Below are 144,179 nucleotides of genomic sequence, written 5' to 3'. Positions count from 1 at the left end.
TATCAGTTAACATGTCACTTTAACAAATTGAACAATTACTGTATGAAAGAGAAATAACAGCAATTTGTATAACAAAAGCAAAGACGGCATCTCTTGCTATATAGTTAGCGACAAAGTAGCTTTACTTCTAAACTGAATCAAGCTGAGTTACGCGACCAAAGCTAGCGCACAAGTTGAACTCGACGGTAATCCTTGTCACTTCAGAGCTTAATAGATGAAGCCCGGAGAGACCAAGCCCGGCAAGGCGCGTAAACAACTTTGGGTTCTATTTGCAACCGCAGTAAAGTTTATGGTGAAACGCTGAGGTAAATTTGGTGGTGGTGATTTTTGCGGCTGTTAAGGGACCACCAACTGCAGCAACGTATGAGCTGCTGCTGGAAACGGTTCCTTTTTAAAGCCTGGCGCTGCCATAAGTAGGAAAATAGCAATCAACCCAAGCAGTGCATGAAATACAATGTAGGTATGACCTCAAAAACTTATTTTCTTAATTACATGCGAAATAATTTTCAGAAACTAAGTGTGAGAATTGATAGTCTGCATGTCGGAATTCAAGCGGCATTTTCAATATTAATGGCTCAGGTTTTATTACTTCTAACTTCATTATCATCATTCAATTGAAGTCTAATCGAATCTCTTTCTGTGTCAAATTATATTATGACTCCGTGATGGGACGCTGCAAAACACTATAGAAGAATCACCGGTTTCCGTAAACTCTACCTGCAAAAAAATAATCATAATCATGAAAACATTGATAATGTTTAACTCGATCGATCCAGAAGCTGGATAGAGACAGTAATATGAAATCACCAATAGATTATGGATGAGGTTCTGGCTGCCTCGAGAGGATCCCGAAATATGATGATATTCCAAGTCTCACATTTTACTGCTACTGCTATGTACGGGAAACTGAATTCAGTGTGGTCATACACTGAATTATTAAGTTTTGTCCCCTGATGGAACATCACGACAGTTTCCTTCAATATTTTAAAGTGCTTCAAATTCAGAATAATACCACCATTGCTGTGACATCTAATGCGTACTGTTTGATGAGATGGTTAACTTGACAGGTTATGGAGATCGGCATTTACTGTCGTTCATTACTATCCTGGTAATTACGTTTTAAAGTTTACATTGTACTTAATCCACCTCTTGTCTAATTTCATATTCCTTCCCATTTCAATCAAGTTTTTCTTTCAAGCCTAACTTAAGCTTCACGACCGTAACTTTAAACGTGCATTGCTGGAGCCAGCCTGTTTGTGGGCACCGGGTGGCATTCATGCAGTCGCGCTACAGGCTCGTCAACGAAACATTTGTCGGGTTTTATCTGGCTAAAGTTTTTACGTGACTTCCTCACTACACTATATAGGCTAACCAAATACCACTCTCTGCCGTTCTAATTACTAATTATTCAATGGAACTCCGAGCTTCAAAGTAATGTTTTTTATTAAAATAATCTGGTAGGGATTGAGGTGAAATCAAAACGCCGTACTAATTGAAATAGTAAAATTATTGAATATTATGGTATATATCAGTACAGAAATGAATTAGATTCTTGGAAAATTTTCAGCTAAATTGAAATAAATTTAGCACTAAAATTTCATTAAATACCTAATATTTTAGTGTTACCTACTTCAAGATTAGGTTAACTATTGTGATAGTATCACCATTGACACGAAACTGGCGAATAAAAAATCCCTTATATCTCTCAATCTTCAGGGATTGTTCATTTCTATAAATGAACTAAAGTAATAAAAAATAATTAACCAGCTATGCTCGGTATTAGTTTCTGAAAAGAACATTATATTTTTCCCGTCTTCGGCTCTAATATTCGACAAAGGCCGTCTCAAGTGTAGTGATATTAAACGCGACTCGAAGTGGACCGCGCGACGGCCATGACGGATGGCCGCGCGTCGCAAGCATCGCAGCGCCTGATGTCCTCCGCGTCACCGCCGCCCCAGGAGAGTTGGCCGCGCCTGTCGCGTCCGTGAAATGGATGAAGATGGACGGCGGACAACGAGACGGAGAGCGCAATGGTGGATGTGCGGGGCAGGAGATGAGGCTGCAGTTGGATGAGCGTATGAAGCTAGTGAGGGCTTTAGGTGGAGAAAGACACGAAAGAAAAGTGGATGTTTGTTAGTTGGATCTGGGTTCAACTGGCTAAAGAATAAAGATTAATAGCTGTGTGAAGTGGATGGCGAAGTCAGATGGATACAAAAGTAAGACGAATGTGACTATGAAGGGCACGAAGGTTTTATAAGCTAATGAACGAATTATTTGTAAAGGTTATTGGAGATCGATCGATGAGTTCTGATTAATTTTTTATGTGGATTTGAACATTTGGTTTACCTGCCTAAATGAATGTCTGAAGAAAGAATGCAGTGGATATGATTGAAAATAGACGCGAAAAATATTATGAAAATGACCAGACAATATTTTGAGGTGAACTAATTACTTATCGGATGATAGTCTCAGAAAATACGGTTAAAAGGAAGTGTCCTGAACAGCCACTTGAAAATCGTCGCTGGATAATTGGAGGCTACCATTTGGCCGAACGACGTCTATCAGCTGCCCTCAGTAAGCCTTTAAAATATACTGGCTCTATTTCAGTATAGTTAAATCTTCAAAGGCTTCTGTGGCTTCAATCAGGGTAAGCCCAAGACTTCATTTGAAAGACACACGAATGCCATTTCAGGACTCGCCAGGGCTTGCCATGCAAAGTCCTCCTCTTTCATGTGGCAGAGATGCCAGGAGTTCGTTACCCTCAGCAGCACAGTTAAATGGATCCCGCCCGCTCTGTAAGAGATCAAATCGGAACCAGAAATTTTATTTCCGTAAACTGTAAATAAAATTTCCGCAATCATCTAATCTCAACTCTATTTGAAACAAATTATTCAATTACTGAAATAATGGCACTGAAATAAAGCAATATTTCTAAACGCTATTGATTTAGTAAACAATCCGATGTTAAATTGCCGATATGGTTTCAAATCAATCAATTAGAAAGAACCGCACAAGGAATCGATCTCAATAACGCGTTGAAGTCATGGCGTCTGGAATCCGAAGATTTATGGAAAAACAGCCGAATTGCGAGGCGGCCAGCTGTTCCTTCATCGAATAGTGCAATTAGGCAAGGTTTGTTAGTCATGAAAAACACGAGGGGAGAATCAAGTATTTCATCTTGCCCTCTGACAGTCGATGGATCTTTACTAAGGCTTTTCTCGTATAGTATTAGGGAGATGCTGATCAATTGCAGTCATTGCCAATACATCGTATAATAAATATTGGCTAATGTGAAGCTAGAAACTGAGAGTCTGACGAAATATTTATTGTTGGACAAACATATACAGAGCTTTAAAATCCGTACTAATTTAGATTTATTAAATAAATTTCCATGCGGATCAGTAGTACACGTGTTATTAATTTATCTTATAAATAGTTGTAATAAATTAAACTATTAACTAACTTACAAATAATTGTAAATTAGTTTAATAGTTTAATAAATACTTTCATGAATTTTTATCATATGTCTTCATAATGTTAGCTATCAGTGTTTCCCCTGCTCATAATAACGCTAAGGTAACAACGGAAGGTCTTGGACATGGGATCCCTAGCTCGTTATTAACCATCACTTACCGCTGCACCGCTCGACACAGCTGTACATAAACAGCTTGTGTGGCACCAGCGTCCAGACCTCCATTGAACTCTGAAGGTAATTTTTATCAGCTGAGTCTGCGTTGTCGTTGTAATGCTCACAAGATCCTCACTACGACACGCACAAAGAGACAAATCCTGAATTGGAGCTCGTGATAAATAAGGGATGATTGTCGGCTTCCATCGATCGCCTACCCGTCCTTTTGTGAGCGTCGGCTTAGGCGGCATGGTTCTGTCTAGGCCTATGTGCCGTGAAGGCTTCCTATGTATAAGAGTGTTACATACCCTGGCTGAAATACTGTGATATATGCATTCCAGTCCAACGTCCGTGTGGTGTCACTTACAGCTGCTTCATGTATAGCCTCAACCACTACAGTTCTGATAACAAATGTCTACAACAATCTGATAACAAATGTGAAATCTTTTCATTACTTGAAATTAAAAAACCTACACTGAAAGACAATCAAACAACTCTGTTAGAACTTTTTGATTAACGAAAAAATTTAAAGAAGTTTTAGAATCTCATGGACATTTATGTATGGCCTCTCCAGCCTACGTCTTGAATTTTTAATCTCATGGATCTCATGATGTTCACATCATAGCAGACGGAGCACAGTTCTTCTCAACTGACTCATCGTGCACGCTATCGAAATTCGAAGACCTGTCAGCTGCTGGCACACGGACGCCCCAAATTCTTATGACAGGGTAAATTAGAAGCTCTATGTCCGCTTTAGGTTCCGGTTGCCGTAGCAAAATAAGCGCCGAAATGGAATCTTGTGTAACTACTCATCGAGCTTGGGGCGATCGTGGGGCGTGCGTAATTGGTACCTGATACGTTCGGGACAGACACGGCCGAATATGAAAAATGCTTTAAAAAAATGCCCTCTCCCTTCCCCCCCTTATGGGGGGAAGGGAGGGGGCATTTCAATCTCTGTAAGTTATATATATATGCAGTCTATATTGCACTACTCGCTCAGTTTTAAGATCAGAGCAGTCTACCAGCTGTCTCTTATACACATCTAGATGTGTATAAGAGACAGAACTTCGATTGTTCGTGCTTTTACCTTGTTCAGCATCTGATCAGCCCCATCGTGCGATAGCGTCATCAGCGTTTGACCAGGGGCATCATGACGAAGCTTGACCAGCTGCTCTTTTTAAGCATATTACGCAGATTTGGCCTACCGGGCAATTGACTTCCAAAAGAGGCTGGTGAATAGAAGCAAAACACCCTACGTGGCCGACTTGCTCCTGATTCACCCCTAAGCCGAATATAGTTCCTCTAAAACGACCTTAATCGGCACGAAAATTTTGACAGGGTGCTCCTGATTCACCCCTAAGCCGAATATAGTTCCTCTAAAACGACCTTAATCGGCACGAAAATTTTGACAGGTACCTTCCCCTTCAAAAGACAACGACAAAAGACAAGTGGAATTTTTATTCTATACTTGTTCACTCGTGTTTGATACCAATGCTGTGAAATTTTCAACCTTGAATCGGGAGGTTGTACAGCAATACAAGTTGCTTGCCAACTTAGTTTATGGAATTTGATATTGTCAAATTGGAGTATTATCTCACTAAAGTATTTTCATGCACCAATAAAATTCTATCCAGTGAAATTCCGCACATGAGGTTGAAAATCTGGCATTAAATAAATATTCTTGTTCACTGGATATGACATAATTCTGACCAAAAAAGTATCATAAATGTATTAATAACTCATTATTCTCATGCGTGTACCATTAAACAAGTATCAACAATACCTTCTAATTTTCTTAAATTCTTTCGTAAGTTTTTTCCTGAGATATTGTGAATTTCGAAATTCACGCCACAATAAGCGCAACTTGTACAGGTTAAATTGCGAATTTGATTGGATACTGCATGTACGCAGAGGGTACAAAATTTTATTGGATACTGTACTCAGAGGGTACAAAAGTTGATTGGATACTGTACACAGAGGGTACAAAATTTTATTGGATGCTGTACGCAGGGGGTACAAAAGTTGATTGGATACTGTACGCAGGGGGTACAAAAAACAAATCCTCAAAAGACATTCTTCCCTGGAATCCAAGAACAATAAGCCAGTCTATTTTTTGTGTCTTGCATGAATGTTTAGCAGTTAGGCCATATTTTTTACTACCAACGCAGTTCACGTGTTTTTGTTTCCTAAGAATTTATGACATTCAGATAATATATTATGAAAAATTTACTCAATTCGATTCATCATTTAGATCGAAATTGTTGTCGAAAAATGTGACCTATTTACCGACGCCGTACGTTTTTATACACATAAATTTAGGAGAAAGAGCGAGATGACATTTGGTTCCAGAGTCTGCCATTTATTACCAGACTTTATGTAAGTGAAAGAGCGAGGGTAGCATCAATGTCTCATAAATTAATGGGCTGGAAGGCAGACAATAACAAAGTGTGTACAGCACCTCAATTGTGTTGGGCAAGCAGCAGCCACTGTCAGAGATACATACGAGGCCTGACTTCATTGTTGCGGTGGTCTTAATGAACACAGACCGATTCTATAAACTCGACGCTTTGAATTATGCCAGCCCGTGTTTGAAAGCCGACTGGGAATTTCAGAATTCTCAAAATCAATGCCCCAAAAGTGGAGATACATTGTTAACAAATATGATCGATCGATGAATCTCATTACATGGTTTATCACACAATGACATTTCAATGAGATGCGTTAGGAAACCTTAAATTTAGGTATGTATTAATTCATTTTCTCAATACTGCAATAAATATAAACTTTTGAATATTTCTTTATACAATAATCCATAATTAAATTCGCCCAACAGATTATTAAACTTGCCGCAAATACGATCCCAATTATACATGCTTTTTCGTTTCCATGTGAATTCGTGCCTGTGACGTGAGTGAGCTCGACGCTCGCCAAGTTCGTTTGCGTGCGTATGCGTATCTACGACGAGGACTGCGTTCGACTTGTTCGTTTGCATGCGTATTCGTATCTAAACGAGGACTATACGATCGTCTGGTTCGTTTGCGTGCGTATTCGTATTTACGACGAGAACTACGCTCGTCTTGTTCGTTTGCGTGCGTATTCGTATCTACGACGAGAACTATCCGCTTGTCCTGTTCGTTTGCGTGCGTATTCGTATCTACGACGAGAACTATCCGCTTGTCCTGTTCGTTTGCGTGCGTATGCGTATCTACGACGAGAACTATCCGATCGTCTTGTTCGTTTGCGTCCGTATTCGTGTCTTGGTCGACTTGCCGTGACAATGCGGCGCTCTTGATGACGCTGTGAAGCGTGCGATCGCTTGTGCCGACGTCGCATTTCCTCACCTTATCCTCAATTGGCGGCGGTGAGAACATTTGTTTCCTTGCTCGTCGATAAGCTCGAGCGAGATCGGAATGCAGGCTCTGTTTCGCTGGAATAAACATACATATCTGCGAGTCAGAAAATGAAGAAAATGTGTGTTAAAGCTTAATGTAAAGAATTAAAAATTAATGATGAGGCAAATTGAACAAGAAAGTCCTTGATAAAAGTTTCCAGAATCCAAAATAGTATCATATATATGAATGAACCATGAATTTAACACTGTTACTATTGTGAACGAGAATGAAACAATGAGGATAAAATAATACAATAAAATAAACCAATATTCGTATTTTAGAATTACAGTTACGCAAGGAATTATCAAATCAATTCACATCCACATTCAATTTTCTTTTGAAATTATTTTCGAAGTTTCATTCAAATTGACAAAAAAAATTCTTGTTTGCATCAAACATGAACTGCTTGAACTCATTAAAAAAGATGTATTTTGCAAAAAGATGTTTGAATACGAAATAATTTCCAAGCATGATTCAATATTAATAAAATATCAATATCTAAATTGAGCTTACAGCAATTTCTAAAGTACTGGTTCCATTGCAACGTTCTTGCACATTCAGCCTCCATCACAAAAAGATGACAGGACACAAAAATGTCGCGTGAAGCGAGGAGTGACGGCCGCAGCCTCACGACGCACCCCAAAAAAAAGTCTTTACGCCAAATGCAAGAATGTTGGGACCACCCGCCAGGAACCACTCCTTTATGTCCCTGTCCGGTCATCCTGTCTTCCAGGTTTGTCTGTCCTTCAATTATTAATTGGTCTAAATGATCCTTCACTTTTTCATTGTATCCTTGTCAATGCTCAAAATTTGTTCCTGCAATTAAACAAAATGTGTTCACATAGTTTCTAGCAGATTAGGAAAAACCTTTCTAAAAAAGCTAATTTTATATATAAACAATATGCTTTCGATTCAAATAATTCAATTTATTGATTAATTGAATGTTCTGCCAGGATGTCTTTGATGCTAAACATCGCATAATATTTTTTAAATGTGTGTATGAAATATATTTTCTACTCGTTAGCGTTTGGGCCCTTGTTTCAATTTCGTATTTACACAAAATTTCTTTACAGGCTACTCTACATGCGTTGAGCTCTGACAAAAAATTATCCTTAATGTTCGTAGTAATTTGCTCACAGAGATGAAGAAATCAGGGAAAAACTTCTGGGCACTTTCTCTGACGAGTTTATAATGTCGTCGGCAGCATGTGCACGGTGTCTTGTTTTTGCGGACGCTCTAAGAAACTCGGACCACGTTTTCTATAATGAGAACAGATGCCTTCCTATCAGAGGGTGGACCACGTGATGGAAGATCCTTAGATTGAGCTTGGAACGACTTTCTGATGAGCAGCCACAATACAACTAAAAGAAGAAAAATAATTTAGAACCCAAGACCAAAAAAGTGTACTTAGTCAAGACAGAAGCTTGTTCAAAAATGAGCACACTTCTTCAATTTTTGGACCTCATATCATATGTGTCACGGCTAGGTCAATGTTATTCACAGGAGACTTGTTGATCCACCAGACTACATATAGTCACTACCCACCAAATGTACCTAGAGTTAAAGTAATCTACTACATAAAGCTTTTATAAGCACTTCGTGAAATAAGTGTATATTTATGGACGCAAAGCTCGGCAATCGCAGAACGCATTAACTAGGATATTATCAAAGTTCGAAAACCGAACCATCTTATAACTCAAAAATTACTAGAATTTTAAATATTATCAGGGATCAACCAATGCAACAGAAATAATCAAATCTACAAAGCTAAATTATACGCCAAATACCTGTACTACAAAGTCAGGAGCAAAAGTGGAGCCCGCTTAGAAAAGTTTCTCACGCCGTACCGTAAATATTATTGAGTTAGCAAATTACCTCGGAGAAAGTGACTTGCCTATTAAGCTGAGATAGAAAGGCTTTTCCATCCCAACAAGCGATAACAGGAACAATTGATTCCCGACAACCTCAGACATTTTTCTTGCGTTATCATCGTGAGATAAATGACGCTGTGCCGACCAATCAGACAGGACTTCGCTGGACAACCAATTAGAGAGGAAGCGTTCCTCGTTGCTGATTGGCTGTGCATTGGCTGTGATTGGCGGCTTAATATTTCATGAAATTGACTCCTTCACGCATGATTTTTTTATTTTTACGATTAATAATTTAGTGCGTGATCTTCATGCCGAGCAGATTTTTTCTTCGAGGTTTTCCGATGGGTCTCACAAATTTTGCAAGGTTTAATGAAGGTTTCTACTAAGGGTTTTAATTTCTTTTCGCGTTTGCTTTCTAATCTACTACTGCTTTTACTCATATATGTACTGTTCGAAGATTAGTTGAACGCGTTCATCCTTTGAATGTTTTTAATTTTAATTTTTTTTTAATGAGCGATACAATTTATCAGAAGATTCATCTCGAAGAAATATGTCGAAAAGAACATAAACATGTATGAGACGCAAGCCTTTAAAAAGAAATTTTAGTATTTTTGGCTTCAACCCGGTTAAAAATCCATCCAGTCTCTTGCTAAACTATCACATTTTTTGCCCAATTTTAAAGAAAATTTTATCGTCACTAAATCACATTTAATTAACCGCAGTTGTAAACTATTAATGGACCCCTGAAAAAACTTGTGTGTAATATGTATGTAAATTAATAATTCACTTTGAGTGAAGCAGCTCATAATTTGCAGGAATAAGAATGATATTTATAGAGAATTTATGAATAACTGACTCAATGTTCTCATCATAGTTTTTCCTAGAGAAAACCATTCTATTTAAATAATGGAGCGATGCCAGCGGCGTGCTCGTAGCGTCCGGTCTTTGCTTTATCTTCAAAGTTTGCATCTTAGCACGAGATGCTGGAAAAATGCTGAACTTAGGAGAAAGCCGCTTCTGATCACTCAAGGCAAAGTTAGAATAAGCATATTATGGGATTACAAGGACTTTAAGTTGCCAAATTAGAGTGATCTCGGCTCGACAGCCGCAAATTTCACCGAAAATAGGACCGAGCTCGTGAAGAAGCCCTCAGCCTTGCGAATTTTTTGACTTTTAAGCATTAAATTGAGGAAAAGGAATAGTCGTAAGTTTACAAGTTGATATGGCAGTATCTTGAAACACGCAAAAAATTTGTTTCTATTAATAACAGTTTAATGATTTGAATATCGCTTAGCCATAACTGATTGTTATTCTTTTGAAGTCGATATTCAATTGTTTTACTCTATTTGTAAAATGATTTTCAGAACACGTAATATGTACAGACGGCTCAGTATTTCTAAATTCATTATCTCATAGGCGCCCACAATTCATCTAAATGCATTCCAGTGATTAGAAGGAAACAGTTTTATCCCTTGCAGATGGCTGGAAAAGCAATCTTACAACTCCAAGCAAACTTCAACGAAAGACAATCGATACAGCGCCACTCCGTCCAATTCAAATTCCTCCGCCAGCAATGCCTCGCATTTCTTAAACTTTGTAAATCTAAACTGAAATGTGAATTGCCTTTCAAATTACCTACACATTTGCTGGGTCCTGATTTGGGCTTAGGGACGCGATTGAAGTTCATTAGGGCGCCAAAATCCGACTCAAAGACGATTGGTCGTCGGTGCTTGCGCCCTCTGGTGTCCGTAATCCGCCTCATCCGCGCCGCTCCTCGTCCGCTAATGGAAATTGATTGATGGGCAACTCCAGCTCTCCCATATCGCTGCTCGGGTCAATCCGGCGCTCCAAGTCTGATAGATTTGGTCTTCCAAAGCTGAAGGTCTCCTAGTCAGCTGGAAAGTAGCTCAGGCCAAGAACTCGTTCGGAGAGAAGCCAAAGCAATCTCCGGTGCAGCTCATCCACGCAAGCCAAGTTGGCCTAAAATTGAATATAGATGCTTCTGTTACTAGCAGATTTGCTTTACCTTAACACGGCTGCAAGCAGGCCCGGTTAATGCAAATCTTCATCATACATCATTTTTTGAAGGCTTACATGGAGGTCGCTTGACACGTGTTCGTCGCGTCGGTCATTATTTATTGTGCTCTTTATCTGTGTGTTCTAACTGGCAGAAAAAATGTGGTCTGACTCTATACAAATATGTTTTTTAACTGGACTCATATAAATAATTGATAATAATAACTAGACATAATAAAAATATAATAATAAATAATAAATTAATCCAATTGCTAGAAATTCATTTTGTTAATTTTATGAAGCACCGTAATAAAATGGTCAACTAAATAACATGAAACCATATGCTAAAAGCAGTGCCAAAAATATATCTTACGTATAATTCACATTAAAATGCTTCGGCACGAAAACTTCCCATGACGTTTATCGATGGTGAAAATATTTTTTAACTCAGAGGTTTTAAAATATTGAGTATTTCCTTTTCTAAACTTCTATATGCCAATAAGAAATGGCGAACAACTATTTTATAATAATTTCCTCAATCATATTATTCCTTGATGTGTGTTGATGGGTGAAACGTTAGAAGAGCATGTATTATTACAGCGAATACTAGTATCGAACGTCGCTCTGTAGCTCCCCTGACGCTTGTTACCGTCAGAGGCAATTTGCTGAGCTTTGCGCAGCACGCGGCGCCCTGCAGGAAAAAAACGTGCAAAAATCACCAAGATTTAGCTAAGAATGTTCACGCATTGCGTGACACGAACTTCTAGCCTGGGCTAAAATTCAGAGCAACTTTCATGAAATATTCAAACTGCTGTCAGCACTTTCTGAAAGGCTCCAAGTTTTTACCTGAAATTAAATTAGAAGTTCCAGAAAATAATGTAAATTTCTGTACCGAGTTGGACCACATTTTCTTCTGAGCTCGGGGTTGAATGACTAAATAATCAACTTTTTTTCGCCTGAGTTTAGGTAGAGACTAAATAATTGGGTAGGTCAATTCTTGAAGCTGCGGGGCGGTTGTAAGCGAACAAAATATGATGCTTGAGAAGCTAGATTATCAGTGTTAGAACTGAATATAAATTTCCAAATTCAGTGTCACAAATCAGTACCTGAATTGAACTCGAACGCTCCTGGCGATAATTTTCCCAAATGAATTTTCATTCAATTTTAGCAATATAAGCATAAAGTGCCTTACAATTAAATGAGCAACTATAAGCAGAAGAAAACACCCCGTGTGTAGACAAAAGGCTGCCTCCACCAAAGCCCTTGCCTTGTCTCCCCGCACTCCAGCACGTGCACTCCAGCGAGCCAAAACAAGACGGCCTCGAGCGGCCGACGCCAGCACTAATCAAGCAGTCGACCCTCCCCGGCCGACTGCAATCAAGGCTCCGATGTCAGCGATTGTGTCTACCGATTGATTGTTCGCATCAAGGCTTCCAAAGAAATGCAGCTCCTATACGAGCATGAAACTTCAGCTGCTCCAATACCGAAAACTTTTACGTCTTGATGAAAAATCTTTCTAGGAACAAGAAATCCTGCGAAGCTTTAGAAAATCTTACCTCAACGATAAATGTTGTGTCGGACCGAGTGAACGCCATAGCAGCCTCCATTTTATACTCACGTTTGATTTATAACTATTAATCTGCTCGTCTCAAACTACAGTTATTAAGTAAACCTTACTTTGTGTCAAACCTAATTTGTTCTTTTCCGGAAAGTTGTTATTGGAGTGGAGTCTTCGATATCTGTAGGTTTCAAAAAATAAACAACCTGTAATTTAATGACCTCAAAAAATGATATGTTTTCCGACTGTTTGCGGTTTCAAGCTTTCTAATTATGAATGAATTGTAGCCGAAATTTGCTTTAGAAAATTATTGGGTGGATTCATTGATTGCTTATCAAGAGTTTGGGAAATCCCTTATTAGTTAGTCTCTGTGCGTTATAAATAAAAATCTATTATTAAATGAGCTCGAAGTTAATAGCATTGCAAATTACTAATAAAACATTAAATTTCTATAAAATATTAATAACTAATCCTAAAAAATATTGTCTAAAAATACGTTTTAAGAAATCATCGAATTACTTACTTTAAGCGCGAACATTTCCTGAACACAATAATTATGAAAAAAACTCGCAGTTTTCGAAATATTTTTATAAATAACAAACAGCCTCGCCCTGAGCATCCCGAGATTGTTTTGGAACTACACCTAACCATATATGGGGCTGTATTATAGTCCAACTCTGACAATAGAGGCAATCAAATTATGTACGCATTCATATTCAGAGATGACCAATCATTGCTTCAAAAGGTGCGACACGGCGCCTACCGACACCATGAGCGCTAGGAAGCCCCGCTGTTTTAAGCGTCAATGTCTCAAGCTTTCGCTGATAACATTTTGTACGTAGAAATAGTACAGCCATAACAAAGCTGGCTCCACATAAGCACCGGCACCAAAACCATCTTGAAAGCGCAGGCAGACCTGCGTGGTATCACAGGCGTAACAATTACGTAGACTTTTGGAAAGTTTCTACTATAATCAACATCAAGCTCCTTTCTTCTTACTTCGTGCCTCGGTGTTAAGATTTTTATGTCAACAAAAGCGAGATAAAAGGCGCATGCATTATGTTTTTACGGTTATTGTCATAGCATTTTTTTAATTTCACTGTGCGTTGTCCTCCACAAAAATCACAGTAACTTGATTGGAGAATAATTTTCATGAAAGTTTAGCCAGTATTATTTCTTAAACTGTCATTCTTGCAGGAAGTCAAGCTGGCAGCTCCATACCAAATGATGCCTATTTCGTGACAAATATTACATATATAACATTAAAATAATTCTTACTAAATAAATATACAGATTAAAATATTTATTTAGCTTATTTTGTGCAGTAGTCATTCATTGAGCGTTGCACGAAATTTTGTTCACTCATATTGCCTATAGAAGTAAAATGAGCGAACTTGTAATATAACGTGCACATTTTCGTCCGTTTTAACAACTACAATACATTTAAAACTTTCATCTTACGTACTTGAAAATCAAGAAATTGAAAAGCGCGAGTATTTTCTAGTATGCAATCTCAATGCAGACACGAGAACAGGCTAACTTCATGGTTGCGGCTAAGGTTGAGTTCATGATTTTGTTCCGCTCTGTTTACGAGAATGTCGGATCCCCATAAACCAAGCCAGACTTGATATGAAGTTTTTAATGTGGATATGGCCTGGCCGATCTTGTCTGAACAAATGCAAATGCAGCCATAAAACGTTTGCGCAGGAGTGCACTGGCTGTGATGAACCTTCGCGATACATTTTATACCAAGATGAAAAAATTCACCCTACTATTTTGCACAACTTTCACCCCAATTCCGTGTATGACAATTTCAAAAGGCTTTTTTTTTAATAACGTAATATTAAATTACTAATAGAACATTTTTCTGCACTAATATAAATTTTTAATTATGATGGCGTTTATATTCAGAATACAGCATATAGGTAATGCAGCGAAGAGCCAAACAATAGAATTTAATTTCTAACAGCATTGTAGTAGAGATGTTACAAAGTTTAATTCCGACCAACTGAACGGCAATATAGCGACCTTTGATCACAACTGCATGATTTCATTCAATTTTCACAGTCGTTTATGGCGTGTAAGAAGCTCCTATATTTCGTTGAATTTTACTTGAGCATCTTTGATATCACGCGCTGCCGTCTAATTCGTTGCATGCATGTCAGGAGACTGCCGGTACTCGTCTTTATGGTGTCACTGTCAAGTTTCTATGCAGTGAATGTTTTGAGAACCAGTTTATTAACAAATCTATTGGCCTTCGAAACTCAATTTAAAAATTGTTTTTGCATCAAAATCTCAATTGATGCAATCAATATTTTGATGCAACAATCATTTTTGAAATGAATTTCGAAGGCAAATAGATTTGCAAATAAACTAGTTCTAAAAATAGGAGCTTAGGAGAAATAGGATCGAGCTTTATCGCATCAAACAAGTTAATCTTCGGAGAAAAGTCTGATTTTCGACTTTTAATAATATTAGTGAACAATGACTGAAACATCTCTTGCCAACAACATCGTCGGATGACCTGGAAAACACATATAATTGAAAACACATATATATACAACATTCTCTATCTTCGAGGAGCTATAAGTTTGTGTTGCATCTCTTCCGCGATTACATGATAATTGATTAATTTCAATACTGCAATAATCTTTAACTTCTTAGTTACGTAAGCACTAATAAACTTTTTTCTTATTGTGAAGCCAGAGTTCAATTATATTTGAGTTCACTAAAAGGGTACAACTGGCTTGCTTTGAAGAATTTGACTCCTGTGAACGGAACGAACAGTCGATAATATAGTGAACTTTCGTTGCTCCTAAAAGAATAATTTTTGAGGAATCAATCTTAATAATTAAATCTCTTCATTTCTTATACCAAATTATAAAGGTCCTCATAAACTCTGAAATCGAAGGTTCATTTGGATACTCTTATATTGGATCATTTCAACTTGCCATTGTTTTTGCTCCGAAAAGAGTGCATTTAAACTTCGTAGCATTCGTGATAATAAACTTATAAAAAAGTCTGCGGTTGAAACCATTTACATTTTCGGTTTAATGCACATGATGATTTCAAACTCAGATTTCTGTCGCTAAGAGTAAAAATTTTATAAGAATTTTAGTTGCATAAATAATTCTATTCTCATCCCAATAAAAAAGCATAGCTATATAAAATTTAACAATGAGACACTTGTACTCGCAATAACTAATTAATATTCATGCATTATAGAACAGAGATATTGAATATTTACACAACAGTGGTGACTATCATATAGTGGTTACAATTATAGTGGTTGCAATCTAATTGTAAAACTAAACCTCTCACAATTATTAATTCATTCTCCTCAAATTTAATTCTGCTGGAATAACAAATTCTAAATAAGGAACTTTACTAGCTCTAATATTGACCGTAAATGTCATCCCTAATCCATGTTTGATCTGCCTAGCCTTATTCAAAATTATTTGCACGAGTGCGGAGGTTGCCAAAAGGAGTCATGTGGTATCATGTTACAAACCTGTGGAGTTTGAACGACCTTTACAGCGAAGACTTGTATGTATCCGACACATCTAAATACATGTATCGTAGGCATCCAAATCCGCATGCCACAATGTTATTGACTCTCTTCCTGTATACATCAAGTGCGTAATATTCAGACTGACTGCACCTCGTCAGTTTTTTCTCTGCGTCTTTCTTTTCTTGAAAAATTTGCCGTTGTAACACAACCATTATATGAAAGCATGTTTAATTCATCACATGCGAACAGTAGAAAAATGAACGCCAAGACTCATAGATGCTAAATTCTATGCATTCAATTTAGATTCAAAAATATTCAAATAAATGAACATAGAGTCTTGTTTGCTTACATAATCCACCGTACATAAAATGACCATTTTGAATTATTCAAGTGTTCTGGCACATAGAATTTAGAATTTCTTACAAGTTGCCATGCATAAGAATCAACAAAAAATTATACGTACTTGCAAACCAGCCTCCTGGAGGCCGACTTCCTAGAATTTGCAATTCGTTCACACTCCGTTAAGGAATCAAGGATTTCGGAATCTTTACTAATCTTAACTAAAATTATTTCTTCATTATTGAATGCTTCCCGAGGTCAACAAACTGAAGTGAATATTTACTCATTTTCCACCGATCACAGATTTAATTCTTATTCGTTTAGTTTATTCTCTGCAACAAATAGTTTTGATAAAAACTCCTTCAAATAAAAAGACTTCCTTAAAAATACGAAAATATTAATCTTCATTAAAGCCTCTCAATAAAGAAACTCGTTTTCAACTGGAGTCGTCGACCTCGTACTACGAGTTCATTTCGTCGTTCGTGAGTGACAAACTTCGAGTAAAACTCATTTAGTTTCTTGTAGCTACAATTTTCAAGAGGGAAGACGAGCTCCAGCTGAACGAAATCTTTCAAGCACAAACTTTGATCGTTAGTGTTGCCCGGTGTCTGTAGTGCTTCATGCCAGTGAAAGAACTATTTGTCTGAGCTACTGTCGATTTATGTTGCATCAATGTTATATGTATAAAATGTTATTAAAGACATGGTGAATGATAAATTATAAAACTGACAAAAATGTTTTTTTAACTTGATATACTTTGGCACAACTCGAACGAATATTGAATCCAATCGAAATATTATCTACAGTTAGGCGCTTGAAAATTTATTGGAAAATCCTGAAGAGCATGCTAATACATTTTATATTAAAAAAGCGATCTTGCATAATAAGTCGTACTTCAAGATTATAAGTAGTTCAAAGAATGGCTGCATATATACTAGCTGTACATAGAGGTAAACACCGTTTCTTCGTGACTCATAACAAAATAATAAGCCAATAATTCGAACGGATGATAATTATTCCATTGGCATTATTTTAAAAAAATATGTCACTGCTGCTTACCATTTTGCGGTTGGTTGTACTCATGATCGCCGTAAAGGTACAAGCGCACTTAACATGCGCCGCTGCTGGAATTGTTTGAGCAGCTGCGCCTCTTTTGATTCCTTGGAATTTTTACGATGGCAATAAATTTAACAATAAACAGGTTAGCCGGAGACAAGACTTCCTTGAAGGCAACAAATGGGTCATCAACCGCCCGTGTCTGCTTACATGATACTTAAATATTGCGCTCTGATGAGTTTTTATTTATTTATTATTTTTGGAGGGGGAGGTGAGGAGAAGGAAATTATATGAATACATCGGTTCAGAAGTAATGAGTTTTTCATTAATAAAGAGAAGAAAAATATAAGTGACTTTAATTGAGGGGCTTTATAATTTTTTCTATAATTATTACTTTATCTGCACGACCTAAAATTCCTTCCTTTCCAATAGATTTGTTTATATGTAAATAGATTAATTAATGTGAGGCCAACTTCCTCAGCGGTTACAGTTGAAGTTAGTGCTGGTGTGTTTAAAAATTTTTTTAGTTATACCTTATAGAGAACCGTAAATGATGAATAAGAAAACTACTATATGTGGCAACCGACTGGCAACCGAGGAAAACAATACAATTTAAGCACAACGTCACACCAAGAATGTCCACTTCTATGAAGGAAAAGAAAGGCCCTCTTTCAAGAAGACTCCATTTTAAGAAGGCACCTATTTAACTATGTAATAAGCAACCTTACTCTAAAAATTCAGTTCACCTAGAAGAGTCAGTTCCGTTAAGCATCTCACGACACGTTTAGATACCGTATACTCAGTACTCACTCTACCTCAATTAATGAGGGACGCTCCCTAAAGGAAGCTCCTCGCCCTGTCAGCCACCTACCAAAGTAAATCATATAAATCTAAAAAAATGTAACTCAGTACTCACTGCAGTGAGTGACAGAGAGCGCATTTTCTCGTCGACGAAAACACGAAGTCACGGACGGACAGACAGACGGACGGACATTACGAGCACAATAGTGCATTTTTTCCATAAATATAAGAAAATGCGCTAGAAGCACCTCCATCAAAGGAGACCCTGCACCCGACTATTGTAAATCACGAGAATTGGTATCTCCTCTTGAATGAGATCACTTGCAATGGCACAAAACACCCAAACTAAACGATGCATTAGGAAAGTTACCACAACTCAGGAAGCCACCCCACAGGGGGAAAAATTCGCTCACCCGCACAAAGGAGCACCTAACCTGAAGGAAACAACCAACCTAAATAAGAAGGCACCTTAGCTGAAATACGCACCAAAATAAAAGTAGGGCACACCACTAGGAGGAAACAACCCACCCAAACAAGGGGGAACTTCATCTGGTTAATACAACCAAGCAAAATAATGGGATTACCACATCTAGAGAAAACAACCACGACACACTATAGGGAAACTCAACTGCATGCAACAACCCAACTGAATAAGGGGGAAAAACTCGCCAAAATGAAAGGGAGACTTCAGCTCAACAAACCAACCCACCTGAACGAAGGGCACCCCACCAGAGGGGGCCAATGTCCCGGCAGCTCCCCGCCGCGTCAACCAACGACCATACAAACCACGTCGGCGTAAATCCTTCTCTGGGAGCGCTTGTGACGGCCATGAATATTGTTTCTGATGCCACGGAGCTGCTTGTGATCATTCGACGGGAACGAGCTAACATAGCACGAGAATATTCGAGTGCGGATTTTTTACTTGATTTGTGAAAGTGCTATGCCGTCTTAATCTTTTTATTTTAGACGAGTCCGGAATATCTTATCTACCGAAATGTAATGAAATTAATATTATAAATGTCCAAAAAGTTATATTTCCTCAAATTTTGTAATTTGATACTTCGAAGATATAATTCAACATAATTTATCGTTAAAATATATGGAGAAGCAAATGAATGGTAAGAGCCGTTCTGGAAAGGGTATTTATTCACTGGAAAGTGTTCGGTTGTCATTCCTCCTTTTTAATACGCCTTCATTTGTTCAACATAGTGAAATTTGGATATCCATATCATTTATGTAAAAATTAGTGTGTGGAATTGATTTTGAGGCACACAAGCAAAGAGAATAAAATGTGTTTTGTGAGCTACAGCTTCATAACGAAGAGGTCTTTGCTATAGTCTTGCAAACGAAAATTTCAACCAGTCGCCTGTGGGAGCCACAGCGTTAAAAACGAAGAAAACCACATTTAATTTGGTTTATGAGAATATCGACCATTTACGCTGAATCTCAACCAATTACTTCAAAATGCAGTGAACCCTACTTAATTTTGTGAATGAAAACCTCAACCATTTACATTGGTAACAGCGTTAAAAATGAAGAAAACCCTACTTAATTTTGTGGATGAAAACCTCAAACATTACACCGGGGCCAGCGTTCAAAATGAAGAGAACCCTACTTAATTTTGTGGATGAAAACCTCAAACATTACACCGGGGCCAGCGTTCAAAATGAAGAGAACCCTACATAACTTTGTGGATGAAAATTTCGATCATTTACACTGAGTGAGCCAGATCCAGTGTTCATAATGAAAAGAAGAATTTGAAGCTAGCGGTAAAATATTTTTACTCCCTAACTTCTTACTTAAAGATGTCCAACAAATCAAACTCAATGTTACAAACGCTGTTCATTCTGAATATGAACATGAACTATATTAATTAGTCCAGTTAATCACACCCATGGAATGTTGTAATTGCATTATTGAAAATCTCGACAATTTTTCAATTATTCATTGTTCATAATTTTGCTACGCGAACATTAATCGCTCCAGTAATTTAAATATAATAATAATTAATTATTTCTGATACCTAGATCGTCAATCGAACAACGCATTCCATCAATGTCGTCACCAGGTGCAGCGCTCACCAACTGACAGTAAATCATTAATCAAATCGAGCTTCGACGTCACCAAATTGATGAGATAAAATTATTATGAATTGATTCGAATATTCTGCTGCTCATATCCCTAGAGTTATGTTCCACAGTGGAATTATATGGAGAATTTTTCGGTAATTTCCGTTTAAGAAGCTAAATCATTTTGAAAATTCAAAAATCTTAATTGATTTTTCATTCAAGTAACATAAATAACCTTGAATATATACCAATACAAAAATACAATGAAATAATAATGTAAATTATCTATGTTGCTTATAAAATATCAATTTATATATGAATTTGGGAACAAATTGCTAATGGTCTGGAAGGTATAAAGTACTGTGAAATAATAAATTATAAATACTCTAATTATTGTATTCAAGAAAAATCCATTAATATGGGGATTTGAAAGCAAGAATTAGATTTAGAATGAACTTCTGTTTCTCGTCCATATAAATTGCATAAAGAGTAGAATTTGTTAACCTGCATTTGAGAATGTCAAATTCATTAGAATTCGTAAATTTCAGGGTGAAAATGCAGGAAAATTTCTATCGTGATCTGAGGCCATACTTTCAAAACTCGCTCGGTGAATGTAAGTACTTACGCTCTATTTTCTTGTCTATGATTGGCGAATTTTGCTTGAAAGGCCGTCAATGATTGGCTGATGAACTTACGATCTCTTAAATTTTTTTTTGAAAGTATAGGCCCTGGTAACGAGTTCGCGAGTTGATGATTCCGCGCGTTTAGCGTAGACCACGATCCTTTTGGCCGAGATCGTTAATCGCAGTCTTAAGATCTAGAGGGTTGAACAGGAGCTCTAAATTGTCACGTTTTGACGGGTAACTGCAAAGGATGGCCCTCTAAATCTCACAAACGCCCACAGGTACGGACTCACATTATAATTTCATTTCAAGACGTTAAGTCATCTTGTGATCACACAGCCCGTCTCATAGTCGTCTCAGTTTTCTCTTATGTTTTCATATCGTCTGCATTGCGCTGCGAGTTCCTCTCGTTACATGTAACGTAAATTTAAACCGTTATTTAACGTTAAAGTTAAACTAAATTTTGATTAAATTAATTTCAGTAAGGCTCAGACAAGTAGGAAGCGGCCGTTTAATGAATATAGAGAACGACACTGTGCCACGATGAAAATAAAAAAAAAATTAACTGATGCGTTTCCTTTAACAGTTTATGTTATTCATCCTTGACATATATCGTCTCTATATGCCACTTACAATGAGCAGAAGTTTTATTAAACATACACCGTAAATTAGTCAGACCAAATTACAGGAAAGTAAGTGGCGAAACAGATGATTGCGCCCTGGCCGGCGAGATACTATAAATAAAAGCATCTTTGAGATAAAAATGCTCTGTCAAACTCCTTCTATTTCTCCGCATACATTATAAATCGATTATAAGCAAGACGATAATCGGAAATTAAAAAAAATATACTCGTATCGTCAAGATGAGTGTAGACTTTTAAATTCTCTATACACGTCACTTGAAAGCTGGTTTAAAATAATATAGGTTTCATTTTTGTAATGAATTTGAAGTAAAGGCTTGTATATTCATTGATTTGTGGTCTTAATCTCTGAGTTCTAGGGAAAAAAGTTTAAAACGTGGATTTGATTGGAGAGCGTTTTGGTTAGTGCATGGAATTAATATTTTTTATTGTAGTAAAAAACGATTTTGCATGTAAGACTACAACATTTTTATCCATGACCCATCGATTGCAAAATTAACGTTTTCAAAATTTCACACATTTAATTCCATGCTCGCAGCAATTTCCTGCACATATAAGAAGAAATTATCTGCGTGCATATCCGTATATTTCAGAGAGACAGCTGTCTTTACCAAATGTTGTTACGCGAAGAAATTTCGGGATAATAGTGAAATGTTCTACTATTTGCTTCGAGCAATTAAGCTCTACGTAAATCCTATCTCAAGGGTGTAGCACGGAAAATGAGGGCGGCTAAAGAATAGAATAGAATAGAAGTGTCGGCGTTGAAGAAATAAGCCTATGGCCTGTTGCCGATTCTTGAACTTTTCGTGACTTGATTCACAAGGGATCCGGCCTTTGGAACCCGATCTTTCCATAGCTGACGATTGATTGAGATAGCTGCTGGACTTATTGCCTGGTCCGTAATTTGCTAGACATTTTAAGACTGAACATATGCTCCTGCATAGCTTCGTCTAGTCTGTTTTTGAAGATGTTCATACTCGGAGGGATTGAAATTGGACTTAAAAGTAACAAACGGCCGTCTCTCTCCTAATTAATTAGTGTAAATATGTATTATGTAGGTTGGGGTAAAGACTATGAAGGTTCAATATGTTTATTGATGGATTGAGGAATGATGGCGCCGACTAACACACTGTGTAGGTGATGGTCGTTTGAATTAAGTCATGACATAGCATGTCAATGACAATGACAGAATAGTATAAATCAATTTCGAAAAAATATTGATAGCGAGCGGTAATTCAGTTTTAAAAGTTACACTTCTAAATATGTTATTACATTATAAGAATTTATTTCAAGAGAAGAACTTGGCAGCTTACCTCTAGCATTTGGTGGCGCATTGAAAATTTGATTGAAATTCGGTAGCGCATTGAAAATGCACGTTCCTGACGGTCGAACGCTGAGTTGCAACAGGTGAAGTTAAGCTGTACAGCTGCCGGAGCTTTGATTAGTGATAAGTTAAATACAATAGACACCTGTACCCTTCACGCTCATCCTACGATTATATATGCGGCCATTCTCATCATAAGAATATTAAATATTATATTTTATATCAAGTTCATTTAGTTCATAAATATTTTTGTCCGCTAAATTCTAAGCATATATTCAGCATTACCATAAAAAAATTTCACTACAAAATTTTTACCAAGTGTGAGAAGTTATGAAAATGTAACAGTGCACAAATAATCAGAATATGCAATGTTTGTTCTTGCGCAATGTTTCTGAATAAATAATATATTTTTCACGCGGGTAGCTGAGGAACAAAACTAACTGTATTAACGTATGAATTATTGGGCAAATTCTGGCATAATGAAGCGAGATTAAGGGAGCTACATCGTCGACAGCCGCGCAACCAGCATTGTAATCATCATCCAAGTTAATAGTTTTGCATCAGCTATAACATCATCACTCAAGGTAATGGCGCCTGCAGAGCACTTGAAAAGCATCATCATGCACCTGCAAAAGCACCATCATACATGTTAATGTAAAGCACCTACAGTACCATCATCACACAAATTAATGGTATATAGCCCTTAGCATCATCGTTCCTGTCCCATTACATCATCGTTCCTGTTAATTTACAGCACCTACATTGGCATCATCGTTCCAGTTAATGTTGCAACACTGCAACATTGCACCTGCATTGGCATCATTACTCCATTAATCAATGTTGAATGGCAATTCTGAAATGATCGACTATTCCAGGCGATTTTATGAATTTTTTTCGATCGTTAGCTGTAAAATTCATTTACTTCGCAATATATTTCATTCAAAAATTATTCATTCTAACCGCTTACTTTGTATTAATTTTATAATTATTATCCACTATGTTTCAGTTTCAGTTGCCGAGTAAACTACAGGGAGAAAAATTACTGAATTATTATCCACTATGTTTCAGTTTCCTGTGTACATGTCCGAAAGAAAAATTTCAATTTGAGATCATCTGTGCATACTTCTTCGAAAAATATTTTCCCTTACTATTCAAATTTTATTTCATGTCTAAAATGCCGTTACACGCATCGTCAAACTATGCCGTCCAACAAAGAACGCAAATTTGTTAAGAGGAACACAAGTCCTATCTATAGTAAAGGAGTTTAGAAAATACATCGATGCAGATACACATTAAGATGATATCAAAAGTCAAGCGAAGATGTTTCAGATAATTTTTAGTTCGTGACGCAGGTGCCTGAGCTGAGGTCGACTGGGAACTTGGTTGCCGATGCAGTTGTACCGTCACTCGTCGCCTGGCAGCTGAACTGGACTGCGGTGTCAGCTGTAGTGCCGCTGTCAACCTAACCTTGCAAACATGGCTTGGACTAGGGCTATCACTTGCTTGGCTATAGCCTTGCTGCTGGTGCAAGTTTCTGCCCTAGAAGAAGTGAGTGTGTGCATACCGAAATGATGTGAGCGAGTGAATTCGATAATAGAGAGAGTGTGCACATTGCGAATGATTATAATGACAAATGTAAACAAGAAAGTTCTGCCATCATGTAATGATTGTGAATGATGTGAACATTCTTTTCGAACTGTTACAGTGGGTGCTAGAAGACCGTGTAATTTTAAATTTTAAATGAATACGAATCATGTGCATGATTTTTCATGAATATGCGCTAGGAAAAAATTATTGGTAGTTTAATTTTATTTCAAATAAATTTGATACGATTTGAATAACATGGTGGAGGAGGAAATTACAATGTCTCATTTATTGATTCAATAAATTGCATTATGATTTTTTGTCAACGTAATAAGATGTTCCGATTAAATAGTTTTTTAAAAATAAATAGCGAACCAAAGTCACAAAGAAAGTCCAAAATTTTAGTTTCAGAAGGCCAAGATTGAAGTTCTGTGGGCTAATTCATAGGCAAAAGATAAACTAATTAATGAATTTATACTTTAATTTTTTGAGCAGTTTGTGTTCAGGCACAACAAAATTTCGTACATGTTATCGGAGTGTGAGGACCCTCCGTATACAGTCTACGGAGAACTCCTCAAACTCACCCTCGACAGCGGAAGGATCGCGACGCGTTTCGCTCCGAATTCAGTCGTACAATTTACGTGGACCGAACTGATCATAAAACAGGAGCCCTCTTTCATCAGGTGTTTGAATCTGGCTGAAACCATTTCTGGTGAGTAAATTAATATAACTTTAGGAGAATAAAACATTAATATCTTGAATGGATGTAAAGGGTAGCTTAAATTGTAAATAATTTTTATTGCTACAATAGCATTTTTCCATTGCTCCCAGCACGCAACGCAGGCTGCTATTAAAATAGAAAAAATTTGTTCAAATTCCACTTAATAATTCGGAAATATGTTTTTGCGATTATTGTGTTCCCAGTATTATCGAATGAAAGACCTGAATGAAGACCTGAAATTATTATGTTTCACATCAGGAGCCAAGATGGTCAAGTATGTAAACAACAGATGCTACTATTCGACCGGAGTGTATGCCTCCACAGCAACACCGAGCTGTAGCTTGACTCCGTCTGAGGTCGTCTACATCTTCTCTTGAGGATGAGGCTGCTCGCAGTTAACATAAAGGTTTTAAGATTCCAAACCATTTTAAGCAGATGGTGCGCGTTTGAAAGTAATTTGATTGATTCACTAATTGCCAGAAAAAAAATCAGCCTAGTACACCGCCAGTGTCCGGTACAGTACCGAACCCACAACTCATGATATCTTCAATCGATCTAAATATTCGCATCCTAGTTAAATCAAGTCGATCTAATCGCATTATTTGAGTGAAACACATCTTAGTTTGTTTGAAATTTTGTTATTAAATGAGTTGCATAAAGCCTGATCTCCGACCGTCTCATTTGGCCTGCGCTTTTGGCGATTGCACGAGAGCACTTTACACTGAGTTTTCATCTATATCTTTCGTACCTATTTATTCAATGTTTGATGCACAATGACTTCACCATTTGTCGCTGTAATATGTGGCAACAAATAATGTTTAAAAAATAGCTGTTTATGTCCGAAATAAAGAAAGTTTTGTTCGACGCAAGGCTTCAATCGCAAGAAATTAACAAATAGGTTTCCTGTTTTAAATGATTTGCGTCGTTCAATTAGGCACCAATCAATATCCTTAACAGAAATGAGTGGTTTATAATCAAATATTGTTTACCTAAACTTAGATCCATCGCTGGTTAAATGTTATTAAAAATAAATTTATTTCTGTTACGGGTAAATTCATTCACTTTAGCGTTGCATTGCTGTGAAATTCATCACTGCTCATTCAAACTTACCTATCTTAATTGTGGTTATGCCAGGAGCACTGCTACCTTCCTTATTAATATGTTACTCTATAATGAGACACGTTTTGCCGCAGGCATTTCCCACACGGCCTTTGCCTTCACGGCTGTTTCTTTTCACGACCTTTGCTCTCACAGCCTTTCTCTCTCAGGCATTTTTCTCACGCCTGTTTCCTCGTTGATTTTTTGACGGCCATTTCTCCCACGACCTTTTCTCTCGAGCAATTTCATTCGCGGCCTATACCCTCACGGCCTTTTCTCTCATGGTCATTTCTCTCACGACCTTTTCTCTCGAGCAATTTCATTCGCGGCCTATACCCTCACGGCCTTTTCTCTCATGGTCATTTCTCCCACGACCTTTTCTCTCGAGCAATTTCATTCGCGGCCTAAACCCTCATGGCCTTTTCTCTCATGGTCATTTCTCTCGCGACCTTTTCTCTCGAGCTCTTTCAATCGCGGCCTATACCCTCACGGCCTTTTCTCTCATGTTCATTTCTCCCACGACATTTTCTCTCGAGCAATTTCATTCGCGGCCTAAACCCTCACGGCCTTTTCTCTCATGGTCATTTCTCTCGCGACCTTTTCTCTCGAGCTCTTTCAATCGTGGCCTAAACCCTCACGTCCTTTTCTCTCATGGACATTTCTCGCTCGGTCATATTCATATCTCTCACGGCGTTTTCTCAAACAGCCATTTTTATCTCGGCCATACATGATCTTTTCTAAACAATTTCTCACCAGCAACCATTCCTCTCAGATTTTGTACGAAGGCATAGAAATAAATGCGTTTTCTCACCTTATGCCTTGCCTCCTTTCTTTGCGTTATTTTTTCCTTTCTACCAGGCACTCGCATTGCGCATGATTAACTGTAACTTCTATGAAGCACGTTTGTGATATGTAAGTATTTACACCAATTGGATAATAATGTAACTCCATTTTATTGGCCTCTATATTGCATAGCAGTAATACGATCAATTATTATCAGTCTACACGACTAATCTGTGGTCATATTCAAGCTCATTAACCTTTAATGACCTGCTTGCAAACTCGATTAATTTACAAAATATAATATCTTAATTCAAATTGCGCTTAAATTTTTGCCGTGGAAACACAATTTTATGAATTGTACATTGTTCGTGTCATTGTGCTAGTCCCTTCTCTTGGATTAATTTTTTTATATGATTCTAAAAGATTATTGCGCCTTTATTTTGCTTTATATTGCACATCGTTTTAAGCACATATAATACGGTGCACAGCTTAAGAATTTTAAACTATTGAAGCCTATTTCAATGCACTTTTTCAGCCGGTGTTGTTTTTAATTAATCACAGGAAAATATAATCGAATATTATCATCTCGTTTTACGAACATAATCCGTCTTTTATTAAAAATAAGAAACAAAGCTAATGTAACAAATTCCAATTAAAATTAAGAGGTAAATCGTCCCAGAATGGTTATTTCAAATAATAATTTTTCACAAGCAATTTGTACATTATTAGTTGCTAGTTAAACGGAAGATAATCTACTGTAACTTTTTAACTAACCAATTTAGTTTTTACGTTTCGCTGACGTAAGCGAATACTTGCGATCGTAATCTGAAAGCACTCACCGACTGTGGCACTACAGGGAATAGTTCTCAGGGACGTCAAAATGACGTTTTATTTGCTCCTATTTCGTCCTACCTATTTCACGAGTTTTGAATAAAGATAATGAAATTAAATAAGGAATGAATAAAAAGTCGTTTGCTGGTGTGCAGTGAACTCAAAGTAAATAAGTTAAATGAGTGGACACATAACTCTAGTCACTTGTTTGCCGTGCATATATGTTTAGGTGACCGCTATTACTCACTATATAAAACTTTCATAAATTGTATACCAGCCATGCACAGTTTCAGGATTGATTCCTGAAGTTCATGAATAAAAAATTATTTGATAACAATATGACTGTAAAACAATCCATGCGAGTTTTATATAACTCTGAAGATGCATAAGTTTAGAAACTCCTCATGCTACAACTTTTTTCGTGTTCAATATCGTTACTGAAAACGTATACTTAAATGATCATAGTTAGAGTAGAGAACATAATTAAAAACTGTTTGATAAAAAAGTATGCCATTTCCATTTGCGTTCAAAAATTTCTTGGAGTTCAGCCTCTCTTTGTGTATAATATTTCGTACAATAGATGATAAATTATCTTTTCTGCAGACAACCCTCGCATATTACTTCAATTTAAAATCCTAAAGATTCTCAGCGATGAAACTAACGCGTCTTATAGAGAAATTTAAAGACTTACTAATTTTTAGACAGATGGTGAAACGTAACTCGAAGGAAATTATGACACATATGTCATACTTTTTAATCAAACATAATGATGAATACTTTACACAATTGTTTCAAATCTATCGAAATTTCCTTCTATAAATTACACCGAATTTGTGTCACTCAATTTATGTAACAGCACGACTATTTAAAACAAATAAAAACTTTTTCTATAACCATGCATTAAAATTGTCTAGAAAAAGTATTACGTGGTGAATAGAAGAAACATTCGATTTTTAGAGGACTATATTTGTACAAAGTTTATTTGAGACAAAACACCAGTTCCACCGCCCTCATTATTCCCAGTCAGAAAAGAGCGTGCGGCTCAAAGTGAATGGAATGTACAAGTGTGCTTGATCAGATAATTTCGGCAGCCTCGGTCATGAGGTCAGAGGCTCGCACTTGTGTCAGATAATTAATCAATTTACACGAATTTATCACGTGCAGCAGTAGTTCTAATTTAACAGAAATCATTTCCTTAAAAATTGCTATTCCGCCGGAAGCTTCAATGTTCATCTAGTTTTGATCACTGACAGGATACGTGCTAAAAACATTTAATCGTTGTTCTTATATTAACGTGAATAAGTAGTAATTGTTGACAATTATAATATGAGACAGAAAAATCGACTTGTGCATCATTGATACATAAATATCACGACAATAAAAATACAAAAGCTCTTGCTATCTCAATTTCTGGATCACTTCATCGCGCAAGAAGCTATCAATAACTCCGTCTTCAGCTGAGAGACAATTGGCCGAGTGTTGGGACCACTCCTGGAGGTTGCCGTGCACCCTCTTCTGCTGGTCGTAGTGCAGTCTCTCGCACAGCTGGCACCAGGAAATGTTAGATGCTGTGCTCTGCTTCATGGGGAAACTTCGCACTGCTTCACTGTAGGCTTTCCAACTGCAAATTGAAATAAAATATTTAATCAGAGCGAGAATTATTTCGTTTATACTTACGTTTTATTTTCCTTATTTCTGTATCTTATAACTTTTAGTGAATAAGAAAATTGCATTTCCTATGTCGCGAAATAATTAGGGTTTCAAAGCCAGTGAGAATGGTACGTATTTAGCAGCTTATCACAAGGTTTGTTACTCACTTGTGAATTTGTGGACTGTGTTCATATTTATTTTCCAGGAGAAAGAAAATTACAGCAATAATAAAATAATCTGACTGTACTCACCGAAAGTGTTCGTTGTAGGTGGTATTGTTGTTGAAATATGAGGATGACAGATTTTCTCTAACTGTAGTCGCTGAAATTGTTCGATATAGGCCGCACTGTTGTTAAAATAATATAGAATAGAATAGAATAGAATAGAAGTGTCGGCGTTGAAGACATAGGCCCATGGCCTGTTGCCGATTCTTGAACTTTTCGTGACTTGATTCACAAGGGATCCGGCCTTTGGAACCCGATCTTTCCATAACTGACGATTGATTGAGATAGCTGCTGGACTTATTGCCTGCTCCGTAATTTGCTAGGCATTTTAAGACTGAACATATGCTCCTGCATAGCTTCGTCTAGTCTGTTTTTGAAGATGTTCATACTCGGAGCTTCAACGATGCTATCAGGGAGGCTGTTCCACATGTCGGTGACTCGAAGCGAGAAGAAATGTTGTCGCATGGATGTGTTCCAACGCTGTTTTTTTAGTTATAGCCGTGGCCCCTGGTGTTGGTTCTTGTTTCAAATTCTAGTAATCCTTCTGGGACCTTGTATAAGCCATGAGTATATTTGTATACTTCAATGAGGTCCCCACGCAGACGTCGATAATGGAGGCTTGGAAGCTTCATAATCTTTAATCTTTCCTCATAGGACTTGCCTTTCAAGCCCGAAACTATCCTTGTTGCTCACTGTATGATATCCTTCTGCTCACTGTACATACCGGAAGTGTTCGATGTCGGCCGCATTGTTGTTGGAAAAGGATTATGACAGCCATCCACTAACTGTACTAACCGAATTATTCGTTGTAGGCGGTGTTGTTGTTAAGACAGGAGTATGACAACCTTTCAATTACTGTACTCACCGAAAGTATTCGTTGTAGGCGGTGTGGTTTTTGTCGAGGTAGAGAAGGTAATTCGCCAAGTGACGAATGCTTGGGAAGTCCAAAGCGTTGATGTATGAGTGTGGTGGGGCAATCTTCTCATACTCTCCAAGGCCGTACACTACCGGCAAGATATCCAATCTGTGATCAATAAAATATACGAGTGAAAACTGCATCATAAAAAGTATCAGTGTAGGTAATCTATTCATGTTCAAAAATGACCAGCGAAATATTAACATTACAGAACATAAGCCGTGCAACACCGCAGATTTCAGCAGATAATATTCCCTAGAAGCTGTTTAGTGAAATTTTGTATTATTGTAACTCATAAACGTGCCTTGATACACAGAATCCTTCCCAACAAGAATAAAAGCATAGTTTATGTTGTGTGTGCCCGTTATTTTTTCTGTCATGCAAGCACCACGGACCACCTTGCCACATGATATGAAAATAGTTAGTTACGTGACACTTAGTATTACTCAACAGAGGTAATTTATTATTCAAAGATTCTTCAAAAAAAAACACAAACACATTGTTAATATAAATTTATTATAAATTAGCTTCCAATTTAGTCAAAAGCTCCTAGCTGGTCTATAGAGTTCAAGCCCCTTGGAAGTATTCCTACTGTGTTGAGGTTATAGAGAACTCTATAGCCAATCCGTCAATATCGAATTATCAGAGTCGTGGGGCCATTGCGTCTGCAGGAGACCCAATCGAGAAGACTTCATCGGGACCTCGGCCCCTACTGAAACCTTCCAGTCTCTGCCGGGACAGGAAATGTCTTCTCAACCGTCAATACTTGTTGACCAACCCTCTGTTTCAATTATTCCAAGAACCTCAACACCTATCCTTCTTTGTTCTAATGGTGCCTTTTGTAATATTTTTGTTGTAATTTGTTACCAATCTGAGGTTACTCCGAGATCCGCGACGTTTCTCTCGTTCGTAGTGATACTAACGCTGCACTTCTTGGTCAGAGTTAAGAACGGCGGCAAAAGTGGGACTGGCTTGGACATATCTTTTGTGAATTTCATGTTCAATGAAATAGTACCAACTGCTACGCTTTTATCTACAAGACCTGAAAGTAAGGAATTGCTAAGAAACTCACCTTTCGAGGATTCTCATGGATTACGTGTCAAACTTCCGGCAGATCCAAAAGGAACTTTTCGGTGATTAGCGCGTTACACTTACTTCAAGATTGCGAAAAATTTCTCAGTGATGTAATCATCGCAAAGGGAATTTTCGAAGCTCAGATAAAATTTATAGATTTTCGCTGCTCGAGGGATGCACTCGCTGTCGTAGCGCGGACATTTTAATGTGCCGCATTCTCCGTAGACGTCGACTTGCATGTACCGACTTAGTCGGTCTACCAATCTGAGGAAAATATGAGAGGAATGAAAAAAATCACGAATACGTCATGAAATGGAGAAAATAACTGTTTTTGACAGAAATTCATAATGATGTCATGAAACCTTGCAAGAAATCTTCCTCTACAACGAAAGATGTTATTTTTGTCGGAGTTTGAACATAAGGATTTTTGCATTATAAGAGCGTCAGTATCTAATTTACTAAAACTACTTAGGCTACGAAATTTCCAGTAAGCCGATAAGAAAATGTCATTTTAAAATCTCACAATTCTCTTCCGCTTCTGGTCTGACAATGTGACACGAACCAAGTTGCCATTTTTGTCTTGCCATGAGTATAGTCTTTTGTTAAAGCATCAATCCGGGGCTCGGGTAAGGTAGTAAATGAGCCGTACCTGTAAAACATAAATATTTAATAACATTCACAACAATCATTAAACTATAATCTGATCCGTTCATTGCTTTTATTTAAACGGCAAAGTTTTTAGTTTTGTTTGCACAAGCAAACAAAGACATCCGGCCATTGGACTTTCAGAACTGGCATCACTGCCGCGCAGTTATCATTATCATTGTAATTATTCATTGACAATTGACAATAATCATCGACAATAATTGTAATTATTATTGCCATTGATAAACTTTACCTTCCGAGAAACTGCACCTTAAAGACGCAATATTTTACTACGTAGGTGTATTTGGTTGATAAATCGTACTTGTTCCAACTATTTACATCATTTTTGCTAAAAATAAATGTTTATTGCTCACTAACGGATGGAAAATATCGGAGTCTTCTCGAAACGTCATCGTGTAGTTGAATTTGCCTTCGACAAATTTCACGATCGGAGGTTCCAGTCCTGGTGGCTCCAAAAGGAAAAAAACATATCGTGTAGCTGGAGATCTGGAACAAAAATTCGGTACCGGTAGTTGTAAAATATTCATTGAAACATGACTCACTCTATTCAGATAAATCTTAGTCTTTCACAGGAAATAAAGTCCTCCTCGTGTCAGATCTAATAGTAAATGAGTAACACATATACTGTACGTCCGGTTCACAGGAGCGGGCAAGAAATTGAACTTTACACAACACAAGTGCTGGATACTTATATATACCATAATAGTCTGCTTAAATCGCAGGTTCGTCAAGAATTTAATAGCAAGTTCTACGAAATTTTTGAACTGATGATGGAACTGATCTCCGAAACGTCTTCATTGAAGATATGGTGAATTAACTTGGTGTTTTATATGCTTTTAAATTCTTGATGAACTGGATAAACATCAACCTTCTGTAGGGTATTGAGAAGTCTTCGGTGTCGGGGCGCCAGACGAGAGCATCCCAGGCTTGGTAGGGCAGCTCGCTGCGGTTGTTGGTGATGTAGCAGCGGTCGACGGGGCAGCCGGCCCGGACGAACGGCTCGTGGCCCACGCCGAAATAGTTGTCGGGCTTAAAAATAAGTACAATGAGATTACCATACTGATGTGTTAATGCTGCAAAACTGCAAATATTTTAAGTAGCAAGCGATAAGAAGTAAAAATAAATACAATGACATCACAATACTGACCAGTTAATGCTTCAAAACTGCAAATAAGTTTTAACTAGCAAGCGATAAGAAGAGGATGTCATTCAATTCCGAACGGATAATAAGTTCATGATGAATGGTGAGACAACGTCCACATAAACTCAATCAATAAATGAATTCTTATTAATAATTGTGTGCAAACAACTCACATGATTCCAGAAGAGTATTTTCTTGAGTGGCTTAGTCTCATTTGAATCTTTTTCTTGCTTCAGTAGAGTTCCTGATCTTAGGACAAGAAAAGTCCAGTTAAACAGTTATTAAACGCGGATAGTTGTTAACTACCACAACTACCAACTAATACTGTACATTAATAATTATTTTGGACATTCTTAATTCTTTTCTCATATCACATCGCACTGTCGTAAAAGTTTTAACTTATAATAGGAACTTTAACAAATTGAAAAATTGATATTTAATCGTGGCGAATCAAATTTGAAATCCAAACGAAATATATTTGGACTAAAAGTTGCTGAAAAGAATGAGCATTTACCACCATTTTCTGCATCAATAAAAAATTGTGCAGAAACTTATTCGAAGCCTTTACGTTAAATTTCAGATCTTAATCTATCTAAATATGATCACCTGATAATACTGTAAAACTTTCACTTACAACACAGTTACAGATTCTTTTAGTTCTTCAGGTTTCCTTTTGCTCATGGCATCTCGTACGAGCGCCAGCCACGTAACGTTTTTCAAATCCAATGAAATTTCAAAGACATTGCGCGTAGAAGGCGACTTCGCGGCGCTCCGACTGTCGCTCAGTAGCAGGTCTTGGAGCGACGTCTTCTCTGGGTCTCCATCTTCTTCGCCCGTACTAAAAAATTAGTTAACATGAATATTTTGTTCTGCGTCTATATTTGTAACATAATAGAAGGCTTGATATTTGTAATGTAATTATAATTAAATCGGGTGCTTTATAAATCATCATGAGCATTGCATTCTGAAAAATCTTTGAGTTTCATGCTTGGAGGAAAATAATCATTAGATCGATCTGATATTTCGATCTGGGCTCCCACTAGTGTTGTCAGTCTCATATGCAATAGCCAGTATGAATGGGCCTGACCCCTGCTGTTCTATGATGTAAGTGCAACGTTACTTACCTTTACGAATCTTACTTGTCAACTGTTATATATTTCCTCTGTTACTGTTATGTTATATTGTTCCGTGTTTCGTTTATAAGTATTTTACATTAGTCGTTATGTTTCCAGGTAACTGGGCATTTGTTCAGTAAAGCTTGGATAGCGCAAGTTTATTCGATCCTTTATCCCTCAACATAGAACTTGGCTAAAATTAAAAAGAGAGCGAAAACGAGAGTGAAAGTGTGCTGAAGAGTGAAAAGTATTAAACAAGAAAACAATGAGCACCTCTGAATATTAGACTCACGAGTTATCAGGAGGAGGAAGCCTGGAGCTCGTTATAGTATAATCTAACAGACGATTGGTAATAATTATGCCTATTTGGTGGTGATCAGTGAAATTTAAACAATTGATAAAGAGTTATCGTATAAGGAAGAAACTCACATTGCAGGTGGAGCCTCGTCAGGGTAAATATACACACAGAAGGCGGCCAAGCAGCACAAGCACCACAGGGAGACGTGCTGGAATGGAGAGCAATCACTGATAAACACTTGACAACATCGAAAATTTTCATTGTTGTTGCAAAAATTTTCACGTAAAATGCAGGAAAAACTCGGGTTTTTGTTAATGAGATCCGCAAAATTTTTATATTTTCTCATGGGGCAGATTCGAGTTAAGCTCGTATCAGCGAGTTTCGTTTTGCGTTCATACGGTTGTGTTGCAAAAATCGCATTTGCTCTAAATAAAATGTTCCCATCCTATTAGAAATAATATGGTCGTTACAATTCCACGATGTTCCCAACAAGAAATGTCAATTGACATTCTTCTGAATACGATGAAGTTTTAATTTGTTAATATATCAGGTTATCCGCTAATATGTAGCATTTTATATCAAATAATGCGCTGAAAATTAGCAAATTTATTTATCTCGTTTGACTTTACGAACGGGTCTCATCATTGCCAAATTGACTTTTGTTAGGTAGTAAACATTGAACCAAGCCTTCACTATATTAACACTGCACCGCACCATGCGATGAAATATTAGGCAGTGCTATGCAGTGATATTCTGAGCTATGCTGTTCAATGCTGTGCTATGCTATCTTGTGTTATGCTGTGCTGCAGGTGCTATAAAATGCTGTGTTATGCTCTGCTATGCTACGCCATTAAGTGCTATGCCGTGCCATGCATGCTGCGCAATGCTGAGCTATGCTGTAATATGGTCTGTTATGTTAAATGCTGTGCTATGCTGCGATAAGCGACACTAACCTGTATAAGCTGTATTTGCCTCATGGCGTTCACCGTGAACATTGTTTCCCCGCAACAACTGGTCAACCTGCTACGCCAGGTCAGGCTGCAACTCCTGGTTAACCTGCTGCGCCAGGTCGGCCTTCAACTCCTGGTTAACCTGCTACGCCAGGTCAGGCCGCAACTCCTGGTTAACCTGCTACGTCAGGTCGGCCTTCAACTCCTGGTCAACCTGCTACGCCAGGTCAGGCTGCAACTCCTGGTCAACCTGCTATACGCCATATATTAGCTTGCAACTCCTAATTATTTCATTAATTAACCTGCTACAGCCTGCAACTCCTGGTTAGCCTGCTACGCCAGGTTAGCCTGCAACTCCTGGTTAACCTGCTACGCCAGATGATTTGACGGCGACAAATCGAACCTGCTGGACAAACCTGTCAAACTGGCCGAACCTAACGGGTTACCGCATTCAACCTCCAGAGTTTTCTAGCAAATTGTGTCTAGCGTGAGAATGTGCTTTTGCAAGTGGCTTATAGATGCGGTCACGAAATATGGCGGAGAGGTCAGCAAAAGATTTCGAGAAAACGTAAGGTTAGTTTCTGAGATGACATAACGTTGCTCTTTTTGCGGTAAATTTGTATCCTGTGGCAATTTCTGTTATGCTAAATTGTAAATTGAAACAAAAAAATCTAAACGTAAAGCTTGATAAGAATGTTAACCTTCACTTCTTTATGGTGACTGACACTCACGTCTCGCTCCTTGAAAATTCTAACTATTTTTAATTTCTACAACATGACATTTCATTACTTTTGAACGGGGATTTTTTTTTTTTTTTTTTTTTAATCGAACATAACGGGGATTTTTTTTGACAGTCGACTAAAGGCGAAATACGTAACCGGTTGGTCAGGGCATAACTGGTTTGACGAGCGAGTTGAATCGAAGGAAGACTTGCCGAGGGCGATTTTTCATTATCTACGTCATTCGTTGTTGTTCATCTCAGTCTAAAGGATCAACTTGATCAAAGTTCAATTAAAATGGGGAAAGAATCACTGACACAGGAAGGTTTTATTCCTATTGTTTACAAGAAACAAAGACTGGAAGTAGTTATAAACTTGCCAAGATTATCTATTTCTCCCTTGTCTAAGATAACATTTTCCGAATTATAAGTTCATAATTCGATCGTTATTCGCAAACCTATCATAGATTGCCAGACAAATGTATTTTACATGTAATCCCAATTATCCATTGTGCGTTCTTGGATATCTATAATTACTCTTGGTTATTAATGCCAGATTTTTTCTTTTCGATCAATCGCTCTGGGCATACCGAGAACAAACAGTTAAAAAAACAGTTAAGGAATTTAGTCCTCAATGGTTCATGCGATGAATAATTATTGCATACTTCACAACACATGTACAGTTCAAAAGGCAAATTAAATCGTGCAAATATCAATCTGCTCCCTACTTCAATTGAAGCTAATTTCTAGCCTACCGATCATCGTTTTCTGCACGGATCCCTAGTGAATCAAGTCACGAAAAGTTCATGAATCGGCAGCAGGCCATGGGCCCATTTCTTCAATGCCGACACTTCAATTCTATGATCCATGTCCGAAAAATGAGCAAATTTGCTTTTTAAATGTCTATAGCCAGAAAAACATTCAATTTAACCAATGATATCAGTAATGATGATGCATAAAAGAAAATGAAGCCTCTTGAATACTAATAAGCCTCTTGAATACTAAAAAATGAAGCCTCTTGATACTAATACATAATACCTGACATATATTGGGCTCTTAATTTTTGCAAAATGATACCAATAAGTTCCCGATTTTGGTTCTTGAATTCTTCGGCATTCCTATCTAGGTTGAAATATGTTGAAGTAAGTTAGAGTGATATTACAAAACATAATGTGAGGAATATTACAGAACATAATGTGAGTAATATTACAAAACATTAGTGTGAGTGATTTTACAAAACATCGGGATCGATAAGCAAGCGATCGTGCCTATACGATCGTACGCCATTAAGTTAATTCATTCAAGTTGTTTGTCAATAAAATAAATGGGACTCGCGTTCGATTGATATGTAAGTGAGGGAACGTCTTTCAGGAGCTACTTAACCATCGAATGGAAAATTTGATTAAACTACAATAGGTAAACTAATGTTTGCATTTATTTGTCTACAAGCACCGTAGTTATTTTCACGCATTTATGTGTTTAATCCAGTTTCGAGTGATGTGCAATTTATTGTAATTTCTCGGATAAACACTTTTTTCAATATCTAGGCTGAAAATTATGCTGCTTCTATACCAATACAAAGAATCCTCTGTCAGGTAAGGGTGGATAATGTATGAATGTAAGCCTTTTGAAAGGCATCACCGCAGACCCAAGCTTCTATAAATATAAATGCTCAGGCTTATATAAAATGTATCACTAGCACTACACACGTTATCCTGTCAAACCTTTCAACTCTGCCTTCAGAAAGGCAGAACTCTGCCTTTTCGAACTTAGCCTTCATATTACTCTGCCTTCACAAATATCCACAAATTAACTCTATCACGTATGAACGATTTACGACTTTGTTATAAACCGCCATTATACCATGAATGAAAGGGAAATCGGTTGATCAATCATAGTTTTAAGATCACTTGAAGTATTAAAGGTTATTTACCAATATTTGAGCCATCCACGAGTAGTCGAGGTGCTGCGCTCGCTGCAAGCTCGAAAGACGGACTGAGCTGCTGCCGAGATGACCTGCAGGATTCTAGTCGCAGAATTTTGCTCAAGTCGACTGGCGCCTGATCGAGCTCTACAAAACTGCCCTGTACAGGGACTCGACTGTCTTGCAACATTAATTAGTAAAATGTATCGTTTATAACAGATTTGTGTACTTGAAATTAATTTATCCGCGAAAAGAGGACGGAGACCTCCGTGGGTCTGACTGCTAACAATAGCTGGGAGGACCAGCCATAGAATCTCACAGGCGAAAAACGAAAAGACAATAATTATTCTACGGAAGTGATTATCGTGCCGTTAGGTTTAAAGGAATTTCGAGGGCACGTTACACATAAGTTTAATAGCAAGCCAAAAATAAAAAGACAAAAGAATGGATGAGAATTGATAGAAATGACCGATCACAAGATTCATAGGCATGGACAAGAGAATACATAACAGAAATGGAGAATGAAGCAAGGACCTCGGACGCCTGTCTAACAAAGCTAGAGGAGCTTATTTTATCCTATTAGCTCACCCCCCTCAAAAAAAAACATGTAAAATTTAAACTTAACACCCAAAAATTTATGGTAGCATTCCGGTACTTTGCCCTTTATAGTGGGTTCCTTAATAACCATGGTTGAACTAGTAGATTATATATAGTTCAACCATGCTCAATAACAATACTCTCGTTACGCAAAGGAACGGTCCCTAGCTTGACCTGACAATGTTTGTATAATTTCAAATACATGCGTTGTATTGAAATTACCTGTACATTATTTCGTGTGTCCGAACATTAAGTGACCAGTGCGGCAAATTCGCTGCGCAATTTTCAATTGATAAGTAGATATAAATAAAAAATGATATCCTGTGTCGAACAGTTGTAGGGGACACGCCGCAAGTTTCATACTCGACACGGTTACTAGACGAACAGGGTTGCTGGATGGGCGTTTTCCCTGCCCTATTCGCTGATTTGTGCTTTGTACAATTGAGTACCCGGTAGATATATATTGGGCCTGTCACTCGATGGAATTTTTAATAATCCTGAAAAATGAATGGTTGTAACGCAAATTGAATTGTAGTCGTTTTCGGCCATATTTGAGCTGATTTGGCCGTTTTCTTAACCATCAGATGGCAAACCTGTAATATGAAAGACTCGGCCAATTGTAAGCGAACATAACGAGAAATCCATTTACATTACACCTATCGAGAGAACCCCATTTATAGTACACCACCCACTGAATGTTACTACTGCCAGAGCATTATTTCTCGAGCATGCAATGATGTCCAGCGAGGCACCCTCGTTACCAAGACTATCAACAAAACATTGATATCGATACCAAAGCAAGTCTATGCTCATATACATCCATTGTCAAATTTCCCGTTACACTAAGTATTCAGACAATCGTGTCGATACACTCGGACGCATTGACCATCTTATTGGCCTTGGAAAAAGCACTTCGGCGGCGCACACTCCAGAAAAAAACTTTGAAAATATAATCGGTATTAAAAACTTGGTTCCGAATTGTACAGAAATTCAATTCTTTACGCCTAAGCTGTTAAAATTCTCAATCTAAGGTAATAGAAAAAGTCGTCCAACAAGGCTCCCGAGAATCCCTCAGAACGATTTTGCGAATTTATCAACAATAGAATGAGAGAATTTTACTCAAGAAAAGCACTCGAATAACGTTTCAACTTTATTAAGAAACGGCGGAACTGAAAGATCTGTCTCACTTGATATTTACACATGTTTAGTATAAAATATGAACAGTCCAATTTCTTAAACCTCATAACTACTAACAGGTACGTCATCAATCGTCAAAATCTACAGCACAATTTGGCGTTGCGAAAAATCAAACTATTTTGTAAAACTCGTGTTTCCGAGGTACACTCACAAAGAAGCTACCCTTCAACATTTGCTGTCTTCCAGGCTGCATTCAAAATCAGGCATTTCATGAATGGTTTCCGTTCAAATTCATGTCACAAACTAAACTTGAAACATCTGTATTCAGACAATCCTCTCAAACGTTCTTCCTTCAATTATTTTACTGAAATATGTTTGTAAATTGAAACCTCAAATGAAATTTCAGTTCTCTCACTGCCTTAACTGCAACGACAGGCATGAATTCACTGGACGCTTCGGGCAAGAATGTCGAGAGGGTGCGATTACACAAGTTTCGAGGAATGCATTTAAAAAAATACCTACAACTAAGAGCTCATCATTAATAGAGCACTGAAAAAGCTTTCACGTTATGCGAACGCAGCATAATAGGTTTATGGAAAAAAGGTTTTAAGAAAAGGTTGTTTAAAGCACTACATAACACTTATTATCTCCAACCAAAAATAAAAGGCAGCATACAAATGGTTTCTCCGTTGTCAAAAATAAAAAGGATAGTTGTACATTTTCTCGTCTCGAGCAAAAAAAAACGTTGAAATAAGAGTTATTCCCTTCAGTCACTACACTTGACTTGGCACCACATCTCTCAGCAATCATCTGATTTTAAATCATTAGCGGTTAGTAAGCAATCAATTCCTCCTTCAAGTCTGTGACAGGTAAATAAGGAGAGTGATGTGGCAGTAATGAACTAGATATGCGTGGTATCATCTTCGACGAAGTCGTACGCTTCTTCTCTCGACACACACTCGACGTGGGAGACTTTGTTTCGGAACTTGACGCCATAGAACTTATTGGCGTGCTCCAGGAGTTCGGGTCTGAAGGTGGTCGTGATGAACTGAGCTTGGGAGCTCAGCTCGTGAATGATGTCGGCCACACCCTTACGATGCGACGCGTCCAGGGCCTGAGAAGATACAATTCTTTATAAATGTGAAATGTAATTGATTCATAGTTAGTATAGAACTGGATTCCGCAAACGACACGTAATGACCCCACATTTAACGAACTGATTCAAAGGCAAGTTTACAACTATGTTTCAGATTTTCAACACAACTTTTTAAAATCAAAACCATTAAAATAACGTTGAAAGGTTTCTCAAATTTTGCGACTCAGAAAATCGTAAAAACTCACAACCAAACCTGTTTTTGGATTACATGAACCAAAGCAATAAAATGGACCCGAGACTAGCAGCTGACCTGATCAATTTCATCAAATAAGTAGAAGGGAGCCGGGTCACATTTCTGGATAGCAAAAATCAAGGCAAGAGCCACTAAGGATTTCTGGCCGCCGGAAAGCTGGTTCATCTCGCGCATCTCAGCGTTGCGCCCAGTAAAGGAAACGCGGATGCCCACTCCTGTGAAATTGTCAGTGGTTCCTTGCTGTTCTTCACTCGCCTGAGAAAAGTAATGATTACTACAGTCAAGTTGTAAACTTGGTTCCAGGCAAAATAAGATTTCAATTAAGGCTCGACACAAGAGAAAACCTTAATGTTTCGAAAATATGAAACGTTGGAATGGAAGTTACACTAGATAAGACTGGATCATTCAAAAACGAAATCGCCTTAAGTAATGCAATTGTTATGATTTACTAATATATACTCAGTTCATCCTTATAAAGAAAACATCAAATGCACTTTCCTCCAAGTAACAGGTGAAATAATTGGTGTAACATTTGTTCACAAAAAAAAAACATCAACTTACCTCTCCTTCCTCATCTCCATCCGTCTTCATGACGAGCTGCGCATGGCCTTGAGGTACGAGCTTCTTGAAAACTTCACTGAAGTATTTCGAGACTTGCTTGAATGTGAACTGAATAGCTTCGTATTTGCGATGCTCCAGTACCTGCATAAGCTCCTTGATCTTCTCGTGCCTTAGGATAAAATAAATTAATTAATTCGCCACAAAATTAAATGCCATTCGAATTGAAGTTATTAAACAACGAAAAATGTTTTTTTTTTTCTTTATCTATAGCAAAATAAACATTATGTTACAAGTTCTAATGAAAACAATTGTTCGTCTCTTAGAATAATCGTTTTCGGTTTACGACACAGAAAATATCCTAATAACCTAGACAATGAGAATATCTATTGTAAAATTTATCGTACCCTCTGTCAATTTCTTCTTTACGAGCGACAAGTTTTTCCTTCTGCTCAGAAAAGGAAATGAATTGATCCAATGCCTTTTTATTGACGTGGGAATATTTTTTGAGCTCCATGTTGGCGGTTTCCAGTTTCTTAAAAAGTTGTTTGGTAGCGAGATTCTGGTATTTGTCGAACGCATCAGACGGTAGCGAGCCCAGCTCTCGGATTTTCTTTGTACATTCATCGATTTTCTGGTGTAGGAGATTTTGTCTGGAGGCCATTTTTTCAAGATCTTTGGCGTCATCTTCCATTTGTTCCATAATTTCTTTTTCTTTAAGTTTGTACTTTTCAAGTTCAGTTTTCATCAGCTTATCTTTTTTTTGCGCTTCTGCGACTTTCTTATCGACATCTTTGAAAAGTTCCGTGACTTCGATGATACGAGCATCGACTCTCACGATCTCACTCTGGCTATGGTCGAGCTGCATCTTCCTATCTTCCACGCTGATCTCCTGCAACGCTTGCATTAATTCGTCTTTTCGACGATTCAAGTTGTTAGTCAGCAAATTCTCAAGCTTGTTTTTGTCAGCCTCAAACTTCATACGCCTGGTGAAAGCTTCTTTATTTTCTTGTGTCAAGCGACGGATGTCGTCATTCAGCTGATCTACCTCGTGTTGATCCTGGAAATTTCAATGAAACAAATGAGAAAGCGCGAAAAATATTGCCCATGAATGCCAGTCATTTTATAAGATAACAAATACTTCAATTATTCCACACGGCCATTGCGCACAATCTAGTCTCGAACCTGCACACTTAGCGTAGCAAGGAGATCTTGGTGCAACTCCGACTCGAGACCTTCTTTAGTGGCTTGCATGGCTTCTAAATTGGCCTTCAGCTGCGCCAAAGACCGCTCCTTAGGCTGCTTTGACCGCTCCAAGTTTTGCTGCTCGTCCTTCATCACGCGAATATCTGACTTTACTTTTTCGAAGAGGTTCCTGGTAAGAAATAAATCAACAAATCAAATTTTAGGCTAAAGTAGACAATTTTAATCTTATAGTATGAATCGTTTTTTGATAACATCAAAACTGCAATTTAAGAAGAGAAATTTTCGAGTTAGTATTTCTAGAGAAACATACTTGGCCTTGCTGTTCTTGATTTCGGTTTTCTGCATTTCACCGACAATTTTGTTGATCTCCTGTTCAGTATTCCGGAGCGTAGCCTGCAATTGGCGCAGTTCCCCCTCAGCGTTGTTGATTTGCTCCTGCAGTTCAGATCTGTTCTTCTGCATCTCGAGACGAGAGCGACTGGAGTTGAAGTACCCGCCGGTGAGAGAGCCCTTGCTCGATACCTGTCACAAGGGTGGCCAAGCAATCATTGAAACTGGATAGCGCCAGCACATAAGGGCACTTCGAGAAATATTTACGAGAAATTAAAAACGGGATTTCAAGTTATTGGATTGGAGAAGAGGATATCGATATTTAATAATGAACGAGAATTAGGATTATAATTCACCTTTACTAAAAAACTATACGCCATTGACTGGACTTGAATTAATTATACAATGATTCTAGTCTTAGCGGGTGAAAGATGTACCTTCTACAATATAAAGAACATAACAATAGTGTGAGGATACATCATTATGAAATACATAAATCCTTTATTTATTATTAATAATTTGGGTACATCACTGCAACAAAAATACATCGGAGTTGAAAGTTCACCAAAGTCTCACAACACTGAAACTAAAGCCTCGTACTTCTTTCAATCACGATTCAGGTTTATTTTAAATGATTCGGTGATCATGTGGACTGGCCCTATTTACAATCGAGAAAACACGAAAAAAATACCGTAGCAAAAGTGAAAGAAAACTTCTGATTAACTTTATTTAACAAATAAAACGTGAGCTCGCGTTATTTGATTCAATAAGTAAATAAAGCATACGGGAGTATCGACATAGAGGATGAACAATTTTAATCCAACTGTTACATCAACAAATGACGCACCTGATCTCCGTCAAGCGTAACGCAGTCAAGTTTGGTGGAGCGAGCAAGGTTGGTGGCCACCTCCAGGTTACGGCAGATGAGCGTGCGACCGAAAATGTAGCGCAGGGCTTTGGTGTAGCGCTCGCTGTACGTCAACTTGCTCACCATTGGGATGGCATCCTGCGAGGATAATATACCTTGATAAGACATAGAAAGTAACGAAAGAAAATTCTAACAAAATAGTTCTAGGTAGCATTGAGAAGATTGAATAATCAAGTATATAAGTAAGCGCAGAATGATATTGAAAATAAATAAAATACAATTATTTCAACGTTCGAAATCTAGAAATTAAAGGTCGTCGGCATCGTCGAGGTCTTTTAAATATCAGCTGTACGACATGCCACAAAGTCAGTCATGAAATAATTATCAAGAATAGATTGCACGATAAAGCTTGTTTGCATTCACGATGTTTCAACAGTAGCTGGTCTTCCCTATCAAAATTTTTAGTTGGTGGCGAGCCTGAATTAGGAACCGCCTAGGACTCGGACCGAACGTAAATCAGCTTCTCTATGTCCGCTTTTTGGTCTTCATTCCGGCCCCCGAATCAGACAGCTACCAGAGCCTAGCGAGGGGACTGAGGGGATTCTGCCAACTCTTGCCCTACTATCAGGAGATCATAAAGTCAGCCAGGAGGTTCTGACTAGTCGCTGATTGCGATCAGTTGGCCAACCAGACCCAGAATAACTTTGTGCCGAGTGTAGTGACTATTCGGCCGAAGCCTAGGCGGTCCCCGAATTTTGTTAGGGTTGGAAAACTCTGGTGACTGAAAAAAACAAAGCTAAACTTTATATGAAGACATTCGAATGAGGAAAAGGAGATTCAAGTTCTTCGAAATGTCAAAGAGTTAATAAAAAGCACCAAGCGGCAATGGAGCAGAATAAAAAATTGCGCTTAAAAAATATAATATACTCACATTTGTTTGGGGATACTCGATTTCTTTTACAGTGAGTCGGTTGAGAGGCATGAATGTCACTTCGCCGGGCAGTTTTTGCTTGTTCATTTCTTTTAGGATCTGCGTACCAACCCGGTCCGATTCCACGATGTGATGAAACAGCCTGGAAAATATTTTCATCGTTATTCCAGCGCGACGCGTGAGTATTTATTACACAATTATTTCATACATTTGCATAAGTCATGTTCTAGATTAAAATATTGAGCAGCCATCAGACAACACACAGAAAAATCGACAGAAAGATGCAATCATCAAACAGTAAATAACAAGTAATTCTAAATCAGCGTTTATTGTACCGGCATTGTTTCGTGAGGAGCAAGCAAGATTCAAAACTCCATAAACTGGATTCTTGGCCTTAAAAGAGACCAATATACGAGTACGTTAACGAAATAACAAAACAGATTAAATTACATTTTCAATGTCATAAATCAAGGTTTGGTTTGTTCGCCAGAACTGACCTGCTGCCGGCAGTCACTTCAACTGCCGTATAGATGCTGCGCTCGCACTCGAAGTTTTCGATGAGTAGACCGAAATATTGAGGGACGATCTCAGCGAGATGTCCTCCGCGCTCCCTGAAAGTGTCCAGTACCTTCTGGACGCTGTCACGCCCGTTCAAGATGGGCTACAAAGACCAACATTGGATTAGAGAAGCAGTTGAGGCGTGGAAATCTCCAGTCTTGCATTCTATTCTACAGTTAAAACTTGAATTTCAATCATTCAATTTGGCAATTTTCTTTATCGTCGCAAGATGTGAATAATGAACATAATAGCCTACTCTTGGTGCCACATGCCATATAAAAATCTCGAGAACAACTGCTCTCATGAATTAGGACTAAGTTAAGATTGATCTTGTATTATTGCGGCGTAGTCTGGAAAATGTAGCCTCAAGTTAACTGAAGCATTCAAGACTTTCTTTAATCATTTTTTACAAAAAATGAATTAATTTTAAACTGTCTGAAGCAAGGACATCATGAACCTATTGCTCTGCCTCACACAGGATTGGCCACATCTCGACAGCCTCACCTTGCCGGCCATGGAGCGGAGCTGCTGGTCCGCCTTGGACAAGTCCTCCTTGAGGGTGCTTAGGTTTTGTTGTAGGTTGTTCTCCTGTCTCCAGTGCTCGCTAGCAAGTAGTGAAACAAATTATTAGACGTGGATAATAGACTGTATCAATACAAATTTCACAGCGACCGCGAGAAACCAGACAAGTTAGTATATGACGAATTGGCTACCACAAAAATATTCCAACATTAATTTTCACGTATATTGTAACGATGAAAATTCTTGATTAATTGTAGTTGTTAAGAGTTAATAAAAAATATTGTATTTATCGACTTCTGGTTTTGAAAATCACGTGTAAACTAGAACTGAAATCAACTTGCTGAAATGAGTTTGATAATGAGATATGAGTGCATCGACTGAAGGTTCTTCACTGCACTACAGGTTAAGAACTTGTCAATAGTAAGCGTACCGCAAGGGATGAACTATAAATAAAAAAACTATAAACAAAAATGAACTATAAATAGATTTTCGACGCAACTACCTACATATCACTCAGAAGCGTAGTAACGTGGCTACAAATGACCACATACTAGAGCACATGTCAATAAAAATAATTAAATAAATCAGCATGCCAAAAAATTAATTAAATATGATTAGTAATTAAACATGCACAAAAAATATTTTATCGGCGTCAGTAGAAAAATGAATAATTCGAGTATCTAAATTAGTTAGATGAGAGGCATAATGTCAGATGAATGAGAAGATAGAGAAGTTAGTCGTTTGAATTTCGGCTTATTTCGATTCTTCTTGAACGTGGTTACATATATTTGCGAATACTGAAACATCGCTAAAAAAATACGTACCTATTTACGAAAAAAAGGTAAATAATGAAGCGAACACAAATAAGCAGTACTGGAACCCTCGAAATCTTCACTAAAGACGCTCGCCGCAACGAATTAACGAAAATATATACTAGTACATTCTCAGGAATCAAGAAAATTTTACAAAAAACAGAGCTTAATTTTCTATCATTTATTTTCATTGTCAATAGTACAAAGAAACGGAAGCATTAATAGTGAGAACATTAATATTTCGCAAAAAAAAAAACACAACCAATAATATTGAAGCTTACTAAACATGCCAGATTGGTACCGTACCTGCATGCAAGGCAGGCAAGTGAACGATTGACTCATCTACTAATGCGAGCACAAATTCTACATAAGCAAGCGTGAACAGGAATAAGCAATTCACTAAATAAAAAATTACATTAAAAATTTCCCAAATAAATAAATCATTAATGGATATTACAAATGAAATTTCGAACAATGCGATTTTATCCAGGTTTCAGCCATCAACGATAACGAACAGGAATGAAATAACTTTTAAACCATGAACGATATTAGTAAACTTCATGATACATTGAAAAATAGAGAACTGAACGTGTAACAACTGGCAAGGCCCACTCTATGTCTCTAGCGAGATGGTCCTTCTCTGTCTTGAGCCGCAGGCAGGTGGCGTTACCCTCGACCACTTTCCCCGGCAGGATATCGCGCTCATGTTCGGCACACTACCGCGTCCGCACACAAGTTAAATATTCAAAACGAATAAACAAAGCGGCTTTATAACCACGGTGATACGCGGGTATGAAAAAGTAAAATTTATTAGTAAAGCAAGAGTCATAATTTATTATAAAATATAGGGAATTAGCAACGTAGAAAAACCAATATGATGTTGGTAGAAAAACGTCTATGTCTAAATCAAGCAAAAGATGCAGGATGCTGGCCTCATAATGACTGGCTGAGAAATCAGATCCTGACATACGGCAAACAAAAAAAAACATCGCTGCTATGGAAATCCATCACAAGAATATGGCATGGTCGACAAGGTGTGAGATGGAAAATCGACAAGTAGCTCAGCTATGACCCACATAACTAGTGTGCGCCACGAAGATTGCATGTTCGTAGTGGTACATTCAAGTGAGATAATAAACGGATAGTCACTATGCATTAAAGATTAAGTAGGAGCAGGGAGCAATACAAGAGTACAGAGCCAAATGATCATCTGTTACAAGGGTGCATTGCTATATTTTAAAAAGTGCAAGGTTATTCATTTAAAAGGTGCACGGCTAGATATTAAAAAGGTGCATGGTTATCAATTTAAGTTGCAGGAGGAGGATTTGCAAATATTAAAGAGGAGCATGGTTATAGGACAAGTAAGAGGCATATTAATATATTTGAATGCAGTCAAGTAAAAAAATTACCGACTTTAGTGATCAGACTTTAGAAAATTCATTGTGAATGACATTTTACCACACACATTTTCATGCAAACCACAGACCACAAGCACGAAATCAATACGAATTAATGTTCGTCAAGGTAAATTACCAGGACGAGTAACTTGCTGTTGTATCGATAAGTAATTATTGGAATTATTATATCATCAATCAAGTGACGAATACTAAAAAAAGGACGGTGGAGATTCTGGAAAATATTAATGAGAGATGCAAAAAAAAATGAATACAGCTACCCATAATGAAATCAGGATACATTGTCACTGTCTTCATTCTCCTGATTCATTTCTGGAACGCGGGTGTTTATAAGCTACGCAACCGCAAGAATGATGCAACCTAATAAATCGACATTCAATGAAAAATTTACAAAAATTATAAATCGTAAGACAAGTAAAATTAATTATGCAAGGTTGTAGAATACCACAGGCAGGATGCGTGAGGAATGACGGTGCGAGAACAGCATGAGCAGCAGAGGTTCAAGAACTTAGGATTAACCAGGCATATATTAAATCACCACATATTAACATGAAGGATTAGATGCTGTAAGATTATTAATGGTTTGATTAATGCAGGAGTAGTTAATATGTTATACTGATGCAAGAGCAAGAAAGCGCTTACTTTCTCTCGCTCTGCAGCTGATCCTTTCGTTTCTTCATTTCATAGAAGACCTTGTTATACTCGTCTATGTTACCACGATAGCTTTCAGTCTGAACGGACAGTTCCTGCACGTGTAAATTCCATGTGAGTAAATGTAGACCAGCTCGCATCTGCAGTGCTGAGGAAAAAAATCTCTGATGGTTATTTGTCTTACAAATATTTAATACATTCCTAGCCACTAGCCACGCTAAAACAATTGTCACCGATCATGAATAACGGATATCCATCTATTAGTACTAGGTACAAATGGTCTTGAACACATCGCGATCAATTGTGAGACAGTTTTCTCTTATCCGTAATTTTGAAATATGATTGGAAAAAGTCGTTTCTGTCAACGTTTGCATAGCATAAAACCAAACTAATTTGACATAGAATGGAAAGAAATTGTAATCCTACTACTATCGCTTGTTAAATGTATCAACCTAAGAATATCGCTTAATAAATGCATCAACTTGAGTAGGTACTCGGGGATGAAAAATGCAGGTGATGTGTACTGCTATATTGATTACTACTATACAAACTTGAATCTCAACATGAAACACCATAATGTTATCGAGCAGTCATTTTTCAGTAGTAAAGAAATCAGGGGATAACCGTACAATAACCACAATGATCTAATTCATACCTAACAAGATATTGATTGACAAGGGACTATAACAATAAAGTTCATCTTAAACTATGCATATGTTAATTAATCATTGGGGGAGACAAAAGCAGCGAAGGGGTGTGATGGCCGAGGAAGAAGACGTTCATTACCTCGACCTTAGTCTCGAGCAAAATCTTCCTCTCAGCATCCGTGGTGATCTCCTCCTCCAACCGAGCAATTTGTTCAAGCTTCGACTTGACAGCTTTACTGAGTGACCTTAATATTGCAACACTAGGTTAACTCGCTGCGTGCAACACTGATGTGTAGGATATTTGAGAGGAAAAATATTAGAGAACACAAGACGATGGTACATATGAAAAAGATTCAGTAATGCTGAAGACATAATTTAGGGAAAATTAGGCATTGGTCAAATAGTCCGTCTAATGTTTGGAAAGTAAAGCAATATATGAGGGTATAAAGGAGGGACAGATAAGCAAGGGCAACTCGCAGCGACATAATGACGTGCAACAAAATCCATGAAATACGGCAAGCTGCTCGCAATCTTAACCTACAAATGAAGGTGAGAAAATGAAGTTCAAGTGATGGATTTTCGGAGTAAGAAAGCCAGCCCGTTTTTCGGAGTTAACAGGCAAACATTTTCTCAAAGAATCCGACTAACACGCAAGCAGAAAGCATGAGTTACATTATCCCACAGACCGTTTCAGCAGGGGATGCGTTCTGGGAACTGAAATTCAAATTGAAAATTCGTGAATATCAAATTAGTTTGACATTAAAATAAACGGGCAGTGAATTCATTCACCGGGCATGCTTCTGGCCAACATTAAATATTGCCATAAATGAAGGACAATTTCATAAAGTAGGGAAAATCGCATACCCAAAAATGCTATGTCATTATACTCCAAATCAAACAATTTTTAACTCGAGTTTGAAGCACAGCTTTTGGCACATCGACAATAATTTTTTTTTGTTAATTTCAAACTCAATAAAAATCTGGTAATCAGGAAAGCATTAGCAAGAGACCTCGGCCTCGGATAACATTTGATAAAATCATGCAGCAACTCGGCGTTAACACTCATAAAATCGGCAGGATCTGAAACCAATAGCATGATGAAAGAAACACAAATGAAGGATAAAACTGATACCAAATGCAAGATCAGAAGAACTGAGCAGAAAAGGGAGCCTGTTGTCGACGATGATCTTGGAGAGTTGTTTCAAATGGCATCAAGTTCAACTTTGAAAATTGATCAAGACTGAATGGGCAGCAAAGTGATCTACATGGTCTACTAACCTTCAACTTATCCTCGAGATCAAGAGCTCGCCTACGATCCCGCTCTATCTCCTCCTCTAGCTTGGTTATCTGATCACTCTTTTCAACCATGGCACGGTCTATTGATCTGCAAACAAGGGAGAAGAAAGGGACTGTCAACCATAGCCACAAAATTGTTCTCTGACATGAATTACTCAAGAGCTGCTTGTAAAACCAGTGGTGGAATGCGTGCTCTGACATCGCAGCACTGCTTTTAATAATCGCCACCAAGTCAAGTAGCAGTTTTCGCTCTAGTAACGGGCAAATTGTTCGTCGTGATACTAGTCCCTTTCTCCAACCCTTGGTTACCAGGTAAATGGGAGTGAAGCAAGAAATGTGTAGAAAAGTCAAGTTCAGTTAAGGTGAAAGCAATGCCGGTCCAACAAGCAGTTACACTACTCATTAGGCTGAGTAAGAATCAAATTGAATGCGATTTCTCTCCAGGAATACCTGAAAAATAAACTACCACTGGTGATGAGATATTGACTTGCAATGATTCCACGATAACCTTGCCTACATAACTGCCTTACACTGGGTTTCTTTACCTGACGTTTGTCTATATCAGTGGTTCCCAAACTTTCCATGATCGAATTTTGAAGGCCCAATGAACAGTAGCCGCGCACCTCCAGGTACAACCGAGTACCACTCATAAAACACATAGGCCACTAATACTTATTACAAGTCAAATTTTAATTTATTCAGAGCTCACGAGTAGTACGTAACTTAAAACGATAAACCCTTGAGAACAAATGGTTGCATATCATTGCCAGATTAGGCAGAATATTTTTAATCGAGTAAAAAGTGGCAAAAAATTGTACGTCACCCCAAAAATATTTGTGTACCAACAATGATGCGCGTATCACAGGCTGGGAACCACTTGTCTATACCTACGCTGGATACCTTCACCAGGTTTGTGAAGGTATTCAGGTGTTTGTGAGGTGATGCTTGTGCTACGGCCTTCGCAAGCCTATAATGAATAATGAAGAGAAGCGGAACACGATGATAAGGAAGGTTAGTAGTGAAATGAGGGTTCTAGACTCAGAAAATATCCTGAGGTCAGAGCTATCAGTTTTTAAGGTGAATAACAGAGAAGGCTGTTGATAAAAAAAGGAATGTCAAGGCGGAGCTTTGTAAAGAATTTCTCTTACATATTTTGAACTACATACAGAATTAATTGATATGAACAAATTAATGTGAAACGTTACTATCCAATCACGATTGACTGACAATCAAAAACAAAGTACAGTCTACGATCAATTGGGGAGTAAAGAACTCTAGGTTAAGAATGAAATTATTTGAACCACAAATTGAATTGATCGAAAATGAAAAGAGGCAACTAATTCAATCATTAAATTAAGTTAATAGATATGAAATCAGAGTTACGTCTAATAAATTACAGCAGCCAAGTGGAGTGAAGGTGACCTCCCACCAAGATGAAGTTTTAAAAATCTCATCTCAAGTGTTGTAAGAGAAAGCCAAATGTGCCCGGTGGAGCGACTAGCAAGAAAAAATTGTCAGAAATAATCAAGTCCCAAATTCATGCTTAGAGACGATCACACAAAAAACTCGAGCCATATTTTAGGTATCAAGTGCTTCACGTTAGCAGGATTTAAGGCAAGAAAAACTCTAGCATTTGGATTAGCAAAGAGTGAAAAACAGCACGGTTTGAAGGTCAAGTCAGTAAGAAGTTTGAAGACATTGAGAAAAGAGGCGAACTAAATGGGCTGCATGTAGTGACGTATCTTGCATAGTAAAGGAGCAGGACTTGTTGAAAGAGCTTCTAGTGCCATTTAAAAAATAGTGCATCTCTATACTTTTTTTCAAAATAAGTCAGTCGAGAAGGATACAAATTGCTTCAATACAGTTTTAAAGCAGGATATTCATATCAGAAAGCAAAATAGTTTTCTCTCATTGTTCATTCCTGCTAAACATTTAAAATATACCCGATATAATGAAACCAAATATGTTCGAAGGATTGCAAATAAAATTTTGTACAAAGCTTTCAAGCAATCATTATGATTTCCAATAGAAACCTAACCAATATTTATATATATTCCAGTAATGAATACTAACGAGGGAAAAAATTTGAATAAAATGATAACTTGATCACACATAATCTAAGTCGAGTATATACTGCATTCAACATATCCGGCCTACGAGCACTAACTCAGTTACAGGACAATTAGCATTTACTCTCAAAATATCAACCTGTTTCATGAACCCATATAACACAAGTGTATACACAAAGGCATACTTATTGTCAATTTATACGTATTGTATACGCCTATCTTATTCTGAGAAGAGCTCAACCCTGTTACCCATGACGGACAAGTCTGACCTGAGCTCCTTCTGGATCCACTGATCGCGCTGCTCCTTCGAGGTGAACTGACTGCCGCGGCCCTGCTTGGCGTACAGCTCCTTGCGCTTCTGGTCCTTCAGGGACAGCCTGCAAATAATCTCAATGCTTACTTCATATTTAAGGTATTTGGTAAAGAAGAGAAGTTTGAAGAAAAAACACACTACAATTTATTTCATTTGAGATGTCGAAAAACCTAACAGCTATCACTTAGACGAGTATTAATGGAAACTTCATAATTTGGGGTACCATCAAACAGTCGAGTTTTTTACAGTCGAGTTTTCTAATGAATTAATTATTACGAGAATAGACTGAATAATATTGAAGGCTAGTCTTGCAATCATCACTCATCAAAAATCACTCCCATGGACATAACATGGAGCAGTGACTTGACAATTCATTGAATACCACAAGAACTTTCACCAGACTTCATTCACAAATACAATTTCCAAAGTATAGTATACCTACAAGCAAACCTTCAATGGAGTCTCATTAAATGATCAACCAAATTTCCCTATATCCCAGTTGTTGCCATAAACTAACCAAATAACTTGCAAAACATTCGTCACGTGTTGCTAACATAACTCAAAAGTTCTAACTAAAATCAACAACAGCAAAATAATCACTAAAATTTGTTAGTCAAAACGTCAGATCAAGTATTCCCAGTGAAGAGCCTCACTCGCGCTGTGCAGCATCTTCACGTCTCTTCATCTCCTCATATTTTGGTCTGATGCTTTCAAGTTCAGCTTCCTTGAGGGCGATGGTGGCCCTGAGCTTCTCAAGCTCTTTCTCCGCACGCTCCTTGCTCTTGTTGTCCCCCTGAACCTCATCACTCAGGTCCTTTATCATGAGCTCCAGGCGGGTCTTCTCCTTCAGCAGCTGCTGCTGCTCCATGTTGTACGTGTCTCGCTCTTCTCGTACCTACACGATAGAATATTGATATTTATTATACTTGATAGCTGCATTTGTGTTACTAAATTATAGAAAATATTATTCATTATAAAATAAAACAACGTGAGATGCAAGTATTATATAAATTGTTCATATAATGATTAATTAATAGAAACTTTTTTAATCTAATTAGATGTTTCAACATAATAGGTTTGGTCGGTTTACAAATTCATGCCTTAGAAATTTTAATATTCAACTCGTATATTCTATAATCTATTTGTTATCAATCAGCCCAGCTTGTAATTTACTTATGACCAGTTGAAGCTGCAAGCACTAGATCATATTGCGGAACTCTGCAGCAACCATGACATATAATATTTAGAAGCTTTGAAATTGCCTAAATTGATTCATCTTTAAAAATACTGTCGACGATATCACATAAATACTTAATTCAGGCTCACTTATTTCAACTGTAAGCCCGAGGGCAAAATATTGAATAAATTTGGAGATTTATGACCTGTGTGAGCTTCTGCTTGATGTCCTTCATGTCTTTGGTGGCGTTCTTAATGGCATCCTGTGCCTTCTGCAGGGCCTGGCGCTGCTTCTCCTGCTCAGCCCCTGAGTTCTTCCGCTGGTTTTCCATCTGCATCGAGGAGAACGTTTTCATACGCACTAAACACGCTGGTGAACATTGATTGATACCCAAAAACACTGGAACACTATTTTCAAACACTAGAACAAAATAAACAATGAAAGACATATTCACTTTGCGCAACTTTTTTTTTTATGGTGGCAATTTGAACAAAGAAGCTAATATCCTAGTTTAAAACAATTAAAAATAGGCATTATATACAGCCAGCCAACAGTGAGAATAAGGAACAAAAACTCTATACTGCAGGTTATAAAAGTGTCAAGAGGGAATAGCATTAACTTGACCAGTTAGGTTTGTTAAGAGATGAGGGCGTGACAGAAGCTAGTATTGCGTTTGACCAATTATGTGAAAAGATTATCTTATGACGAAATAGACAGTATTGCATTTGGCCAGTTAAGGAATGATGGCGCGATAAGAGTAAGCATTGCGCTTGACCAGTTCGGCAGTATGTAATGTTAAGACTGAGGGCGTGATAAGTGATAGTGTTGCTAACGCGAGTCACTCACATCATCCAGCTTCTTCCTGGTTTCCTTGAGCTCTCGGTCGTGGATGGTGTACTCAAGAGAGCGCCTCATTTTGTCATATTTCTGATACTCTTTGAGTTCTTCTTTCTCTTCTTCCAACGTAGTAAGTCGCTCCTCAATGGTCCGTAGAAATTCCTCTATTTTCTCTCGCTTACTTTCAGTTTCTGTAATTAAAAATTTAACCCAATTAGCTTTCGTAACTTAATTACAACAATATGACATGAATTAAATAAAAATATGATATAGTCAAGCAATTTAAAAATGTCACTATACCGGTATATTCCGTCACTTCCTGACAATACTTGCAGGAATGTTGCAATCGATAGAACAAAATTTCAAACTGTAAAAAAAATGTGAACCTAAGGAATGCATAATAACAACTTAGTGAATAAAAACCAAAAATCGACTATGAACCAAAATATGGAGATGAAAAACTAGTTTGTCTAAACTCGACCATTAATTAATTCATTTTCCCAAAAGCGATCCAGGCAACATGAAAAATAAGCCTGCTGCAATTCGCTTGCCTTGCAATTTCAAGTGATGACCAAACAAGCAACAATGAAGGCCATCATATTAACGAGTTTGTTACAACTCAAAAAACATATGATGAACAAGCCATTACCTTTAAGGATGCCTTTAGACTCCTCGCGGCGCTCGTCATAGACCCGTGTGCCGGCCACCTCTCTGAGCAGCTTGATGCGGTGCGAGTCTGGTGCCGTGGCCATCTGGTTAATCTTGCCTTGCTTCACGATGTAGTAAGGGTTCGAGCGCGAGAAGCCCGCCGACTCCAGCAGGTTCATTACGTCAAGCTTGGTGACTGCTTTCCGATTCAAGAAGTAAGTGTCTTTTTTGGCACCGATCACTCGACGTAGGCACACATCATTTTTGTCAATCTGAAAATTATTAAATAATTGGATTTCATCTAGGTATTGCATGCAAGAGTGAGCTTCATCATTTTCTGCAGTAATATCTTCGTAGAAAAATTATTATTATACAGCTCAAATGACAAGATTTTAATTCTTTTTCTAAATATGAACAGCACAAAAAATTATTAGACATGCCTATGGATTCATAATAAGAGAAAAATTATTTAAAACACCAATGGAAGTGTTCCCTCTTAGTCTAAGCTAAAATTACAGAAGAAGGCTTTGAACTAGGCCCATGTTACGTACCAATAAATAGACAGGATTATTGAAGCCTACAACCGATTAATGTACTTATTGCATTAGAAAATATAGGCCATCTGTGCTAAACTCACTGGTATTCTGCCATCAGAATTATCAAATATTATCTCGACAAAGGCCGTGATAACTCTAGGCCCCGTGCCCTCATGTAGCAAGGCCTGGCGCTGTTCAGCCCGAAGGTGGGAAAACTCATCTGACAGCACGAACTGGATCGCTGCAATAGAGAAATTATATTAGCATTCCAAACAATAATATTTACCTCAAGTTATAATTATCATACATGCTAAACCTATCAAGAGTATTCACGGGATTTTAAAATCAGATTTGCAACTGTTCTGAAGTCAAATTTTACTCTTGTAAAACCACTAACACATTTGAATGAGTAATCAGTGTATAAGATTTGCCTAATTGAAAACACATTGTGTCCTCACTACTGGTTCAGTGGTACAAGTCATCTAAAGGCCAATACAACCAATTAGCAAAAAGCTCACCTGCAGCTCAAAATACAGAAGAAAACCTTGATTTGGTAAAAATTTACATATACAGTGGGGGGAAATAAATATTCGTACACTTGAAAAATCGTATTTTAATGTATGTAAGTACACAAACTGAACAGGAGAAGTGATTTATATTATGTATAGAGGCACATTGTATTAAAAAATAGCATCAATAGAAATTAAATCTTAATGCAACAAAAATTAATGCAACATGTTAACTTCTTCGGGTCAAAAAAGTATTCGTACAAAACAACTTTTGACTAATATTTCACACCAGAACATTCCAGAATGTACTAGAAACATGTAGCACTAATTTAAATCACTTTTCCTGTTAAGTTTGTGTACTTACATACATTAAAATACGATTTTTCAAGTGTACGAATATTTATTTCCCCCCACTGTATAATAATGGATTGCCGTACACAATACAAATGTTTGCAAGAAACACATTGTCAAATTAGACAAGGGAATGTATAATTCCCATATGTACCCAAATTGAGTCATAAGTTGACCTTTATTTTCCTTTCAGCTGGACAGCTGCAGTTAAAGAATGTCACTCTTATCCTGACAGAAAATTTTCAGGCAATTGAGAATCAGGATGAAAGCTTGAAACTCATCTCTATGCCCACATACCTATCATAGATTCCAAACTTTGTTTCAGCATGCCATAAAAATTCTTCTTCAAATACCATAATACTATAGATGTCAACAGCAAATCTGTGCTTTACTTAGTAACACAAGAGCACACAATTAATTGCTGCATTTGAAAGAAGAATATATGTATACATATAACACAAAAACAATAGTTACACATGCAACAATTGATATGGTAAGAGAAATTATGAGACTAAATGCCTCAAACTACATACCGTATACTGATCCAAGTTTCAATACAATCAGTTACAGCACTTTTGAAGAGACATCATGAATAAAACATGATTTTGTTGTAAAACTACTGATCATTAATGAGTGTAAAAACTAGAACAGAATAGATACTAATGCTCACCATAGAAGAAATTGCTCTTGCCTGAACCATTGCGCCCAACTGCACAAGAGAAAAATAAATTGTTACTGTTTAATAATTTTGACTCAAGATTCAACATATTAAAAAATATTGGTAGTAGGTACTATTATAGAGATGTCCTCTGGTAAAACCCCACTTCAATTTGTTTACAAAATTATGCATTTGAAGACAGGCAAGCATCATCTTCAACATTTCTCACAAAGATATTTCTTATCAAGCCCTCACAAACATGCTTGAAAGTTTTTTCTCTAAATAGTGGGGGATAATAACACAATTTTAGATGAGAAAAACCTATTTACCCAGAACTTTGATTTCCTAATAAGCAATGATTAGCCCCCAAGATAAACATAAGAAAGAAAATTAGAACTTTTCAATGAAGTGTAGCTTCTTCCAAGTAATATATTTTGAGTAGGTAGTATGTTGGAAATGTTCCATGTCAATCATGAAGTTTTGTTAACAAATAGTTTAGAGAAATATAATATATTCAGTGTAAATCTTGAAGCTGCATAAACAGCATGAGAGCTCAAGTAACATACTAGACAGTAGATATTATTCACACCACATGAATATGAAGAATTAACACATTGACTGTGACATGCGCCATATATGGTACACACATGCATGTCCCAAAAAGCGATGTGTGTCATATATGGCACACACTTGACAATAATGCTCTGAAAAACTTATACAAATATCATGCAATTGAATCATAAGAATCTTAGAAGTTGAAATCAAGCCTGAAATAACGAGTGGGTACAAAAAAGAAAAAGTATTAAATAAATCCTGTTCCAATATGGCTAAAGTTGATTTTTTTGTATTGTTATGAATTGTGAAGATAAATAGGTACTACCAGACATCCGAAAGTTGCCTAAGCTCGCACAGAAACTGAATGTCACTGTAAAAAGCAAGATAAGCAGTGATATGGATTCCAAGCACTGGGATAGCAATTAGTAGATACTGTTCTAGCTTTCTGTCTCACTTCAGCACTAACTTCCTTTTTTGCAATTGTGTTACAGGCTTACGGCAAGACTCAAATCAGTAGCTATCATGAAGTTCAGATCCCCAGCTTCAAGTACTTTAGCGGTGGAGAGCGAACATCTAAAATCATCGTGATTTGGTCATAGAAACATTTCTTGGCATATATGACCTATTACTGTGAAACAGGGTAATAAGGGACGGGTGGAGTAAATCGGGACAGTCTTCCGCCACGGCATAAAAATGTTAGCTGCAAAACTAATTGAAATATTGCAAAACTAAAAATAGTACCATAAACTTCCACATTTTTCCTATCTATATGGCATAAAGGAAGTTGAGAAATCATACATTTACTAGCTCTAAAAAATCCCTCAGAAAAAATGTTGAAAAGTGATATTTTGAAAAAGTACTGCTTTGGTCTGCAGTAAAAAAAATATTTACCGTATAAAAAAAATTTCTTGAAAAAAAGTTGAAGACAGATGTGGGCTTTAAAACTTCCACATGGCAGCCATTTCCGTATGACTGGGTAATAATTTGAGTACATTTACCTCACTGAGGCTCACTCGGCAAAAAAATTCACTTGACAAAAATTAATGCGTCATCACAAAATTGTGCATAGAATTTCATAGATAAAATTATGAGTCGGGCAACATAGAATGAAAAGTAATTAACCTAAACTATGATTTATTTCTTCAACAAATAAGATGGTTGTCACTGAAATATTCCTTTCTGTTTCAGGTATGTTTATTATATATATTTTTTTTGTGTGTGTTACAGTGAATTCACTTGACCCAATTGACATGGTGCAAAATTACAAGTTCAGCTCTGTAAGCTTACAGATACAGAAGAAATGCTATACCATTGCTGATATGAAGCTTGCAGACCTAACATAACCTCATTGGCTGCAGAAAGTTACAAAGGCAGTCCAAGCATACTGGTAAAGCCAGTCATTGGCTGCAAGAAGGTTGTCAGCTCAGACAGCATAAATAGGTTAAGCTAGAAGAGGTTAGGCCAGAGTAAGTACAGCCAGATGAGGAATTGCCTGCATATGAGCAAATGTGCTTAAGCATTGGCTGAAGACCTCCCTATCAAAATTTGGCGAGCCTGGCAAGCCTGAATTAGGGACCGCCTATGACTCGGACCGAACGTAAATCAGCTTCTCTATGTCCGCTTTTTGGTCTACATTCCGGCCCCCGAATCAGACCGCTACCAGAGCCTGGTGAGGGGACTGAGGGGATTCTGCCAACTCTTGCCCTACTCTCAGGAGACCATAAAGTCGGCCAGGAGGTTCTGACTAGACGCTGATTGCGATCAGTTGGCCAACTGACCCAGAATAACTTGCGCCGAGTGTAGTGACTATTCGGCCGAAGCCTAGGCGGTCCCCGAATTTTGTTAGGGCTATGGCACTATTATCTTTTGCCAGTGTGTTGCTTGTCTGGATAATGGAAATCAAGCATAGTCTGCCGCTTCTAGCTTTAAAGCTAGTAAAGTTGATGCATCTTGAAGCTGGGTGTTGGCTCCAGGGGTTATTTAAGAGTAACATTTATGGCCTATGGCTGCACCCCCTTTGCCTGCAATTTCCAATAAATATCCATGATCATTTTAACCATCAATTTTTGAAAAAAAAAATTTGCCTGACATGCAAGATTGGGCATCAGTCATGACAGACTGCAATAAAATTTATACAATTATTTCTGAATATTGAACATACATATGAAACATTTCTTTAACAAATACTGTACATAAAAACATTTTATATAGTACTAAATGGCCTCAATAGTGAATTTAACTATTTTGGTTGCTGATACAGGAGTTATTAAAGTAAAATAAGAGATTTGGCATATTTGCATGCATGATGCAGCTCAGCAAATGAATTTGTAGCATAATTAAAATTGGCTTTTTACAGCTTGACAACCAAAGAGGAAAATTTAGCAGGAGCTAATTTTAAATTGGACAGAAATGCCACCATCATCGCTCCATGCCAGTAAATCAGAACAAAAACTGGCTAATCAAGTTCAACCTGTTTACCATTATGTACTAGCCTACTAGGCCTAATGTTAGGCAGAAATTCTCATTCTTTTCAACATGGTGGCTTGTGGGTAAAAACAATTGTTTTATAGGTGATTTTCAACTATTGCGAGCAAAACAATAAGCAATAAAAAAAAGGAAAAGGTCATAGGAACAGTTGAAATTGAATTAGTGTCTTCTGCCACTTGGGCCTGTACATATGGCAATGGCATTCTCCAAATTCTCAATTCCTGATATAAAATGAGAAAATTGGTCTGGATTTACCTGCAATTTCTGAAAATCACCTATGAAATGATTGTTTTTACCCGCAAGTTTAGGAAACTTCTACTTAATATTCCTAAAAGGCTAAATAGGCTTGAAAAAAGGATTCCCAAATTTAATATGATTCTGATTTCTGGGATAACACTAACAGACTCAAAGTCAATCTCTCAGGGTTGGCAATGATTAAATCAAAATGATTAAATCATGTGATTAAATCACTTGATTTTTTTATAAAAAAATCATGATTTTTTTTATTTTTTTGATTTTTTCATATATTTAAATATATTGAGTGGCAGTCTTTTATTTATATTGAGGTATTGTTATTCATGGTTTAGTATAAATGTACTATGAATGACAAATTGGTTTATAAACTTGTTGCCTTTAGTGTGTATTAGGTTCCAATAAATGGAATGTTTTTGGTACAGAGGCATCAAGTGTGCATTACATTGTACATAGCAAGCAGCTTAGCTAATTCTTATAAGGCTATATGTAGTCTTTAACTATTTGACTATTTGTTATATATTGATTACAATATACAATTTAAATGTGTTAGCTAGCTTATACAGGGTGGGGCAGAACTGATTGAACAGTTTTGAGGCAAAATAAAAAAGTAATGGAGGCTGCAGGCACATAAAGAAGAAAGTTTATTTTCCTCAAGATTAGCATAACATACAATTTCAAATACTTATGTTTTGAAAACAATATCAGGAAGGTGGGGTTTGTTAGCTGCATCACACTTTTGCATCACGTTCTTGGAAGTTTCCTACAGCACGTTCACACATATGGCAAGGTATGGCCATAACCTCTGCTGCAATAATCCGTTCCCTTAGCTGTGGTAGGCTGTGAGGGTGACTTATGAACCCCTTTCTTTTAGATGTCCCCAAAGAAAGAAATCGCAAATGCTCAAATCAGGTGACCTCGCAGGCCACTGTAAATCACCCCTCAGAGTCTGGGAACATGCATTTCAAAACATTGAGTGACATTCGAGCTGTGTGAGCTGTAACCCCATCCTGCTGTAACCACACATCTCCCAATGCTTCATTTTCAACAATGTTTTCATCCATCATGGGCAGCAAGAAATTTTGCAACATTACAGCATAGCGATCAGAATTCACTGTTACGGTTACTCCCTCCTCTGAGAACTACTCCAACAGTGTGTTGCTGATAAAGGCCCCCATCTTCTACATATTGTTTTCAAAACATAAGTATTCTAAATGATATGTTATGCTAACCTCTAGGAAAATAAACTTTCTTCTTTATGTACCTCCATTACTCTTTTATTTTACCCCAAAACTACTCAATCGGTTCTGCCCTACCCTGTATATTGAGAGGTTGAGATTGTATTGACCTTTTAGGCAATTAGAAAGATTTTCCACCCTAATACAAGTACCTATTCTAATTAAAATATTTAATTTCAATCTTTAAATATGTGAATTTAAAACTAGAAACAAGACAATTACAATTATAAGACTATATATATAAAATGATTAAATGCAGTGAATGGATATAAAATATTTGAATTGTGCATATGTTTATTTCAAACAGTATTAGATTTTCTCATAACTTAAGTCTTGTTTCAAGTCATATGAGGTTTGTTTGGTTATCGTTCAGTTTATGTTTAGTACTTATTGGTTTATTGGTCTGAATTAGATGGGAACAGTGCAGTCAGTCACTCAGTCACTACTAGTAGGTGTGTATAGAGGGTAGAGTCTGGTAGATTTATAGGATATAAAACTAGTAGATCTATTGATAGTGCTGTGCACTGTGCGATCAGCTATTTATCTGTTATGTGCCTCTTCAATGTTTAGAAAATCTGCATTCCTGAAGTGTTGTATATTGAAGCCAGTTAAATGGTCAATATTTAGCTCATTACCTTGCTCCATACAAACTTTACAAAGCTAATGAATAGACTTACCAATAATTGTTTACCCAAAAATCCCTAAGTGGTAAACACTACCTTGGCCTGTTGGCCATTATTGAAGGGCCGAAGGCAATAAGTGCCCTTTTTAGCCATCCATTATGATCCATATACTGTTATTGTCAGTAGGCTAATTGCAACATAAAAAATAACACTTCAAATTCAAAAAGATAAAAAAGTTGAAAAAATCAAAAAAATCAAATAAATAAAAAAAATCATGAAAAAATCAAAAAATCATTGATTTTTGATTTTTTTGATTTTAAAAAAAAAAAATAAAAAAAATCGCCAACCCTGCAATCTCTGAACTCTGATCATACACAAAGAAAAAGAAATTGTTACTCCTCTTTTGATATACCTAAATAGAGGCAAAGAGCATCAATGCCCTGACACTGACAGAGTCCTGACTTCTGTTGCCTGAACAGAGCCTCTGAGGAGCTCACATGAGTCACATCGACTAAATATTGAATAAAATACATCGAAAAAATCTTACCGACGACATTATGGCGGGAGTCGAAAGGCTCGATGACAGTTTGCTCACGATAGCTCTTGAATCCTTGAATGATTATCTGTCAAAAATAAATAATATTTAGAAATAAAACAATTAACAACGCCATTGGCAAATAATGCACATCTAGCCTCTAGGCTCTAGGAAGCTACCTAAATATTACAGCAAGTTCGACTAGAGCCCTAAAAAAATAGCTGCACAAAATTAAAAAGGTAAATACGTTACATTTTACGGTTCAAGCCCATAGTACTCACGAAGCAGGTGAACGTATAGGCATTAACTAGACAGTCTAGACTTTCGTCAGTTGCGGTAGAGACTGCTCAGAACTCAGATTAGAGAACAGCAATTACTAGTTATTTACCTACTCACCAGCAAATTCACAATATTTGATGTGTTTGAATGCCTAATAGTCACAGTTTTCTTACCTGACGAATATACATCCTTAAATGCTAAATTATTTTAGTACAATAACTTTTCAGCACTTAATTATTACTGAAATGCCAGTGACGCGAAACATGGCAGACAAAGCACCCAACAATAGTACGCATTAGCTCACTCGCAACTAAGAATCGATTCGATGCCGCTGTCGCTGCAGCGAAGACGCGCCTCGACATTTTGCCCGGAATTTTTGCAAAAATTACTTCATAAATGAATAACAGTAATTTACACTCGCATTCATCTACGTATCACTTATTACTTTTTTGATGCGGTTATTCACGATCAATGTGCCTTTTTTGGAAATTGGGAATGCACTAAAAATTCCTAACTCAAGTCGATATGACATATTCCATCTGAACATATCAATGTGGAAAGTACTAATATTAGTTCATTTATTACTGCTTAATAAAAAATTTGATGATAATCGTGTGGCAGAAATATCGTAGTCACTGTTAATTTGGCTCCCTGCAGCTGAATTATTTGTGTGCAATCGAAAAGACAAACACTCGCGAGCCTAACACGAGCAAAACGTTTAATGGTGGGAGGGATATGGAGTGCTTCATTAGTAATAATTTTTTTAACCTTTCAACTTGACTCGATACGGCATTTTCTGTTCTGTGCAGTTGACATTTCTACGCATACCGAAGTGCGTAAGCATTTGGTGCGGTATCACGGGCTAGAATTAGCTGCGAGTATTCGCTGCGAGTTTTCACGCTCCCAGTTTTGCCGGCTGAAAGCCTATACACAAGGAGAGTATTTAGTACACAGTCCGCAGGTGCCAGTTCCAGACTGCCTGTGCGTCATTGGAAGATATCGATTGAGGTTTGTGCGTGGTGGAAAATGGAACGTAGAGGTAATGACTAGTTTGAGGAGGCATTTGATGAAGCAGTTGGTGGAATGGTTGCCACTCTTGTAGAGAAGGTGAAAAACTTCGCAGTTCAGTGTAGAGTGTGGGTGAGAGACCTATTAAAGTCTCGTTTGAGTTTCAAAACACTACTTTCTCAATTAGTTTTCATTGGAATATTCATTGTGACGTACATTCTACAGTAGATCTTACTTTTGGAATTTCCATAAGAACAGTTCGATTTCATCTGAACACCTCTTGACGTTATTAGAACCGTCGTTGCTGGGACACGACATGGTTCATAATATTAACCGTCACCCAGGTAAGATATGGGCGGTAAGTGGTAGAAGGCTGTCTCACTGTAAACAAAAGCATGTCACGGCCCTGCAATCTAAAAGCGCTTGCTTGTGCCGTTTGCCGCCATGCTCGAAGGTGCCTGCAGTTGGTCAGTGATATATGTTGGTTGCTTGGCTCCGTATGGCGGCAGACGGCCGCTTGTCGGCACCTCAGCACCCATATATTATATAGGTGCGTGAAGCACGATGACGGCAGTGAACGGCGTTATTCCGGCATCGACGGCTCCAATCACTGCGGACGTTGACGGTAATTTTTAAATTTGTATATTGCTATATTATTAGCATGCTGGCTACCAAGCAAGTGGCAAATCAACCACACTGTCTTTACAAGCTGCAGGCCCAGAAAACTCAAGCAAAGAGAATCTAAGACAACTCTCTTAACAGCTATATTTGTTCCATGAAAATTATACTAAGCTCACTCATGTACAATTTATTTCGAGCTGCAATATTTCAGTGCAAATTGTTATTTAATTTACAGCTCATCAATACAGAAGTAGTTAAATGATTAAAACTGACTATCTTTTCTGGCAGTGCTTAACCTTATTTCCCTAGTTATAAAATCCCAATAACAAATAACAGAAAATGAGTGCACAAATAGTAACGTTTGATGATTTATTTTTCCTCTTAATTTGAGTGAATCGACCGTTAGAAAACGCCTTATGGTTAAACTATGCACAAATGCTTGAAAGAAAATAAATTTAACAGAACTTATCGTAAGTTTATGAATAAATCTTTTCTTTCATTTCGACTGAGATGTAATTAACTAAAAAGTCATATAGAGACAAACTTCTGCTTCTATTTCTAAGTAGGCAACATTGTCGTCACTCATCCGATATCAACTGCCTTCACGTTCAATTTTCTATCAAAATTACGAATTGCTTGGTTTCCTGTATAAGTTAAGGTGAACAATCATGGGTTATATCATCTGAATCGATCTAAACGGAGTTGAAACTAATCTGTGAAGGTTGCAAAGTAAGCCGATGAATGATTATGGAATCCGTAATAGATCGATCTTAAGTGTTGACGAATATTCCTATCCTATTGCATTATGGTCGTCCATATTATTTTATATGACTTTATAAACTATTTAATTTATTCTAATCACACACTTAGCAAATACCAAAACACATATATATATATATATATATATATATTTAAACACGAGTGGTTAATGACCAGAGAAATCATCGATTTAAATTTTCAGGATCGAACAATATTCTTCAGCTGACGTTGGTTGATAAAAATTCAGGTTCAAGGAAGTAAATTAATTTATTAACGACGTTTCGAATGTAACAACATTCATTTTCAAGTTACAGGAAGCATTGAATACAGAAATTTTTGATGGAAATAAGTACATGATACAAGTAAATAGGATACAAGTAAATAGGATACATTTTGTATCCTATTTACTTGTATCATGTACTTATTTCCATCAAAAATTTCTGTATTCAATGCTTCCTGTAACTTGAAAATGAATGTTGTTACATTCGAAACGTCGTTAATAAATTAATTTACTTCCTTGAACCTGAATTTTTATCAACCAACGTCAGCTGAAGAATATTGTTCGATCCTGAAAATTTAAATCGATGATTTCTCTGGTCATTAACCACTCGTGTTTAAACAAGCTTATTCTGCTATCTTATACTAATATATATATATATATATATATATATATGCTTACATTTGAATAAATGAGATAAAATTACGGCATTCGTGATGAAAATTATTACTGTGCGCAAAGAATCTTCTTTGTGTAAGAAGGCTGTGAAGAACAATGAGACATGCTTGCGTTAGCGGACATATTTAATGCCGTCGTGACATATGGTTGTCTATGAGCCATCCCGTGAAGGTCTGAGATGTACGGGAGCTTCTCAGCCTCCCGACACTGTGGCGGCACCATCCCCGTTGTTGGCCAAGTGAGGCAAGTCCGCGAACTGCCAGAGGCCATATATCCCCTGGTACGAGGAGATGATGAGAGTGACAAATCCTGCAGTGTAGTTGCCAGGATGTTGATAGAACATCAGAGGAGTCGGCGATCCTTGTCGACCAAAGCTGAAATGATATCAAAACTGTGCTCACTTTCAGAAGTTTGAGGCCTTATTATCTGCGCTGCTTGTTGGGCAAAATATAATTTTTTGGTCAAACGGCTATTTTACAATCGCTGCACTCATACCTGAAAGTGCCGAACTTCATAGTGATGTAGAAAGAACGAAATTCTGAGTTCGATATCAGGCCAGGAACTGAGACGCTGGAGAACCAATCGAGGCCGGTCCGGTACAAGATTGCTTGGTCGAGTAACAGGCCTGATATTAAACACATAGCTGAATGATTATATTTAAATCTTCTATAGTCTATACCTTAGCAACCTTCTTCCTAATGAAGAGTTATCGGTTACTTCCATGATGCCGTTTCTTCGTACGCCAGCGAACGCGAAGTTCGAATTTGGTCCGTTGCAAGAATACTTTATCTAGTTAACGATAAAAATGAAAAATTATATCTAAATTGGATTTGATGAATTTGCCGTAGCATTTAATTTTCCTTTAAAATTCGAATTCAGCCGCAGTATAATCCAGCGGATTCAAGAATATTAAATATAAATACATGTAAATTATTTAATGAAGAAATGGGTCCATGAATAATTTCAATTGAATATAACTACAACCCGTACTCTCTGTAACCTGCAAAATAGTCTGTGAATATATCAGTAATTCAATTCACTCACGTAGTTGATATTGGTATGAATAGTCACGACTCCGGCAGAGACCGATCCTGGCGTCAGCCCCGCCCTTGTACGTGAAGCGGATGCTGAAGTCGTGCAGACGGCTGCCGTTGGGCGAGAGGTCGTACACTTGCCAAAAGTCCGCGTTCGTGCGCAGAGCTGACAGATTTTACGAATGAGGAATAATTTTGTCATAAATTAAGTCAGGCATGTTAGTCAGGATTTTATTTGATTAATAGCTAAAAAGGCACAGTTCTATTATAATAATTATCTTTCTTGTGAGATGCATGTTGTATTCTAGTTTTTAAACTTCTATGCTATTAAGTATGAGAGTGTAATTGGATATGTCACAACCCTCGATCAAAAGCCTGCCATTTATTGCAGAATCCTGAAGATTCTTTATCTTTTTCAGGCAGTAAAATTACTTACAGGGCAAAAGTAATTTTACTTACTTGAAAATAAAGATAGCCAGTTTTCGAAATGCTACATCATGCTATTGTAAAATTTCCACAAAACACTAGATCCAATCTTTATTTTGGTCATTTTCCATCGATATATTTTCACGCGATGCGATGATAGTTGAACTCACTGTTTGTTTCTACGGTAAGCGGGTAGTACGAGTCAACCAGTCCGTTTGGCACGTACAAGAAGTCGTCAAAATCAACTTGTTGAATGGGTGCCCAGAAGGCCATGTATTTGAAGACGTATTTGTATGGATCATTGAACGTAATGAATGGCGCTTCACCCACGTAGCCGAACCTTGGGAAATTATTTAATTATTCGGAAAAACTTCCATATTAGATATAAATAATTGTGTTGATAATAAGCAACTTAAGCTACTTGTTCCAGCGGCTTTAAAATCCTTCTATTATGTTTCCAAATTATATTAGAAATAAAGAAGAGACATTTAAACGGAAGTAAATACACTTGTATTCTCCCAGTCTCGTGCAATATTTTGAGATGCTCGCAGATAACGAGACGCGTCAGCGACCTGGTGTTAATACGTATATTTTTTCACAAGGCTGCCCACTGGTTTTGAAAACATTACTGTATGTATTAGTCAGCTATTTCAGTAAGGTTGCTATCTACTCTACTAGTGAAGTTGAACTGCTTCTAAAGGCAACAAAAGAAATTTAGATCATTGCAAGAACCTCCTTTGAAGTGAAATTTATACAACTTTCAAAATTGACTGAATACAATGTGGCAAAATTGTTCATTGACGAAATATAGATACTGAAATGCCAAAAGGTATTAGGTCTAAGTGATTGTTCATGGTAATTGGGATTGATTTCTTACAGCACCGCTCGATGCCCCGAGTTAATGACCAATGAATACCTGATGGCTCCATCACAGAACGACAGGTTGAACTGCTGGAAGATGCCGTTGAAGATGGGCAGTAGGCTGCTGTGGAACGGCCGAATCCAATATGAGTAGTTATAGATCGCAGTTTGGGTGATACCGTCCATCCCAAACGCTGAAGAAATGTAAAAGCAGAATATGTGTACATAGCAATATGGGAATGTTAACAACACATAGTTAATGAAATTGCAGATGAGTTCCATTACTCCTGTCTTCACAATGCTAAAGGCAAAGCATATAGCGCAGCAATAAAAATACTTTTAAGTACACCTGATGAGCAACATAGACCGGGCCTACATTTTAGACTTGCTGATTCAGAGCAGAATATAAAATATGGCTTATTTGAATTTGGTTTACATCCAATTTAGATGGCGATCTTTCCTCTTGCTTTTCGTTCTAAACTAATCCATCGACTGCATTAAATTCAAGTAATATAAATTTCGTTCATTTGAAGAGTAATTGAAATAAATTCAGGGAGCGGTATTGTGAAATAAATTCTAGAACATTGTTTTAAATAAGGTGCATTTATTTTTTTCCTTTTTTCATGATGTCCTCTTAGAAGTTCAGCAAAAAATGAATGTACGTAGATCGAATTTTAATTTGTATAAATTAATTTGTTTTGCCGACTTAAAATTGAGATTTATTCCCTTTGCATATTGATAACTTTCCTGTAGAAACATGTCACATATTAAATTTATATATCACTCGGAGAGCAGGAGAGCATCATCACAGAAGATAACTGTTGAATTCTTTATTTCATCCCGAATATACTTTTAATGTGTTGTGTTCGCCTGGGGCATGCGTGTACTGCACAATGCACCCTTAGTCGATTAAGCTAGCATCCGGAGTTTTAGTTTGGTGCTGCTTCTCTAGTAGGAAGAAGGAAATATTTGGTATATGTGTGTTTTAACTCCGAGGGTTCATTTGAACATGAAAAAACTGTTTTAATGTCTAGACATAAGTTCTAAATAAATCATTTTACTTGTTAATCTTAACTTTAGTGCAATACTTATTTTATATTACCATGTTTGTTATACCTATATTGTTTGTTTTTAAAGAAACCGATATTAATAAAAAAAATCGACCAAAAATCGTGTTTTCAAACTCTTCTGAAGCGAATTTACGTAACAATAACATTCATGTCGAATCGATCAAATTTTCAATTGTCATCGAATACGTGACTGTAATATTCACCAATTTGAATTTGTCGCAAGTTACTGCCGTAAAAGTCTTCGTTGTTGGCCAAGAGAACTCGTAATTGCGCCGTCCTCCGGACTGTTATGGACACTTGGCAGACGCCGCCTACAAGTCTCTTGCCCAGCCACAGTTGATGACCCATGCGCCACACTGAAGCGATTAACAAGTTACAAATACACGGGGAAAAAATCTCGAGTTCAAATTATTTGGTGTTTGGACACTTAAAAATTGAAACACTCTTATATACAGTAGAACCGGAAAGGTTATTGAGTAAAATTCTTCACTATTCCCGTACAGCAGAGAATGGTGAGAAATCGATCAACACAAGTTGGTCGATTGAATCGATTACAGTACTATTAATCAGTTCATTAATTAGTATTATCAGTGCATGGTAAATTTTGCTTAGCTTATAAATTTTTTAATGAATTCTATATAATAAAAGGCTGAGCCAGACCTCGCTGGGGTACGCAGTGAGTGGCGTTGTAAGCCCACATGCCGGGCCTGCAGCTGCACTGCGGTGCAGACAGCGCAGTGTTGCAGTGCAGGTCTTCCGACAGCGCCTTGCACTGCACGTCATTGGAGCACGACTCTCCCGCTCCACGTGCTGCAGGATTGGGCACGTAAATTACATTTAAAGCAATTTCTCGCGAGTATTAAAAGGATTTACTCGCAGACGCTGTACTCTGATACAACACATCTTGTCTGCTATCGGTTAATTTGTTTGACGTATCGTCAGACTTTGTCAAACATTTTCATATATGAAGGGTCACAATTAGAGGCATAATTATACTAATACCTGTCAATAAAATATATTAAAATTACCAATGCAGATCGGCTCAAAAAATGTAATTATCCATTTGATTGATTACCACATTCTTGAGTTGTAATGTTTATGCTCTCCTCCCTGAACGTCTAATAAATTTCCGAAGTTAGGGAGGCACCCATTGCGGAAGTGAAGGCAAAACCTAGACGGCATCAAACGACAGATTTTTTAAACTGGATTGAAAAGATGATGCGGATGCCCCAGAATTACAGTTTGATCTGAACTTTGTTTTAACTAGATTTCTTCACAAACGCTACTGGAATAGTATTGGTTGCAATATCTTGAGTTTGAAGAAGCAATGGAGACCTAAAGCAGCCTGCACCAGCCGCGCCGGTAACGCTGATTCCGTCTACTGATCTTCTGTCTGATCTTCTGCCCTACGGGACCTACTGATCTGTCTGATCTTCTGCCCTACGGGACNAACAGGTTAACATTGTATTGTTCACACATTATGTTAACAGGTTAACCTTGTATTGTTCGCACATTATGTTAACAGGTTAACATTGTATAGTTCACACTACATAATCACTGAAAATTGGTGATACTTTCAACCCTTCATGCACTACTTGATGTTCATCAGCCATAAATAATTTATTATGGATACGATCACTAACAACTGCATGCCAGCAGCGCAATTTGCCTGCTAGCATTGTAATTTGTATGCTACCATTAACAATTGCATTTTTAGCGCATTTTCTCATGGAAAAAATGCACTATTGTGCTCGCCATGTCCGTCTGTCCGTCCGTCTGTCTGTCTTTCCGTCCGTGACTTCACATTTTTGATGACGAGAAAATGCGCTTTCTGTCACTCACTGCAGTGTGTACTGAGTTATATTTTAATAATATTTTAATTTGCTTGCAATAATCGCAAATTTCATTTTCTCAATGAACTTAGCTTGCATTCCTTATAATTTTAATGATATCATTATAATTGCTATGCTACTACTAGAATTTATCTTTTGTCATTAAAATATACTCATATTCAATAATATTTCTCTTAGATCAATAAAATCTGCATGTTATCATCATAATGTTAATTTGAAGATTATCATCATAATTTGTATGAAACCATTCAAATATGCTTGCTACCATTAAAATGTAATTGAAATTTAATGGCATTATCATTGAAATTTGCATGATATCATTATAATTTGTATATTTTTGTCTCAATAATAACATGAGTAGTAGTTCAAACCATCGCTTCCAAAATAACGCCCGTTCAACTACTATTTTGACATTTTGAAGGAATCGCTAATTGTTATGAATGAGGTAAGTGTCGTTATTTAGTACCTAATTTAATTTTAAAGTCCCTGTGAAATTCAATCACATTTTAATTTTTTAATCCAACTCACACACTGTTTCATGATTTCATTAGAAAAAAATCACTTAATGTGACAACACGATTGCGTTGTGAATAATTGATTTACCAGCTTCAAAATTATCAACGAACTCACAAGCAAATACCTAGTCTATGACATCAAATAAACTAGCAGGGTAATTCATTGTTACTTGGGTACAGTATCCCAAATAAGATTAAATGCTACAATGCACGCCTGTGAACGAATTTTGAATATTCATTTGGACTCCCAGCTAAATCAAACGTAGTCATTTAATCCGAAATCTTACATTTGGGATATTGTATCACTTTGATATCCCGATTACATTGGTGACATCCCAAAACGAAAAGTTTGATCAATATTATTAACTCTGATCATCACTGTACAATTTCAGTGCTCATCTACTAATTCAATGTATATGATGATGAATATTATGACTCAATTAAATTTAATTAAACTCTCATTCAACGAGTAGAAATATAATTGAGACTGTTAGCAAAACCATAAGAATTAGGAAAATACAAAAGTATGCAGAATTTCTACAAATTTTGAAAATGTTTGATAAATGTGAAAATTTAAGTAAAATTTCTTCAACAATGTAAGATGCACGTATAAAAAGTTTGAAAGGCGCATGAGGATTGCATTCTGAGGATTAGTTGTAACATGTATTGAAAATCTGGAAAAAAATACTGGCACACTATTGGTGAGAACGTATACAGATGAACTCGATCGTTTAATCCAATTCTGGCAGGCTACAAAACACAATAAAATGACGAAACACATCAAATTTAAATAACAAATAGAGTTTCCCAACTTGTGACTCAAGGAGCAATTAACGTTATAATAAATATTTTTAAAAGACTTAGATAAGAATTTGCCTTACCACACTGCGCTGAACACTTCCCCTCAGTCACGCACTGGGTTTCGTTGATGAAAATGTCACCGCTTGCCTGCAGTTGAAAAACGCACCATTCAGTTTACGTTGACAAATGAATTTTCTGAAATACTGTTCATCAGCCTTAATGTAGAATTTCTAAACTTCTAACCACACGTATATATTGTTGATCAATATAAATGACATTGGGTTTTTTCGTTGCTTTTTGTGCATTTTCGAAGCGTATACTAATTTTTTGATCGTTATTATGAATAACAGTGAGTGAAACAATCAAGAAATAGCGAAATTTCCCCAAGAAGTGCCCCTGACCGCGGCTTTGGTGTCGTTGAGGTCGTAGTAGCGCCACTGGGAGTCGTGCAGGAGAGACCCGCCGTCAGCGCCTCCGTCGCATAGGCTCCTGTTGAGCAGCTCGCACCTCCTCGAGGGTAACTGAGGGAAATTAATAGCACAGGAACGCTTGGTCGGTAGCATGGATTATTGGATTAACTTTCAGTATATTTTAATTCTGGTTGTGTTGTTCATGTTTCAAAATTGCTGAGCAGGAACACGACTTGTGAAGAAATGGGAGTCGCGTCAGCTAATTTCCCGTGTCTGTTGACGGCTGAAAAACGCTGCAGGATCATCGAGGTCTCACTGCGCACTTCGCTTACCGTCCACACCAACAAATAAACGACGACCACGTATTGCATCCTTGATCGTAAGTAATTAGTGTTGTCTTTATGAACTGGATTGCTGGACTTGTAGATTTGTTTGGTAACGACTGATAAGATAATTAAAACTACAGTCCAAATTTAAATTGAATTGTCTTTGACTTCACTCTCTGGGCTTAAACATATGTAAAAGAAATTACCGAGAAAAAACGATATTTTTATTAGTAGGAGCTCCATTGATATACGAGTCATGACCCCAATTTTGACGGCGATGTTTATTGCTTAATGATCTTGATGATTAGCACTAGGTCTTCGTGAAGCTATATACGAGTTGTGTAGAGTTAAGGTGCACAACTTTCTATGGAACCATAATAGAGCGAATAATAGCCGATATGCGATGTATCTGACATCGTTATCAGTATGCCTTTTATACTCGTCATATGCAGACTGCTGAACCTCGTTCACGCTTGCCAGTATACGTTCTGTGTTACACTGTGTTTCACTGCCAGCGGTGCGCTGTCTGGTTACCTGTATACGAGTTACTACTACTAATTGTTGCTTTTATTTTTGAATAGCCTAATTATTTAAATTTCTCAACAATATCCGGTTGTACATGTAATAAGTGGTTAATCCGTATCGCAAAAGTGAAGGCTGTAAGCAGATCAAGTTTTGTCGGACAACCATCGCCTCCGCGTGCCTCTGAAAATCTGCCCTCCAGTAATGAAACAATGTACATTGTACACCAACTGAGCAAAAAAACGACCATGGTCACGTGTAATTTTGTATTGCATTTTCTAGCCTTCATCAAGTACAAGTTGATTCGTGACTTGGTTCATTCCAGACGAATGCATGACAGAGGTCTTAATTTATCCCTGGTATAAATCTTGTTAGAGTAACTACTGATCAACGACGAAGGCGGCCATTATAAACCATCATTTTCTTAATGGGAATTGCAAGATGATACAAAATTTTTGTCCGCGAGTGATATTTCGTTCCACATTCAGGTGAACTTCTAGCTTTATTTTTTACACGTGTACCTGCAGCTTTCTAGAAAACTTCCGAAATTTATCTTCAATCGACCCTGTCAAAATGAGCGACTGTGCAGTAATTTCTGTGATGAGAGTGATCAGCTGCCAATTCGCCGTTGCACAAAATTGCAGATAAACATGCAAAAAGTCACTTATATTTTCTAATGAAATGAGAGTCTTGACTCTGAATGAAGATTATACAAACTCGAGAAAATACTCCATGACATATACAAATAAATGCATAAGCTTATTTCTTTGTGAGAATAAGAGAACCGAAAATAATTATATCGCCTACCTTCATTTCAAGCATAAAGAGTGAATTGTGCTGCCGTCCTTATTTTTTCCAAACCTGTCAAATTTTTCAACATAACTTTATACTTCAATTATGTTTCTCATGGATGTACATTATGATGAAGTATAATATGAGAAGGAAAAAGAGAGTTTCAAATAAGACGACTACAAAAGGAATGGGAAGGCATGAGTAGTGTTCGAGTACGTATCGATTTTTCAATCATGGTTCCGTGTTAGCTGCCGTGCCATCGGGAAGGCTGGGAATGACCACAGGCTGCCGACCCTCTTTTTCAATATTTCCAGTAACTTTAACATATTTAGGAGGTTTGAACGATCCAGTTTTTGATGATTTAAAAATGGAAAGTGTGAAGAATACTGCTAAAAAACGGAAGTGGCCAGTGTTTTGTTCATTAACAATGATGATGCTGTTATATTAGTAGATATTGACATAATAAAATTTTAACAAGGAGCTATTATCGATTTTGACTAGTAATCTGATCTTATATATATCTATCCTCTGTAGTACCTTGATCTTGTAATAAAAAAATCTAGTGCTGATCTATGCTTACTAAGCCAGACCTTCAATAACATGTTGGAATATGAGACCATAATTATGAAAAGCTAGAAAAGACTTGCTATACAAAATAAATATTTCTTTGTTTATAGGACTCCATGTCTGCTATCTGTGCATCATGCAGTCAACATTCACTGCATTCGATCGTGTCTAAATGGTACTAAATGGTTTCGACCATCTTTATTCTGTACTCCGTACATTTGTTTACTGATATGTAGGGACTAAAACGCACCATCCAAGCATGGGGATACATTGGACCAGTCTGTATCAAAGCTCATATTGAACCCTAATGAGTGAAGAAAATATCAGCTCGAGTAATATACACTTGCAGTTAAAATGAAAGGTATTCAAATTTTATTGAGTTAATAATTCGAATAGGCCTGGTCGTTGAGCTCTTAGCTTAAAGTAAAGGATTCAAATATACAAGCTTTAGCACACAAAATCAGATTTATTAATGTCGCTGACCTTGGGTAATGTATCCCACTCCTTATCCAAAAGATACTCTAATTAACATCTTCCCTTCTGATTTAATTGTACGTATCTTCGGAGACATCAGGAGCAAGTAGATAGCATGAATCCAGGCTTGATAATTTAAAAAGTTTTACCGATTGTTTCGTTAATTTAATAAGATTGATTAACATATTTAGTAATAGAAGCTTGGCTCTGTAAAATTTTTATTTGATGTTCGTATCAAACTAAGTAGGTCTTCAATGCCCCAGGAAGTTGTACCTTAGCATCAATCAAGTTTAATGATAATTAAATCAGAGGGTGGAGAAAGGTGAAAATTAGCTGTGAATAAATGAATCCCTTCCAAAGTGCCATTATGTTAGTGTTACATATCTTTGGTAAAGATGTATTTAGTGAAAACGCACCATCACCTTTACTAATTATTAACTAAGTGGTAAAACATGTGTATAAATTCAACTCCTAATTACCACATTTGATGTTCTCATACGAAAGAATATAACGTATAACATCAAGTTGACATGCTTCTCAGGCTTCAGGGACCGTGGCACCGCCGTCCCCGTTGTTGGCCAAGTGGGGCAAGTCCGGAAACTGCCAGTAGCTGTACCCCGACCACGCGCTGATCAGGAGAGTATTAAATCCTGCAGTGTAGTTGTCCGGTCGCTGGTAGAACATCACAGGAGTCGGATATCCTTGTAATCCAAAGCTGCAACGTTAGAAAGGTTACTTTGTGGGACTGGGAGATATACCTACATAAAGTTATTTGGCCAGCTTTATATCTATATAAAGCTCCGTACAGATCTTGAATGAGACGCTTAATTGAGGTTCAATATACATGTACAAACACTAAACTCATACCTGAAAGTTCCAAAGTTCATGGTTATGTAATAAGACCGAAATTCCAAGCTCGATGTCAGGTCAGGGGCCGAGACGTTGTAGAACCAACCGAGGTCGGAGCGGTATAAGATCACTTCGTTCCTCAACAGTCCTGCAATAAATTGTTCTCCTTAGTGACAAACTTTATATTTTATATCTACCTTCCTCGCGCTAAGTTTCAGAAGTTATAGGTTACATTTATCGTTTGCGGTAATGTTTCGTTGTCTGTTCTAAATCTGGAGGAGTAAATTCGAATTAAATCCCCCTGAAAATAATATCCAACAATCTTCAATTTGCATCCTATTTTTTACACATGCGTAATTTATTCTATTATCTTGTTTGTGAATTCAGCCATGCCTGTTTTGATTGGTCAAGACCTAGCTCCATGCAGACGTACGCAGCTTATATTTCACTCTGTTTTGAGCTTATTTTTAATCAACGTAAAATGGACGCGACCGACTGAGGTTCAGAAGCAAGCGACACACCAAATAATTTTAATCCTAATAAATCTTAGTGAAATCAAGAAATTAGCAGTCCATCGTACGGTTGTGAACGATTTATTTAAGTGAAAGAAATATCCCACCTTGGGATCGAAACCACGTACCTGGACATATTACTCACGTTATATATAACTGCTCTTTATTTTAACTCGGCAGGAAAACTACGAACAGAGTGGAAGCGCCATCAAACCAGGCCCTTGACAAACCGGGATATGTTAATAACTCAATGAAAACCAAATACTCGTACAGCAAATGAATTACAATCAGGCGAGTCACCCAGGAGACAGAAATAATGTCTCTGGATCACCTCCGCTAACCAATAATGTCTTTCAACACAATAATAAACGCGGTGTCAGCATTGATTAGGTCGTTAGACCTGTAGTCGAATTTTTACATCGCAGAACATTCATAGCTTGTTGCGGCTCTCAACACGCAACTCACTACTACAATCATGTCATGATTAACTGCCCAGCCGACGATTTGACAAGAACTGTTGCAAAAGACTTGGATCGAACCCAAAACTTCACTGCTCCAATCTTTGTACTCTAAACAGACTAAACTATAACCACTGGGCCACGTTGTCCAACATAATGCACCAAAAATTACACTAAAAGGCAACTAAATGACCAATCGGCAATCACCATTGCTCACCTCAAAAGCTTTGTTCCCTCCCTAAATCCAACCAATGCAGAAGAGTAAAAACATATACTGTATCAGACCACACTCTGATTCTTCACATTTGTCCAGTCTTTTCGGAACTTCATAGTATGCGGCAACAAACTTGAGTCTGGACTCAACTGCTCAATGTATATTTTGATTCGGTTTACAAATCGAAGACACTTAACGAAGGGTTTTTTTGCTACAAAAATCTAATGTCTAAAGATACCTGGGACCCCGGTACACGTACACGCTGCCCATGGCAGCGTGTGCACTATATAGGCTAAGTGAGACGAGTGACAAACCCTGCACATGAATTGAACATGATGCATGTTCAATTGCGCATGCATGCGCGCGTACGCACTTCAAGACACGTGCGAGTACATGCTTGTATAGCGTCAAATATACTATGGGCAGGGTGGCCCAGTGGTTACAGTTTAGAGTACCAGGATTGGCACAGAGAGGCGCGGGTTCGATCCCAGCTCTGTAGTCTGTGCGCCTGTTTCTGGTCAGAATCGGCAAGGAGGCCGGGCGGTTAAGCAAAGCAAAATTGTAGCAGTGCGTTGCGCTTTCGAGACCGCAAAATGCTGCGAATGTTCTGCGATGTTAAGAATCGGTGACAGGCCTACGGCCTAATAAACGCTGAAACCGTTATTATAGTTATTATATTATTATTATTATTATACTTCAATATACTTCAAGTACATGCTTGTATAGCGTCAAAAGCAACGCGAGTACTTTGCGTGTACGCCAAAAACGTGCACGTTGAGTGTCAGTAGATAGCACGTTTGAAAAGCATTGGTACGTGCAAAAACACACACGAAAAGTTTGCCCCACTGCAGCAATAATTTTCTCAATAACTATCTTCATAAAATTCAACGAGATCAAACTGCTGTCGTGTTCTGGTCAAAAGATCTTTTCCTGTCTCATGGAAATGCCTCGCCGCTGACCCGGGCGCTGTAAAAGAAGAAAATCGCCAGCAGACTGCATTCCGTCCCTGCTATCACAATGACTCTCAAATTAATCAATGCCTTCAAAAGAAGGCCTACTCAAACTCTAATTTAGTTAATATAAAAATTTAACACTCTGTTGAAAATTTTAAAATGTTTATTTTATTGTGTGTTGAATTTTAATATAGCTTAATTAAATTAGATTTTAATTTATGATCCAACCCGTATTTCGTAAAGCGTCATGATCAATCTAAAAAATATTGAATTTATAAAGCAAGCGACTTAATTGCCGACACAATCAGTTCATGATTAAATGTTCAAATACCTACAATAAAATGCAGCGCAAGGCTTCTAAAATTACAGACAAAGAAACTGGCCGCACAATGTTATAAATACTGATTCTTTCTAGTTTTCATAGCAATCTGCTAAATTTTTCTATCAATTCACTCACGTAGTTGATATTGGTATGAGTAGTCGCGTCTCTGCCAGACGGCTAACCTAGCGTCAGCCCCGCCCTTGAACATGAAGCGTATGCTGAAGTCGTGCAGACGGCTGCCGTTGGGCGAGAGGTCGTACACTTGCCAAAAGTTTCCGTTCGTGCGCAGAGCTGAGGTATTTCATGTTATTTAGCTAGTACCACGATACTTAATTCATTTCGGGGTCCAGAAAACTATGAATTGTAATGATTCTAACACAATACAATATAAATGGAAGAAGTTTCCGTACTGGGCGTCCACTTGCTCAGCCGCCTCATTCATCAGTCAGACTTCATACAGAACAGTGCTCACTTGCTCCTCCCGTGTCCATCGATCAATTTAAAATTCTTTGTAACGCTAGCAGCCAAACCGATTTACGAATTTTAGAATNAGATGTGTATAAGAGACAGGCCCGAAACGTTCTGTTTTATTTATCTAGGACTTCTATTCAGTAAAATGTTTTATGCAACTTTTTTGGTTTTAGCCTTTATTCTTAAACTGAGAAGAACTCCTCGAGATATTGTGAACAATATAAATAGTGCTGCAAACTTTAAATAAAACTGAGTATGAAATTAAAATTAAGATGTAGTTTTTTGACAACTTTTGACAAGATGTAGTTGTAGTTGACAACTAATATATTCTCGCTTTTCACATGCACAAAGCCTAATCATTATTATACTCCTTGATAAAATTCTTGTAATTCATGTATTTTCGCGCGGATAAGAAGTCAATTTCTGAACTTACTGTTTGTCTGGACGGTGAAGGGGTAGTACGGGTCGACCAGGGCGCTAGGAACGTACAAGTAGTCGTCGATGCCAACATTTCTAACGACCCCCCAAAACGCTATGTATTTGATAACGTATTTGTTCGGGTCATCGTACTTGAAAAATGGCTCTTCTCCAGCGTAGCCGAATCTATATACATAAACGTGGTTTCGTTACATAGAATATGTATATTGCAAAAGATATAATATGTTGTTAATGATCGTAAGGAAATTTTTCAGACAAATTTTGCCCTAAAATGGGAAAAGATATGTAGCCTGAAAAAATACAAATACTTAAATGATAAAATTCTATTGATTATCATATTATTTGGAAACATGACTTATTTGGAAACATAACTTGTATTTCAACCATGCAAAACTGTTAGGTCGTGGCAAGACTTTCAGATTAAACCTCTATTTCACACGTCACATTATTTATTGAATCAACGGTTATGAATTTTTTTTATATTCGCAATACATGCATTGACATTATAAGAAGTTATGAATCCATTTAGCATCAATAGTCATTGTTGCAGCGAAACAAATGCGTATTTTTCAATTATTTTACTTTAATACCGATTATGAAATTAATAGTGTCTACACTTATTATTAATAAGTGTAGACACTTATTAGTCAACGTTGCGATTATCGTGGCGTATGGTTCATACGAACTTTGAAGGCGCGTCACACATAAGTTTGATAGCATACAAAAACAGTGGAATGTCATGAATTTAATAAAGATCATTGCAAGATAGTTTGAAGTAAAATTATATGTGTTTTTCAAGATGGACTGAATACTGTTTGGCGATACGTACTGTCTGTCCAGTGAGCACACTCGTGGTTCCGTGAATTCCTGAAGGTACCGAGTAAATTAATGCCCGCGTGATTGATCATAGAAATTTACTTCGTCTTAAGTGTTGCACCGCTCGATATGTCGCGTTAATGACCCATGAATACCTGATAGCTCCATCACAGAACGACAGAGTGAACTCTTGGAAGGTGCCGTTGAAGATTGGAGTTGGGCTGACATAGTAAGGGTCAACCCAGAGGGAGGAGTTATAAATTAGCGTTCGGGTGCCACTGTTGTCTGTTCCAAGACCTGAATACAGATAAATGCAAAATATTATTGACAGTTTCAATATTTTAATACGGTAGACTAGCGATTTTGTCAATGAAAACAGTGGATTTATTCATTCATTAATAGGATAAACTTTGAGGTAATAGGTAAAAAATAATATGGACAAAAAATATATGGGTAAAAAATTTACCTCTCTTCTAATGTCAATCGCGAATATTGGTGTACAATAAATTGGAATAATTGCAGACTCATTGTACGGAAAGTAACAAATGTAACTGTTCGGCTTCTCTATTCCTAGAAGGTAGTGAGAAAGATTCGCATGGATGCGCTTGATGTATAATAAGTCATTTGGTAATTGAATTAATGATACAAACATCAACCTTATTCCTATTGTGGACAATTGTGAAATTCATGAGGAGGTTTGCCGACACTCAAATGCTGTATATATCCGCCGATTGTCAAGGGATTCTATCGCTGGAATTTTCAGAATGACATTATGAACCAAGTACCAATTGTATTCAATATAACAATTCAAATTAAATGTATCTTAGATTTTAGACTTTAATTACTTTAAGCTATTTCTAAAGATAACATCAATAAAATAAATCAAAAAAGTACCAATGAACATTTGATTAATATATTACAAATTACTAATATATTGGATAATAATATTTTCAAAATATACGATTGAAATACTCACCAATTTGAATTTGTCGCAAATTGCCGCCGTAGAAGTCTTCGTTGTTGGCCACGAGAAAGCGGAAGTGAGCCGTCCTCCGGACTGTTATTGACACTTGGCAGACGCCGCCCACAAGCCGCTTGCCAAACCAAGTTTGCTGAGCCATGCGCCAGACTAGAGCAAAGGGAGACTGAAACTCATAAATGTAAATTCTTATAATCAGTTGATTAGCGTGAGTCTGAATGGACTCCCATCAATCCAAAAGGAACTCATAATTCAGTATTATTCATGCAGCAAGGATTGATCAAAAAGCAGCCCACATTAGTAATAGGTTTTATATGACTATCAACTAGTACAGTATCTTCATTACAGGAAATTTTTTCGTTGTCTGAAGGCGGTAAGCAATTCTATATAATAAAAGTCTGAGCCAGACCTCGCTGGGGTACGCAGTGAGTGGCGTTGTAAGCCCACATGCCGGGCCTGCAGCTGCACTGCGGTGCAGACAGCGCAGTGTTGCAGTGCAGGTCTTCCGACAGCGCCTTGCACTGCACGTCACTGGAGCACGACTCTCCAGCTCCACGTGCTTCAGGATAGACCGCGTAAACAAAATTCAACTTTTGTTAGGTTGAATAACAATATTATCAAGTTGAGGTACATTGTTGTACCTTTGCAATCGACAAGGGACGAAGCAATTCAGTGATTGGTTTGCTGACGCTACCGCAAACTTTGTTTGTTATCGGTAATTTGGTTTGTTTAATCGTAAAACTTGAATATTGTTTCAAATATTCATATTGAGGTAAACCATGCGATATCAGTTGTCAAATTCATTACATGCAAGTTCACTAATTATGTGGGATTGAAATCCTAATTGAACCACAAATCAATATGCAAATTTTAAAATATATATTGAACAATTTCGTCGTGAATAACTTTCGCATATTATAATTTGAATGCTATTATCATAATTTGCAACCTATCAGTAGAATATACTGGCTATCATTATAGTTTTCATGTTATCATTATGATCCTCGTGCTATTATGATAGTCTGCTTGTTAATGCTATCGTTAAACTGTGCACGCCATTGTTGTAATTTGCACGCTTTGTCATATTTTTACCCTATCATTCAAATAGGAGCGCTATCATTAATTAAAGCTTAGTATCAGAAAAATTTTTGCTTACCATTATTATAATAGGCGTGCCATCATTAAAACTTCCTTGTTTCAATGATATCATTTAATCATATGCTATCTTTCAAATTTGCACATGTTTATTAAAATTTTGACACGTTAGTCTCAGTAATAAAATAATTAAGTACTCGTTCAAACCATAGTTTCAAACGGAAGCCCCTTTCAAAATCCCAATTTGAATAATTATTAGGACATATTTTGCATAAACTTATTGCATTGATTTCATATTAAACTATATGCATAATTTTATTATATTTCAGCTCCTTCATCCTACCTCAATAATTGTTGCACATTAACTATTGTTTTATTAACAAAAATATAATTAATTACATAAATATGAATAAAAAATAGCATGCAAGCTTCGAACTTACACACAAACTCACAAATATACATTCTGTAACACAATTGACTGCTCGAGGTTGCTAGGGATGGAGAATTCCGCAATCGTATTACGATTTAATTTTTAAATTATGTTTCTTGAATAGCTTTAATTTTTTTAATTAATCCCAATATTTGGGGTGAATTAACTGTCAAAATAGATAAGTTCCAGTGCACAATATAGAAATTGGTGTTGAAATTTTCAGGAAAATACGTATAGCGTCCAATACAAAAATTATCGAGATTGTTTGAAAAATGGCAAAATATTAGAGCAATTATGGGAAAACGTTGGAAACGTATTGAAAAAAATTGTCCAATAAAATTTTTGAAAAAGTGGTGCGCAAATGTAGCAACGTTTAAAAATACTGAAAAGTGTAGGGATACGTCTAAGAAAATTTATATTTATTTGTTAATATGAAGGAACTACTCGTACTACATTTTGTCGAAAAACTTGTTATAAAATGTTCAATAAATAATGAAAATTATGCCAAGAGTTGAGTATTCACAGTTGGAATTACATTGGCTAACGTAAGTTAAATCCGATGTAACCAAACTAAAAATCCAGCAGTTCCAAAGTTAAGAGATGCAGATCAAATACAAAGAGGGCAACGTCAGTTTATGGAGGGCAGCATCAAAGACTTGGGACATGAATTAATAATAAAAGTTACAATTAATATTGAAAATATGATAGAATTTGACTTACCACACTGCGCTGAACACTTCCCTTCAGTCTCGCACTGGGTCTCGTTGATGAAAATGTCTCCGCTTGCCTGCAGTCGAAGGACGCAGCATTCAGTTTACGTTAACCAATTGAATTTTGTGACACATTATACATCAAGCTAATGTAGTATTTTGACACTGAAAATATAGAGTGCGTGTCACGGTGTTAGGTAGGGTAACATGGGGCAGCGAGCCCACTGCGGGTCATGGGCCCATAGCGGGTTTCTCGCTAAGTATGGCAGATATTGGTCCGTGTTCTCAACCGCCGGTCGACAGTTTCACTGGGGTGAAGTGTACGGATTTACGTTTTGCTAAATGTTTGCGTTATTAAGTTATTTGTGAATAACTGTTTTAGTCCAGATAAAAATTTTTTTGCTGCTAAATAAAATTTTTTTGATTACTGTAGATGAAGCTTTTGAAATTACTGGGAATTATATTTTCAAAGTAATATTTACAGAGATAATTTTGAGATCAAGTTTAGACTATTAGCTTTTAAAATAAAATGTTGACACGATATAAATTGAAATGATACCTATAGTGAGGCAACGGGCCCACGCGTGTCACGGGGCAAAGCGCCCATGGGGAAGTCTTGTGTTATACATCATTAGATTTGTCTCAAGGACCTTTTCAAAACTATGACTAGCTTTTTGAATTACAAATTACACTTCGTATTGCATGATTTTTCGATTTGCCGCCTCAAGGCGGCAGGTTTATAGTTTCTAGTTATGCGTATTTATGACCCCTTATCGAGTTATTGACTCTTGCCTTGCCAAAAATTGATTTCAGTCAACACCAATATGAGCCAAAAGTTGATGAGTTTTTATGGTGTCGGCTGAAATCACGATTAGGTACGAATTCTCTGCACATAATATCTGTATTATGGACGAAACTGGAACGAAGTTTTTTCTGATCAACTAAATATATTTTTTCTAGTCAAGGATACATCTTTTCATGTCAAGGACGAATTTTTCATCGCAAGGATATAGTTTTCAAGTCAAGGATATATATTTCATATCAATGAAATATTTTTCTTCTCGTCAGTGATAGATTTTTTAAGCCAAGAGTATATTTTTTAAAGTTAAGTATATGATTTTTTGAGTTGTAAATAAATGAGAGAATGTCATATTTTTTATTACATTTTCTTATTTTTAACTGTAAAGTAATGTTTTTTTTCATTTTTAAACGAAAAAATATGCATTTGTGGTAAAGGGTGGGCGCCTTGCCCCAAGCCCATGGGCCCATTGCCCCAGGGGTGGGGCAATGGGCCCATTTTGACACTTTTTACAAAATAGTGTTTCATTAAAAATTGAATAAACATATAGGCGTCTAATTCACATTATACATTCCTCATTAGTAGTACCTTTAAACAATACAAAGAACCACCTCGTATCACTTAGAACTTCATCAAAAATTTAGTTTAAAAAAGGGGGGGGGGGCGCGCTGCCCCATGTTGCCCTACGAAATTTCAGATCAGCCCAAAATGCATTGGATAATATCGTTTGTGGCTAAGCAACACATTGTGGGTTATGATAGTATGCGTTTAAAAATTACTTTTTAAAGACAACACTCCTAACTAAAGATTCCAGAAATCTCCGATGTAACACATCTACAATAAATTTCTAATTTTATTTTCATATATTAAAAAAATAATTTATAATTGTTTTTAATCAAATTTTAATTTTTTTAATTTTAAAAATTATTTATTCTGACAATTGATTCAGACATTGTCTCCAACTTTACGCAAGTGTGCAAATTTTCAGATCGATTGGGGAGGTAGAAGTTTGTTAAACATCAATTAAAAGATTTGTAGCAGACAAACAAACAAACAACAAGAAATGAATTTAAAGAGAAGTGGTGTAAATGGTATAAAAATGTACAATTTTTTGCGTTAACGCAAATGCAAGTAGCATTTGCGTTAACCAGGATCGATTAGATATTTAAATATTCTTTTCTTTAATGAGAATGACAATAAAGGGGTTGAGCAATAACGAAATTTCCCCAAGAAGTGCCTCTGACCGCGGCTTTGGTGGCGTTGAGGTCGTAGTAGCGCCACTGGGAGTCGTGCAGGAGAGACCCGCCGTCAGCGCCTCCGTCGCACAGGCTCCTGTTGAGCAGCTCGCACCTCCTCGAGGGTAACTGAGGCAAATTAATAGCACAGGAACGCGTGGTCGGCAGCATGGATTATTGGATTAACTTTCAGTATATTTTAATTCTGGTTGTGTTGTTCATGTTTCAAAATATACAATCAATGTGGTGCAGTCTGATCGCTGAATACCCTGTTTCAAACTCAATTATTTTAAATTCAGTATTTCCAAAATCTATTGTTTCACAGTTTTTCAAATTCCTAAACTCACATCTCAAGCATGACACAAACAGACTGTTAAGATCACTCACATGATACTGCACGGCGGAGCAGTTGGGGTCAGCAAAGCACATGTCCAGGCAGGTGCTGAGCAGGAACACGACTTGTGAAGAAATGGGAGTCGCGTCAGCTAATTTCCCGTGTCTGTTGACGGCTGAAAAACGCTGCAGGATCATCGAGGACTCACTGCACACTTCGCCTACCGTCCACACCAACAAATAGGAGACAAAGACCACGTATTGCATCCCTGTCCCTATAAGTTGATAGCCTTTGTCTTTATTAATTGGACTTGTCGAGAAACCTAGAAAAGTAAAATAAATGATTTTATTCAGATCCAATCGAAATTAATTATCCAATTAGTATTATGAATATTGATTAATCCAATTATTATCATATTATTTAATTATATTATGATTATATAATATTATATTTTTATGATTTATCTAATAAACCCATTTTTAAATAATTTTAATGCAACTGGTTGGCCTGGATTGTGAAAAATAAGAAAATATAATTACTGAAAAAGAGCATTCATGAGGAAACTAATTATTTTTTAATTAATACAAGCTGCACTTGTATAGGAGCCATCAGTTTGACAGCTATGTCCATTGCTTGAAGTTCTTAGTGATTAGCACTGAGACTTCGTGAAAATTTAACTCTCAACAATTATACTTGCATGCAATTTTAATTTATGTCATTACTCTCTTTTTTCTCAAATCTTCTGCTATACAGGAAATAAGTGGTTCGTACAGATCGCACAATCGAAGCTCGAGAGCACACCAATTCCGAACAACCTGCTCCTCCAAATGCCTTTGCAAATCTATCCTGTAAACGAAACTTATGCCAACTGTGCGAAAAATCGCCCAAGCTAGGCCACGTGCAATTTTGCAATCTTGTTCGTAGCTTCCATCCAATACAAGTTGATTTATGACTCTGTTCATTCCAAACCCTTGCACGACAGCGGCCTGGAACCATGGGGTCTAATTTATCCCTAGTGTAAATCATGTTTGGGTATCTATTGACTAATGGCGAAAGCGGTCGTTATAAATAAGGATATCCTCGCTAATAAATTGCGAGGTGCAGCCCAATTTTTGCCAGTGGGTGATATTTCGTTCCGTATTCAGGTGACCTTCCAGCTTTATTTTTTACACGTGGACGTGAAAATTTCTAGACAGCTTCCGAAATTTATCTTCAATCGACCCTGTCAAAATGAGCGACTGTGCAGTAATTTCTGTGATGACAATGATCAGCAGCCAATCCAGTGATGCAAGAAATTTCTAACAACGGCAACCCAAATGTACAAGCGTTTAATATTTTTTTCAGATTTTATGAAAATTCTTAATCCGATTCAACATTAACCTCACTAAATAAAATAAGCCAACAGAATTCATTCAAATAAATGTATAGGCCCCATTTTATTGTTTGTTTGAAGAAAGTGATCAAAGAAAATAGTGGCTGCCGCTTTCGTTCAGAGCATAAAGAGTTCAAAATGCTGCCGTCCTTAACCCTTCCACCTAGCTCTTCAAGTGAAATTTCAATCAGCTTTCATTATGTTTACAAATGGATGCACATCATACTTTAAAATAATACGCGAGAGAAGAGTCTCGAAATGAGTAAAAAGAGTCTCGAAATGGGAATTGGGGAGCACGACTTCGCATCGATTTTCCAATCCTGGTTCCGTGTTAGCTGACATGTTAGGAAGGCTGGGAATGACCATGAGCTGCCGATGCCTCATTTCATGTAAAATTTTATGTACTTAGATGGCTTGACAGATATCGTTTTTTGATCATCCACTCTTTAAAGATTAGGTGATCGAAAAAAATATAAGAAAACAATCAAACAGCTGTGTAAAATTGTGAAGATAAGCTAATTATTCGTGTTTGACTCAAAATTTGATCTTATATATTTCGATCGGCTGAATAATCGTGTTGTTGTTCTAAAGAATCTCATGGCAGTCTTAATTACCAAAGCTAGACCTTCAATAACAAATGAAAACTAGTGTAAGACCTAAATCTTTACAACCTAGAAAAGACTTAATGCGACAAAGTTTAAATATTGATATCTATATGGTTTTTTTCTGCTATCTTTGCATCAGTTAACTTTCACTGCCTTCTTGAGCTAACTCGCAAAGTTTTCCATTGGCATTTTGTACTCTGGTATTGTTATAGCCTATTGTAACCACCCTACGTTCGTCATTATGTTGCATCGCAAGTTTCTTGACATTTTTGTGACCATTCAAACAGTTATATCTTTTATATTGTGTCGTAAATTTGTTTTCATTTTTATGCCTTATTTTTCGGTTTTCTTATCATTTTTTGTTAGAGAAAGAGTCTTTTCACACATCCCAGACGAGCCCACAAAATATGTGAGCGCTGCGGTGATGTCGGCCGCGCATTATACTTCAGCCCAGCCAGACCAACTGAAATTCTATCCAGCAGGGAAGTGAGCTTGGTGTATTGTTTCTATTAATGTATCTACTCTGCATCATCTGTATCCACCTGTAAAGTGTTGAAATATACCAAGCTCACTTGTCTGTTGTATAGAGAAGTTCGGTTGGTGTTTCTGGCGCTGACGTATTAGCGACCGATATTACCGTCCGAGTAGCGACTAAAACACAATCCTACCATCATGGGGATATATTGAACGCGTCTTCAGGGATGGTGTAACTCCCTAATAAATAAAGAAAAACTTGTGCCGAGTACTCAATTCTTGTAGTTTCATCGTAATGATAATTACCATGGCCTTACTTATTAAGCTATTAATCTGGATTAGAGGATTAAAAATACAAGTATTAGCTAACAAACTTTTATTTACTTATACTGTGCAGCACAAGTGAGAAAATTACTTATGTTTCAAATGATTTGCAAGTAACATTGATATCTTGCCTTCTGGTACGCAATCAAATCTTCAACGAGACCAGGAGTAATTTAGTAATGCGACTCCAATTAATACTCTAATAATTGGATAAGTTTTTAGTAGAGACTGTTTTCTTGAATCTTAAAAAAAATTTCAATTATGCATGGAAATTTTAGTTTACTTATGTTGCAAGCCAAGTGGGAAAAACATCAATGCCTAGGGAATATCGAAACTTATATCAGTGATATTGCAATCAAACACATTTTATGATTAAATACGAACGTGTAGAAAGGGAAAAGATTAGCTATGTTTAAATGAATTTCTTCCAAAGTGTCACTTTGGGACTAGTAAACTTTTCAAGTTAAGGGTCGAATAATTAAAAAACATCTCTACACCTACTACGCACTAAATAAATGGTTAAACATTTGATGGAATAAAACGTCTACGCTGATGCTATTCGGCTATAACAACCGTATATAACGTATAACTTCAAGTTGACATGCTTCTCAGGCTTCAGGGACCGTGGCACCGCCGTCGCCGTTGATGGCCAAGTGAGGCAAGTCCGGAAACTGCCAGTAGCTGTACCCGTTATACGACAAGATCCTCATGAACCCAAATCCTTCAGTGTAACCGTTAGGATTTTGGTAGAACATCAGAGGAATCGGGAATCCTTGGCGACCAAAGCTATGGGCAAGCGCAAAGTTAGTGGATAAAAATATAGATCTAGAAAATGTTTAAGTTATAAGGAGCCTCTCTCATCAGTGGCACCTACGCAAGAAGAATATAAATAATACTAAGTTTACATTTAGAAATTCAGGCATTCGAACTGAACTCTCACCTGAAATTACCCATGTTCATGGTGATGTAGAATGATCGATATTCCGTACTCGATACCAAGTCAGAGGATGTGACGTTATAGACCCCACCGAGGTATGGATACAATCTCAGCTCGTCCGGTAAGATACCTAGAAATCGTGAGTCTCTGAATTGAAAATGCGCAATCATAAACCGATATTAGAATTATCCCTGTAACTAAGATGCATTATTCGATTCAACGCTATTGTTATCTATAGATATGGTATCGACAGTTAACGTTAGGGGACGATGAGTTGTGTTGCTGGTGCTGCATTTTGATTCAGTTGCAAAAATTTTAATAGTTAAATTTAAGTATGCATTATCGTCGAACATTACAAAACGAGCTGGGAGCTATTAACATGAGATAAATGTACAGAATGATTTTGTGACTTGCACAGTGCGAATTATCAGCCATCTGAAGAGCTTGTGCAGGACAGGAAACTCAATCGAGCACTCACTGTCAATTGATTTCTGTAATTTATTTATCTGCATTGCTACGTATTCAAATATTTTTTACATGATCAAGACTTAATATACGCAGCATAATTGGACACAAATGTTCCTTCATAATTGGATACAGAGGTTGAATTTTAATTCGATCTAGTTTGTGGTTAAGAATGGACGTTCTAAACAACAGCTAAATATGATCATTACTTAATGTCTATGGACTTGAAACCCACGGAGTTGATACTGGAACTGGAGGTCCCGACCGCGGTACAAGCCGATGTCGGCGTTTGCTGATCCCATGTATCTGAAGTGTAGGGTGAAGTTGTGGAGACGGCTCCCGTTGGGTGACAGGTCGTAGCTTTGCCAAAAGTTACCATTTGTTCGAAGAGCTGAGAAGATCGATAGTTAATCATTGGATTATAAGGAAAACTGAAGCTCAAAAGTCTACATGACATGTGGTTTCTTACTCAATTCCCGTTCTCCGCACATTTGCACGAGCTGGAATTTTGATTAGGTTGTTAATGCGGACATTCTTTTGGTGGTGTTTGGACTCACTGTTAGTTTCGATGGTGTGAGGATAGTACGGGTCGACCAGGGATTCGGGGACGTACAAGTAGTCGTCAACGTTGATTACTTGGCTGTAACTCAAAAACGCTAAGAATTTGAAGACGAACTTGTTGGGATCATCCAATGTTACAAAGGGTTCTTCTCCTTCGTAGCCGAACCTACGAACGATTCAGGGTAGATTTTTGATAACCTTATAACTAAGAACCAATAATGTATTTCTCATTTCCGAATAGTTTAGATTTCTGCAGCATTGTTAAACCAGTATGAACAAGATAATTTCCTTTTTTTTTCAATATTAATTGAGAAAAACTCTGTTATATCTTTGAGCTGGAATTACCGTTCAGTGATCGTTCGATCGTTAAAAAAATAGTGCTCTGTTACTGAGCCATAAATACATAAGCAATGAATACGCCAAGCTCATTAATTCACCACAACTTCGTTGGAAATGTTTTGGAATCCATCTCCATCATCAGTTTAGAAATTAGAGAATACAAGTACAATCAGCAAGGAAAACAAATTACATGGATGGGATCAACACAAAGATACGAAATACGGAAAACGGAACAAAAAGAGAAGCAATTTAAAGAAGCTAGGATATGTAGCCACTATCAAGGCAAGGTAAATGACTCGTAAAGTTAGTAATTAAGCTATGATGAATTTATTTAGCGTTTTATTTGCTTTTAAATTTTCAGTAAACTTGCTAGTTAGGCAGAATAATGATATAAAAACTTATATTCTCCTTATGAGCTCATACATTTACCACGAGTTTGCGATTATTTTCTTGGTATACCTGATGGTTCCATTGCAGAAAGCTAAAGTGTAAGGTAGTAGGGTGTCGTTGAAAATAGAAAAATTTAGGTAGCCGTATAACCACTGGGAAGTGTTATAAATCGAGGTATGCGTGCTGTTGTAGTACTTCGTCAGTCCTGTATGAATGCGGAAGAAATGCACTAGCATTAGTTGGACTACAAAAAAAAAAAATAGAATGATTAATTTTCACCGGCTGTATGTGCCGACAATTGATAGGCCTACCTCCCCCAAAATGTCTGTTCACTATGGGCAAGAAAAATGATCACGCTTGTCCAAGAGAATATATAATCAACACGCAAGGGGAAAGAAGATAACTTTAAAATTGATAATAAGTCCGTCAATGTTCTAAGACTTGAAGACTTGCCAATTTCATAGTATCTAAGTGCACTGCCAGAAAAATCTTCGTTGGTGCCCATAAGGATATAAAAGGTGTTGGTCATCCTTAAGCTTAGTGAAATCTGGCACACGCCCCCAACGATCCGTTTGCCGACCCATGTAGCGTAAGGAAGGCTCCACACTAAAAAAGAAAGAGTTTCAACTTGAAAATGCAGTCTAATTTACTAGAGTTGAATATTTTCTAATTTATATTATTCAAAATAATAATAAAGAGGCAAATTTATCAACTTTATATATAGGGGGAATAAGTTCGGCCAAAAATCCTTACAAATAAGTAAAGAATTGTAGAATCTGAATTCAGAAAAATTGTTTGCAACTTAAATTGAAAAAATATTTTCGGGGCGTTGTGATCATCTGTAATTACATACATGGTTTTCAAACATCTTTAAACGTAATCACCGTAAGTATGGTTGGCTTGCGACACCGATAAAAACGCCTGAAGATAATTGCATCGGACACGACAAAAATTATTCAAAATAACGACACCATATAGCACGTCCCGACCCTGTTGAAGTTTGCAGTGCGTCGAGTTGTAAGCCCACGTTCCAGGACGGCAGCGACATCGAGGAACTGCATCAGGCTGAGCCGTGGCGTTGCAGTGGAGGTCGTCAGACATGACTTGACACTGCAAGTTCTGAGCGCACTCTTCGCCCTCCACCCGAGCTGAAGGAAAACGGTAATAGACGTTAACAATTCACTATTCAATCGTAATGCTGGAATTATTACGGCGCTTTCCCTAATGCTATAGGTTTTGATGATTGAATTACTTTAATTAGTATGATAGAAAATAACATAGAAAGTGATTGAATTATATCTCTGGCTTACCGCATTGTGCTGAACACTTTCCCTCGCTGACGCACTTGGTCTCGTTCATGAAAACGTCGCCACTAACCTGCGCTTGAAAGAATTTGAAAATACTAAAATTTTTAATTCATTTACTCTTGTAATGAATCAGTGCATCTGGCTTTATTATTTCGACAGGAAATGATCTATGGCTTCTGATTTAGTTAACTCGTCGAAGCGTGGACTAATTTTTTAGAATTGATGCAATGAGGAAATATTAATGTTTTAAATCAGAATTACAGAGCTCAAATGAGTACGTTATTTTATCACTATCGTGGTTGTCAGTGGAAATATTTCTCTCTTAAGTGCCCCTGACCGCGGCTTTGGTGGCGTTGAGGTCGTAGTAGCGCCACTGGGAGTCGTGCAGGAGAGACCCGCCGTCAGCGCCTCCGTCACACAGGCTCCTGTTGAGCAGCTCGCACCTCCTCGAGGGTAACTGAGGCAAATAATATAGGAAGAGATCAAACACTCGTGTTGGTAATTTACGTAAACAGCGATCGCCTACATTAGGCAAGGAACGCTGAGCATGTGCTAGCTACTAAAGTGAATTTTCACTTCACTGTTCACAAACTTCTTACCAAAATTAAACATATTTAGCGATATTGACCACATAAGAACTCCGAAGCGAGCTATAGTACCTATTCCATTACAGTTACTAAAAAAATTTATTGTACACAACGACGTATATATCTTTTCAATCACTTGCAATCATTAATCACATGAATTTTAAAGAGCTTGGCACACACAACACGAAGCTGACCCTCCTTTATCGGTCGTCAATGTTGGCAGTTTAGCAAGTCGGCAAAGCGGCAGTACCCGTATCCTTAGTATAACCTTAGCCATGCTGAATAGCTTAATTATTATTTGCCTAAATGACTAGTTTATGTTCTTGCAGTTTAATTAAACTATTACTACTATCATACCCGTGCAAACTATGTTTAATGATAATTTAAAAAAACGGCTGGAATCGTTAATACCAAAAATTTATCAAGTGATCCTGTCAAAATCGTCGGTAGCCAGGTTACGAAGTTAACTACGTAGTTCTTTTATTAATACTCTTGTATTGAGCGTATGACAAACAAAAGTATGTAATGTATTTATAACACTCACATGATACTGCACGGCCGAACATTTAGGCTCGGAGAAGCACATATGCAGGCAAGTGATGCTCAGGAACACGACTTGGGAAGCAATCGGTGTGACGTCGGCCAACTTGCCGTGCCTGTTGACGGCAGAGAAGCGACGCCACTGCATCGACGACGATCCTCCTGTGGCTGCTGGCGGTGCACAGCACGAGAGTACGGCGACAACGACAAAGTAAAACATGATATAAATGCTTTATAATTTAATTTCACAGTTGCACTTCAGTACTTTGCTTGTCGTCAGTGTTCAGAAGTCGTGCCGACCTGAAGAAAGGAACAACAATCAATCAATCCAAATTTAAAATTGCTTTGCTATTTTTGTAGTTTTAACAGTCATGTGTAATTGAATATTTCATGTAAATATATTTCAGTGAATTGTAAAATTTATTTTTGTCACATCTTTGACAATTTTTTAACAGAAAATTTCAACATTCTCGCTTATCCAAAGCAGGGAAAAAAGTAAAAATAGCGGACCATAAATAAGTTATCCCTGAACTTCGAACTAATATTGCATTATTGGCTTGTAGCTTTTAGTTTTTATTTCCTAGAAATATGCAATTTGAGTTTTACCCTCCTGCCTGTTGAGAAGTTCACGTAGATGTGCCCGTTTCGTGTCGGACGCATGTTTTTAAATATCTTCGGAGACTTACTGCGACATTAAGTCATGTGTTCTTGATATCAAAAGATAATTACTAGTTGCTTTATGAATGTGACACTTGCTCATGTCCCTGAAATTTGATTGCTCGGCTGTACTTGTTTATTTTCCCGCTTTAGGAGAAAAGGAGTGTAGTACCAACAAATTTTTTCCAGAAACTTGTAGACTAAAAATCACATTTTCCGCCGTTCCGCTAAATACCGTGTAATTACTAAGACGCATCGTTGATTCTGTCGTCAGGTGGACGTTCAACTGCAATATTTCCTTTCGACCTCCGTGATATAATACTGTGATCAATCTGAAATGTTCCATAGGTACCACTTTCATGATTAATGAAACCATTATTCATAGGATGAGTGTTATTAGCGGATGAATCAGCGTTGGATAAATCTAGGCCATTGATAAACCCCTGAAACTTCAAATAATACAGAAAGAAACTACAATTGTTCCCATGTTATTTGCAGTAAAAAGGGGAAATGACGAATGGTTGGGCAAATTTTTGCCCTAAGGAAATTATTTCATCTTCTTAGATTAGTTGCCGAAAAAATCTGACGAATTCTGCATTGAAGAGAAAGCTGCGACAAATTTATGCCCTTCACGTTGCACACATTAAGGGCAGTGTGCAGTCATACATTTTTTTTTGCTGCCGGCAATGCAGTGATCTACCGTCCTATCCTAATTTAAATCATCCAAATTATTCTCTTAATGTGGAACCTTCGCCTAGAGTCCTAGACTGTATTAGTGCTACATGATGTATTTTTCTTATATATTTTTTCAACTGCCTGATTGTATAGTAACGTTTTTGAATGATTAATTTATTTGTTTTAAAGTGTGAAGTGTGCGGGTCTGCTGCGTATGAAAAGTCAAGTAAGGCACAAAGAACGGGAAAAATTTTCAATTTCATTTAAAATAGATTTAATTGCAGAAACCTGGCATCAACGACATCAAGTGTTCAGGAGCATTGCTGAACTCGTGGCGAGGGATTGATGTACAGGCTGCATTCCCGGGCGTTGGTTTTGCATGTGACAGACGTTTTCCTCTAGCAGTTACGTTTGAGGTAATTCGGGAAATGACGGTGAGATTTATGATGCTACCTTCATAGTAACATTGCTAATGTTGAACTGATAAGAGGTATGTGTATGTCAAGTTAATTGTTAGCTTGGAGTCAGACATACAGCGTCGTAGCACGAGTGTGTCAAAGAAAGCGTAGGAGCCATTTTCAAACGTGGTTTCTGTGTTTCTGGTTCTGGATACACATATACGGATATACACCTCTAACATACTGTGGCCGGCACAATTACAGACCTTTGATCATAAACACGGTCAGTCAAACAGAGTTTTTGAAATTACATAAAATACACTGACATGGATTTGACTAAGATTTTTTGGCAGATATCAAAGTCTTAGATTTGATGCCTGTTTGAGTGTTTGATGCTACAATGACGCTTTGAAAACCGAAAGCACGCTTTGAGTTGTTTGACTCATTAAAGAAAAAAAAGTTGATATATTGGAAACCATCTGACCGCAGCAACAATCTAGGATTCGATGGGTGGGTGACGGTTACTCTTGACTTGATTGCTTAGAAGCTAGGATTGACTTACAGGTTGCGTATACGCGTAACGCGTTTAGTTGTTGGCGGGAAGTGGTCGAGTGAAGAGGTAAAAGTGTGAGTTCTCGCGTTCCTGCATCCTACTGACGTTTCTATCAACTACCTAGGTGCAAGTTGTTATTAGGATGTTTCTTTTTTTTATCTAATTGACTGCAGATTGTATGACCGGAAACTACATATGCCATAATGTCTATTAACTCTATTTTCATCTTTGATTCGGACAATGAAAACAGTTAATGTTTTCCCGGGGCTGATTCAAAAGCACGTCGAACTGTGTTAATATCATTCATTAATCCCTTATTTTAGTAAGGAGACAATTTTTGGTGAGTATTATGTTAATAATTGTGCCAAAATATTTTATTATTAATCACTTGTAACCTCTGATCTTTGGCTCATACATGACTAGGGCCTATGTTCTAATTATCAATGAGCCTCGCAAGTAGCAATTGATTTAATTAATTTTTTTTAAATTAATTCTCTTGGTCTGTAGTTTACCCAATCTAAAGAACAAATTACTTTAATTTTAACATAGGAAGAGAAACCACGGTAGCGGTACTACCGCTTTTTCTACCTATTTCCTATTCATAGGCTAACATGCGGGTGCAGGGTGCTCGCGTGACATGCTTGCGTTCATGAGTAATGATGAGTAGGTTAGGTTAGGTTGAGCGGTCGTATCTGCAGACTCGTATCTCGATCATTGTTTCGGGACATCAATACAATTAAACGACCGTAGCCTCGTAGGAGTTGATTAAATCTCAATTTGAGGCTACGATCTTTTTTTCAAACAAAACCAATGATGCATTCAGTATTTCAGTACCACGGCGCTACCGTTCGTGCATTGAGTAGCCCGTGCATTTTACTGGGTTGTGCCGCAGTTAATTTATGTAAGATAAAATTTGATGGCTCAATGTTTGTTTTCAGATCAGTTATCGTTTTATTAACATTATTTATGTCGCCGTTTCCAATTGTTTCAATGCGCTGAATCATTTATTCATGGGGAGCCAGACTCAATCACTATTCTGGGTATTCTGTAGATGTGGGGTCTGAGACTCTGAGTAGATAGAAAATCAGGCGAAACAATTAACCGGAAGAGACGTGATGTATTGAAAATTTAACGGTAACAAAATTAAGTTTGTGTGTGGTCAGAGATGACGCTGTAGATAGATGGAGAGTTAAAATATGTGCTCGCGAGAAGGTTGTTCCAGAGCCCAGAGGTTTGCTCGGATCAGTTACAGAAGCTGACAAAGAGTTAGGTTCGTGATTTAGCACACTCATAACTTCTCTACTGCTCGTGAAGTCGAAATTCCAACTTGTTAATGGTTCTACATTGTAATAGTATTATTTGTGAAAGCATTCATAAAACGTGTTTTTTTTTATTGAAAATAATTTGAAATACTCGGATGACAAACTCTTTAAGCGACGAAGAAGGAAAAGTGTTATAATTACAAGCAGCTTGGAATTGAATAATTGCTTTTTGTTCTTTAGCGACCGGATGTGTGCGAGTGAGTAAAGGGAGAAGCAATTTAACTAACATATCTACATCAACAGTTATCAGGACTCCTCTCGCTCTCACACTTTCTATTTCATGCATTAATGTACATGAAGATTAGTTCTTTGTTAACGGCAAATGGTGGCATATTGATTGGTCGGGTGAAAAGCTCTATGATATGCATGCTGTCTCGCCGATACTGATAGCAGCAATAATGCAGGGAAAATAATACCTATTTGATTACTCAGTTTGATCTAAGTGTTGGTATTGATCTCGCGTATGTCTCTATGAACACTGCTACTTGATGTGTACAACATTCTGAATCGATGCAGTGAGTATGGCGAAATTCATGTTGCATGCTAAAGAGAGGGCAAGAAAAAGGATCAAATTTGCATCTTTAGGTTGTAGAATAATGATAATCAATTTCTGTCGGATTTGGAACCATTATCATTTTTAGAATTTATAATTAGCATTTGGAACCATTATAATTTTTAGAATTTACGTCTTTCACTCATATGTACTATTATGTAGCTTTGTTGTCTAAGTTGAATTCTGATTAGTTATACTAAGCAAAATAAATTAGAATATGTAGGTTGGCAGATATTTGTTGCTTTAAGCAGGCTTTATTGAAGACCAGAGAATTTGTTTTGTTGATAATTTTCTTATTAGTTTGTAACTTTATAATGATACATTCGAAGCGTTGTTAACGAAATAAAAATATCCATCGGTACCCTGATATTCGATTTACCTGTGCAAACGAAAAATATTGTTCGATATATTGAGAAAACTAACTGGAAATTGTCAATAAAACAAATTATCTGGTCTTCAATAAAACCCACTACGCAAAGGATAGATAAATAAATTTTAAAATCTACATTTAGGCAATGATATTCTCGCTTTTTAAAGCTCCGGGCTATGAAGAGAAAAGTATTACATGAAGAGGTTACAAATGTTAGGTGGACCTCTGTGGGCTTGAAATTTTCGTGATCCGATCTACTGGACACCCGCAGTGGGAGCGGCACTCCACTCCCTCCGTCAAGCTCGTCGACTGCTGCCGCCGGTCCTAATCTCCTCCGTACCGAAGCTATCAGCCGTAATTGTAGCCTCCGCTTCCCTCAGACAACGCTCGAACCCGTCCTTGGGCGCCGATGATGAGCTCAAGGTGCCGCCCAGCAGAAAGACTTCGCGATAAATTGTGTCGCCTTTAATGTGGGACTTGGCCTTGTCTATGGGAAGATGAGTCAATCATTGCATAATGCGCTCTCCATGTTAGAACTTTAAGAAAGGTGTTACACCCAGGACATTTTGGGTGACTTCATTTACCTCCAATTCTGACCTGAGTGTTACAATTTCTCGAATGTCTCTTGGCCGCTTTCTTTGAATTAACTATGGCTTGACCGTATACCGTATAGATTAAATTAAATGTCTGATTATGTATATAATATCTTGCTTTATATTGCCACTAAAATTGTCTTCACTCGGCTAGTCTTCCCATGAAGTCCTGGTAATTTTAAAATCCCAGTGTATTTCAAACGTAGTAGGTATTGTAATTAAGTCTTGAGAAAACGATGCATCTTTGGGCGAAAGATCTATCATACATAATTGTGACATTTGCTTGTTGATGGCGTACATAAATCACAATTGACGGCAAAACGCAGGATAAAGTGGAAAATCTGTTAGAGGTTCCACATTTGTCATTGTCGGACAAAGAAACGTCCAGCAAGTGGCATCTAACCTGAGACAGATTGCATCCTCAGCGCAGTCGATGAAAATTGTTTCGCTTTTATTTGAGTGCAAGAAATTATTTCGAGAAAAACTCTGCCGAGACGTTCTGGAGTCAATTTACTCTCCCCTGTCATTACGGTCAATAAAGGAGGCTTTGAGTGAGCGGTTAATCTTCTAGAATTGCTCTGGTTCTATTTACTATTATATTCGTAAATTAATTGTAATATTCGTAAGTAATATGAATGTTTTCATAATGAAACACTATTGAAAAAGATTGTTGATTAAGAATACAGTTAACTAATTTTATACGAACCATTTTACTGGTTGTGAGATTCACTACGGACCCAGACAGTAATGTATCATAATTAGAATGTATATCGTCAGTTAACTTGGTACTTTATTCCAAGATATTTTATTTATTTCAATAATGGAGTAAATTCAAATCGATGATTATGTGTTTGTTTAAATCGTTTATAAATTTCATCAAAGACGCCGAAGAGGGAAGTGAGATCTGAGTTATTGACTGCAGTTTCATCGGACAAACGTTGGCTGAGAGGAAGCGGAGAATTATCCACGTGCGCTATTTGTCATTGTTGTGCATCTCTCTAATGGCTTGGAGACAATCATGAGGACAGACTACTAGTATTTATTCATATTAAATCTTTCTCTCGCCAAGTAATCTAAGATAGTAAACATAGTTGTTAGCGTTATGAAAATTCCAACTTTTTTATTTGTACGATTGCTCCATGTGCGTCCAACAAAGCTATTCAATGATAAACACACATAGAGCATTAGGATTTTATAATTATCAGTAGCTTAATTGTGCGTATACTCGATGTTTCTATGCTTCTTATTACGGTTCTAAAGAAATTATAGAACAGTAGCATTGCATTTCAAAAAATTGATAAGACTAGTTGACCGCAGTGAGCTCCTTTTCAAGAGAACTTCAAGACCAGACTTTCCAAAACGTTGTATTGAGTTCTTTAACAGCATCACAACGTAGGTTCAGCATCCCGATGACGTATAATCAAGGCTGCATTGAATCACATAAGAGCTCTTGATCGTTCGACCGTTTCCTGACTCTAATAACCTGCATATAGTGTCCTAAGGGGCAAGTCAGAACTTGCGGAGGACCAAATATTGGACTGTTCTTGAAGATAAATACGAGAAAATACCATTGCACAACCGTTGTAACAAACCGAGATATTAGGGTTCCGCTAATTATCAGATCAACATCTTCTTAATTGACAACTGTGATTTCACCCATAATACGCCAACATTAACAGTTTCCTCATTAGAGTCGATCTCTGAAAATTTGTTCTTGTATAAACGGAAATAACAAATTCGAGTGAAGATACGTCGAGCATTGAGCCAACTTCCTCGTTGTTTTTGTTATACAACGTCCTTACCTTTCATCTACACCAATTATTATTTACCTGTAGAAGATATCACTGCATTTTATTTTCTTCTGAAACTTCGCATGGCATTTTTTAATCATCTTTCTCTGCTTACAGTTGAAGTTGATGAAAATTTTTCGGTTTCATTCGTATACAGATTTAAATCACATCCGCATTGCGTTTCTTCATCCGAGGAAAGCACAATTTTTGTTGTCGTGCAAATAAGAACTGACAGACCGACTCAACTTGAACGGTTTTCGTCAGCGTACGGAATGAGAGCGGTAAACGTTTTTGTTGCATAAACCGTGAAAACAAAGTAAGGAGATGAGGCGTGATCGAGGCGCTCGCTCCGTGTAGAAGTATAGCACTCATCGAGGAAAGTTCTGGTCATTTGATTCGCTTTTACTTGAACGTTCTATTGTATTTGCTGTTCGTCTCATTGCTGAAACAGGTTTTCAATTTGTACAATTCAGTACTGGTGAGATTACATTCGATGTAATTGTGTAGTAAGTGCTCCATGCTAATTATGTATTCAAGTGTTGAAGTAAACGGAAAGAGGATGAAAATGGAAAGTTATAGCCGGTGTTGATTGTGAACTAAGATCGTGCTATTATAAAATTGAGAAGTCATATTCATGTTATGAACATGATGATCAGTTGTTACGTTTGGTTGTGAAGTATCGTGAACCATGTTTCGAATTTCCGATTAGCCATTCTAATTCCGAAACATTTAGTTTATTAATTTAATTCTAATTCATTGTTTTTAATGTTATAAAATGTTGTAGAATAGACTAGCAAACAAATATGTGTGACGGACTTATGGTTGTAATTAATAGGCTGTGTAATTGTGTTGTACATGGAAGGGAAGTGTTAATTAGTAACGGTCAAATGGTTAAAAAATACCTGAATCTGAAATTGCAAAATCCATTGCATTGATGTGACGGATGGGGCTGGCGTTTCAGGAAAACGACTAATTTGCAATGCGCATTTAGGAAGTAATCAAATTTGTTCGATCAAACAGTACGATTTGACTTCGACACACACACTAACGAACGACATTTGACAAACAGTTCGATCAAAATCTAAACAAGATTTCCAACAGCATTTATCTCCGTAGGGACTTACGATCTCCTGTGTTCTCCGTTCCCACGCTTGTCTCAATATTGTAGAAATTCTCCAATCTGCTATCTCCAGAACAGGCAGTTATGCTGCTTCTCTAGTGTATACACCATCGACGTATCCCATTCATTAGTGCTTTCTTTTCTCAACTTTCATGAGCAAGAATAATCACAGTTCACAGGCTCATCTCAACTGACATCTGCATTATACAATGGATACGAAGTGAGATCGAGCGAAGCATTAACTTCAGACATCTTTTTCTATGATGATAAAAATGTTTGCTTAGAAATTTTTTGATTTTTTCACAACGAGGCTCATTGAACTGATACGGGTATAGTTTTTCATATAGCAGTAAAAATTTCACGATGAGTGCCGATCATTAAAAACAATAACGATATAACAAAACTGTAAGACACAAATGGGGAAATGATCAGATCAACATTTGATATATCACTGGCTAACATGTACGTACATGTCAAAAATATTCTCAGATTCATAATAGAGGACATTTTTATAAATTGCGATAAATTTTTCGAATCCACTCGTGGATACATTTGCGCGAGTTCATCAGTTTGAATTAGCAAAAAAAGCCATCTTCTAAACCCCACAATGGTCAATTTCATGACACAAAGATTTGGAAGCGAACTTTTTCGAGACTTGCCAATCTCGAACAAGGCAGTCTAGCAAAGCAGTTTTGGCCATTTGCATTGTTGACTGCCTTAACAATAGGCTGGCCGCGCGCTGTGGCAACATCTCCCGCCAGGAGACCTCACGCTGGGCCGACGGACAGCGGCTGCATTGGTAGCTTCTCCAACTATCTTCTTAAAGGAATATCGTGACTGTTCAACTTCACGCTTCATCCTCTGTGTTTAAGACCCATTTCTGGCTTCTTAATGCAGACTTTGATAATTTCCCTACACGATGCCGATGTATACGATAGGTATTCGTTGTGCTTTGAAATACACAGAAGGTTAATCATCGGCCCTGTCACTAGTGTTACGTGTTAGAACTCCTAAATAGTCCTTATTCCTTGCTAGCCGAACGCCTTCATTTTAATTTGAGGATAAATTGAGTTTCTATTCAAACGGCTAATAACGCAGGTTTTAGGGATTTTTTGCCTCTTGTAACCAGTCGTACTGAATTATTTATAATTTGTTCGATTTACTTGCCGACTGCCGAGGTTATTAGTCCTTTTGTTCGTAATTTAACGTACGGGTGATAATTTACGTTTAATATGCATGATGATGTATATACATTTCAAATAACGTTAGTTATTGTTGAATTGAGCTGAAATATTATACAGGTTCATGTTTTGACGTAGAAATCGCAGAAACTATCGAATTGTCGGTTAGTCAATGATAATTGTAGATATTTGAAAGTATCTCTAAAATGTTTTGACATTTTAGAGACACTAATCAATCCATTACAATAAATTGCGAAATCCATGCCATTGATGCGAGGGATTGGGCTGGCGTTTCATGAAAACGACTAATTTGCAATGCGCAGTGAGGTGGCAAACGAATTTGCTCGATAGAACAGTACGATTTGACTTTATCAAAATCTAAACAAGAATTCCAACAATATTTATCTCGTAGGAACTTACGATCTCCTCGGTTCTCCAAGATCCTAAATCCAAAAAATCCTAATCCTAAACGATCGCATGAGATCTTTCCGCGATAAAAGCGATTTTTATGGGTATAAATATATTTTAAATTGATACATGAGATCAGGAATACAGTTCTCATTGAGTTTTGACATGAAATCTTTTCATATTACCCTCGGTTTATTCTTTATTGCTTGCTTTTACTGCAACAATTTAAAAATTTGATTTCTCCTAAATTTTAATAATATATTTTTGATTCCACATCTAATTTAATTTCCACATATTGAGCTCGGATCAAGTACAGAATTTTTGTAATTTTATGCAAACTTATTCCCGTAGTCAACATTCTGCGCGGGTTAGATATCAAATGTATCAATATTTGATTACAAACACCCAAGTATTAGCCTTCAAACTCCTTGTGTTTGCTAATGGCTGTTTGATGAGCATCAAGGATACGCATGGAAAGTCCCTTGATTTTCGAAGGTCTGTTTGTGTCATAAAACCGCTGCAGCCTCTGAAAGTATTTTAGTCTCGATTGACAGTAAATAAAGCCATCGGTAAAATTATGTTTCTCGGTTTTGCTAACTTATATTTTAATACTTGTACCTATGGGCAGTGTGAATAACTATTTGTCTAATAAATGTAAACAAAAAGATCCATGCCTAGTTTTCAAAATAAGAAAAAATAAATTTGGTTTTATTTCTCACTTCAACGTGTTATCTGTTAAACTCTAAAACGCTTTTTTCTATTACACGAATATCAATGCATGTGAATCTTCCTCAAGTTCTAGGAAAACTTAAGCCACTTCGGCTTTCTAATCTTCAACTCAATCATCGCATAAAAGCTTCACCTAATAACAAGTGGTCTCGCCGTGAGACTGAACTGCGCGAGACGCCCTCTGTGTAACGAATAACTGCACCGTGTGAACAGTGCAACTAGGAACGACGTGACCCCAAACTCAGCATCTAACGACGGTAACCAAAGATGCTCCGTGGGAGAACGGCCGCTGAAGTCTCAATTCTGCTCATGTCACCTGCCTCCACGTTTATTGAAGAATTGTCTATAGATGTCATTCTCGGAAGAAATAATCGATTTCATTCACTATTATGCGGATGCTCGTGCAAAAATTTAAAGAATCATCATTCGCTTTATGCACTTCTAATGGACAGCCACGTACCCAAGTGTTAACTATTTTGTATAGGACGATTCATTCATTCGCTGTTTGTACTTGCAGGGTGGAAATTGGTAATCGATATATTTCTCAGCACTCTGATATGAGCGAAGAATAGGTAATATTTAGGACATTATTTTATTAATTAATTTTCACAAAAGGAAAGGATCTCCATTTGTTCTTGCCCGTTTAGGTTGAATGGTTATTGATTAATTTACTGTTATATTCCTACAATACTTAGCACGACGAGTATTGTCTGCAAGATTTTATGTATTACTTGGAGATTCTTCTTCTATTGCTACAAAAATGTTTTTCTAATTATACCAACTTTTATTATTTTGTGAATGATTGTTTTTCAATTCGTGGATGACCGCTCGAATAAAAATTTAATAGTTAAATTCTCAGTGATTATGTATTACTCGTACTTTTATTCAATCATTGAATCACCTCACAATTTCTATTTTCTTTCATCAGAGTGACTTATACAAGTTTTTATTTACAACTTGACTATAGAAAGAACAGCTTGACTGTTCTCGTTCTCACCCTTTGTGTATTACAACGAGAAGTGAGAAGATGCAGTGTAACGACACAAGGCATGGACTGAAAACCGTTCCGCTTTTGTCGCCCGCTTTTGTTCAGAAGATGGCCAGATAGCAATCCACCTAAAGAAAGCGCAATTATGTTATTGAATTACCTAAATGCAGCTTTCGTGAGCAAAGAGAAATGACTGTCTGTGGTAGTTATGGCGTGAACTTTGGTTCCTTGTGAATAGTTTTAAACATCATCGAAGGAATGTGCGTAAAACTAGTGACCATTCTAATAAATAATAGGGTGGTCGCGAGCTGGCGCTTTTCTCTCCTTCATTTAAACGCTGGCGTCAGCGCGTGAGATCTATTATTGTTTTAGAATAAATTGCATCAAAGAAACAATCTCACTTTCTCTTCAGCCTTCCATTCTTGTGACCTAAAAATGCAATGTTTTTTTTTTATACTTGCTTTACACGAGAAATAAGAAGTCAACTTCAGCCGAGATTACATTTTAGTAATTATTTCTTCATTAATATTGGATCGATACCATCGAGTGGTTGAAGTAAATCCTATTTGTGAACAAACTGAATTAGTTACATCATAGTTTTTAATTCAAATTTTCATTTTTTTAATATGGATTTAGCGCCCGCCGATAATGTTAGCCAGGTTAGGAGCATTCGATGCCATGCTGCCGCTAGACAAGCGCATACATAGACGCTATACGGAGGTCGCTCATCTACGCCTGACCGCTCAGGCGTGCCGGCAACAGCAACGAGGATTTTTTTTCCAGCAGTTTTTTGGCCTTTTTTACATCGAAACCAGCAGTTCTTGAACCCTAAAGCGTAAATATGAAAAAACACGTACGGAAGAGGAAGGGAGCATTGAGAGTGTCATGTTTTATTACGAAATGTTCCCTACATCATGCAAGAACATCACTACAATGCATTTACAATTAAAATGAACACGTAATTAAAACCGGAAAACTTTTCTGGCATTGAAATTTTCTAACAGCAGGAGCATTAAAAGTTAATATTGTATTACTCATTTACACGTGTGGATCCACTTTCGAGGTAACAAGTAAAGTTTGCTCAGCTTCTGTGAGCACGTTTACTCTCGCGATAATTGAAAATTGTGGTCTTCCTGTCATCGACTGACTTCGAAGGCATCCGTCGATTGTTCCTGAGCATCAGATCAGATCGCGTGTTCGATTGCTGTATCTTCCCGTGAGGGATGTAATTGTTCTGCAGAGGATCAAATACAAAGTGATCGATCTTTCAAGGAGTTGCTGTTTCTACAGCGGTTGATTTTCACGCTTCAGTCAGTAAGGAACGTTGCATTCATAGGAGGCTTCTTGCGATTCTTGTCAGGGCATGGATGATTCAACGGTTTTTCATCAGAACACTCATACATCATATCGATTCTCTGATCAATGGAACTTAATTTAAGTGCTTGATAAAATAACTTGGTTGGCAAAATCAACCTCCGAATTTTTTTTTGTGATAGTCGTAAGTAACAACCTACAAAGCGTTAATTTATTCACCGGTTTTAATTGCTCACAGTTATACGGTTATACACCATGCTATTGATCTATTGGCCAGTAAGCCCTTAGGCTGATGAGGGTGATGCTGTAGCATTTATTTTATTCGCTTCTGCTAATTCTGATGTTTGACCGTGCAACCCTTACACTCGTGTCGGTAAATCGATCATGCAGCGAGTAAATCCGGCGGTCGGGACACGCGCACGCGGAAGAGAGCTAGCTAGCGTGTTGACAGTTCGTGCATGGCTCGTGTTACGCGTAAGGTACGCTCTGGAGTCTGATTGTCAAGAAAAAGATATTCATCTTCCTGAAATCTTTCAATAAAATAATTTGTTATATATTTTTATGTATTTATATATATATTTGTTTATAAATATTTTGTCCGCATTCGATGTGGTCGCCCTAGAAAATCCATCTGCATAGAATTCACACTTAATCGAGTTCATTTTCCGTTCAAATCATTCGGTTTTCAGGCAATCTATCTCTGTAACTTAGTGTTAACTTATGTCTCTGAAGAGAGATAATTTTCAGCGTGGTGTGTGAGTGAACCGAGTAACGGAGACTCGGCGAGCGTGACACTCACCCACCATGACTTCGTACAATATGCCTTCCTTTTAAACTCCCGCCATCAGATTATTTCATTATTCTTCTACTGCGGAAATGGATTCATAATGCGGAAATTCATTATATTCTTATTTTAAAACTTTCATTTATTGCTCATAACTTTTAGTTAAATTTTAAAATGTATACATGTTTATACCAAACGCACATTTGATATCGAAATGAATTATTCATAACCAAGTGTACAAAACTTTTAGCGCGACCTCCCTTTTCAGCGGAAGGAAAGAGTTAATTACACTTGTATGGAATAATGTAAAGAAAACTATTCACTTAAACTGAATTTATTGAACCGAATTTGTGTCGACTAAACACAAAAAATGGAACAAAGACGATAGGCGCGAGCTGCTGCCCGGTGGAAGTCCTCTGAATCGGGAGCAGGAGCTTCACCTGGCTAGTGTAAACCAGCCAGGTAGCACAGGGAAACTGACACGCTAAGCTCCGTGCAGCCCATCCTGTCAAAATAAATGCCAACTGATTTTAATGAACGAAAGCCAAAAGAAAAAACTGGAACAAGCTGAATGTTAGGGTTCTAAATATTAAATCTTAAATTTACGAACCTGGCAGCTATGCTCTTTAAATTTAAATGATAATCTTAGAATAAGAGATTTATATAACAAATTTGGCTTTCAAAGGTATATAGCATATATTTCAGTTGTAAGACAAGACGGGTTTTATTTTTTGGGTTGAGAGTAGTGAAGGGGAAACGGTTATCCATAATGGAAACCGGCCGGGGCTACAAGTTGCCACAACACCCTGAGCTTAAGTGACGGACAACCAACCTGCAGCATCCGGTCCTCTCCACAGCTCTCGCAGAGACCCGTCCTCCGTAAGAAGACGAGCTGATGCCGAAGTCCCCAGGTCATCCCAACACCTCGAGGCCGCCACCTCAGACGAGACGCACGGTTGAAGGTCTCACTCCATAACGTAGACGTGGAGGACAAAGCTTAAAAGTGTGGCGTCGTTGGCAGTCGTAATGGATCTCTCTGCTAGGCCGTTTCTGAATCGGACTAGAGGTTTGAGTTTAGCCTCTATCTTCAAAGTTTGATTCGAAGAAATGCGGAAGGTTGCCGATACTATTGCAAAAAATGTTGGGAAACTGCAGCCGGCCAAATAAACTTACAACTAACTCAAACCCAAATAACAAACGTCCAACTGGAAATATCTTAGTCAAGATAATTTTATACACCAAGAACCAGAATAGGCAATAAATATAAGCAGTAATAATCGTGGTGTTGAATGAAATTTTATTTGTAATAAATTTTTATTTCCTATTTTGTTTGCTCGTGCGTACGACACCGTGAACAAGGGATGCGAATGGACGTTTGAACGACGAACACTCGGAATTCATTGGCCATGTCGGGTGTTCCATGTGTAACGTGAAGTCTTTTCTTGAGGTCGGAGAGTTTGATTGTCTTGTCTGTTTATTAAGCAAAAAACTACGGAAATAGAAGAAACCGCCTCAGGAGAATGACTTGGGGGAAGGAGAAGCCAAACATGCGGGACACTCTCCATGCAGGAGCTCCATATAAGCGTTACAATGCATCAGATCTATATTCTCCAGCGAAGGCACTCACGCAAGGGTGGAAGCATTGCAGTCCCAATGCTAGAACTTGGAACATTTTGATATAAGCGGTTGCATCGATCACGATTGCTCTGTACTTGGCAAATTTACTTCAATTGTGATCGAAAATTGACGTTGCAGGCTATTTGAAATCGGTTTATATGCCTCACGTCCTACTCTACATTTTCCAAACATTAAAAGCTTGTTCTGAGTGCCTCGAACTCTTACAGAATTCATCTTGATATTATTACATGGCGAATAACTTACAACAAAAAACGTGTTTTAATGAATGTAAGCGAGAAATTCAGAACGAGTCAATCTGGAGATTTATACGGAATATCTTGCACATATATCAACTTAAATAGCAATGCTTAACACCGCTCAGTTATTACTGTGCGTTGATGCCACACTTGAAAAATATTGCCGGGACTCGCTTCAACGGCAGACTTTCGGTCGGTCGTGAACAGTTCGCATTTATAATAAGTTTGATTGGATTGGATTTCAAATTCAAGACAACATGAAATAATACTCTTTCATCAAGGTATTCATAACCGATCACATCGCAAATTCTTTCATACGTAGAAATAACGCCGATATTCACTGAACATTTGAGTGATATATTCAGCTCGACAAAGTGACCTGATAAACAGACAACGCATGGAGGTCATCTTAACCTTGGTGCAAGCGTGCAAGCGTGTACGATATACTCGTATTGTCGTATGAGTTTCATCACAGGCAGCCGAAGGCTGTTTCAACACAAGAATGACGTAGTCAAGATTTTTTGCGGACCGTCACTAATTTATGGATATTATTTTAGTATATATTGGAAAATTTTAAAGTTAAAAGTGCAGTATTCGAGTTCTTATTTTTACTAGAGTCGACTGTTTGAGTGGTGATGCGAGGAGCAACATGTGTACGATGTGTATTTACATATGACGCGTTGTTTATCTGGAAATCGCCCCACAAAATCGCAGTCCAGACGATGCAGTGCTCGACTTGGCGTGCCGACGCAGGCACCGTGAAAACTGGACTGGGAATTTGGCCAAGCAAATTCTACAAACTCACATTGTCCAATTAAACTTAGAGTAAGTCATAATTATTATCGGGGCATTAAAGGAGTGGATGCATATATAATTAAATACGACTGATGATTACATTGAGAAATGCTAAGAATTTCCCGGTAATAACTATTCCGGAGCAGTGTCTCTCTCTTCTCTGAAGCTCGAGTTCTCAAGTTTTAATTTTTAAAGCGACACTCTGAACTTGCATCTACAGATGCAGGAATTTAAATTGTTATGCAGCCCCAAGTAAAAATTAATATCTTAGCAAATGGAAAACCGGTTTTAATCGTGAAGTTTTGTTAAGAGTTTTCGTGCAGCGCTCCTGACAATGTCGAGCTAACCCGTCATGCATTAAAAAGCTCGCGTGACCGGCATAGAACGAGCGCCGAGGTATTGCCTGTTTTAATCGTAACAGGTTGTTGGGGCGGTCTTGCTCTGGTGCCCATGCAATTATTCTTTCAGCATTTCAGCCTCCGGGTTTTTACCTCGAAGAAAAAGAAGCGCCGGTACAAGTAAAATTACGGCGCGGCCAGACACGGTGTGCTGAAGCGGATGGAACACTAATTTTATTTTGTTCTTAAATGAAAAATTAATGAAATCTTTCCGACATTCGAACTATTTTAATTTTGAGTTTTTAAGAAATGTTTTTGGAAAAATATTTCAAGCTTATTCTTACTGCTATTTACCTTTAAAGCACTTGCAATGGAGTTTGAAGTTTGGACTGTCGAATTAATATCTTATTCATGTGTGTCGTATACGAACATTCCGACTTGGCACCAGGGTTGCACTGGGCACCTGCCCGGGTAGCTGCCCACATACCCACCCGGGCTGGGGTTTTTAACGTAAAAAACCCGGGTTTTTATAAAGAGAAACGTAGAGTGCAAAGTGGGTTTAGATGAAAACTTAAGAAGGCATCACACTGATTATATGGTTCTGAACTTCAAAAGCAAAAATACTGGATAGAAGCTAGCAAGGAAATATCTATTAAGCTTTTTTTTGAACAAAAACAGTCCTCTCATATCTACATATACTCCAAACCTCTATAAAAAGCCTACATTTATTTGAGTCTTAGAAAATCTCACGCATTATAAAGTTTTATAAATAATACTAGGTCCCCTAATTTGCTCTATATAGTCATTCAGGACCTGTCACAATGACATGATACCAAAAAGTGACAATCAGATATTTCCTTCATATCAAAGCCCATTTGCGATTTTGTCTAAATTTTTAGCATTTTATATATTATAGAGTCATAAGTTCACAGAGATTTTTTGTAAGTATTTTATGTTAGCCCTACCTGAACTATAGGTTTAATATAAACTTCAATATTGGTGTTAATATAATTTACAAACTGTAATTTCTGAATATGAAATAGAAAAACACCCTCATCAGTCCTATAAGCAATTATTTTCTAACTGATATTAACATACACTACGACTTTTGAGACTATAATTTCATGTTTGATTTTTTTTTACTCACTCAGAAGTCCATAAAACAAGTTTAAAAAAATTAAGCATTACTTAAAGCCGACAGTATAAGTCAATTGACTTATGCCGGTTTTGTCATGTATACATATACCTAACTACTTGGTAATTTGATCCTTTAAATAGATACGTACCTATCTTAAAATTCTTCACAAAAAGACGGGTAGTGAAAAAGGAAGATCAAACCGTCTAGGTATACATTATTTTTAAAGACAAAATGCAAATTTTGCTAGTGTTTTTTTTCTGCACACTAATGGTTTTGCTATGAACATGTTTTTTTTTTAATTTTGGATGATTTAGGTTCTTATTTAGTAGCAACCCTCAGTAGTATCAATACACATAAATAAAAATCGGATCGGCATAAATTAAAAGTGCTTAGTCCAATTTTTCAAAAGTTATGATAAAAAAACTGAAAATTATTTTTCTAGAGGCTTCCTAAATAGGAGTTTTAAGATACAAGAAAACTGCCGAACTGGGTTAATTGATTAAATTCATATTTTTTACGTTGATTTGTTGTCTGACAGAGACAACAAATCACTGGCTTAATGCATCACTGGCTTACTGTTTAAAAATTAATGATTATTTGATTAAGAGCTATGGCAAATGTAATAAAGGTTGATACTTGATTCCCTTCAGCATAAAATTTGTAATAATAAGCAAAATTGAAAAGGACTTTGAGTTAGGTATAAATTAAATAAGTGGACAAATTTTTTTATTCATTTCGCCCGGACTTTTTCAATAAAACGCTGGGTTTTTAAATAAAACCGGGGTAGGTTGGGCAATTAAAAAAACCCTGGGTTATTTGCAACCCTTAATGGCACCGTTGCGTAATTAAGAAACCGAAAAAATTAACTATTTCTGAGTCGTAGTATTCAATAGCTTGTACGATGCTCAGTCAAAATATCTCAGGAATTAATTACTCTCGAGTTATGTAGCTGGTGACTCTGAAACCCGGTTTTGTAGCTGGTAACACTGAAACCCGCGTGCACGTGCGGAACGGAACCGCGTCGCCGTCTCCGGAACACGGGACGCGCGTGTGGCCCAGGCCGGCACTGGGTCGAGGGTTTCCGTTACTGGACCTTGATGGGCATAACGCGTAACGAACATTATTTTAGACAACAATTCATTGTGCGTGTTTTTATTCACATACTGATTCCATTTAACTGCCAAGCTTTATTCTTGTTATTACAGAGCCTGCGAGAAGTCAAGCACTGTCTCGACATCTATGCCTTATTCTTTTATAAGTTTGAGGTTTCCGGTTCGCAAAGGGTCCACGGTTTTTTGTGTTAAAATCTATCAGTTAAGCAAAAAAATTTTATGGATAATTTTAAAAATATTCTATTACTTACTCGGATGAATCTCATACAAACTACTGAATATTGTGGACAAGACATACTAGAAAATAAAGACAAAATTCAATTTGAAATTGCTTGATTTGCACTGCTTAACTATTACCAGTATGACGAACACTCAATCTATTTTCTTATTCTTTTACATTTTTCTAGGTCGACTTGAGTGCGAGGGCCCAGCAATGTTGTCTTGGAATGTGGCAGCCATATTATCCAAACTAGTTACCGTAATTTTGCCAAGAAATGTCCCGTCCATCTTATCGAAACGTTTCCCTGCCGTGTTATCAGTAAGCGTTTGCAACGTCATATCGAAAAGCGTCTTGCCGAGACGTGATATCTCCAAGCCTAAAAGTGTGATCAAGATGCTGGCTGGGGGAGGCTGGTTCCTGCTTCCTCTGCTTCTCAGCCTCGTATCCAGAGCACAAGCCGGTGAGTCGAATACGTAGTAAATTGATTTTACATCTCATGAAAACTGTTTTTATGAAGTAAATATTATTTAATTGACTAATGTATATGCTTATTTTCAATTTTTCTGACGAATATTTCCGCCTTCCTAAAAGGCACTAAATAGAGTTTTCTTGAGTTTCATCGAGTACGCTCATGTAACATTTATCGTAAATTATGCTGCAGTGTATTGAACAACTTTGACTCTTTCACTCATTAACACTGCACGTGTGCAATATTCCTGGTTTCATAAAATGTTTCGTTGAGTAAAAGTAATGAATGAATATGCGAGACGCTATACAGTTGAATCTACATTAAAATATTCACGTACACTCGTTCGTACATACATACATGCATAAATATTCATTCATGTATCACGCAAGTCGAGTCATAAGTCATGACCACACCATGTTACATCACACGCATCTTGTCACGCCACAACTTATGCCTGGATGAGCTCAGCGTCACGCTCAGGGGCTCGCATGTTATGTGGCCGTTCGTTCCTGTCGCACTGTTCCTTACTTGATGTATTCCTTACATTCCATCGTTTAGCACCAGAGCATAAAGCGTGCATGCATTTCTTGTCCTACGGTGTATCTAAATTTCGGTTCTCAATTGTTTGCTAGAATAAATTGACTAAATTTCAAGGTAGACAGGTGCCATACTTTTTTAATTGTCCACTCGCTTTTTCTTTTTTTTGCTAATAAATTGATCTAAATCTTTCACAAATTCTGAAAATATAAAATATTGAGTATCAATCCTCAAATAATAATTGATTTACCCACCGGTGGTGTTTCAGAGTGTGGAGGAGGGCGGAGAGAAGTGCTGGAGAGGGTGGCGAGGGTGCAGCTCGTGGGAGTGAGCCTGGAGCCTCTTCTGAAGGGCAGAAGTGATGCCCCGCTCACCATGGACTGCCTAAATAGGTAACAAGTTGTTTTTAAACTGTTAACCATAGTTGATAAACATGGGTAACTACAAAACCTAGGTAATCAGTTTCTTATAAACTGGTTACCGATTTCTTCATTGACTGACCTGCCAAAATCCTTTCGAGTATCGGAATGTGAAAATCTTTTCCTTATTAACTTTAAACCCTGTGTTATCATTCAATCATCAGGACTCATTCCAGTGTCATGTTGTAAAGTTTTTTTTTCCAATCGACCAATATCCTCTGCATTGTTCATCTGCCGAGACTTCTCTGTGTCTTGGTGTGGAACCATGCTTATCAAACCGCTATATTATTATTATTATATTATACCATGTGGTCGTCCTTCAGTTTGCCAGCACTCCTCGAGAGCTGTGATATCTGAAGCCAGACTTTTCATTACCTCCATTACCTGCGATCTCCACAGGTGCCAGGACTCCCCCCAGTGCCGGGGTGTGATGGTGGACTATAATAACATGGAATGCCAGGCCCTCACCAGCAGCTCACGCGTGCATCCATCTGCCAAGTACAGACAGGCTCCTGAACAGGCAACCGCATACTTCCAGAAGATTTGCGTCAAAGGTAATTACACCAAACGCGTTGTTCTTATAATTAGGTATATTGTATGATCCTCGCCGTCTAGGAGTGGACGAAAAGGGGCTAAGCCAGATCTTAGTCTAATCGTCACGTTCAGGGACCATAGACTAATCATGTCATAGTGACCTGATTGAGACTGGAGCTACTTATGCTCGCCAGCTTCTACTCCAGGAATCGAAATATGCCAAACACAGGTCAACAATTAGTATAGATTAGTTTAGCTAAGCGATGAATAATAATATCGGCTATGAGTTAAGTTTTGCCACGAGCGCGATTGTACACTGTACTACATAATTTTGTGTACAATTGCTGAAGAAACACAAAATCAACAATGATTGGGATCTTTACTGCTTTAGCGGTAAAACTTTTTTCAGTAGTTAGATTTATGTTTCTGAATCTCGTCATAGTAATAATTAAATTTTGAAATGTTTTATTTTTTCTCATGCCATCATTGATGGAGGTAGGTATATTGTTTAAATGCTGACAGATGGTAAAAATACATTATAGAATTTAAGTAATTTTTTTAGGAAAGAAACAAGTTTATTCGGTGCCTTCATTGAAGCCACAAGCCGGGATGTTGCCGAACTAGCAACGGACCGTAACTGATGTGCTTTTCTCAGCCCCGACGTCGTGTCCAAAGCAGTGGGTGCTGGAGCGCATCCCAGGCTACGCTCTGGAGGGCTACGATAACAAAGAAGTGTCGGCTGTGCACAGCAGGGAGGCCTGTGCAGAGCTTTGTCTCGTGCAGACCTCGGAGCTGTTGTGTAGAAGTGCTGAATATAATGAAAGGTACAAAACTGCAATATTTATTTAGCCTAAAACGAACATATTGCTGATCTTCATATTTATTGGTCAAAATGGTTACTTTTTTGGTTAATTTAATCGACCGAATGTTTTTCAAAACTTTGGCAATTATTCCTTCATTTATCTTCAATGTGTGTGCAAATGTCGTCGTAGATCTTATTTAACAAGTTTGTTATGGAACGAGTGCTAAAGAAGATAAAATCTACAGTTTAATTTGATATGGTAATCTCAGGCGTCGATCTTTTGTCCTTCTTTTACCTGGACACAATTTCGATATTAGGGGACACAATTTCGAGGACAAGTTTCTTTGAAAATAATTTTTAATGGTTAAAGTCAAAAACAGTTACAGGTCGTGTTGGGTAAGCATCTCGAATTTTCGCCAAAAATAGATAGGGAAATTTTTATCAAAGACATGTCGGGCCCAGGTCATGGATGCTATCATATTATCAAGAAAAACTAGTCAAAATTATATTCACAGTTATATATCCACCAATTATATCCAATTATATATATAAATTATATCCACCAAAATTCACCGAGAACAAAAATAGTTCCTATGATACATTTTATCCATGAGGTCTTCGTGGGCAGGACGCAAACGTGCCGCCTGAGTAGCGAGGACAGACGTACGCAGGCCCTCAGCTTCCAGCCCGTCGCTCAGGACATCCACTACATCGAGAACCTCTGTGCTCCTGGTGGGGGCAAGCTATAGTGCTTCACCATTTATGATATTTTTTAAATGTTCAAATATATGAAGAAAGAATTATTTCGGTGGCTGGGTGTCGTTTGATTTTTTTCACTGACAAAATTGAGTGTTGTTGTCTAGTCATTTATGCTCTCTGAATCGTGGTCTACACAGCTATGATACATTCTTTATTACATAGTTATTTGATGAACCAAGGTAAAGAAAACCTGGGTTTAATTAGTTTAAATATAAGGTTATTTTTGATCGAGTAAATGAATAATCGTATTTGGTTGGCGAAGTGACTTGTTATAGAAATGTCGGAATTATCCGAATTTACATGATAAGTTTTGTCTGACGCAACCTTTACAAAATTGCCGATTATTATCAGATGTGGAGCACGGCGTGCAGTGCGAGTACGAGAGCTTCGAGAACCAGCACCTGGCGAGCTGGGACGAGCAAGTGACTGCTGAAACCAAGGATCAGGTGGGATAGAAGCTAGCTTACATTTCTATTTCAGTATTTATGTTTATAATATTCATTTTCGTTTAGCATTTACGTATGTTCTATTTTATATGCTAGAATATATTAGTTGGACTTGCCGTAAAAGTAAATGAAACTTGATTTGAAACCTTTTTCTCTGAATTAATTTCCTATAAAATCTTACCGTCATCGTGAAGCCGTTTCAATGCTTCAATTGTATATTTCTTTGCAGAAATTAATGTCTTCAAGCCTTACGAAGCCCAGAGCATCAATCTTGCTCCTCGCAATCTGCTTGCTCATGACCAAAAGTCTTAAATGTATTTGTACTTTCTATAAAAGTTCATTAAATTACTTGATTAAATTAATAAAATGCTGTACAAATTTAATTTATTTATACCTTCTGTACAAATATTCATCACATTTCAATATCTAATTGCAATCGTCATTGCAGTGCACGGCGGCGTGCTCGTCATGGTCGCAGTTCACGTGCCGGTCTGTGACGTGGCGTGAAGAAGACCACGAGTGCCGCCTCTCCTCAGATGACGTGACTGGGGCGGGAGGTTTGGGTGCCCTCACTCTGCAGCCTGGAGTCATTTTCCTGCAGAAGTCGCCTTGTCTTGACTGTGAGTTCTGAACACTTTACAGCAGAATACTATAATAGCTTTCCTGTAGTATTGGTCAGTGGATTTAAACAGTTCAGTTAACCTGCTCGGTTATCATGCAGCTTGCTAAATGACGACAATTTTGATGGACAGTGGACCTGCAGTGCAGCGTCGACTCGATGACGGTGAGGCTACATACGGACGAGCCGTTCCAGGGGCGCCTGTTCTCCCAAGACGCGCCCTCCTCCTGCCAGCAGCTGGGCAGCGGCCGCACGGATACGCACCTAACCATTAACGTCAGTAAAAAGGATTAGTTCCACAAAGATAAAGATGCATGCATTCGAGAACCTATCCATCAGCATCAGTGGATTCCAGTAGAAACTAATCAAGATAGGCGTGCAATTATTTAAACATATATTGCAAATGAACACGCATAGATAATTGTACCTGGCATTGCTTATTATACTTCAGTTATTCGTATTATTCGTACTTGATCGAATCGATATTCATCTGAAGATTCCTGGAAGAAAGTTGGTGGAATTACACCATGACGTTTTTAATTTCCCGAATTAAATAGATTGATTCACAGGGTGAAATCGGAATGTACGTGGAAGAACAAACCAGGACTGCGAAATTTTCTAGCAAAAATATTAATAAAAAAAACGAAATTCTAATTGTTTCCCAATTATTGTTCAGTTTCGTGAACGAGAGTGCGGTGTGGTGGACGAAGGTGAAGGTGTGGTGAGCAGTGTCGTTGTGGTGCAACATCACCCCGTGGTGCAGAGAAGAGGTGATAAAGCCATCAAGCTAGTGTGTCTCTTCAACACCACAAACAGAACTGTGAGCAGCGGCTACAATTTTCAGTTCAGCGGGTACGTATTTACACTGCATAGTACGAGATTTGTGATTCGATATTTCCTCAGGCCAAAATCCTCTTACCTACTAATCGGTATCGGAATCAATAACAGACTAAATAGGTAACAAATTTTTATTTAAAAGAGCGCATTGACGAGGTATGGTGTCTGTAGCTAAATCCACTGGGGCTATTCAGGCACGGCCTGAGCGGCGGCGTGGCGAGCGCTGTTGTGAACGCCACGGCGCCAGTGCCGCGACTTCGGCTCCGCATCGTCGGCAGCGACGGCAGAGACGTCGGCGGCGCTCGACTCGGCGAGACACTGACACTGAGGCTGGAACTTGACGACTCCAGTGAGACTCCGGTGCTAATTTATATGTCTTAGCCAACTCGCTAAACTTTAGTTTTTTGTGTTCATTCCATTTTATTATTTGTTTAGTTTGATCTTGTTGCAGACTTGAGTTATTCCATCGTATTTTCTTGGTGTCATGAATGAATCGTGTATCGAATTTTTTTTATTAATTTTCCAATTGCACGAATGTCTCATCAAATGTTAGGCAAGACTGGTCGTGTGTGGTTACAGTTTCTCGGATTGATGTGTGCCGCAATTGTAGCGCCCGTTTAAGCGTGTGCTAATTGGTAGTTTATGATCAGGCGTTTACGGAATCATGGCCCGTAACCTGGTCGCCCGGAGCAGCGACAGCACTGGCCACGTGACCTTACTAGACGAGCGAGGGTGTCCGGCTGATCCCCTTATCTTCCCCTCGCTGAAGCCCCTCGATAACGGCTATCGGGGCCTCCAGGGCACATTTCAGGCTTTTAAATTCTCAGAGGATTCCGTCGTCAGGTTTCAAGTCAATGTTCAGTTCTGCCTACAAGAGTGCAAGCCAGTGAGTTCATGACTTTTTATCCAAGTTGTCTTTAATTTAGTTTTTATTGAAATCACTGGTACCCTATGTCTCATTAATTTTCTACCGTTATTAAGATTCGTATGTCTTTTATTTATCGTTTGACGTTTCTCTTCAGGCTGACTGTGAAGGCGGCACGAGCTCGTACGGCCGAAGAAGAAGAAGCCCTCAAGGGTTAGTGAAGCTTCCACCTCAACAAGACGCGTCCAAATTCAGAGCCAGCATTGTCCCGGTGTCCGCTGAAAAGGTGAAAATTCACCTCCTGGATAAACAAAGAGAGGCTGTTGTTGAGTCCGAAGATGACGATGATCATTTCTATCACGAGATGCCCCTACAAAAAGAGATCATTGTCGCCAACACACACGTATTCCCTCTCAGAGATGGCAGGCTGCACGACGAAGGAGGTATGAACTGACTAAAACTGGGATTGCAAGTAAAGTTTTTATTCGGAACAGACTCGTATAGGAAACCGAGTGGAGATTAGTTTGTTTCGAACTTATAATGTTTTTTTTTTTCAAATCTAAGCAGTTTGAAAAAGCATGATGTGTTATCACTCATTGGTATAGTGTGAAATGAAGCTCAATTTCTGATTGCATTGTTCCTGCTCAATATTCTCAATAGTTGTAGGTGGTCCTTAAATGTGGTTTTTATATCTATTGTATGTATTAATGATATTAATGATGTGAGATGGATCTCTGGTTTCACAGAATTCAGGCGACTGGGCAACCTCGTCTGCATATCGTGGGAGATCATCATATGTGTCCTCGTGGCATCGATCATGTTGCTGGTAAAGAGAATTGATGAGGAAATTTAGCATTATTTCTTGTTCGATCAAATAATCCGCTTTAGTCGTAGGTGATGAGTATTCTGTGACAAGCCCACAATACTTGCTAGTAGCACTAGTCGAGAACAATGCTGAAACATTATGTGCATTTCTCCTTGAAGGAACAAATCATCGAATTTCAGGATTTGGTATTTTAGTCCTTCGTAAAAGGTGAATGCTACTGTGTAAGTTTTCAAGACTATTTATTAACTTCTTAATAAGTATAATGCAGCTTATCGACTTATAACATAGTTTTCTAGAAACTTGCAGCATGCAGTGACTCGTGATTCGTTGCACAGATCTGCGTGGTGCTTGTCACTGTCATGTGCGTCTATGCGCAACGTCGCCGCTGTTTCCCGTCCAGTGATGAAGCGTCTTCCGACGTCGCCTACTCTGAACGACCGGCGTCGAGTGCCGCACTCTGCTCTTCTGAGCACTCAGACCACACACTCAGAACGCTCCGAACATCGCTCAGAGATTGAAATATGCGCTCATGAAGAGCCAATTTACTCTTCTTAGTCCTGATAGTTGAAAGATTACAATTTCCAGAGCATCGCGTTTGTATTCAATTTATTTTCTGTTACGTTAACCAACTATCGGAATGGCTCCTTTTGAGCGGTTTCATAATTTGAATTGGATGAGATAAATCTTTAAAGAAAGGTTGCTTATATAGGAAAATTCTTTGGATTTCAACTAATACTGATAAAATAAAGTCGACTGTTACTAGTTATGAATCTAATATTTTCACTGACTATAAAAGGATAGAAACCAATAAATAATAAACATTTATCCAAATAAAATAATAGAAACCAATCTGTTGAAGCCTCTGGCTTTGATTGCATTTTATGCGAAAACTCAGAAATAATGTTATTGTACATGAAATTAAGAAATTACTGTAAAAACGTGTACATTTGTATGAGATTACTATAATATTAATTGAGATCGCAGAATAAAAAATGAGAAATAGTTATAAAATTTTTTAACGATTAGCATAAAATACTGACCTGTTTCACTGAACTGCATGTTTTATAGAGCCTGTACATGTTTGCTCGCACATTCCAGTATATTTGTACAAATATATGTTTATTTTGTTATAAAAATGAAGTAAACTGCTGATGAAATATTCTTAACCTAAATCTAAACCATCAACCATTTTACAAATAATTTCATAGCTTTGTCCACAACAATAAATTGGTAATTTGTAATACATGAATAATGTATGTTTCCATGATTTCCCGTTAGCCATTGCATGACTCAACATAACACAGTTTATTGTCCTCCGATATATTTCCTACGGGTCCTCCGTTACAGAGATTACTGAATCTTTTCTTCGTGAGTTCAGTGTAAGCAAAATGAAATCTCACTAGAGAATTTTGATCTGTTTTTCTCCAACTACTCGCAACTGATTGAACGTCTGGTGAATGAAATAAAAATAAATTCATTTAAATCATCTCGAAGGATTCATCATCATCGTTGTCTCTGAAGACGTATGCGTCGAAGTCTCCCTTCCGAACCTGAAATCGTACAAGCCGCCAGTGTTATAAGATCAAATAAGTATCTGTATTTAGTATAGGTACCCACGTACGTATTTTCGATCTCCAAAATTCAACAGGATATGGTTCACAATTATATTATTTAACCATGTACTTTTATATCACTAATTACTCAAGTATAATATCATTTCTATTCGAACTAAAACGGTTTGCACGAGCCTAACCTTATACGTGAGCGTAGCAGCAATGACTGCGCACAAGACGAGGCAGCACGATGCTGTGGCGAGCGCAACTCCGAGGGCGACACTGGGACGTGCTGCGTCTGTGGCCATCACCATCCACCAGCTGCTCGCTTCTGCTCTTAGCTGCACACGGGGAAAATGCTAACTTCTAAGACAAAATGTCAAATCCAATATACGGAGATATTTTCTTATGTTATAATACAATAACATGTTGTAATAAAAACTATTGGAAATTACGAGTAATGAGGACATAAACTTTTGATAGAATTTTGGACAAAAATTGCAATTTTACTGCGTTGTATTCTTAGCCTTAAGCGCCAGTTTTTAAGTCTAGGTTAGTATAGTGTGCGGCATGACGTTTGCGTTTATGTAATGGGAAGCGGTAATCGTTACAAGATATTTTTATGTTCAATTACAATTCTTCTCAATCCTAGCACGTTTCTTGCCACTAAAGTGAGTGAAACGCTTTTTGTGAAATAAATTAATAAATAAAATAAATAAATATATAAAATAAATAATAAAATAATAAATAATAAAATAAATAAAATAATAAATAATAAAATAAATGTAAAATCTTAAAGCGAAAACTTATGACCAGAAATGAGCAATCAGTTTCGTACGCGCTTCAGGAGAGGAAGGCTGAGCAGTAAGTAGTACGCACTGAATGTGATGCATGCACTGCACCACAGCAGCCACACCGCAGTCATGCACATCATGAACTGTAGGAAATAGTATGAGAAACGCTTGCAGTATTCAGTTTGCTCGTAGAGTGTACTTCGTGGATTTAACTGCTATTTTGACTAATTATGATTTCAACAGGAGGGTTCAAGAAAAACATTATACAAACTCTTTCATTTTTTATTGGCCATGTTAGTTGAATGTATCATAGCTATCCGAGATAGTTTTTTTTAATATTCAATCTACGATAATACAGAGACAAATTCCGAAAAAAAGCATTCATTATGGCTGTGAGTGAAGTGGGCTGCAAAGTCCATGATTGCAATTTGTCTCACAATACCCATGTCATAAGTTACTGTTGAATAGGTGAATTAAATATGAACAACGGTCACCCGATTCATTACTCGATGACACGTTCTTTGCTAACTTTAATGAAGGCGACCACAAGCGCTGCCGATATTGCTATCCCAGCCGCCCCTGTCGCGATGCCCAACACCGCCCGAAGCTGCAGTCCTGCAGTCCAGGGAAATATTAAATGACGATACATGCAATGTCATATGTCTGCCTTAAATATTATTCACATAAGCATTAAACATTGAGCAGAATATATTACATGTAATAACTAGATTTATTTTATTGCAAATTCAAATAATATACAAATCAACGAAAAGGATATACAAACAAAACTGTTTAAAATTCCTCTAATGACTGTTAATTGTTGATGAGGGCACGAAAATAGAATTGCTCATAGTGATATCCTTTTATCGAGGACATCACTATCAGCTTGTTTGGGCGTGAATAATTTAAAATATTTAATTTCTTGCTTCACTGTATGATCTTTTTAGCGCATTTTCTCATTTATGGAAAAAATGCACTATTGTGCTCGCCATGTCCGTCCGTCCGTCTGTCCGTCCGTGACTTCAAGTTTTCGTCGACGAGAAAATGCGCTCTGTAACTCACTGCAGTGAGTAGTGAGTTATATTTTTTCTTCATTGATGTGCAACACTGATGCATGTGACCAGAGTCATTTTCCTGTGCAAAAACTATCATGCAAAAAAGGGAAACTTCGTTTGGTATACGGGCAATGTCAATAAGTCTAGAGTCACCTCCGTAGCTGGATTCGTTAACATTCTTCAGCGCGACTCTGTTCAGCTCCAGGGTCCACACAGTGCAAAGTCCAACACTCAGTAGCTGTTAGGGATGTCAAGAAGATGGGAAAATCATTCAGATAGTAAATTAATAAATAATTATAATACATTATTGAGCGTCAACGAATCGCTCTCGATTCTCAGAAGTCCGATATAAATTTTTACAACACTTCTCTTTAACTTCACTTCTTGTTTGTTTGTTTGTTTGTCTGTCTGTCTGTCTGTCTGTCTGCTACAAATCTTGTAATCGAAATTTAACACACTTCTACTTATCCCATCGATCTGAAATTTTGCACACTTGTGTAAAGTTGGAGACAATGCATGAATCAAATGTCAAAATAAATGATTTTGAAAATTAAAAAACATTTTTTTTTTCAATATTAAAAAAATTGAAAAAATAATTTTGTCAGCTACAAATCTTATAACTGATATTTGACACACTTTTACCTGTCTAATTGATCTGAAATTTTGCGTACACTTGTGCGAAGTCAGAAGCAATGCATGAATCAATTAATAGAATAAATAATTTTGAAACAAGTTTATATATTAAAAAAATTATATATTAAAAAGTTGAAAAATTAATTTTTTTTAATATTCGAAAATTAAATGAGAAATTCATTGTACATCTGTAAGATTGGAGACACTGGATTCTTTTGAAGTGTTGTCTTTAAAAAGTAATTTTTAAACGTATATTATTAACAATCAGATGCTTGCAAGTATTTCAAATTTGTATTTTATAAGTAAACCTGTACGGTGCACTTGGTGTTATTAAAACTTATATTAGCTCAAAATTTCTCTTCTTGTCCACGTTCAATTAACAACCCAATTATGTACTATGTTGATTCATTTCGGCGCATTTTAGGTATAAAGATGTCCAATGCATGGTTGGTGTATAGAAATGAGCTGAACGACTCATCTTCCTCCACTTTAAATCCTTGAGAATATTAAATGTAACTTTTTTAAGATCATTTGAATAACATTCACTTTCATTAATTCGACATTTTGTATTAATTACAAAAGAATTTTTTGATTGAGAATAAACTCACCAAGGAAATGGTACCAACGAGAGAACCGCTGATCACTAGGCACTTTAGACGGCATGGATGACACGACGACATCGCAGTTATAACTTTAAAAGAATTCTTACTCAACAATGGCAAGTCTGAGTACCAGATGCGATGTCATTTATGGCTATTACAGACAACAAATAAATATCAGTCCTATTGCTATTCAATATGGAAGAACAGAAACATAATTCGGACGCAATCGCTACATTGTTTGTTGGTAAAATAGCGTAGGTTTGAGTGAAACTTTTAAAGAAAGAAAATATGTGATTACGTAACTATGTTCAAATTAAATATGTGAATACGTAACTATATTGGACCTGGAGACCGCACGATATGCATGTCATAACTGCTGTGCTACAACGTTCTATTTCACTATTTGATAAGCAAGGTTATTAAGTTCATGGGAAAACCATATCAATTATGCAATATATTCTGCTTAGGTCACAATTACGTCAGTGTGGGCTGGTCTTCTTGCTCAGAAGACCAGCCATTTTTACATGTTTATTCAAAATTTATAAAAAATTATCTATTATTTAGGCACATAAATTAGCGTTTATAGGCGTAGATACTCGATAAATAAATGAATTACATAATAAAATTATCCAACTCAGTTACATTCTGTCTCAGTTACTTTTACTAAACAATTAAATGGCTCCTATTCGATTTTTATTGACAATATCATGTCAGTAAATTCATCTATAGTCAGCCGCTCGTCGGCACCTGTATGGTTTACCAGAATAATAGATTAGATAGGAATTTACTACCATGTTTGTCTTTATTATGCAATTAACCACTACGCAAATCCTGAAAGATAATGAAATAACTGAGAAATTGTTTTTCCATCGATCCGAAAATAATATCAACGTTTCCTTCATAGCGATCCTGTAGTCAGTTGCTTTCTTGCCAAAGCAAGTTTGCGATCAAAATGGTAACACATACTTAAAATTCATCTCATGAATCTTGTCTGATAACTTGAACAATCGTTTTTAATTAAACCATGTTTAGACGATCAGTCATTCTTTTATATATCACGCTATATATTTTACACAATGCCAATGTCAAAAACGAAGACGATGATAATCATTACAATAAACACCGACCTATAGCTGTATTTTCAGCTCTATTCGAGTTTGATGTTTTCAGTTTTCAATAACTTCGTAAGGCTGAGGTTCTAGTATTATATTGGTCTAACCCCGCATGCTCTTGTGTCACCAGGTTCGTCTCTTCACTGACTGACTATCGTGACATGTCCTAACTTCCTGTCAAGCTCGCACTAGGAACGTCCTCTTGACGTTCTTTCTACAATCACATTTGCGTACGTTGAACTAATTGCAGTAATCAATGTCGTTCTTTATGTTCCTCATATTTTTAATATTTAATGAGAAACTCACGTTAGTCATTAATTTAATTAACAATGATGAGAGTTTAAATATTTTTTTCACTTTCATTTGATTCGCTTCCATAATTTTCATAAAACTTTAAAATTGTCTTAAAAGCATCCACGAATAAATGCTTCTCCGTAGATTCAAGAAACGTTTCTCTTAATAATTTATGAACCATTTTAAGATATTTAATTGTTGTACAAAGACGTAATTTACTTATTGCACAAATAATGGCAACAGCATTACTTTCATCATTGAACTTGAAGCATTCGTCCCTAATTGAATACAGTAAATTCTTCGTCCCATCGTATTGAATAATTAATGTAGAATTCATAATTGCCCCCAACACTAAAAAAATCGTTCTAAGACTGTCGAAACTCCTAAAGCTGTAAAATTAATCCTCGACAATCAGCTAGGGTTGCGTTGTTCATTTCAAGGCTTAACATTCTTATCAGTGGATCAACGGCTTAAGCACTTGACGTCGGCATCGGACTATGCCTTCTGTAGAAATTCGACTTGAACCACTCAGACCTCGTCAGTTGAATTTAAGTCGATAGCTTAGAATGGCTGAAGCTCTCAGTGAAATTTTAATGTTTCAGTGAGAGCTTTTCTGGAAAATGTGAGCTATATGCCCAGAGTAAGTCTAACAGTGACATTGTTAGAACAGATGACAATGTTAAACGAACTATATAAACGTGGATTGGAAGATAAATGAATATACATTTATAACGGATGAATTTAACTATGCATAATTGCATATGGTTAGCCTAAATGAATAATTGGCAAATATACTTTCAGTTTTCAAAGAGAGTGTCATTGGTGAGAACTCGAACTCAAACGATCATGCGTTGGATACAAACGGATTATTTATGATTGCATTATACATATATCTTAAACGTTTGACATTTTGAATTTACAATTATCTTCTCGTTAAATGGAATTCGAGTGAGTGGATTTAACGATCAATTTGGATTATACATATACATGTGAATTCATGAAAGCATGTAAGCTACAATCATAACCTGAATTTATGTTGGAGACACATAAGACAGTATGAACACATATTGAAAGTAACGTCGTAATTTTGAAGTGACTATGAACACATAGTTGATAGTAACGACGTAATTTTGAAGTGACTATGAACACATAGTTGATAGTAACGACGTAATTTTGATGTGACTATGAACACATAGTTTATAGTAACGACGTAATTTTTGAACACATGGTTTATGGTTACGTCGTAAGTGAGGTGTTCTATCGAAGTTTAAGAATTCGTCATATTCAACAGTATGTATTATGCATCCCCTACAATAATATTATGAGGTAGTGTTGAAGCAGACCTTAATGATGTTTGGTTGTTTCTGAAGACTGAAAGTTTTTAATTATGGGGTGTCGAGTCTAAATAAAAAAGTGGGAAAATGATGATTGGTTTCGGTATTACTTCACTCATTAATTTTGGTTACATTCTATTAGTACTCACTCGTCGATCATGATTTTACTTTATTTTATTCTGTAGGTACGTGGATCCGCTTCCAGCTTTTACTTTCAATTATTACATTCAGTCATACGAGTTCAGATTTTTTACTATTACCACTTCCCAAACCTCCTATTACAGCTTGCTTTGCAGAATATTTCAGTAAATGCATGCTAATGTCGATCTTGAGTGACGCTGCCTTATTTAACACGCATATCAACAAAAAATGTATGCGGTAAAATCAAAAGCAATTTAATTGCACGTCAATCCTAGCGTCGTATAAACAAAACCTTTTGATTAACGGTAAATACCCTAAATCATTTTCTCATTGCAACCTGCTTCTTCATTAGACAGATTAATATCCGGTTTATAACATGATCGGTCTTTTCGATAACGCTATTGCTTGCCTACACGATAAGACATCAAAGTGGCGACACGGTCAGTAGGCTCTGGGTTCATATATAACCGTGTAGTTTGATAATACAGTTAGAGCCAATATTACCCTATCGATTAATCCCCTAAATACTGATAAGCCACGCGTCTTAACGCGCACGTATGTATAAAGGCATGTACAGTCGCAGCATGTTGATCATTTAGCGCTCATCTTACTCAGTGCAACATTACTGAGTTTTTCGCTAATATTTCGTCGTGCAGTGGATTGTCGGTGTAATTATTATTAGTCGAATAAATGAATTTTGTACACTCTTATTTTCTTGTTGGAGGATTGAAAATTAATTACTCTTGATCCATTGTTAATTGATGGATCACTTGTCATCAAAATTCTTTGAGCTGACGCTCTTTAAACAAGACCTGGAGCGTTTTAAATTCGAAAAAAACTACTTTTTTGCCCCAATCAACCTGTGCTTTAACCTGTAATGTGTGATTAATCTGTAATATGGGATTAAACTGTAATGAGTGAGATGATTAGTTCTACTGAATTCGATCCTGAGTGAATTTTGTGATACTCGAGCAGCCTGGTGAATGTTGTGTCAGCTCCTGCACATTGACTTGAAGTGAATGAGACCATGCATTTCTTATTGAATATATACGGAACGTTAGTTAGTAATATATATACTGGCACAAAATTATCACGCGAACCATTGTAAAACTGGTTTATAATCGTGCAAAGTAATATTCTGACATACACCAACAATTGAATGATATTTCATTGTAAGTTCATTATAAATTCGCACTGCACATAGAAAAATACTTGCTTTTCCTCGAAGCACATTTAGTAAGCGGTATAACAGCGTAATTATGATTTGAAATTTTCTTGTTTAAAGCATTTATTTCATCCTAATTACGCAAAGTAAGCGTATTTACATCGTGGTTATGATTAAAAATTATTTTGTGGCTTGCAGTCGATGGTAGCTATTTCTAAACAGAAGTCAGAAAAATGCGCCATAGCCGTTAACCATATTTTAAAACTTCTATCCTGCTCTTCGTTTCAGGACTTCAAGGAATGATTTAAAAAGAAATATACAACGGATAAAATTCGAGCCGGTAAATTAGCGTAAAACCTAAAATTATTTTAACTAATGTGAACATACGGAAACGAAGATTTGAGCGGCTAAACTCATCGTAGAATACAGAACGTCCTCCCCAATGGAGCCCACTGCAGGTTTTCGGCCCCTCAGAGACGTGAGTTAAAATTCTTTTACTTACGAGAATAGATAATTCAGTTAAAGCCATATTGAATCTAAACTACTTAATATTGATCTTATCAGTAGTAAACAATAAATTACAATGAATTTTTCTGTTTTTAATAAATCAGAATTAATACGATACTTCGCGAGTTAATTAGCAAGCTCTTAAAAACATCAGGAATTCATTAATTAACTGGTCAACGAAATACACTATTTAGAATATTTCTGAATAACGAAGAATAAAAATGAGTATAAGAGTATAAAAAGTAATCCCACAGAAAATATAATCATCATCCCAATATAACATGTTAGATTTGTGTTTAATGCGCCGCCAATCACCGATGGGAGAACTCAGACTTTGAATAACTTATTATTTTTTCGTAGTTCACGGCCGACTTGCTAATAGTTAATAGATATTTTACCGTTAGTGCATAACTAATAATTATAAATACGCCATAATTATTCACGTGTGCGAAATGTTAACAGAGCAGAGCCAGCCTTACGCTGATGGGCTTGGGGGCGCTGTGTGGGCTGGCGGGGGGAGCCGTGCTCTACGTGCTCGGCAACGACGACTCGGGGCTTCTCGTCACCGCGGCTACCGGTGAGCAAACAAATTTTCCTATAATAGTCATTTGGATATATTAAGAATTTCTCACATCTTTTGATGCTGAATTACCTCAACTTTCATATAAACAACAGTATCAGGACATTTTCTCACGTCTTTTGATACTGAATGACCTGAACGTTCATATAAACAACAGTATCAGGTTATTTATTTCATAATAACTACTTATTGTTGCAGCACTGTTGCTGACCGTGTCTGTTGGGAGTCTGCTCATCCTGCGCAGATGTCCCGGTGTATATCATTCAATAAGTCGCCCACAAACTTCTAACAATCACGAGAGAAACCGTTCTTCAGAATACGACATGCATCCTCCCCGGTACAAATCCTCGTGGGGAAAAGCTTATGAGTCCAGCATGAAAGAGCTTGGACAAATGAATGCCCAAGACGACATGCAACCTGGATTTCATTACGATCCCTTAAATCTAGAGGAACTCGAAAGGCATCTTGAAGGCAGGAAAATAACAAAATCGAAGCAGTTTCGTATGATTTCATTATTCTTTAAAGGCAGTGCGAAAAGAAATTCTTCAACTCGAGCGTCAGGTGAGATTTCAGCACCAACGTATCGATTATTTCCTGCTCAAGAGTTGCCAACCCAATATTCACGGCAAGGTGCTTCAGGCAGCTCAAGTCGCCACTCGCCGACTGTGAACAATGTCACCGAATTGCACCGGCAGAACGCTACCGACAACCTATTCACTATCGAGCAGCAATCAAAATATTATTCCTCGTTGGACCCTATGTGTAATTTAGGGGTATTAAGATCTTTTGATTCAAGTAAAATTCACACTCGAGGGAAAAACCATGACCAAATTTCCCCTTTTAACGTCATCAAGCCTGTAGACGATGACGATGCGCTACCCTCATACAGACAAGCGATCAGGGAACTGAGAGCTGACCATCTCCTGCAACAATATGTTTGCCAGTGCCAGCAATACCCGAACGAAACACTCTCCAGATCTCTCAATGAGACTGCAGAAGTGCATTCATTTGCAATCACTTAACTTTACAAAACGAGTATTTCAAGTTTTAAATGACGCGATGATTTATTGCACGTTTTCTCTCGGGTATGGTATGGGCATACCACGTATGGCCAATATCATGTAATGAGAAATCGAGCTGATTAAATAACTCTCATGTAAAATAATTAAATGATTCCATCTTTTTATAGCCTTAAGTATAAAAGTTTAATTGAACTACTCAAAAGTAAACTGTCGATGCCCACGTTATACCATATGGCGTAATTAACTATCCCACGAAAACAGTTGATGTTGAAAAAACTATTTTCTACGATCAACGTTCAAAAAACGTATTTATGCCTTCACTGCTTCATTAAACATCCGGGTAATTCATGTAATCCTTGTGGCAACGGCATTCATAAATGATTCTTTCATCATCAAATGAAACTATGTCTAATATAGATTTTTCTTATTTAATGATCACGTTAAAAAGAAAAGAAAAGTTCCCGTTATTGTTCAGTTGTGTCGACTGTCGAGTAACGTTATAACATTACAAGATCCACATTGTGTTCTTAAAAAACGATTAACTCTGATACATTTTTATACTGCCCGCTTAATAAATTTTCAAACGTCTACTTGAACATGTTATCGAAACAGATGCAAAATAATATGAAATGAAAAGGTTAACCTGGCACATTTAAAGGTTTCGTAGGTGAAGAAAAATACGACTTAGATTCAAAGTTAATAGGGAAAGAGTGGTATTTGCTTACGGCTGCACCGGTCTCTTTCTGATAGCAGAAAGAGACCAATAATTTTACACATTCAACTACGCAATTAATAAGTGCAGAATCAAGAACTACAAAAATAGTTGTATTCAGTATAACAATATCTGCATTGCGCCATTTTAAATCCAGACTTCACAATAAGTAAAACAAAAAAATATTACTGTGCCAATTTGTTGATCTACTGCGATTTTAGATTAATTCACACAATTGTTATATAAATTCATAGTATTCAAAGTAAATGGAAATATTTTTATGTTGTAACACATGTCAAAAAATGTCGCTTCGAATTTTAGGAATCTAGCGACATTTCTCTATACCTGTGAAATTTATGTAGCGTGTCCCTTTATCAAGATTTCTGTTTCAACTTTCAACATGCCATTCCCAGGTTAGGTTACGCTGTAAGTAGACCTGTGCCCGAACGTGTGCTGCCGGAAAACTCTTCATGCATGCTAATCAAGGCCAAAGTGCGCACGATCATTTCTATGGTGGAAAATGTCCTAGACCATATAGCTTATGACGAGGCTCGCTTGTTAGAGCATCGAATCGCGTGATGAATGACTAAGTTTGGCACATTGAATGGTTTGTTATAAGATTCAGCTTGAATGTCTATATAGAATGTTGTTGGAAATGGAGGATAGACGGACTGCTCTGTAATCTGACAGAGCATTTAATTTCTTGACTTATTCAAGATGGCTATTACGTGATCCTTGAAGTGAAGTAGTGACTCCTCAAAATCTTGCAAAGGTCTCCATACCTTGGAGTTGTAGTGTCTAGCTTGGACACCGCCGGGTTTCCCCTGAATAAAAAAAAAAATTTACTACTGAATAGACCTTTATTGAGCTCACCCACAAGCTCGTGAGCAAGTTTCAACGCTCTGTGTAACTAACCCACAGTCAAACAGTTCGGAAGTCCTTAATTTTGAACAGATTCGCATGAAATTCGGTACATAACTAGTTATGTACGTCGAGAAATGGAATGGTACAAATTCTTTTGAAATTTGGTTTCCTGTTGAAATTGAACCTTAGAAAACAGAAGTTGGGTAATTCATGATGAGACTGTTAGACTGCGCTATTTGTTAGATCCTGATGATCGAACATATCCTTGTTCAGTCATTGCCTAACCGTAACACATAGAGGTTGAATACATACTAACGTTTAATTTACGTTTTGATGGGTTGGAGTGTCTAAAACCAATATGGCAAAAATGGGTTATATTCCTCTCACGGCGTAATGCTGATAAGTAGATATGTTCTAAATTTCGAACAGATTCAATCTTTATTCGGGGATTTATGAGCTGTTCGGTTGTGCAAAAAATTGCGTTCAGTGTTTAAGCTCGCTGAAGAGATCGGGACAGTTTCTATCCAGTTTTGGGAGAGCAGTTCCCTTCAGCTGCGGAGTTTCCTGCTCGCAATTACTATGGCAGTATCGTATAATGTTGTGGATATAATCCAGGTAAGTCAGGCTTGGTTATATTTTGGTTTAGGAAGGACGCCAGAAAAATCCCTCAAAACGTGTACGCGAGGTAGAGGAAGTATTTGAAGTGACTGCTGGATATGGCAAATTTTCATGCATAATTTGATATAGGCCCTGGGACTTGATGATAAACCGATATTTGCATTGTGTTGTGAATGATAGGGTTGCCCGAAACTGTCCTCGGTTATGAAACTAAAATTGAAGCGGTAACTATTTGCTATAGGAAGTCTAGATTTCCTACGGAGGATGAGCATGTTCCATTTGGTCTTGAACTGTAGTGATGCTTGTGTAATATTTTGATTCAAAAAGATTACAGATGTAGAGATGGAGCGTGATCTATCGAAAAACCTAGATCGCCTATCAATTAATGATCCCGTCGGTGGCTATGAGGATGATGACGAAGAAACTTTATCTGACCCGAATGAGCAAAGGGAAGACTTGGATCTGGACATGAGTGAAGAACGCGTACAAGTCACCGCGGCCTCGAATGACGAAGTCGCTTTGACAGAGGAGCAGCGGCTAGAAGAAAACCGAAAGGCCTGGGAAACTTACTCGCTTGTCATTTCTGGCACGACGTCGGTTTCGCATCCCGACGTCTACCGACCAGCAAGCGGCCGGTCCTACAGTGAAACAGACTTCGGTGAGCCTTATCCATAAAGTGATGAATAACACGGCGTATATTTCCAGACCAGTTATCCTCCATCTTGTCAAATGTGAACTGGAGGTCTTAACTTTATCAGGCATGCATTTTGTCTTGCTATGGTGACTGATTAATTAAAATTCTGTCCTAGTCTTTTTGAAGTTAATAAAAACATAACTTTCTGAATTGATTACCCATAATTGATTGAAATCTTAGCATTTCAGGGAAATTTCAAATCTATATTGCAGCTTATTTGAGAAATACCCCGCATCACAACTATGCACGAGATCGATCTCCCAGTCCCAGTCAAGGTTCTACTCGTCGACGCAAACCCTACGACTTTGACAGCGATCGGTTTATCTGCGGGTTTTCAGAAATATGCGGAACATTTAGCGGCGCCGATGATTTAGGCTACTGCAAGCGATGTGGCATGAGAGTTCAAATAGTTAACGAATATGTGGAGCACATCCCAGGTTCTCAGCAAGTCCCCCAGAATGCTGATCTAGGTCAATCAGCGTCAAATCCACAGATTAGAGTGAGAAGAGCTCTTGCCAACTACAGAGATGGGCGCGGCCCCACAATCTGTCCGTCAAAACGACCACCTCCACCTTGGGCATGGTCAGAGCCCAAAGTTAGTGATGCACCGCGCCGTCCAAGCTATGGTTGGACGTCGTCCAGCCGTAGGGGCTCTTCGTCGTCACTCTTCAAATTCATTCAAGGCTCTTCATCGTCGCCGAGAGCCCATGGTGGCTCTTCATCGACGCCGAGAGCCCACGGTGGCTCTTCATCGTCGCTGAGAGCCCATGGTGGCTCTTCATCGTCGCCGAGAGCCCATGGTGGCTCTTCATCGTCGCCGAGAGCCCATGGTGGCTCTTCATCGTCGCCGAGAGCCCATGGTGGCTCTTCATCGTCGCCGAGAGCCCATGGTAGCTCTTCATCGTCGCCGAGAGCGGCCCATGGTGGTTCTTCCTCGCCGTCCGGAGCCTATGGTGGTTCTTCATCGCCGTCGGGAGCCTATGGTGGCTCTTCATCGCCGTCGGGAGCCTATGGTGGCTCTTCATCGCCGTCGGGAGCCTATGGTGGCTCTTCATCGCCGTCGGGAGCCTATGGTGGCTCTTCATCGCCGTCGGGAGCCTATGGTGGCTCTTCATCGCCGTCGGGAGCCTATGGTGGCTCGTCTTCGCCGTCGGGAGCCTATGGTGGCTCGTCTTCGTCAAAAGCCTTCGCTACGTCATCAGAAAGTAGAGAAATTTTCCCGACTTTAGATGACCCTCACGCGAGAGCCACGAGGATGGAGGAGCTGTACAGTGATGCTTTATGCGCGTCGCTTGGTGATTACAGACCGAAGGAGCGGAGCGCTTCGGATTCGGCTATTAAATTTTTTGTGGACGAGCATGTGGCAGGTGGCATCAGAGCGTTGCGCCGGAAGTTTGGTCAAAAATATGCTAAAAAGAAATGATGGTTTACGATCATCTCGAGGCTTCCGAACACAGCACGTACGTGCGTCATAAGTATCTTTCATTCCTAACCGATATCGATTTTAATGACTAGCTTTGCTTTGAGTAACTTGAAACTACTAGGTGATATTTCTGATCATCGACTTGCAGCACATCGGCTTTTAATTCCCCTCCATTTTATTCCGGACTTAGTTTCTGTAATAATACATTGACGGTACCTGATCTTTCTTTTATTTGAACGGCGAATGAGTAGCAGTAGCCTACCTTGGGTTGACTAATTCGACGAATACTTATCAGTCTAATGAAGAATCGTTGATATCAGCTTTCGGCTATATAGAGACCTCTCGCTTGCGTTACTGTTCTGTTACTCAATCGAATCTTGCACCCCAGACGGTAACCGGCGAATCCCGTGGGGAAGAACATGTTTGATGAATAAGTTTGTTATCTGCTACCAGTTGAACTGTCGCATCAAGGGAGCGTATATGAATTTTATAAGGAATTGAGTAAGCTCGATGCTTGATGTTCACACGGTGTCAGGGAGTGCCCAGCTCTAATAAATTCTTGAGAGATACGGAAGCTAGTGGTAGAGTGAAGCATAGAGTTCGGTTCCTCCTTTAAGATTGGAAAGTATGGCATATACAGGATGACTAGGCCTAACCTCAAGATCCCTCGGGCAAAGTGTACAGAGAGTTCTTTTGGGCAACAGGCGAAGGTCGTCCTAAAAGCCTCGCCCCTATATAGTCGGCCCACCCAAGGCAAGCTCCTATGATAGCCTCTTGCTCATTGCCGCGACCATTGCACTACAGTGACATCCCGGCCATCCTCAAAACGTTGAGCCAGAATTACAAATTTCCTCGAGGGTTCTTAGTTGAATGGTTAGAGCTCGAAAGCAGGTGACCGGCGGTTTCCGAACAAGAGAAATAAAGCTGCAGATTAGCTGATCGTGGGCTTAGTTTGATAGATGACGCCTTTCTTGCTGGGAGTCCTCACAATTTGGCTGCCGCAGTTGGGCAAGCCATTGTACAGAACCTGTAGCGTAATTAGGCCTATTTTCGGAGGGCTTCAGCCCCTACAAATATTAAAGCTCCCCCAAAATAATTTTAGTTCATTAATTTTTTTTCTTTTCAAGTGCCGGCAAATTAAATATTATTCTGCCTTAATATAGGTTTTAACAAATATTTATACCCCCAATCATAACTGAAGCATCGTAAATTTATAATGGCTTAGCCTTCCTTTTCCTTAGAACCCCGCGGTCCTTGAAACCTACATGGAGCTCAGCCAGAGCTATCCGTGAAACCTAGTCACGCCACTCATCAGGATGCTCGAGTTTTTACATGATTAATGAGCGTTGGTTTCATCAAATAATCAAAATCTGATGGCTGGAAACATTGCGACACTAATAATTCCCGTACCTTGATATTGTTCAAAGAACTGGCTAGAAACGTAGATCGTAGAGTTTTACTCCTACAACTGTATCGGCCGCAGTCGTGGTGGTCTATAACGGAGTTAAGGCGCTCAAAATTTACGTAGGTGGAATCCATACAAATAACTCGTTGTGTCCAGGTTTCTGAGATCACTAGCTTTTCCTACAGCAGGTTGAGAGTTAGTTTTGATCGTGTATTATTTAAACCGCTAGTCTCTTCAGTGACTAGTTTAATAAATGTGCAGGTGTAATCGAGCCAATTTCACAGCACACACAGCACAGGCCAATTTGTCCCAGCTTTGATAATTGCCGCGATAACATTTCAGGAACGTCATCGTGCAAAACGCATAAAATTAATGTAAAATATTTTTAAAAAATGTTACGGGCGGAAGATGCACAATGGACTTTTTCACTAGTGAGCATTACTGAAAGAACTTCATTCCATTTGCCAACGATGACTATTAATCCATTACAAGGATACTACTGTATATAGGTTTAGCTGTCGACCATCTACCAAAAATAGTTCACTGCTTTAAGCCAAGTCTTTCTCTGAACGTTATAACTCCTAAAATGTTTTATTTGCTGCTTGCGCGAGCCATCTTCTGCCTCAGGCGGCTGGCTAACGCGTGAACCTGACTTCTCAGATCAATCAGAATTTCTTTAATAATTGTAATAATTACATGAAATATTCTGAAACATTTTGTATCCTAATCGCTAGGATGTTAAATCGTAAGCTTAATGTTACGAGAAACGATTGAAGTGCTGGTAAATCATTAGGAACAAACACGTAATTTATGTAGAAACTTGTCTATATATTTTCGTTGTACATGCAGAATTGAACTTCCTTTAAGTAGATTTGTGAGTGAAAAAGTGCATTGAAAATCAGTTCACTTTAAATAAATTTTTCGTAATATCTGTTGAAGGTTGTGTGACATAAATTATTTAACCAATTCGATCATTCATGATTTTTTCGGATTCGTTTTCAATATTTGTTGATCTTTAAATTTATTTATCAATTACATAAACATTTATGTTTGCAGACGGTCATTTATTTCAATGCACACAGCTGATCCTTTTCGATGACAGTCTTTTCTGAACACGAACCTCACAAATTCCTGAGACGAACAATTTTCAGCCTTCTCTAATTGTAACGTCTTCTTAGCGTCGTGCTTTGGTAGAGTTAGGTTATTAACGGTTCTCTATCCCGCCGAACGATGTAAGTACAAGGGTGATGTACACTAGCGGGTATCCTGACCATTTGATTGGATGCACCGTGAAGCGGTTTGTATGGAATCAAGTGACGTGATGGGCTTGGTATTACTGATAAGCCATAAAGAAACCTTGAGGTGCTGGAGGTGTGGTGGAAGGCTATGCTGGTTGACAATTATCACGGGATATTATGTGTAACTTATTCTCGGTCATTAATGTAAGTGGTTTTAAACCAGGCTCGTGAATTTGAATTTAGCAGCATTTGAACAGAGTTTTGAAGTGAAACATTCAAAGGCATCCTGATACGCGATAACCTGTTTTTTAGAATAGACGATAAATTTGCACTCTCGGTTCATGTAGAGCAGCGTAATTAGCGCCTTTAGCATATCTGGCTAAATACAGATTTTGGGGTGCCTATGAAGATTATGATAAAGCTCAATCTACGAAATGGGGTGGCATGTCGTGGTATAAAAGTTATCCGTGTCTAGCATTGTGTGGTGGTTGCATTAATTATAGAAAGATTGACAGAATCTCCTCCTGTGCATAAAATGTAAGTCACTTCATGTCATTCTCAGGTCGCTTTTCGGTGAAGAGAGCAAAGAAAATTTTTTCGACCTTCTTGATGGTTTCATAGCGGCGTACACGGCGAAGAAAGATGATGACGAGGATGATCTTGACGTCTCTAACAACAATCCTAGCTCTCTCTCCGCCAGTGCAGATGTTGCATCTTCGACGGCGCAGAACGGCAAATGTGGATCAGATGTTACTCCTGAATCTGCAGCTAAAGAAGGCGACGTTGCTGTGGAAGTTTCCCCATTCCGACGAGGCGCGAAGGAGCGCAAAACTACAGAAGAGAGATCATCTCGATGTGAGTATAGGCCGTATCTATCTAGTCATGCTTATAGTGGTTATTGCTTTATTCTATAGTAACGTTAAGACTCCTATTCTTTTTGGCAAAAACTTTTTGGAATTGAGATTTGTGCTGCGTTGAGGTAATGCATGCTGTGCAAGATATTTTTTTCTCTAGAGTTGCGAATTAGGCTTTAATACATGTCTGTAAAACTTTTAAAAATAATTCTAATAAATTTTCCTCTATCAGCCAACTTTCCTCTCGTACGACGCAGCTCCTCCGTCTCCGGTTCGCAGTCGGTGGCCAGAGACGCCCGTACTGGTTTCACGCATATGCTGGTTAAAGGGCACTTGCCTTCTACGAACGGAAAATGCCAGCACTGTTCAGAGTTCATAAGTATGGATACGCACAATTTCTTCATGAAGTGCGCTACTGGAAAGACAGACGCTATGTTCTTTACGAAGGTGTACGGTGTGGATGAATTTCCAATGAGCGGAGCACGGAAGCCCCGCGACTCGACACCTGTGCCCTGGAAGGACAACTCTGTTGATGACGAGTCTGTTAGTCCGAGTAAGACGGAGAGATCAAGGACTTCTGCCTCTTCTCCAGCACCCGAAGTTTTTCTGAAGGCGTCTTCCGGTGCACAAGCAGTCCCTGCTGAAGCAGCAAACTCCCAGAACACCTCCATTATAGAGGGAGAAACGGGCAGTGAAATGGTTAAAGTCTCGCATTCGGAGAAGCCGTGCAGAAGATCGAACATGATTGAGCTGCTGTACGACGTCGAAACGGGCACTATAGTTATGAGAGACGGATTAAGAGAACGCATAGTCAGGGAAAAGAAAAAGAAAATGGTCTAGAATTAAAGATGATGCGGTTAAATTTTAGAAGATCTGTTTAGGTCCAGTTCTCATTGCGGTATGAATAAATTTCCAATTATTGTTTCACTTCATTGCCATTAATATTTTGTATTGCAAGATTGCTTTTCATTTTCCCCATGCACAAAGCGAGAGCTACAAGAGGCCCGACAAATCTCTCCCGATTTTTGAGGATGGCTATTTTACAAGTCTCTATCGTTATTTAAATGTGCTAAGTATGGTTTCCAATTAGACTAATTAGTCACTTCATGATTGTTGTACTATGCGAAAATAGTTTCATTGCGACACCCCAGTTCAGGAACGGTGGAAAATTGTGCACAGAGTTGCTTCCGTACTAACGCGAAAGCAATATAAATGGAAGCTGAACCACTGCCTAAACGGGATACTCTTCAAGTATGGCGATCGGTGCTCGATGAGGAAGTTTTTGTTCTTTTACAAAGGCTTTATACAACGCTTCTCTACAACTTCACTTCTTGTCTGTTGCAAATCTTATAATCGATATGAAGCACGCTTCTAATGTTCCAATCGATCCGAAATTTTGCACACTTGCGTAAAGTCGGAGACAATACATGCATGACTTAATTGACGGTATAAATAATTAAATTAGAAATTCATTGGGCATGTGTAACATCGGAGAAATAGCCTCTTCAAATGTGTTGTCTAGGAAAAGTAATTTTCAAACTCCTATTATTTATAACTGTATTTGGCTGGTAGGAGTTGCATTTACGTCAACATTAATCTTGCAACTACGGTTGTGAATATTTTCGACACTGTGGATATGTTTTCGGTGTTCTACGAAGTGTACTGGAAATTCTTGCATCTCTAAGACAACTGTATGTACGAAGGTTGCTCGACGGAATTACTGTATGTACGAGGATTACAAAAGGCGGTGCAACGATGTATTAATGGCTAGTGCGCCTTGATGCACTTAACGATGCCGAAATGCAATATCTTCATTACTGTTTGAGGTCTGTCCGCATGGGGGGTGATAAACAGCAAGCATCTGATCGGCAGGTAAATTCAAAGTGTTCTAAAGGTAAATTAAAGTGTTTTTCTATTGAGAGATGAAGGACGGTGTTGCTATTGTCAGGTAATATTACATATATTTGAAGACACTATCTCTGAGATGTTCGGTAACTCCTTTATACAATAGTACTGTTCAGCCACGGTATCCAACATGCTGCTGAGATTAGCGGCCTCCTATAGCAACTGTATTGCCAGCAACCATTTCCATTTTGCTGCTGAGCAGCGATATCCCAGTAGATGTTGACCAGCGATATCCTTTTAGGACACTTCGCTATCCCCCGGGCGTGGGCCCTCGTAAAGGCCTCTTATCGGGTCCGCTCAAATGGACCGACCATCGAGCGAATGTTTAAATTAGGCGACTGCGGAGGACGCAACAATAAAATCGGCCTCGGCGTTTCTGCGCGCACTTGTTTGCCGGGGGTTGGAGGCGCCCACGAATTTGTTTTGTTAGCGGAATGTGTTGGTTTACCAGGTTCGACTTAATATGCAAATACTTGAAGATAGATTTGTTGGTTCTCCTTAGCTTTCGAAGTTGTATTATTCATTTCTCAAGTTATTCTACTCTCCGAGTCTCGAAACAGCTGTCATGATTAGATTTCCAAAACCTCCCCGTATCTATCAGAAAACGTTCCGACTTCTGAATGCTGCGTTCGTAAATCTGTGTTCAATTTGTCAGTGGGATACTTAAGCAGCGCTTTTATTTGAAGCAATGAGTCATGACTCATGATATAGCTTCAAGCAGAAGAGCAGTGACCATGCATGCAAGCAAAGCAGTGAATTATACAGTTTTAAGAAGTAGTAAAGTAGTATTTGGTGATATTTGTGCACCGCGGAAAGTTCCAAGTATAAATGGAGAACGCAATACCGCAGCTTTCATTGGTCTGAGCATGCAGGAGTGCAGTATTGTTCAGCACGAAACAATCTTTAAGGTAATGAATTAACTGAAAATTTCTCAAAGTATGAACAATTGGGTGGAAATTAGCCAAAATTTTAGCCATTGAATCATGCATAAAAATTTATCGAGTAAAAGCTGAGTGCTGAGCTGGAGCCGATTGTTGAGCAAGAAACTGGTACTGAGAATCCGGGTGCTGAACAAGAGCCGGGAGCTGAGCAAGAGCCGGGTGCTGAGCAAGAGCCGGGTGCTGAGCAAGGGCCGGGTGCTGAGCAAGAGCCGGGTGCTGAACAAGAGCCGGGTGCTGAGCAAGAGCCGTGTGCTGAGCACGAGCCGTGTGCTGAGCACGAGCCGGGTGCTGAGCACGAGCCGGGTGCTGAGCAAGAGCCGGGTGCTGAGCGAGCAAGAGCCGGGTGCTGAACAAGAGCCGGGTGCTGAACAAGAGCCGGGTGCTGAGCAAGAGCCGGGTGCTGAGCACGAGCCGTGTCAAGAGCCGGGTGCTGAGCAAGAGCCGGGTGCTGAGCAAGAGCCGTGTGCTGAGCAGAGTCCGGATGCTGAGCCGTGACCTGCAGGGACGGCAATGCACCTGGGAGGGCCGCGCCCGGGCTATCGAGCCGACCTGTCGAACTCAAAGAAAAACTGGGCGATAATTCTCGCGCCTGGGGCGGGGGTGAAGAGTTGGGGTGGGGAGGTGAAAATGGGCTGAGAGGTTGAACATGTAGTGAGAGGGTGGAGCTGGGGTAAAGGGTGCATGAACATGGGATGAGGGGAACTCTAGAGATGTTTGGTCAAGACGCTATAGAGTTAACTGGTTATAGTATTGTGTCTATATGGTTGATGTTCTAAAGTGGAATGGAGAGAGATGCTGAGATGAGGCATTGAAACGATGATGCAACCTAACGGCCAAATAGACTAAAGCTGAAGAAATTGATAACAGCATTAAAAATAATTGGTGTCGTCTCATGCGGTAAATCGACTTAAAGTGGGGTAAGTGCAAACAATCGGAGTAATCATTATCAGAATGAGAGGAATTGTGATTGATTTGATCAAATTCATGACATGAATACTGTTGGCAACAATA

The 144,179-nt window shown here is 37.8% G+C and overlaps 10 protein-coding genes and 1 long non-coding RNA gene across 14 annotated transcripts; 5 read left to right on the top strand and 6 right to left on the bottom strand.

Moving 5' to 3' along the window:
• The first annotated feature begins 24,223 nt into the window (after window positions 1–24,223).
• LOC108676139 lies at window positions 24,224–29,516 on the top strand. The gene is made up of 3 exons (XM_018164181.2): window positions 24,224–24,377; window positions 24,909–25,125; window positions 25,393–29,516. Exons 1-3 carry the CDS (start codon window positions 24,306–24,308, stop codon window positions 25,509–25,511), a joined length of 408 nt encoding a protein of 135 aa, XP_018019670.1. The 5' UTR covers window positions 24,224–24,305; the 3' UTR covers window positions 25,512–29,516.
• On the bottom strand, window positions 28,589–38,741 carry LOC108676138 (alpha-(1,3)-fucosyltransferase C-like). The gene is made up of 10 exons (XM_018164180.2): window positions 38,532–38,741; window positions 35,062–35,138; window positions 34,152–34,355; window positions 33,691–33,766; window positions 33,245–33,405; window positions 32,734–32,862; window positions 32,234–32,359; window positions 31,792–31,974; window positions 30,586–30,744; window positions 28,589–29,467 (listed from the first exon to the last, which is right to left on the bottom strand). Exons 1-10 carry the CDS (start codon window positions 38,544–38,546, stop codon window positions 29,245–29,247), a joined length of 1,353 nt encoding a protein of 450 aa, XP_018019669.1. The 5' UTR covers window positions 38,547–38,741; the 3' UTR covers window positions 28,589–29,244.
• A 1,515-nt stretch (window positions 38,742–40,256) lies between these two features.
• Window positions 40,257–64,783, bottom strand: LOC108676136 (structural maintenance of chromosomes protein 3). 3 transcript variants are annotated; one of them, XM_018164178.2, is made up of 21 exons: window positions 64,640–64,783; window positions 64,200–64,275; window positions 58,510–58,548; window positions 57,081–57,220; window positions 56,445–56,715; window positions 55,805–55,986; window positions 55,164–55,289; window positions 54,435–54,676; window positions 53,738–53,845; window positions 51,382–51,487; window positions 49,448–49,551; window positions 46,561–46,660; window positions 45,996–46,159; window positions 45,499–45,640; window positions 44,547–44,705; window positions 43,680–43,891; window positions 43,349–43,538; window positions 42,571–43,223; window positions 42,167–42,335; window positions 41,663–41,860; window positions 40,257–41,370 (listed from the first exon to the last, which is right to left on the bottom strand). In XM_018164178.2, the coding sequence occupies exons 1-21, from the start codon at window positions 64,652–64,654 to the stop codon at window positions 41,158–41,160; spliced, it is 3,609 nt and encodes a 1,202-aa protein (XP_018019667.1). In that variant the 5' UTR covers window positions 64,655–64,783; the 3' UTR covers window positions 40,257–41,157. The 3 variants fall into 3 exon arrangements, with proteins under 3 accessions (XP_018019667.1, XP_018019668.1, XP_018019666.1); XM_018164179.2 differs by lacking the exon at window positions 49,448–49,551 and adding an exon at window positions 48,003–48,106; XM_018164177.2 differs by lacking the exon at window positions 51,382–51,487 and adding an exon at window positions 50,243–50,348.
• A 2,920-nt stretch (window positions 64,784–67,703) lies between these two features.
• LOC108676128 lies at window positions 67,704–69,954 on the bottom strand. The gene is made up of 5 exons (XM_018164168.2): window positions 69,907–69,954; window positions 69,161–69,330; window positions 68,575–68,730; window positions 68,026–68,155; window positions 67,704–67,904 (listed from the first exon to the last, which is right to left on the bottom strand). Exons 2-5 carry the CDS (start codon window positions 69,261–69,263, stop codon window positions 67,724–67,726), a joined length of 570 nt encoding a protein of 189 aa, XP_018019657.2. The 5' UTR covers window positions 69,264–69,330; window positions 69,907–69,954; the 3' UTR covers window positions 67,704–67,723.
• Window positions 69,955–69,985: 31 nt separating this feature from the next.
• Window positions 69,986–71,674, bottom strand: LOC125178758. Its single transcript, XR_007157008.1, has 3 exons — window positions 71,582–71,674; window positions 71,125–71,277; window positions 69,986–70,045 (listed from the first exon to the last, which is right to left on the bottom strand). It is a non-coding gene; the product is annotated as an uncharacterized LOC125178758 (long non-coding RNA).
• A 5,527-nt stretch (window positions 71,675–77,201) lies between these two features.
• LOC108676134 lies at window positions 77,202–88,113 on the bottom strand. The gene is made up of 10 exons (XM_018164175.2): window positions 87,850–88,113; window positions 87,472–87,591; window positions 85,439–85,505; window positions 83,603–83,752; window positions 83,191–83,343; window positions 82,370–82,511; window positions 81,394–81,563; window positions 80,625–80,780; window positions 78,049–78,178; window positions 77,202–77,896 (listed from the first exon to the last, which is right to left on the bottom strand). Exons 1-10 carry the CDS (start codon window positions 88,060–88,062, stop codon window positions 77,719–77,721), a joined length of 1,479 nt encoding a protein of 492 aa, XP_018019664.2. The 5' UTR covers window positions 88,063–88,113; the 3' UTR covers window positions 77,202–77,718.
• Window positions 88,114–98,030: 9,917 nt separating this feature from the next.
• LOC108676147 lies at window positions 98,031–122,871 on the top strand. The gene is made up of 15 exons (XM_018164191.1): window positions 98,031–98,320; window positions 114,797–115,069; window positions 115,884–116,007; window positions 116,434–116,588; window positions 117,224–117,392; window positions 117,999–118,102; window positions 118,481–118,575; window positions 119,024–119,195; window positions 119,328–119,470; window positions 119,871–120,046; window positions 120,226–120,380; window positions 120,682–120,917; window positions 121,054–121,339; window positions 121,643–121,722; window positions 122,058–122,871. Exons 2-15 carry the CDS (start codon window positions 114,823–114,825, stop codon window positions 122,238–122,240), a joined length of 2,325 nt encoding a protein of 774 aa, XP_018019680.1. The 5' UTR covers window positions 98,031–98,320; window positions 114,797–114,822; the 3' UTR covers window positions 122,241–122,871.
• LOC108676148 lies at window positions 122,525–126,662 on the bottom strand. The gene is made up of 6 exons (XM_018164192.2): window positions 126,366–126,662; window positions 125,278–125,362; window positions 124,599–124,684; window positions 124,114–124,212; window positions 123,476–123,616; window positions 122,525–123,272 (listed from the first exon to the last, which is right to left on the bottom strand). Exons 1-6 carry the CDS (start codon window positions 126,435–126,437, stop codon window positions 123,201–123,203), a joined length of 555 nt encoding a protein of 184 aa, XP_018019681.1. The 5' UTR covers window positions 126,438–126,662; the 3' UTR covers window positions 122,525–123,200.
• A 4,042-nt stretch (window positions 126,663–130,704) lies between these two features.
• LOC108676135 lies at window positions 130,705–133,062 on the top strand. Its single transcript, XM_018164176.2, has 3 exons — window positions 130,705–130,883; window positions 131,375–131,489; window positions 131,691–133,062. Exons 1-3 carry the CDS (start codon window positions 130,848–130,850, stop codon window positions 132,512–132,514), a joined length of 975 nt encoding a protein of 324 aa, XP_018019665.1. The 5' UTR covers window positions 130,705–130,847; the 3' UTR covers window positions 132,515–133,062.
• A 1,399-nt stretch (window positions 133,063–134,461) lies between these two features.
• LOC108676145 (mucin-1) lies at window positions 134,462–137,045 on the top strand. 2 transcript variants are annotated; one of them, XM_047883274.1, is made up of 4 exons: window positions 134,462–135,366; window positions 135,615–136,112; window positions 136,173–136,535; window positions 136,566–137,045. In XM_047883274.1, exons 1-4 carry the CDS (start codon window positions 135,051–135,053, stop codon window positions 136,823–136,825), a joined length of 1,437 nt encoding a protein of 478 aa, XP_047739230.1. In that variant the 5' UTR covers window positions 134,462–135,050; the 3' UTR covers window positions 136,826–137,045. The 2 variants fall into 2 exon arrangements, with proteins under 2 accessions (XP_047739230.1, XP_047739229.1); XM_047883273.1 differs by having other exon boundaries at window positions 136,173–137,045.
• Window positions 137,046–139,305: 2,260 nt separating this feature from the next.
• Window positions 139,306–141,273, top strand: LOC108676132. Its single transcript, XM_018164173.2, has 3 exons — window positions 139,306–139,462; window positions 140,031–140,323; window positions 140,555–141,273. Coding segments are annotated over exons 1-3 (903 nt in total). The 5' UTR covers window positions 139,306–139,460; the 3' UTR covers window positions 141,163–141,273.
• The last annotated feature ends 2,906 nt before the right edge of the window (window positions 141,274–144,179 follow it).

The sequence above is a fragment of the Hyalella azteca genome, unplaced genomic scaffold (assembly GCF_000764305.2).
Source record: "Hyalella azteca isolate HAZT.00-mixed unplaced genomic scaffold, Hazt_2.0.2 contig12444, whole genome shotgun sequence".
In the NCBI taxonomy this organism is placed as follows: domain Eukaryota; kingdom Metazoa; phylum Arthropoda; class Malacostraca; order Amphipoda; family Hyalellidae; genus Hyalella; species Hyalella azteca.
The sequence above is the reverse complement of the archived record's forward strand: the minus strand, read 5'-3'. Positions and strand labels throughout refer to the sequence as shown.

Excerpts from the sequence above, each read along its gene's own strand:
- LOC108676138 (XM_018164180.2), bottom strand. Across the intron at positions 34,356-35,061 it reads GACGAGGCTCCACCTGCAAT|TACGGGCGAAGAAGATGGAG; the intron begins GTGAGTTTCTTC and ends CTAATTTTTTAG. Across the intron at positions 32,360-32,733 it reads GACTCCGATATTTTCCATCC|GTACGGCTCATTTACTACCT; the intron begins GTTAGTGAGCAA and ends TATGTTTTACAG.
- LOC108676145 (XM_047883273.1), top strand. The coding sequence starts at position 135,051 with ATGGAGCGTGATCTATCGAAAAACCTAGATCGCCTATCAATTAATGAT. Across the intron at positions 135,367-135,614 it reads CTACAGTGAAACAGACTTCG|CTTATTTGAGAAATACCCCG; the intron begins GTGAGCCTTATC and ends TCTATATTGCAG. Across the intron at positions 136,113-136,172 it reads ATCGTCGCCGAGAGCCCATG|GTGGCTCTTCATCGTCGCCG; the intron begins GTGGCTCTTCAT and ends TGAGAGCCCATG.
- LOC108676139 (XM_018164181.2), top strand. The coding sequence starts at position 24,306 with ATGGCTTGGACTAGGGCTATCACTTGCTTGGCTATAGCCTTGCTGCTG. Across the intron at positions 24,378-24,908 it reads AAGTTTCTGCCCTAGAAGAA|TTTGTGTTCAGGCACAACAA; the intron begins GTGAGTGTGTGC and ends TTTTTTGAGCAG. Across the intron at positions 25,126-25,392 it reads TCTGGCTGAAACCATTTCTG|GAGCCAAGATGGTCAAGTAT; the intron begins GTGAGTAAATTA and ends GTTTCACATCAG.
- LOC108676136 (XM_018164178.2), bottom strand. Across the intron at positions 45,641-45,995 it reads GAAGTGACTGCCGGCAGCAG|GCTGTTTCATCACATCGTGG; the intron begins GTCAGTTCTGGC and ends AATATTTTCCAG. Across the intron at positions 43,224-43,348 it reads TTGCTACGCTAAGTGTGCAG|GATCAACACGAGGTAGATCA; the intron begins GTTCGAGACTAG and ends TGAAATTTCCAG.
- LOC108676134 (XM_018164175.2), bottom strand. The coding sequence starts at position 88,062 with ATGCAATACGTGGTCTTTGTCTCCTATTTGTTGGTGTGGACGGTAGGC. Across the intron at positions 87,592-87,849 it reads GCTCCGCCGTGCAGTATCAT|TTACCCTCGAGGAGGTGCGA; the intron begins GTGAGTGATCTT and ends AATTTGCCTCAG. Across the intron at positions 82,512-83,190 it reads TTTGCGACAAATTCAAATTG|GTCTTGGAACAGACAACAGT; the intron begins GTGAGTATTTCA and ends ATCTGTATTCAG.
- LOC108676132 (XM_018164173.2), top strand. Across the intron at positions 140,324-140,554 it reads AGAAGAGAGATCATCTCGAT|CCAACTTTCCTCTCGTACGA; the intron begins GTGAGTATAGGC and ends TTCCTCTATCAG.
- LOC108676135 (XM_018164176.2), top strand. The coding sequence starts at position 130,848 with ATGGAGCCCACTGCAGGTTTTCGGCCCCTCAGAGAC. Across the intron at positions 130,884-131,374 it reads GTTTTCGGCCCCTCAGAGAC|AGCAGAGCCAGCCTTACGCT; the intron begins GTGAGTTAAAAT and ends AAATGTTAACAG. Across the intron at positions 131,490-131,690 it reads TCTCGTCACCGCGGCTACCG|CACTGTTGCTGACCGTGTCT; the intron begins GTGAGCAAACAA and ends TTATTGTTGCAG.
- LOC108676147 (XM_018164191.1), top strand. The coding sequence starts at position 114,823 with ATGTTGTCTTGGAATGTGGCAGCCATATTATCCAAACTAGTTACCGTA. Across the intron at positions 118,576-119,023 it reads CTGCTGAAACCAAGGATCAG|TGCACGGCGGCGTGCTCGTC; the intron begins GTGGGATAGAAG and ends TCGTCATTGCAG. Across the intron at positions 120,918-121,053 it reads GCCTACAAGAGTGCAAGCCA|GCTGACTGTGAAGGCGGCAC; the intron begins GTGAGTTCATGA and ends GTTTCTCTTCAG.
- LOC108676128 (XM_018164168.2), bottom strand. The coding sequence starts at position 69,263 with ATGGCCTTCTGGGCACCCATTCAACAAGTTGATTTTGACGACTTCTTG. Across the intron at positions 68,731-69,160 it reads GCTTACCGTAGAAACAAACA|CTCTGCGCACGAACGCGGAC; the intron begins GTGAGTTCAACT and ends AAAATCTGTCAG. Across the intron at positions 68,156-68,574 it reads TTCATACCAATATCAACTAC|GCCTGTTACTCGACCAAGCA; the intron begins GTGAGTGAATTG and ends GTTTAATATCAG.
- LOC108676148 (XM_018164192.2), bottom strand. The coding sequence starts at position 126,437 with ATGTCGTCGTGTCATCCATGCCGTCTAAAGTGCCTAGTGATCAGCGGT. Across the intron at positions 125,363-126,365 it reads TCGTTGGTACCATTTCCTTG|CTACTGAGTGTTGGACTTTG; the intron begins GTGAGTTTATTC and ends CATCCCTAACAG. Across the intron at positions 124,685-125,277 it reads TAACGAATCCAGCTACGGAG|GACTGCAGCTTCGGGCGGTG; the intron begins GTGACTCTAGAC and ends CCTGGACTGCAG.